Source organism: Electrona antarctica, assembly GCF_951216825.1.
Source record: "Electrona antarctica genome assembly, chromosome: 4".
NCBI lineage: Eukaryota > Metazoa > Chordata > Actinopteri > Myctophiformes > Myctophidae > Electrona > Electrona antarctica.
In genome coordinates this window covers 36,698,577-36,842,755 of record NC_136809.1, presented here as the reverse complement: position 1 = coordinate 36,842,755, position 144,179 = coordinate 36,698,577, and the positions used below count along the sequence as shown (strand labels likewise).

Here is a 144,179-nt window from a genome sequence, read left to right as displayed (position 1 = left end):
AGCATAAATCTATGGAAGGAAGAGCTGGAGGCAGAGGGTAATTAACTGAGAACTCTGTTTCCCATCACTCTCCTATATTGAGTGACAGTGCCAGTGGTACAGTGAAATACTCTTACAGGAAAAGTACTCATTATGCCTTTTGAAAAAAAGGCTGATCTATCGATGCTGTCGGGAGGAAACCACCTAACTAAATTTTTGAGGTTTTTGACACCCTTTATGTCTGTGTGTTGATTATAAAAAATGGAACCAATGAAAAGTATTGAAACCTGCTACGGACAAAACCTCTTAACTCCATTGGACCCTCAAACTGTCTGCTAAAGCAGCTAACTCCATAACCTCTCCCCCTCTCATGCAAGTAATTGACAATATATAAAGTCACAATACCAACTTTGATGAGGCAGTATTGCTTTGTTTTAAAAATATAAAGTTTTCTTCACTTCCTGAAAAATGTTTATCTTTCATTTCCTGAAATTTTGGACTTACGTGGTTTCTTCCCGACGCACGCACGCACGCACGCACGCACGCACACACGCACACACGCACACACGCACACACGCACACACACACACACACACACACACACACACACAGTTTTTCCTTGATTCAATAGTAAGATATTTGATTATATTGATTAGATCAGATATGCTCCGATCATATTCAACATAACATTTTCTCACAACAGTAAACTGGACACATTGTTGTGGTATAATTGTAATTCTATTTTTGTTGTTGTTTAACCAGGAAATCAGTTTTGAGACCCAGTGAGGAAAGTCTGTGTACTGCAACTCCAGAGCGTCAGAGATGGACAGCGTTCGCTTTCTACGTGTGGTATCTGGTTTCTACCATTGTACACTCTATCATACAAAATACTAACTGGGAGAGCACATCGCGAGCAGCTCCAGGAAAGGGGGTTCAATTTATTTTTCCCTGGATTTCTTGGGCCATGATGCATCTGACCATATAGGCCACGCCCATTTCCGTCAGGATAGATTTTCCGCCATTTTCAATTTTCTCCAAAACACACTTGTTGCTCCTCCTCCTACAGATTTTGTCAAAATATCACAGAAATTGGTACACATGATCTCTGGACCTATCCGATTAAAACACCACAGGCAGACTTTTGGTAGTCCATATCGTTCGTCTGTAATCGCCGTCCGAAGTTTTTGCCAGTTTGCCAGTCAGTAGGCGTTGTCACCACGCATCTAAATCAAGGAAGCAGGCACGACTGCAATTCATCTTAATGTCTCTGATTTTTATCGGGTGCACGGTCTGGGAAGAACCTGTTAAACAAGAGAATACCAGCACTCATGGAACTGTCCTTAAAGAAACTTTATTGTTTCCATAGGTTTTTAATCGGTAGTACGGCTTTCCCGGTGGATTGTGGAGGCCATCCAACTGGCTTATGCCAGTACAGGGTTGCAGCCTCCTGAAGGCCTGAGGACACAGGATGCTGCCATACCCTGCGTAGAGCAGGGTATGGCAGCATCCTGAGGAAAACAGGATGCCACGCTCGAAGCGCACGGTGCGCGAGAGAGAGAGAGAGAGAGGTCGTCGGTCCATGCGTGACTAATTATTTGAAATAAAACCTTTTTTGTCCACACAGTCCTACATGACATGAGTCATGACAGCATACCTTTTCAATTCACTCTTGTGACGAGTCGTTTTGTTTGTAAGCGGGAGCGGTTGTGCACTCAACTAGCCTGGCTACATGTGTTCAACTTGTTTTTGTTTCGTTTCCATTGTGTGTATAATTCGACTGCGTTGCGCAGTGGCGCGGCCGATCTACAAGGGTTTGAGATGGTTATCATCGATAGACAACTTGACTGCGTGTGCGTGCGTTTGTTTTGATTTGTGAGTTCTCTTGGCACAGTACCATGGGTGTGTACGCATAACAAAACCATGATGCTTCTATGCAACGATTGGTATGAAAAACATCATTGAAGCTGAGAAGGGCCATGCCAGTGTCGGCTATGGGGATTAATGTGGTTGACAGACACGCACTGTAGGAGGAGAAGATGAGTTCAGATATGTACCAGTGCCACTGTCTGCTATTTTGTTTAAAGCTGCATTACACCTCTGCCTTTTATTTTTCAACTTTTATTGGTCCTGTATTTAAGGTTTGTTTTCTGTTGTCCTTTTTCTTTGGGGTGAAAATTCAATGTATTTATTCTTGTACGTTATACTTGTGGGGTTTATTAAGAGAAGCTGTTAATGCCACCATTTATTATTTTTCAACTCCAGTATTTCAATAATGCTTCTGTGAAAAAACCAATAAACAAAGTTATATAAAAAAAAAAGAAGCTGCATTACACCTCAAGCAGACTGTAATTATGAAACCTTTTAATTAATTGTCTGGGATGGGTGTTATTTTGTTCATAAAGTGCATGTTATTCTTGTGTGATCCTCAACACAGGATTTGATATATCCAGACTAACATTATTAGTATTGCTGCCACCACCAATAACCACGATAGTACAGCAGCTATCTGCACCCGGGGGCATCACTATGCCAGCTTGTGAATGTGATGGACATTTCCATTAATGTTTTTATTTTGCCCACGTGATCAATGATATTACCAGAACACAAATGTATAGCCTACAGTACTAATTGACTCTTGACGTGTCATAGTGTCTACTCTATTCCACTGCACTACACATTTTAAAATAAGTCACTTTAATATCAAAGCGTATTTTTGGGGAAAAGCCGATCTACAAGCTCACAACACATTACGGCATGTTGTGACCTTGTAGATCAGCAATTGTCCTTTCTTCTTAGCCTATAATGACATGCCCAACATTGGGATATGTCAGGGTTAAAGTAGTTAGCTATATAGTTACCCAACTTACCCAGCAAGACTGGGAAGTTATCCACTGTATACTGGCAGGTGGTCGTCCTGAGACAGGCATTATATGTGGCATAATGCATGGTCCAAGTGTATTCCATGTTTGGGATTTCAATAAATGGGTCTTATACAGTAAGTACAGTTGCAGTCCGAGAAAAGGACACTTAGCTCCAAAGGTGAATGGGTGTGCAGTATACTTCATATTAGGTCATTGCAGATGGCCTTTCAGAGGACAGTGTTACTTGGGGACATGAGGAGACAGGAAGTTCTACAAGCTAAACTAGTTTTGTGTTTGTCAACGTAGCTTAAATAGTTGGTGTCAGTCCATTAGGTGTGGTACTGTACTCTATGTTGATGAGAAAACTATGCAATGGAAACATACCTGAGATTCAAAACAGATAATTAAGTACATGATGAGTGATTCATGAAGGCCATGTCAGGATTTAAAGGAATGCAGTGTCAATAGTAGTTTGATTAGGGTGCCCAACCTTGATCAGAGCTGAGGAGGAGGTCTGTGGATCAAGGGTTTCCATGAATTATGCTTGTTGAGTGTTATTATGATTTAGTTGTTATTGTAATTTTACACTTTGAAACACTTTCTCTCAACTGACAAAAAATATAACTATTTACTTGTCCAGTTCTAACCCTCTTTAACAATGATGTCATGCCATGTTCTTTTCCACTGTGGTCATACAGTTGACTTGACTCACACATACCATGACAAATGTGGTACCGATATCGCATACAATACCACAAATCTCCTGCAACATATTAATGAGCATGTCATCCTGACACTATATATATATATATATATATATATATATATATATATATATATATATATACAATGTGCAATGTGTTACATTGTGTCGCAAAGATCAGCTATTTTTGAATAGTGGGTATGCGTGTGACATCATCATCATACGCGGAAGTTATGCGGGAAGGCCTACTGAGTGGCAAAAAAATACTTTCTGAGTGAGCGGGGCCTTTGGAGTCAAGCACAGTTGTTGACTTACTAGAATTTTCGACCTCTGGGTAAAAGAAAAAATATATATAATATTACACTAAAAACTTGGCTTCCCATCATAAGACATGCATAGGCAGTGGCGTGCACAGACATTTAGAGGGGCAGGTGCTCAACTGAAAAAAGGGCACCTTGTGCAGCGCGTGGAACCGGCCAGTTGCCTTAATAGTGTGAGATGTATAGATTTTGGGGCCTAAATAATATATTAGAAGCTTTTTATCAAGAATTGATCAATGTCACCATGGTCCACATACTGTACAGTGTACACTGTACAAAAAAAGGGGGGGGGGGGGTGCTCTAGCACCCCCTAGTGTCTATCTGTGCACGCCACTGTGCATAGGGACACACATATAGCCCTTCATTGGAGCGGTTAGGCTCCGCTCAAAAAGTGCAATATTTACCTCTGATATGTAGGGGAGTAAAAGTATAATGTGTCAAAAAATGGAAGTCCTCAGGTGAAGTAAAAGTACCTCAAAGTTATACTTACAGTAAGTGCAGTACTTGAGTAAACGTAACGTTACTTTTCACCACTGAGCAACGGAAGGATGGACAGACATACAGACAGACAAACAGACCAGACAGACTGAGCTCAAAGGTCAGCACTATAGCAGCCAGTCCAAGGTGACCGACAGATTTAGAGAGTGCAAATAAGATTGATAAATGTACAGGAGGGAGGTAGAGACTATGCTGTATTTGTGTAGCACATCTTTTTCTACAAAGATTTAGTTTGGACCTTTCTATATGCTTTATTATAGATCTCTCAGGGTTTTTAGAGAGACATGACACCAAGGAGGAAAGAGAGGAGAGGAGACAGGCCAGGCAAGACGGGGGTCGGACTCACACCCGTGAACTCTATTGTATATCTTGATTCAATTTTAGACAGAATAATAGATGCACTTTATCTGTTATAGTGTTTACTCTGAGAGTATACCAATGGAACTCATGTGCGATTGGTACAGAGAGATGGGATATGTTGAGATGGGGAGATACAGTGAAAGGGAGTCAGTAATAAGTCCTGCTATCCCCAGGGCTTTAGGATCTGGTGGTGTGGTGACTGGTGAGGGGCTATACTGATTGAAAAAGTATTTGTTTCTCTACAAAGGTCACCCTGTGGATAAGCAGCATCTCTCTGGTGCTACTCTCTGATTTAAAACGGATGGTAGCAATCCACACAAAACTAAGGTTCCAAAGAACCTGGTTGATTACAAGAACTGTTCAGAGCAATATGTAGGCTACCTGCCACGTTAAGTGCGCAATGCATTGTGGGTCATTATTCCAGTCTGGGAGCGTGAATTACAGCGTCCAATTACAACTTCACTCGTCTCCGCTATAGAAACCTTCTTTATTGTGCAGCATTGCAGTGCCAGTGTGCGTCTTTGACTACTGTAAAGGTGCGTTCAGACTTGGATGGTTATGCGGTGCATTATTTAGTTCAGTGATGCCTGCTGACTGTATTCTTTTCTATATGCTATTTGAGTCACTGCTGTTTCTGTATGTTTTCTGCGGGGACTAATGGAGTTATTGATACATGATTGATCTTATTGGGCAGCTTACATGGAAAGGTGTGGTGTGTACTAATGTTTATGATGATATTAATGTGATCCAGTATCTTGTGATATTGTATAGTGTATGGTAATTTTGTACTCTTACTTATTATTGTTTCTTGTCTGTATTTATTGTAGAAACCACATTGACACATTGTCATTCGCACTCAGACCCCCTTTCCACCGGTTGGTTCCCAATGGGAACCGGTTCAGTTCTTTTTGGTTCTTAGTCCATGAGCCAGAGCTCCGTAATTGGTGGGAAAAACTAGACCTATATTAAAGTGTTTATAGGATCATATTCTTTTTTTTCTTTTTTTTCTACATAATGCCTCATTTACATATTAAAAAATGTAAAATTTGTAATACAATAAATCATTGTCTTCATGTAAGTACTCAATTGGGGAAGTTTCATGGTGATAACAATCTAATACGTAGGTGTGGTTTTGCCCACTCAATTCATAAGTAACGTTTATTTACCCAATTTTGGAGCTCTGGCTCATGGACTAAGAAGAACCAAAAATAACTGAACCGGTTCCCATTGGGAACCAACAGGTGGAAAAGGGGCCTCAGTGCTGTATCTTCATAGCCTGGCTTGGCCAGCCTCATAGCGGGGATTCACTGAAGATTCTTCATATGCGGGGAGGAAACATCAGTGAACCCTCGCTATGAGTCTGGCCGCGCCAGGCTAGTATCTTCATTCCCATGCCATGCCTGTATACCTGTGCCTACAACTACAGTAAACCGCCATAAACCCGCTACACTCTCCTGTTCAGTGTGTTTTGACCGACGCCCCGGGGGCGAATGAATCACAACTACACAGAACCAGTCCCTGCTAAATTCTAATACAGTCCTTTCCAATCCCTATCTAACAACTATAGTCGTGGACGATATTGCTTGGATCACTTTCAGTGTGATTTTATGCAGCAACGTCCATTAAAACTCCATCGAACATCTGGGGTGGTCACTCACCCTGTGAAAGTTTAATTAATTTAAATGAGGAGACTATATGAATTAAGCTAATGGCGCTAACTGTTAAGCCGTAACTGTCATTACCTTAGGTATTGGGTATAACTATCTCACCCCCTCATTAGAATCAATAATAAGAGTCAGATTATCCCTATATCCTGGACCTATTGCATGCGTCTTTCAGCAATCAGTGATCTCTCTCCCCCCTCTCAATCTGGACTCTTATCAGTGATCTCTCTCCCCCCTCTCAATCTGGACTCTTAACACAGCTTGACTGTGTAGTGTGTTTAGTGCCACTGTACAGAACGTATCGTACATCAGTGTATGGATGCTCAAATAATTATCCTTATTATATTTATATAACTTATTATAGTTATTGTTATCGTGCTCAGCTTGAATGGCGCATCAGTCTACAGTAACACATCTGCATCAGAAGTGTCATAGTCGATGCATCTGAAACGCAAATCCGTCACACGCATCCAACCATTTCCCATGATAAGTATCTTGGCTGTTTAAGTATCTTGGCTGGCAGATGAGGTCAACACACAGCAATTCTGTCCCATTGGTTGGCACGTGGCCAAGGTTCAACAACGTTAAACCTGTCAAATTCCATGCAAGTCAATGCCGCCAACGGGCTACAATGTGACACACCGCCTCTTTTCTCCCATATTATGGAACTGAATGGGGAAGCTACCAATTGACGAGTCTGATGGAAATGTGCGACCGTAGCCTATAGACAAATTATTTGTTTACAAACATTGGGACTGGGCGCACAGGTGACTGTTTCATGTAATCAATTGCCGGCATGAGTAGCGGTTTTCCGGTGTGTAGTTCATTTGACTTATGTTGGAGTGTTGGCTCACTGAAAGAAATCTAAAATGGTTGCCAAGATGGGTCAACCCACGGCTGCCAAGATGGGTCAACCCACGGCTTTAGAGCATGCAGATCTAGTTGCAATGCGACGCATTGTGAGCTTGTAGATCGGCTATTTTCAAATGGCCGGAATGTATTCAGTGCTGAAGTGATTAAAAAATCCAAGATGTAGAGGAGTAAAAGTAAAAGTATTGGAAATTAGAATTAGGCGTTAGGCCTACTCAAATAAAGTAGGCCTACTTAGTGAATTCATTACTTACCACCACTGGTTGCCGCCCGGTCAAGCTTCATCAAAGTTGAACATGGCACGAACACACGTTGTCTTCACTCGCTAAGCTGTGAATGTGCCGCAACGAGCCGCTCCGCCCCTTTTCCTGGAAGTGATTTTAATTTGGAAACCAGCGTGCAGCTGAGTATAAATCAGGCTCCCTATCTCGTATGCATGCATGCCCATTGTCCTCCAAACGCCCTGCAAGGAGAAAATGACTTGATTCCTTTATGTCACCTTAATTGTGTCACAGGCACAGCTTATATAGCCAAATATCGATCACATTTCCTGTTCCGTGCTAATAATGATCATATACGCAAACACGAAACAATCTGTTTACCTGTTTAAGTCATTGGGACAGAACCCAAATGGATAGCTATTGATTAGAGAGAGAGAGAGAGAGAGAGAGAGAGAGAGAGATAAAAGTGAAGAAAAAACATACTGATATAGCGAGAGTCTGCGAGACCAACAGGGAGAGAATGGAACAGAGAGAGGAAAAAGGACAGGCAAAAACAAAAGGCGATGGAGAAAGAGATCGAAGCCCAGTTGTGGTAGATTGCGTTGCCTAATCAAGCGTGTCAAGAGGTAATTTCAGCTCACACCAGTGAGCATGGTGTTGCTGGATTAGAGCAGACAGCCCCTGTCTCTGAGCCAATCAGATCACTGGACCACCATCTCGCTGCCAGTACATGCACCCCATCTAATGCTGGCTTATTGACTCTTTCTACAGGTCATTTCTCCTCATTGCTCACTCAATGTTGGACCCACTGTATTACCCATTGTTCATCCAATGTACTTATGGAAGCACAATTTGCTATAGTCTGATGGTCCGTGTGCGTGTGTGTGCATGTGTGTGTGTGTGTGTGTGTGCGTGTGTGCGTGCGTGTGTGCTTTACCTGTTACTGTGACAACAGGAGGTAATAATAATGGTCCACCCCACCAATCCTGCTCAAGAAGGGCAGCCTGCCATTCTAAATCTGAGGGGAGTGGGGACGTCCCCAATTTTCCTGAGAGCCAGGCCTGGATTAACACATGGGCTAATGGGGCTGCAGGCGTATATCTATTAAGCATGTCGGTTGCGCAAAGAACAATCAGAGGCAGGTGGTCGTTTTCAAGGACGGGTCTTTGGGTAACCGAGATGCTTAATGTGGGCTGCATGCAGCCTGGGGCGCTAAAGTTGTATGCTTGTGAGAAATAAAAGTGCATTGAGGACTAACATTATATCTTCGTATAGCTAACACACACACACACACATAACGTTGCTGTTATACAGTAGTGACACTGCCACATAAATGTGTGAAGAAATGTACAGTATACTAATAGAACAGGGTACCAAGCTCAGCCCATCCCTTTGATGATTTTTATCATCATTTATCACAAACGTTGCACACAAGTGGCCTAGAGTTGAGCACTACTTTAATCAGCATGACGAGCACTGGAACTAGAGGGCAAAGTATGCTTGTTTAATTTCAAGTGGGCGAAAGCTGCATCAGTTTATATCTATGATGAGTGTGTGTTCATTACGTCTGCAAAGCACGTGGAAAGTACCGTTATGGTTTCTAAGCAGCAGCACATCATCACTTACATGCTAGGATGTCGACGGCATCCATGTTGTGTGAGGTCCTTCATGTGTGTGTCATCATTTACGCTTTCGGCTCCTTGAAATCGTCTCCTGTCAGTGGCCCCAATTTCATGAATACCTAATGTTTCCTAAGCTTTCTTACAGATTTGGCCTTCTTCAATCGCATAAACATGCCCCCACACGCATAATATAATGCACCAGTGTGTAAGAAGTGAACGCGCGAGACACATCACCCCCACACACATGCACGTGTGTGTGCATGTGTTTACCCCCCCACACACACCAATCCTATTTCCTGCCCTCTTCCCACATTATACAATTTGCAACATAAGGTATAAACCTCAGCTGTCACATTCTGAGCTGCTCATCATATCAGAATGCATGCAGTTATAGGCGTGCCATTCTGCTCAAATGGAAGGATGCTGCCCCGCCCGTGCTCCGTCAGTGGCTTCGTGATATAATGTCCTGTCTCGAGTTGGAGATGTTAAGGTTTTCAATTGCCGGCTCTGAAAAAAAGTTTTACAAGACCTGGGGCCCGTTTATGACATTCTACCACAACACACAAACTGCATTGTGTGCCTATGCCTCGGCCAACGCCAAACCACAGCGGAAACAAAATCTGCTCTGCTATGAAAAATCTGCATTTTATTTTATTATATTTTTATTTTTTGTAATTATGTATGCATGTATTTTGTGTATGTGTGTATATATATATTTATTTTATTTCCTCCAGACTGTTTTTCCGACTATCCTTGGGATTGTGGGTTGGGGGAGGGTGGGATAGGGGATTGAGTTTTATTTTTATATTTTATATGTCTGTTTAATACTTGCCCCTGGGCTACTGTCAAAAACCTGAATAAAAAGATTTTGAAAAGAAAGAATGCATGCAGTTACAGAGCCAAACCTTTCTCCATCCACTTTATATAACCTTTTAAAAGATGTTCGGCCTCTCTGGGATAAAGACACACACACTATTTATATAATGGTTTGTTTGTTTTGATAGGATATCAGGTATGGTTAGATTAGGTAATTGGTAATAGTAAATTGCTAATCTGTTTTCTGGGTATATGGTTCCCACGCTATAAAAGGGAGGCTGCCCAAACCGTATAATGATTTACCATGCATGTCCTTGCAACCCCACGGTTGGGAGTAGTTGCATGTAGTATCTTTTGTCAAATAGACGTCTAATATTCGTCTAAAGGGCCGTCTAAAAATGCGATAAAAAGTGGTTGTTTAAACGTCTTTATATAGGCGTCTAAACAACCGCTAATCAACGTCTAATCTAAGGATAGACGTCTAAAAAACTTTCATTTATCGCATTTTTAGACGCACGTCTAATAGCCGTCTATTGCTCAGTGGGATGAAACCATTATCCCCAGTGGTAGTTGCAACATGTTCTAAAAACTGTTTTGTTGCAAGGAGTTGCATTGGTGCGGTTTGGGCCTTAGTTTGACCTGGGCTAGCTAGTAACAACACCAAGGGAGCTGCCAGGGCCTTCATGGAATAGGCTGTAAACAGTTCGGAAGTTCATGGTTTGTTGCGTTTCCTTAGTTTAGCTGAACCAGCCAGCCAGCCATCCTTAATTGTGTTAAGTTGTCGTCTCCACCTACACCCACTGTGAACTGATTTGTATTGGTGTTTGTGGAGGTATAAATACACCCTGCATTCCTGGACCTGAACTAGCCCTAGAATGTCTGTGATCTTAAGGGCGACGGCGCCCTGAATGATTGCAGGACTGAATTTATCAAAACTTCCTTTGGGAAGCACAAACGGCATCACAAATTGACCAGGGAAGCACAAATGTATGGGGCACACAATTGGCAGGTGGTGTGATTAATTACCCCGCACCAATCACTCACAACGCACCTGTCAATTGTGTGCCCATACATTTGTACTTACCTGGTCAATTTGTGATGACTTTTGCGTCAATCAGAGGACGTTTTGATAGATTCAGTCCAGCAATCATACCGGGCCCCTCGCCCGGGGGGGATGTCGTCTGTGTGCAGCTCTTGGAAAATCTCTTGGAGATATTTGACTAAACGCGCGCATGTTTTCTACCAGAACTTTCAAATGGATATGAAAGTAGAGGACAATATCTGACTCCAATTCTCAGGAATTAATTATTGGGTGAGTACACACGCTGTGCGGAGCAGATTTATGCCGCAAATGATGTCGGTCTGCTAACCAAACTGAAAGATAGTTTAAATAAAAGCTCTGATGGAGCTTGACTGTGTGGCTTTGATCTAATCAATTACCCTCCCAAAAGACCTACATGTCACTGAGATAATTATTTTGCTCATGGCAATTAATGTTGGGGAGGTGCAGTACAGGGGGCTGTTGCTGTCATCATAATGGGGCAGAGGGGCTGTTGCTGTCATCATAATGGGGCAGAGGGGCGACAGTGAGGTGCAGGGGGCTGTTGCTGTCATCATAATGGGGCAGAGGGGCAGGGGGCTGTTGCTGTCATCATAATGGGGCAGAGGCCGGGGCGACAGTGAAACGAGGTGGAGAGAGAGAACAGGAGTGAGTAAAAGGGGGAGAGGAAGGATGGAGGTGTCAGAGAGAGTGGCATGAAAAGAGAGATTAAAAGAGGTTGTGGTGGTGGTTGTGTGTGTGTGTGTGTGTGTGTGTGTGTGTGTGTGTGTGTGTGTGTGTGTGTGTGTGTGTGTGTGTGTGTGTGTGTGTGTGTGTGTGTGTGTGTGTGTGTGTGGGGGGGGGGGGGGGGGGTAAAGCAATAAATAGCATGTCCTCTAATCTACAAACTGATTAGACAGACGCCTCTAATGTTTCCACAAGTAAACTATTGCCCTGTCTCACACACACTCACGCACGCACGCACGCACGCACACACACACACACACACACACACACACACACACACACACACACACACACACACACACACACCGCTGATGAGAGCTGCCTGCAATACATGAGTAAGCGATAGATGACAGAGAGGAAGGTACCCAGATGACAGCAGAGAAAAAGTAAAAGAGAGATACAGGAGGATGACAGCAGGGCTAAAAAGAGAGCATTCCACGTAATGAATGACATGTGCACACAGCCATGCACCGTTGTGCTGCATGGTGGCTTGATGAATGATGGAGACGCCCTGACTCCTGACTGAGGATGTAGGAGAGGGCGATTGGTGTCACTAGGAAAAGCTGTCTGTTAGTGACTTTTGACTTTTAACTACTGACTCAGTATTAATCAGTACTCTTGCAGTTGTACACTTGCAAATGGACTACTAGGGTATACAGTAGCCTACATTGATGTACATTGTTGAGGGATACCTAAGGAGAACTGTGGAGAGACTGTACTCTCTCTGTAGAAATTGTGCATACAGTAAATTCATCAAGATATTCCAAAGAGAGATTTATTTTAGTGAGTTCCAAAGCTTTGAGGTACCAGATTATTCACTTTGTTATCTCCCCTGTCAATAAAACCATGTGAGCATGCCAAAAACCCTGTTGGGAACTGATTTTGGATGTGGATCTTAACTTCCAGAAATCCAAGAAAGCATGAAGTTATATATATCCTGTCATAATCCAATTATTTTTTAATACTAGACCGGTGCCTGGCTGTAGAGCACCGAGTCGGTAACGATGGAAGTTGTGGAGATCCATGCCCCACCCAGCCGGCTGTGTAATACCCGTTGTACCTGTGTCAGAGTACCCATTCCACCCATCTGTATGTGTCCCTTTTATGCCTATATGGAGATTTCTGTATCTGTCTCTGTGTCCCTCTATTCCTATATGGAGTTCTGTGTCAGGCATGCCCAAATATGGATTGTTGTGATGATGTCAGAACAGGCTTGGTGACCATATGATTGATTTTTATGTATATGATGTATTGTCATGTTTTTGTTCTTGCTTACTGTAAATCGCTCTGGATTAAGAGTGTCTGCTAAATGCTTAAATTGTAAATTGGTGACCTAAAGTGACCAGCCAGCCAGAGGTGTTGATGAGCTGCCTGCACCGCACAGTTCACACGGGTGTGATTTTTCTTATTGCTTGGGCCCGTCTTATCGCTGCTTGCAGCTACATTTGTGTCTTATTGCTGCATTTCTTGGTCCCTGTTATCACTGCTTGCTATATTTTTAGTCTACAAACACTCGTAAACCGTTGACTCCCTCGCAGGTGAGAAAGCCATATGGCAGTGGCATTCTGTTTTGATGATATGCAAATTGCCATGGGCCCGTGGGCATTGGACAGATGAAGTCTTTCACCAACCTCTCAAAGCTTACTGATAATTGAAAGCTGTATTATCCATTGTCCACAATGGTGGACATGGGAACAACAGCCTGAGAGAGGGAGAGGTTGAAAATATCTGCGCACACTCCTGCCAACTGGTAATGATATGCTCTGAGGACAGCTCAGGACACGGCCCAGGATGCCATCGGATAGGGCCGGCAGGCAGCTTTACGGATGTTTACCCAGAGGAGTGCCAGAACATCTCCCAGTCTCCCATGTGATCCAAGCAGTTTTGTATGGAAACTGATTGTTTCAGTGACTAGCTCCTGGTTCTGTCGCTACTTGCAAAACAATGGACCGAGGAGGGCCTATAGTAGCCATCCCAAAAGGGGGTGTAAGTGACCTAGTGTCGACTATATTTTCGTAAAGGAAATGACCCAAGAAATGACTTTATTTCTACATTTACTGCATTGTTTTGGAGTTTATAACCAGATTCATTCTATTCACCAAGGTTCCAAGAGTGCACCTTGCTTTTTTATCAGCTACATAACTTGGCCCATATTCTAGAATGTCGAACATTTACTGCTTGTAAATATAGTCTTATATGGAATATATTACATTACCTCAGACAGCTAGAGTACTTCAGTAAATGTCTTGCTGTGGCTGATATGAGCCAAATATACAGTAATAGAAAGAGAACCCATAATACAACAAAATGTTTTATTTTTATGTATTCTTTTTATGTTTTTTCCACACACACACACACACACACACACACACACACACACACACACACACACACATACAAACAGATATATATATTTTTCACATTCTCTCTTTCACACATTTGCACATGCTCATGCTCACGCGCACGCAGCCACGCACACACACACACACACCTTTACAGACAATGGAATCCCTGTGGACCCCCAGCTTACAATGTAACAGGTGTAGCTGATAACTGCCATCATGCAGACACACACGCAGAGAGACAAATCACATTGTGTGTGTGTGTGTGTGTGTGTGTGTGTGTGTGTGTGTGTGTGTGTGTGTGTGTGTGTGTGTGTGCGTGTGTGTGTGCGTGTGTGTGTGCGTGCATGCGTACGTGGGCGTCTGTATGGGGTTTGTATGTGTGTCTATGACTCGATACTTTATTACTCTGCTTGTTTGGTGACTTTCAAATGACTTCCCTTTTTTTCCTCCAAATGCACCCTGCTAAGCCAGAGTCGTTAACTTAACATTGTAATTACATATAACGAGTCATTGACTTGTCTGTGCGCTGAGATGCCGCCTCCCCTGGTGCGCTTCATGTCCTCCCAGGTACTTTGATTGATTGATTGAATAATTTATTAGTCAGAAATGTAAATAGCACGTGGTAAAGTCAGACATTAAGGCTAAAAGGATAACACAAAAACATCCTTGGGACTTCCTTCCATTGTGGTCCTATATGTAAATGGTGCATTTATATAGCCCTTTTATCCAAAGCGCTTTACATGGATTGTGCATTACATTCACCCATTCACAATTTCACACACACATTCATACACCAATTATCATGCCATCTGGACAAAGATACAAAGATGCCGTGGAAAAAGGTCCGCTTTAGTAGCAGTTTTGTCCCCTCAGCCATTGCGGCATTAAACAAAGAATGGTTCTGTAGTGGGGACCTCATGTTTTTCTATTGTCTTGGTGTTGTGTTACTGTGAAGATGATTATTATTGCGGAGGAAACCATGCAAGGCACCAACCTGCAGAAATAGGAGTTCAGAGTCTTGCTCAAGGACACTTCGACACTAACTCTGGGGGATCGAATTAGGAACCTCACGGCTCCCATTCGGCTGCTCTACCGGCCACTTACCCCTGAGCCACTGCCGCTATATTCAATTCATCAACATAGCATAAAAAATAATACAATACATGTTATCAACACATACAAAATGGCAGAGAATGATACCACCCTTCTATGGGAATTTGCTTTTACCTCCCCTTGTAGTCTCCAGATAGAGTATTTTTCAGGTCAGTTTTGAAAGATTCACAATTTTCCCATGTTTGTTCTATTGGGTAGTACCAGATCATTGTCGCTTCCTAGTATTGTGGCTGTGGATGTTGCTCACTATGGAGAAGTAGTTATATTAGTCAGGAACGAGGGGATTGAGAGCAGTGCCCCTTTGACTCTTAAATACCATTTTTATTTGCTTATCCCTGTCTTCTACCCTGAGACATCCCAGACTAGCAACGTGTGTTCGAATTACATATCAGTTTGGCGGAGTTTTACTTGAAAAAGTCTGAGAACCACTGACTTAGACAGAAGACACCATGCTGCTTTCAACTGACTCTGATAGATGGCAATGTCACTGAGGGAAGGGCAGCTCTCTCTAGAATGAAAAGGAGGCACTCTTTGGATAATAGATCTGGCTCGAAATGCATGCAGTATCCCTCTTAATTTTCCGCCTTCATCTTTGTGGCACCTGACACATACAGTATTCTTAGAACTTAAAGCTGCAGTCCTTGTGGTACAGCCTACATGTCCTATACCCATAGGATATACGAACCTGGATGCATGCATGAGTGCCAAAATGTCTACTATTGAGCTACTGTATAACGGAGGCAAGATTTGTATCTGTAGTTTCTTGCAATACCTCTTTTCAACCAGTAGTAGTCCTACTTGAACACAGCAGCCAAGTTCTCAATAGAAGAGCAGGGAGACTATACCCCCAACCACGGCAGTTGTGTTAGTTAGTATATTAACGTCCTCTACCACAGTGGTCCCTATCTTTTTTTCCCTTTTCCTTTGGGTCCCAGCTCATTTTGTCAGATGTAAGAAGGGGGGCTCCCCTTCTTACATCTGACCAAATAAGCTGGGACTCCTCACACGTGCACACACACAAGCACGCACGCACGCACACACGCGTCATAAAAATCAATGCGTTCATGCGACGCGTGAAGGTTCGTTGTGGCACGAATATGGAGCGCCACACACACACACACACACACACACACACACACACACACACACACACACACACACACACACACACACACACACACACACATACATACATATACTTCTCATACAAGGATTCAAGGAATTGTGAAAATAACAGATTATACTGAAAATAACATATTATGCTGAGATGTCATAAATACATTCTATTAATTTGGTCCATTATGTAAATCATTTCCATACAGCATGAACGACACCATTCTTAAGCATTGCATTCAGCCCATACGTGTCAGCACTGCAAATAGTCCCTACGTGATGTTATCTCAAGCATTATGATTGCGCACCAGGTGCATAATGAGATGTGTGTTTACTCATCCTTTGGCAAATAAAAACCATGCATTATTCCATCACGGGGGACATAGCTAACACATGTAATCCACCCAACGCAATGCAATGCGTCAACATGCCACGATCAATGATGAATTTGCCGTCTTGTTTATACATTGCCGGAGACATGTAGGAGAAATAAGAAGGACAGGCATACAGTAAACAGCATAGGAAGCCAATGTAAATAAGACACAGGGGAGGTGAAGGTGATGTCGGGTCCTTGTTTCTTCAGTGTAAATGATAGTGTTTGGGAGCTGGCGGAAGGCCCTATCTTCTGTTTGGCGTAGTTGCTACCAAGGAAGTGATGAATTTAAGGATTTATAGGCTGCACTCCAAATCATTTATCATGTAAGGAAGAGGAGTATTTGATATTGCTGTATCTCCCTCAATCTGCACTCTCCCTTTCACACTGCCTCATCCCTGTCAGTCTTTCTTTGTCAGCCTGACTCATTCTCATCCTATCGTTCTGACCTTGTCTTCTTTGTGCCCTCCTCTTCTGGCTCTATTCCGGATCCCTTGGCTCTGTCATAGCTCCTTACACAAGTTCTCCAATTTCTGCCAGACAACCCAGAACAGTTTTTCGCCTTCATCCCCTCAGCCACACAGGTTGAAGAGCACATCTCTGTGTGCCTTGCTGACATCTCTCAGCGGATGTCTTCCCACCACTTAAGCGCTTCTTCCCTGGAAATTCTGGTCCCCTGAGAGATCTTTCCACTTCCATCTACAGCACCCTTTTCTGAATATCCTGCCATGCTGCCATACAGTCACTGCATTATCTGCATAGTTAAATAATCATGTACCAGTTTGTGTAAAGTTACCGTACTGTACATGCCTATGTCTTATTGGACTTCTTAGTCTTTTTAATAATACTGCACAGAAACAACAGCTTAAGTGTAAGTATGGGGGACCCACGTCTCCTTCTCATCTCATGTATATTTGCCCTGGCTACAGCCATGCACGCATCTCTTATCAACCAGTGTCTTTCTCCTCTGGTCATGTGAAGGCAATAGAATGAGGTCTTGCTAATGATAGTTGCCTCCCTGGATCCCTGTCTCTCCTTTTCCTAACATATCTCTCCCCTCACTCACTATAAGAGTCTATTCTTCCAGCCGATTAGCCAGCATTAGCAGCATTAGACAGCATTAGCAGCATTAGACAGCGGCCCCACTACTGGTCCGTTAGAACGGTGTACTGCAGGCCAGCCCATAGAAGTCCATTGAAATTCAACTGTAGTTAGCCTACTTTTAAAGTAATACGAAATTAACTGAAGACTATATTGATATGAATAAAAAATATGTTTCCAAATGTATGAAGTGTCTTTGTCAACATATATTGTTGTTTTCTCAATAGAGGATGTATTTCACGTTTAATTTACCACTTGAATGAGTTACTCATAATGTTAACAGAGCAGAGGGGAGATGGTAGACAGAGAACCTGTCGCTTTTAAGGGACATCACTGCCTTTACGAGGCTACGAGCGCCGACTTTGAAGAGTAGAATTCTCAATAATAAATCCCGATTCCGACTGACTTTGTTCATTCATGTCTATATTTGTATATATATATTAACATGTATGTCATGGGCTTATATATATGCTCTACTACCTACCGCGGAGCTCCGACGGTGTGTTTTACGTTGTCAACTTGTATAATTAACTTGGCTGAATAGTTGGGAAAATAACCCAGCTAAATGGAGGAGTGACATATCCTGACATTTAATATTTTTTTAATAATTGATAATTCATTATTAATAATTAGTCTTGCAAGATGCTGTTTGGATAATTTTCCACAAATACATAGCATATACAACGAAACACAACAAATATATCTGGGTATTGAAAACCTCAAGGGATGCGACCGTGACGTATATACCGTGCGACCACTCTAACTTGAGATTTACAATTCTAGCACTTTTAAATGTTTTTTTTTTGTGTGTGTGGCTTTCACCTTTATTTTATATATATTTATGGAGGGACAGACAGTAGGCTGACAGGAAATAGGGAGAGAGATGGGGGGAAGACATGCAGTAAGGGCCGTCGGGATCGGGGTCGGGCACACTGCCAGACTGGATTACCAGCCAAGATGCCTGGACCACTGAGCCATGGCCCAGGCCACAATGCAAGCACGTTTGACACACTGATGGAGTATATTATAGTACATTGTGGATTGTATATTGAGATGGCAGGTATGTGACATTGAAAAGGACAAATCAAACATAATATGGGACACTTTATTAGAACACAAAAGAAATCGCTACAGCCTCAGTAATGAACCAGTGAAATTAGGGTATTTTATGATGCCTCTCATAGGGATTGCATTGACAGCTGCATTACACCGTTCTAACGGACCTGAAGTGGGGCCGCTGTCTGATTTGGGGGCGTGAAATTTGTAGTCCCTGTGTGTTTCTATGCAAACACATTCCCAACTTGTCAAATTACGATGCTTACCGGTAGTCAGGAACCTTTTGTGCATGAAATGCAAGGACGCCCTTTCGTGCCATGCTGATGGCGATGGAATGATCGGATGATAATAACTGATAACCAGGATGGTTCTGGGTCGGCAGAAACAGGCTTCGTATCCCACTGTGCAGGCACTCGCTCGGCTCACGTCTCGCTCTGGCACACCTCACAGACGGGGCTCAAGCCCCCTTCTGCCAGAGCACTTGCCTTCTTTTCAATGTTTCTTAACTTGGACTACCCAGCATGTAGAAAATGTATGCTATGAAGTACCCAGTGCATCCATGTGTGACGAGCTGCGAGGTGAGGATAAGTTGGCCATGCAGGTGTGAAAGTACTTAATCTGAATGTGAAGTGGGCTGTTTAAGAGCATACGAGCTTCACAGGCCTTGGCTGGATGAATAATACAAAAAAGGAGAAGGCAGAGGCCAGGAGGAGGTAGAGTGGAGAATTAATAATCTTTCTGTATGCAAAGGGCACGGTTCAAAAGTCAATAGGCTGCCACGACGAGGCAAAACCCTATTAACTCAGACGGAGGTTGCCTCACGTTAATACGATCTTCCTCTGCCCCAGCTGTCTCTTTTCTTTCATCGTCTTTCTTCTTTCTTTCTCTCTCGGGTGTCTTTCCCTATCATCACCGCTCTTGTCGTATCCTGAATGTTGTCGCCCCCTCACTCGTTTAGTCCTCATTCTTGTCTGTCTGTCTGTCTGTCTGTCTGTCTGTCTGTCTGTCTGTCTCTCTCTCTCTCTCTCTCTCCCCCCCCCCCCCCCCCCCCCCCCGCCTCAAACCTTCTCACTCAGTCACTCTTTCTATCTTTCTATCTGTATGTATCTGCTGTACAAAAGCCCTCGTTCGATAGCTGCCATAACAGATTACTCATTTGACGTCTGGCATGGAATCTGGCATATCAGAGCATTCCGTGACTCATAAACAAATAACAATACAGGCGTCAGCCTGTAATCAATAGCACTAACTGGAGCAATGCTATTGTGTAATTTGATGCCGATCAGAACGTATAAATAAATACATTATAAACATGCAGTCACCTACGCGGGAGAGATGAGTCTTGTGCAGCAACGGTCAATGACTCAGATTGCTGCTGGCCCTTCCGTACAGTCAGGGAGGGGCGGGTTGCGCCCACATCGCACATGAGTAGACCATGTGGTTCTCAATCTGTGGGTCCCCACATGACTTTGGGGGGTCTCCAGATGACAATGTATGCTTGAACAGAACTGAACAAAACTTGAGTTGAAGGGTTAAAGGTGATAATGTTACGTCTCGCCCCCCATCGACTTCACATCTGTATGCTGTGTGTGTTCTGGGCACTTCAGCGCCACCAGAGGGCTCCAGAGCACCTGTCTCCCAGTTACAACCTCCCCACCTGAGCGTCTGCAATCACCTGATTGCTGCGTCTGCAATCACCTGATGAGCCTACAAGAGCCAGTCCTGTCTGCAGCTCGGCATAGACAGTATTATGGACTGTAGACAGTATCAAAGAGAAAGAGAGAGTATGGTGGAAGAGCTGAGGGGGGTGGGAGTTGAAGAAATCACTTAATAAGTTAATTGGTGCAGCAGAGGATAACACGGGGAGAGGCACGGTGATCAGATTTATTAAAGAAACGGGTTTATGGGATAGACTGTAAGTAAGAAAAGTGAGAGTAAAAGGGTGGTAATGCAACTATTTGGATGCCAATCGCCAAAAAAAACCCACGAAGAAGAAGAAGCTTGGCGCCAGTTCTTCCCCAGTCTACGGTTGGTAAAGTTGACAGCCAGACATAGGCCCTCGGTGCTTAGAGTTAGACAGTTAAACGTCACACCGTTACTGTGCTTTATTCTCAACTCTGTGAACCCTGCCACTGACTCACCTTCTCTTCTCCTATCCAGTGTTTCCGGGACCCGAGCTCTGTGGAGCAGCCTACGGAACCCTGAACTTCCCCCCGAGTTTGTGAATAAAATCCGCCCGGGTGGGCATAACTCTGCTTTGCCTCTCCTTGCTGAGCATTTGGGTCACACCACACCCGATAACAGATAACTTCAGATTCAAGGTAGAAGGGTTCACCCAAGATAGTTTACATGTTTGTTTGTTAAATTGAGCAGTTGAGACGAAGACCCATCTAAGTCCATAATTTATTCTGACCCCTCCCCTCTGCCCTGACCTGAGCAAGGGCTGTCTAAAGAGGACGAGACGCGAAGACCGTACGGGCGACGCCATGTTGCTCCATGGAAGGAAAGAAACATGCGCAATGGGCTATATGCAGCCAACACTTCCGCGTTCAGCTTCCTTGGCCTCAACTGCGCATGTTTCTTTCCTTCCATGGAGCAACATGGCGTCGCCCGTACGGTCTTCGCATCTCGTCCTCTTTAGACAGTCCTTGGACCTGAGTCTCACTAGCCTCGTGTAAGCATTCCCTATAGCTCCAGCAGTCAAACCTACACAATAACTAGTCCAGATTATTCTTTAGTGCTTTGTATGTGCTACAAGATACTATCAGCAGTGTCACTCACCCCTGTTTGGCACAAGTCTGCATTACAGTATCGTTAATGGGTTTATATACTCCTATATATATGTGAGGTTGGTGTAGTCACTTCTTTATATAACTGTCCCACATATTGATTTTGTTTTCTTGGGAAAGGCACATTAAAGAAAATTGCTTGTTGGAGAGGAGACACAATTTCCCAGAACAACCCAGTTACCACATATCATACCACCCATGATAGTCTCTGTTATATGCAGCAAGCTTCAAAATGCCATCCGCTATTTGCATATAAATCATGCCAAGGATAGAGCTTGGGGTTACAGCAGTCAATAGCTGATGAGTTAATGCTGCCATGACTTGTCTATTTCGTATTTGCATGTGATCCATCTCTCTTTTCTAAAAATAATTCCCTATACATATGCACCATGCACAACACACACACACAGTGTCTGGGAGAGACATTTGGTCTCACTCTGTCAAGATGCAGCTTTGCTCTCTTACTTTCTTCTTCTGACACACACACACACACACACACACACACACACACACACACACACACGGAGATAAGCGCGTAGCCTAGGCTACAGTAGAACTTTAACACCAATCAAGAAAGGTCACCATTGCCAAGCCACAGTTTGACAACATTGATGTTCAAGGGTCAAAACTGCTATAGAGTACAGAGGATAAGAATATTTGACAACTGTTGGAGGAAGGCAAACCACTGCTTGGTGAACTGGTGTTGACAAATGAGCTCATTAATGAGGGCACTGGGCAACATTAGCCTCAGCTGTCACCGATGAAACAAACTCGCATCAAACCACGCTTACCCAACCGTCAAATACGTAATCTGTCTCACTTAGCTAACTAAATTGTGCTGCCGTGCAGGGACGTTTCTAGCATTGTTTATTATACTTTAAGATTAAACGTTTATGGGCATGGCCATTGTTCCCGGAACAAAATGTTTAGATTTCCATGCATGAAATACATAAATCTTAATCTTAAACTCTCTGGCATAGTAACTAACTAACTTCAAACTTGTGTAATATATTTTCTGATAAATGTTCTTGATTAAGTGGAATTATTTATTTATTTAACATCAGAAGGGTGGGTGCTCCATGTAAAGAGAATTTTAGTGAGTGTAATCCACAACTAATAAATCGAGCTGCTGATGGTGTGTGTTTAAAACTGCATAAAAGCTAACTCAGAGAGTTAATGAATGGGAACAACACTGCTAGGGTTAGGTCTCAGCATGCTTACAACTGAAAATATAGTAAAATAATAGGTTCCGGCCTAATGACTGCAAAACATGACTACAACATGACGTAAGATATCATCCGCTCCTGACCGGATCATAAACCCTAAAGGAATGCCGCCCAGGCTAGTCAGGATGTGACACTGTCTCATATCTATCTATCTATCTATCTATCTATCTATCTATCTATCTATCTATCTATCTATCTATCTATCTATCTATCTATCTATCTATCTATCTATCTATCTATCTATCTATCTATCTATCTATCTATCTATCTATCTAAATGCACCATATATCTGTCTGTGTGTACGTCTGTAATGCACGTAACTCGAGAACCGTTCGTCCCACCGACTTCAAATTTGACACTTCACACGTTCCACACCCCCACAGGGATTGCAGTGCCTGGTGTCGTGTCGGTCAGACCCACGGCTGTCCAGAACCGCCACAAAAGGCCTCTGCCCGGGCTCTGGACAGGGCCCCTGCCCAGTGACCATATATGGAGCTGGCCATCACAAATATGTTCTGACATCTGCATTGACTCCATATTTGGGCATGCCTGACAGATTACTGGGCTAAAACATTGTCCAAATAAGGAGCCATACATCACAAATTCATCATTGATGACACATGATGCTGTAATTATGTGACATCATGACACATCATAAATTCTATAAAAGGGGGACACCCAACCTCACAACTTTCACATTGATAAGAAGAACTAATTCTCTTGCTAGTTTGCATTAATAGACAGACCTTTTCAAATAAAATGGACGGTGCAGTAGGTAATGGTGGCTATATGGGGCCCGATGCCACGTACGTGAAGTTAATCTCCTCCGATGGCCTTGAATTTATCGTGAAGAAAAGCCTTGCCCTGAAATACTCAGCTACCATCACAGCCATGATGAGTGGGCCCGGTGAGGTGGCAGAGGATGAAATGAATGAGGTGTCCCTCAAGGAGATTCCCTCTCATATCCTGGCTCTGGTCTGCAACTTCTTCGCCTACAAGGAACGTTACTCCAACCAGAAAGGGGATGCCCCAGACGCTCCTGATTTTGTAATTCGCAGCGAAGTCGCACTGGACCTGCTCATGGCTACAAACTTCTTGGATTGTTAACATGGATACACAGTAAAAAGGGAAAAAAGAGTGAAAATGTTGAGTCCCCGGTTCGATTTGTGGCTGGCCGGACCATTTGCTGCATACCGTTCCCTACTCCCAGATTCCTGTCTTTCTCCAACAACTATCAAATTACTACATAAAAAACCAGGGTAAACTAAGACATTTTCTTTTTTACATCTACATGAAAAGAGAGAACATTTAGGAAACTCTTGAACCATCTAGTAGTTAGAAACCTAACCCTAACCCAGACCCACGGCTGCCCAGAGCCGCCACAAAAGGCCTCTGCCCGGGCTCTGGACAGGGCCCCTGCCCAGTGACCATATATGGAGCTGGCCATCACAAATATGTTCTGACATCTGCATAGACTCCATATTTGGGCATGCCTGAATGCCTGACAAAGAACTCCATATATGGGCATAAAAGGGACACATACTGGCCTGTTCTGACATCACTACACTTCACATTGGCATGCCTGACACAGAACTCCATATATAGGAATAAAGGGACACAGAGAGACAGATACAGACATCTCCATATATGGGCATAAAAGGGATACAGACAGCTGGATGGAATCGGTACTCTGACATGGGTATCTATCTATAAATGCGTTCGCCCCACCGACTTCAGACATGCGAAGGGACACAGAGACAGATACAGAAATCTCCATATATGGGCATAAAAGGGACACAGACAGCTGGGTGGAGCGGGTACTCTCCATATGGAATGAATTCTGTACTGGCTGACTATGCCCACACCTGCCAGTTGATTACTTACACACTACATATTCCATTGGAATAAAGGGACACAGAGACACATACAGAAATCTCCATAAATGGGCATAAAAGGTACAGATGGGTGGAAAGGTTACTCTGCATTTCCGGTTGTCCAGAACCAGCACAAAAGCCTCATTTGGTCATGCCTGACAAATAACTCATACATAATAACTGGGTGGGACCAGCGTGATCTAGTATGAGAGTCTTGTGATATCAGAACAGGCCAGCTCCATGGACCCTGGGCAGGGGCCCTGTCCTGGCCTTTTGTGGCGGTTCTGGATAACCGTGGGTCGGACGGACTCGACACATGGGCACTGCACTCCCTGTGGGGGTGTGGCACGTGCAAAGCCTCTGCCCAGGCTCTGGACAGGGCCCAAATTAGCCAATTGGTCACACCTGATCACCCCTAGATCTGCATATGGAGCTGGCCTGTTCTGACATCACAATGATGTTCTGACATCTGCATAGACTCCATATTTGGGCATGCCTGCATGCCAAAGATCTCCATATATGGGCATAAAAGGGACACATACATAATAACTGGGTGGGGCATGCATTTCCAACTTGCATCATTCCAAGTAGGCCAGTGCCCAATGGGCACCGCTCTAGTGCTATACAAATTGCCCAATATTATTTTCAGGGCCAGGAATTTATTATAGCCTTCATTTAATTTTCATTTTTTTGTCGATGGTATGGTACTAAAGTATAAAGTATATTTGCATCACTGACTGCGAGCTGTGCGACCTCTCTTATAAGTTTATCCCCCGTGGTCAGCACCTCCCCACTATTGGTGTGTGCTCCTACCTCTTCAGCACCATGGAGAGTTTCAATAATACCTATCAATCGGAGGGTAGAGGGCACTACACTCTGAGTCTGAACACATAACCATCACTCATTTGGTTTCAAATGGGAGCTTTAGAACACACACACACACACACACACACACACACACACACACACACACACACACACACACACACGCACACGCGCACACACACACACACACACACACACACACACACACACACACACACACACACACACACACACACACACACCCACACACACACACACACACACACACACACACACACACACACACACACACACACACACACACACACACACACACACACACTCTGATGAAGCTCTCTAAAACGAATGCCATAATGATATACTGTCCCCTAGCGTCCAAATGCGATAGTAGAATCCTAGACTCAGAATAGTAGCTAGTATTTCGTGAGATGATATAGAGAAATATTTAGCCAGAGCAAAGGGACAGAGAAAGAAACAGCTTAAGTTGAACAAACGAATAAACAAACAAATAAATATACACTTATGCCTGCCGCCTGTACCGTAGGGTAGGTGACGGTCTACGTAAAAAAGCATGATATTTAGAACATTAGCATCATACATATAGTGTGTTATTAATGTTATTACTAGTTAAGATGTTATTACTACTTTGCAGTAGTAGGCCTATTTAGGTTATGTTTATTGATATTGTTCAGTTTGTTCTTCAAACTTTCATTCTCTCACACTGAATAAAGTAGGCCTAATTTATACATAGTGTAATAAATCGGGGAGTAGAAACACATTTCCAATTCCAATTAACTGTCTGCGCATTCCAAAAATAGCGTAGGCTACAAAACTTTTAAAGGTTGCTTGAGAGCAGCCACGCAGAGCAGCCTAACCTAACCCACAATTATGCGGAAAAGCAAGTTTGAACAACTGCTGCTTGTTACTTCCGACTCCGAGTGTAAGGTTTCAGACAGTCCCCCACACAGATAGACTCATAGTAGTCCCGGTGCTGCAAGGTGATTCTGATTCGGACAGAGATCTCGGCAAGAGGTTCTTATATTTGGATGCTTGGATACGGCACGGAAAACGAGCGAGGCCAAGGATGGACATTTCTCTGAAATCCTTTTGACCAGACTTGAGGCTTTTCTATTTTTGCTTTGCGAGACATAGCTGCCTACAGCCTACTCGGGGCTGTCTGTCTGCGCGTACCTGTGTTGACTTGCCCACAAGCCGTCAGTGGGGGAGTCAGTCAAGTGCCAGAGCAGACACACCTTTACAGGCCTGCTGCAGCCGTACGGTACGGTCATCCTCCTCCTCTTCGTAAAAACCAAAGGGAAAACACAACTGAAATGTCTGGACACGACAGGTCAACTCGCGCGCTGAGAGAGATTCTCCACACTCCCGGCAATGACGCTTGCGCAGACTGTGGAGCTTCTGGTAAGTTAAGTTAACTTCCTACGGCTCATATCAATCAAAGCGTCAGTTTACAGTTTCTTTACAGTTCGTTGTTGTACTACAACCGACCGTAGGCTACATAATTATATACGTCGCTCGACTTTCTCCGAGGTGATCGTCTGGCTCCACTTTTAAGGCACACACTGACTGATGGTGCCATCAACGAAGAATCAATCCTTAAAGTTGTATGATTACTGTATTTTCGGCGAGTGGCACGGCCATAGGCTACTGATAATTTAGGCCGAAGCTTCCTTTGCAGAAGCTTACAGAAGTTACTTAAAAAATAAAACATTACCCCCCAAAGGGAGCAAGCAAGCCTTGACATGCACTTTACGTCCCGCGCCCCCGCCCCCACCCTAGCAAAACCCTGAAATCCCTGTTCAAAGCAGGCCCAATCCAATTTACTCTTGTGTTACATTGTGTGTAGCTGTATGCTATAATTACCAATATATGGCAGGATTGGTATGATATCTGTTACATTTTGTACAGACGTAGGATGATTGTTATCATTCTTGTCCTATATATATATATGTATTATGACAGTCAGGCTGAGTCAGCATCTACCAGTACCACTATGCCTGTAGTCACACAAGTTGATTCAAAGTGAATCGCCCTGCAATGCATCAGAAATGTCAATAATCGAGTGAATCTGAAGCACAACGATTAACTATTCAACACTAGGCCCACAGTAGGCTACTGCAATATGCATTGAACTATAGCTCTGGTCCATATAGCCCTGGCTAATGCTAGAATTAGGGCTATGGACCAGAGCTATAGCATTGAACTACGTTTCTCTTACATTAATTCATCTCTGACATAAAATATATTTGTTATAGATAGCACTAGGCACACACACACACACACACACACACACACACACACACACACACACACACACACACACACACACACACACACACACACACACACACACACACACACACACACACACACACTGTGCAGTCAGAGATAAGACAGGCGTGGTCAAGCCAAAGAAAATAGTTCTCAAGAGTTGGAGGAATGCATGTTAGAGGCAGTCAACTTCACAGATTTGGACTCATTCTGTCGGTGCTTGTTTTGTGCAGTCTTCTACCTACAGTAGTTCCTACATGCATATTTCTGTCTTTTCCTGCAATTTTATTTTTATAATGAGCATTTTAACACTCAAAAAAGTAAATTATTCATCCAGATTTCAGACAGATAATTAATTAAACATTTATTGTTGCTTGCATTACCATAGTAATCTCCAATCTCCATCCATTCCTTTATCCATCCATCCCTTCCTCTCCCATGTTCTTTACATCTTGCCTCCCTCCTTGCTTACAGTATATACCTCATACACCTCCTTACTTACAGTATATACCTCATACACCTCCCTCCTTACTTACAGTATATACCTCATACATCTCCCTCCTTACTTACAGTATATACCTCATACACCTCCCTCCTTACTTACAGTATATACCTCATACATCTCCCTCCTTACTTACAGTATATACCTCATACATCTCCCTCCTTACTTACAGTATATACCTCATACACCTCCCTCCTTACTTACAGTATATACCTCATACATCTCCCTCCTTACTTACAGTATATACCTCATACACCTCCCTCCTTACTTACAGTATATACCTCATACACCTCCCTCCTTACTTACAGTATATACCTCATACACCTCCCTCCTTACTTACAGTATATACCTCATACACCTCCCTCCTTACTTACAGTATATACCTCATACATCTCCCTCCTTACTTATATACCTCATACATCTCCCTCCTTACTTACAGTATATACCTCATACACCTCCTTACTTACAGTATATACCTCATACATCTCCCTCCTTACTTACAGTATATACTTCATACATCTCCCTCCTTACTTACAGTATATACCTCATACACCTCCTTACTTACAGTATATACCTCATACACCTCCCTCCTTACTTACAGTATATACCTCATACATCTCCCTCCTTACTTACAGTATATACCTCATACATCTCCCTCCTTGCTTACAGTATATACCTCATACATCTCCCTCCTTGCTTACAGTATATACCTCATACATCTCCCTCCTTGCTTACAGTATATACCTCATACATCTCCCTCCTTGCTTACAGTATATACCTCATACATCTCCCTCCTTACTTACAGTATATACCTCATACATCTCCCTCCTTACTTACAGTATATACCTCATACACCTCCCTCCTTACTTACAGTATATACCTCATACATCTCCCTCCTTGCTTACAGTATATACCTCATACATCTCCCTCCTTGCTTACAGTATATACCTCATACATCTCCCTCCTTGCTTACAGTATATACCTCATACATCTCCCTCCTTACTTACAGTATATACCTCATACACCTCCCTCCTTACTTACAGTATATACCTCATACATCTCCCTCCTTACTTACAGTATATACCTCATACACCTCCCTCCTTACTTACAGTATATACCTCATACACCTCCCTCCTTACTTACAGTATATACCTCATACATCTCCCTCCTTACTTATATACCTCATACACCTCCCTCCTTACTTACAGTATATACCTCATACACCTCCCTCCTTGCTCCGCTCCCTCAATATTGTCACATATTAACACATTAGGACCTGAGGCCGATACTACAAATACCAGAAGCAAAGATATGGGTCAAAAGGTTTGATAAAAATAGCAGATTTACAAGAAGATTACATGAAGCGACATGCTTATGAGCTTGTTTATCTGTTATGTTTGAATAGCCAAAGTATAAAATAATGGTTAAAGTGCTTAAGATGAATGTCACAGATGCTTTCCCTGTTTTAATTTCTCTCCCCTTCCCGACATGTCTTCCCCTATACCTTCCTGGTTCCTCCACCAACCTGTCTCCATTCCCCCATCCTTCACCACACCTCCTGTCTCCACTCTCAGACCCAGAGTGGGGTTCCTGCTCGCTGGGGGTGTTCATTTGTCTGTCGTGCTCTGGGATCCACCGTAATATTCCTGACATTGGCAAGGTCAAGTCCCTGAGTCTGTCCCGTTGGGAAGACCACGAGGTGGAGGTGAGACCCTGGAGGAATGGCACTTAATCTCATCACACAGACAGCCCAGCATAACATTCAACCTGAATCCTACATTGTGAAAATGTTATGTCAGATTTCCACATGTCCTCCTCTCAATTAAAACAATAGAGTTAATTTGTGCCTTACGCTTGCGCTGCTATTGCATTATACTATTGCTATATATTGCATTATACTATTGCTATATATTGCATTCATATTCGAATCTAGCTGATTTGTTACGGATATTAATATTAACTTAATGTGCAAATAACTATAGTTGTATATTAATACGTTGTTGTAAATATGAATAAGAATGCTCGAATTACATGTAAGATGTTTTGTTGTCCTAGTTTTGTCTAATACCATATCATATTTGTCTAGCATATATATACACATTATCTTATTGTATTCGTATCTGGATCCTAGGACTGACGGCTGTACTGTCCCTGAGGGACTCAATACCTTCCATTTTACCTTACAGTTTCTAATCTTTTCTCTGACACAAAAGTGATAGTGAACCTCACCTTTACCTTCCTCTAGTCCATTTTGCTCTTGCCCAGTATGATAAATTTGCCCTTCTCTATCATACAATAAAGTAGTGGTTCTCAAAGTGGGGTCCAGGAACCCTCAAGGTTACTTGAGGGTGTTCCAAAAAGGTTTGTAATTCTGAGATTGTACAAATGGAAGCCCTTATGGGTCCATTCAATTCTATTTTACCCTGTATGAGAAACACTACAGTAGAGTGACAAGAAGATTAACCATTTTGTTTAGGGTTGTATCATCAGGTATGCCTCACTACTGAAAACTGGTATTTGTAGAATTTAAGCTAGTCTGTACTACTGTTGCACTTTTTGAATTTAGCTGTGTAATGTCACTGTGAGTCTACCTGACATTTATCTTACATTGACCTTTTCTCTCTGTTCATATCTCTCTCTCTCTCTCTCTCTCTCTCTCTCTCTCTCTCTCTCTCTCTCTCTCTCTCTCTCTCTCTCTCTGTGTGTGTGTTTATGCATGACAGTTCATGGCAGAGAATGGAAACAACTTGATGAAGAATAAATACGAAGCAGCGGTCCCTGTCTACTACTACAAACCTACCCACAGAGACTGCCAGTAAGTGACCATGGCAACACGGCCACACGCATTCCATGCACACTCACACACCGAAAATGTACATTAATCAAAGATGATTATGTATTGTCATACATTGCATCTGTACCCCTGTGTTTTGTGTCCACTAGGCTGAGGTGACTAGATTTTGATCCTGTCAGTCCGTCCGTGTGTGTACAGCTAATCTCCAGCACTGATCAAATCTAATCTAATCTAATCTAATCAAATCAACCTTTATTTATATAGCACATATTAACACAACCAGAGTTGACCAGAGTGCTTCACAACAAAAGATAAAAAAATACATCAAACAGAGCGAAGAAAACATAGCATATAAAAACCAGCGTGAGGCATGGATAGTAGGAATGCCTAAACAGGTTAAAATCAGATAGCATTGAAAGCTCTAATATGAGGGGGAGGTTGTTCCATAGCTCAGGGGCTGCCACTGCAAAAGCACGCTCACCTCTTGTTCCGCTGTTGGCCTGAACTATTTGAAACTGTGAACTCCCTGGAGGCCAGAGCAGAACCTCTGCCCCAAACCTTTCACATCACGTCTGATTGGCTAAGATTGGCTTAAAAAGTTTGCAGGAGTGCTCCATTTTGAACAAAATGCCTCAAATCATGAACACAGCAGCGTCCGATTGCTGTGAAATCTTGCACTCACATTCCGACTAGGCCAAGGAAGAAATGCCATCCTACATGTTTCAAATCAGCCTCATGGCTGTGACACTGTAACAGGCTGATTCACGTTTTTGAGGGGCGCTAGCCGCTCCAATCAGGGCTTTAAGCAACTGGTCGACTATTCAACTAGTCGACTAGTAAATCCACTAGTTGACCTTGTTGGTACTAGTTGACTAGTTGACTAAAAATCACACCCGTGTGAAGTGAGGGGCGCTCTTACAACATCTTACAACATCGAGGAGGGAATTCGGTATAGCTTGGAGCAACTATAAATGTTACTTTATTCAATGATTAGGTGATGTAATGATGATGTAAAACAAACGGTGTCAAAACAAACATTAAATTCTCTTTATTGTTAATGGCATTTAATGTTTGTTTTAGGGACAACATGACGTAAATTTTCCCTTCATTGTCAATGGCTTATTTAAAGCAAACATTGAACTTGCTTTAGATCAGCCAACGCAGGGAAGCTGGAGGTACCTTCACTAAAAACGCCGGGACAACGCTCCACACGTCCCAAACTCTTCTCCCTTCTGGCTCCAAAACTATGGAATGCACTTCCCATCACAGTCAGAACTGCAGCCTCACTCCCAATCTTCCGCCGTAGTCTGAAAACCCACCTCTTCAGACTCCACCATGGCCCGTAGCACTTGCCCTAGCCTAGCCCCTTAGATAGCACATTATGTAGACTTAGATAGTATTTTAAACAGACTTATAGCTTGTTACGTAGACAGCTCTAGAATTGCACTTCATGTAGTCATAGCACTTTATAGTACACATGTATAATATATTATATAGTATAGTATAGTATGTATAGTTTACATAGATACTCCACTGTTACGTTCTTAGTCTACGCATGATTCATGATAACTACGTTTTATATATGTGATGTATGCCATGCTTTTGTTATTGCTTAATGTAAGTCGCTCTGGATTAAGAGCGTCTGCTAAATGCCTAAATTGTAAATTGTAAATTGTAACTAAACACAAACATATAGGAGGGGCTAGCGCCCCTCAAAAACAAAACTTTTTTCCCCCGTTTTTTTCCCTGTTTTTGTAGGCCTCAAGATCAGCTAGATTCTAGTTATAGTCACCAATGTACACAGTTTTTAAATGTACAATTATTATTATTTTTACATAATAGGTAGTTAAACGACTAGTAAACTAGGCAACTAGTCAACTAGTAAAACTCACTAGAAGTGAACCTCCAATGCATGACTTTCCAAAATTGCGTCATAGGCCAGCTAATTCTGTGGACTTTTAATATTTGTCGAGAGCCTAACTATAAATTTCTCATCCCAGCCAAGGTCTATGGATTTTAATGTTTGTTTAGAGTAAAATTAAATATAATTGATGCCAGCCAAGTCTATAGACTTAAATAATGTTTGTTTAGGGTACATTTAGGATGTAATTTGTGCCAGCCAAGTCTATGGACTTTAATGCTTGTTGTAATGACAATGCAAGACATCATCTGGCTGATATAAATACTGCCTTCGCTATGCCCCTCAGTTCACACGTGTGTGATTTTTACCTACAGTATAACTGGATTCATCGGTGTGAAACTTTGCACGCACACTCCCTAGAGGCAAAGGTTTGGCCTTTTATTTTTTCAGGAGGCAAATGTTTGACTCCTTTTGTCCAAACGTCACGCAAATCGGTACACATCAATCTGGACCTCCGGTTTCTCATATTTCATCCTGATTGCCTAAGAATGACTTCTACTACACCTACATACTACACATTTTTCCTTTCATGTCCCCCTGGGTGTCCCTCATCCTTCTTTAATGTGAGCAGATCACTCTCAGGCGAGGCAAGAGTTTGGTATGAGGAAACAAGGTGACACTTTCTTATTGTTTTCTTGTCTCCTAAATCATATAATCTTGATCCAACGTTTTTAAACTGGTTCTCAAGGCTTAATACTGTATGCTCAAGTTACATCCTACTGCAGAGAAGCAGTAGTCAGGTTCAATAAGGTACTTATGTAATCCATCATTTATAGTTTATTATGGCTATTGGGTAGGACTATGTCAAGGTCAAACACGCACGCACGTGTGTGTGTGTGTGTGTGTGTGTGTGTGTGTGTGTGTGTGTGTGTGTGTGTGTGTGTGTGTGTGTGTGTGTGTGTGTGTGTGTGTGTGTGTGTGTGTGTGTGTGTGTGTGTGTGTGTGTGTGTGTGTGTGTGTGTGTGTGTGTGTGTGTGTGTGTGTGTGTGTGTGTGTGTGTATGGCGCCATCCTCTGACACACTTTTGTCCATGTATTAGATTTTAAACCTTTACAGTCATTCATTGAATAGACATTTTGCATTTTCTTTACAAGGAATTTCTATGCTGTTGCTGTTGATTGTTTTAGGTGTTTAAAAGCTTTGTTTAATGTTTCTATGGAGAACACCTCAATTTTGATCGCACAAACATTTTAAATATGGATATTAGAGGTATGCATTGGCACAGCGCTCACGATTCAATTCCATTGCGATTCACCAGGTAACAATTGATTCGATTCTATGATTCATCGCGATCATGCATCACACTTTTCTATATTACTGCACAACATGGCACATTTTTCATCAGTCAATACAGATATACTGAACAACATATTTTATTTAGAATCATATTATATCTGCTGTCGGGAAGAAACCACCTAGGTCCAAAATGTTTGTTTTTCAGGAATTGAAAAAAAGAAAAATAATAATATATACAATTTTCAGAAAATGAAGAAAACCTTATATATTATTATATTTTTGAGTGGTGCAAACCACTCCAACAACCAGCTTTGTCTGTATGTTTGTGTACCTGTGTACGTGTCCGTGTACCTGTGTACGTGTCCGTGCACAGGTGAGCATGGTTACCATGGTCACTGACATTACGTCAGACCACAGCTGATCAGGCTATATAAGACCTTGCACCACTCAGTTCACACGGGTGTGATTTTTTTAAAACAAAGCAATACTGCCTCATCAAAGTTGGTATTCTGACTTTGTATATTGTCAGTTACATGTGTAATTATATCATCACCACTTCAGCTCAAGTGGAGATAGGCTTTCTCTGTCATTTTCCGTCATTGATAAGAACAGCTGACAATGGATCTCCAAGCTCACCCAATGCATCGCAACACATGAAAGGACAGGACTTTAAATATTACAATAACTTCTGCAAAGACATATTCGCGGAGACTGAGTTGCCGTTTCAGCAAATTTGTGAAAGAAGTGTGTTTATCTTCCACTCCGCGAGTCTGACTGCAGTGCACCACCAGCCCTGTGGCATGCAGGGGAGAGGGGGTGGAGTTAGGTGCTTTCACAGCTTGAGGATGCAATGGAGTTGAGAGGTTCTTTCCGCGTTTTTTTTATATATTTTTGAAACAACACAACTGACGTAAAGGGTGTTTAATAGCGTTGAGTTATGAAAAAGAAAAAATCTGAAACCTCAGAAAGTCAAGTGGTGTCCTCCCGACAGTGACGCCATATAATTGCGACCACAGTTTGCATTTACTATGAAAACGTGCATTTCCCGTCAGTTAGTTAGTTAGTCCGTCACAACCAGGCATGACCATATATGGTCATGCCTGGTTGTGACACACATTGTGACACACATCATCAGGGATGGAGATCCTTGATGTTATCAATTTTGGCCAACAACTCTACATCTGACCTCAAACCTTTAGATCTCCATATATGGAGCTGACCTGTTCTGACATTCCATATGTTGATCCGGCCTCATCAAACCCTGTACACTCAAGACACGCTCCATATATGGCCAGTACAGAATTCATTCCATATGTTGATCTGTCCCCCCCATGCCAAAGCGCCAGCGCTCGCCCAGCAGTCCCCTATCACCCAGGCGGATATGTTGATCTGACCCCCCATTCCAAAGCGCCAGCGCTTGCCCAGCAGTCTGCTGTCACCCAGGTGGATGCGTGCACACGATTTAGGGCGAGGTCGCGTGCACGCATGCTGCCTTTAGGCGTCTTACTGGTTATATACAGTCAGTGTTATAATTATAATTATTATATAATTTGATATAGTCTCTAATCTGTTATTGTTTCTGCATCGATGTAGAATCATGCACTGCCGATCAGTGCGGAATCGCGAAGCATTGCTGAATCGATCGTTTGTGACACCAATAATGAATATGCTATCTAAGTCTACATAAAGTGGTTATCTAAGGGGCTAGGGCAAGTGCTATGGGCCATGATGGCCTGTAGCACTTGGCCATGATACTTAATCGTTTCATTATTATATACATGACTTGTGTGTGTGTGTGTGTGCGTGCGTGTGTGCGTGCGTGCGTGCGTGCGTGCGTGCGTGCGTGCGTGCGTGCGTGCGTGCGTTGGATTTAACTCTGACAGCTCAACACTGCCGATAATCACCTCCATATATCTTCCTGATGACATAATGAATCATCTCTTGATGACATGCACACAATACCACACACGCACATGCATGTACGGCAGCGGTGGCCGAACGGTTTGCGGAGCGGTCTTGTTATCGGAAGGTCGCCAGTTCGAATCCCCGGACCGGCACGTTAAAATTACCACCGCTGAAGTGCCCTTGAGTAAGGCATTGAACCCCTACCATGAAATGTTCTATGAGCAGGGTCTGGCTGTAAACAAGCATCTCGAGCTTAGTCCATTCACCCTGGGTAAACAAAGAACTTTGCTTGCTTTGCTTACGTGCACACATAAAAGCACACACACACACACACACATAAACACACATACACACACACACGCTTTGTCAGTTACTTCTTTGACCATTACCTGCCAGCAAAAGAGTTAATATAGCATTACAATCAGTTTAACCACTTAAACGTATTTGAAAATAGTAGATCTACAAGCTCATAACACGTCACATTTGTGAGCCGCAGCATGTTATAAGCTTGTAGATCTGTAAACATTTTAACAACCCAAATCTTATATGCGTGTTCCTCGCACAAAATACTTTTGAGTGGGGTAAAATACATTTAACGTTGTTGACATGAAAGCGTTTGCGAAGAGAGAGAGAGAGAGAGAGAGAGAGAGAGTGAGAGAGAGAGAGAGAGAGAGAGAGAGAGAGAGAGAGAGAGAGAGAGAGAGAGAGAGAGAGAGAGAGAGAGAGAGAGAGAGAGAGAGAGAGAGAAATAATCCAGAGAGAGGATATAGAGGAATATTAGCGTTAGAAAAAAGAGAAGGTAGTAGTGGAGTGATGACACACTGGCAGGGGGAGAGCAGAAGATGAACACATTGGTGGAGATGACCTCTGACCTCTCTGGCCTCTTAGAGAGGAGCATACAGTGCTTGTTAGAACCTCTCACAGCCAGTCTGTCTTCTGTAAGAGCCCAATTAGGAAACTCTTAGTAAGAGTTTCCTAACTCTTAGCACGCACGCACGCACACACACACACACACACACACACACACACACACACACACACACACACACACACACACACACACACACACACACACACACACACACACACACACACACACACACACACACAAACACAGTGGAACTGTGGAATGTCTGCATTCACAGGATAAAGTTGACAGTTGACTTGGCTGTTGGGTCATTCTTCACAGCTCTGATAGCTTAAAGCCTACGGACAAATTATGTATGTGTCGTGACAGTTCTGGCATTTGCCTGACTGCAGCAGCATAAAGTCCATTTGAAGGGGTGATGGGGGTCCTTCATAATCTTTCTATGTCTGCTCAAGAACCACCTACAATATGAGTCCTGCACCGCAGGCAGGGGAGTACACTCGGCTGACCGTACCACCCTCTGCAGGGCTTGCTGGTCCCGAGAGTTCGGTGCACAATTAGCTATTGAAAACAACCACGCACACAGCATCCTGTTTAACTAATTTGCACATCGCTTTAAATTGAAGCATTACTCTCTATATAGGGCAGTATTATGCGTGTCTTAAGTACCAGGTCTTATTACTTAACTTAAGACCTGGAGGCGTGGTCAATGCTGTTTGGCCACTCAGAATAGCCAAATGGCATTGATCATGCCTCCAGGTCTTAAGTTAAGTAATAAGACCTGGTACTTAAGACATTGGATCAGTACTTCTTGTCAGCTGATATAATATTGACTAGTACTTGGCCTCTGGGGCCATAATAGCACATTCAGTTCCACTGACTTACCTACGTTGGCACAACATCCACAATATTCAGTACTGTAAATAAAACCCAGTATGAATGATAGTTTTCCATTGATATCACAGGCTGTTGCATTTGACAGATTTCATGCCAGCATAACCCTGACTTCCCTTTCACTGCCAAATGACCTGCGAGTTTGAAAATAGAGTCATGGAGCAAAACAGAAGCTGGACGCAAGGAAAGAACAGTAGTACTTGGAATGCTTCCAGAGGTGTGGAGGAAAAAGAAAATCAATAGTTTTCAGACTTTTCACACTGAGAAAATAGCAGCAAGATCGTACATACTCGTATGGACTTCTTTGTCTGAGGCTAAGCTTTTCTGAGCTATGAGCAATCCATATTGTTGACTTTTCTCTCTCTTGGTGTGTGTGTGTGTGTGTGTGTGTGTGTGTGTGTGTGTGTGTGTGTGTGTGTGTGTGTTGTGTGTGTGAAAACAGGGTGTTGAAAGAGCAGTGGATAAGGGCAAAGTACGAGAGGAAAGAGTTTACAGACCCAGGGAATAAACTAGTATACGAGGAAGGTGGGTGCGGCACACACACACACACACACACACACACACACATACACACACACACACACACACGTGCGCGCTATGAACTATGCTCACTTTTATGATTTCCTACAGGAATAAAAGATGACATGCTGATGAAAAGGGGGCGGGACAACGGCCAGTTCTTCACCAGACGATTTGTCCTCTCAGAGAGGGAGGGGACTCTGAAGTATTTCACCAAATATGACGTAGGTTCCTGTTTTCATGTGGTCACACACACACACACACACCCACACACACACACACACACACACACACACACACACACACACACACACACCCGGTACCTTAATTGCAAACACCCTTTGAGGCATTTCAAACACGCACGTACGCACGCACGCACACACAGTACACACACACACACACACACACAAACCTGAAACCTTATAATCACAGTGCACAAGTAACTATGTCCACATTTAACTTTAATCGTCTTCCTCCCCCGTCATACACACCCATCCATGCACATGCAGACAGGAACACAGATAGACACCAGATGCATGCCAGCCACACACACACACACACACACACACACACACACACACACACACACACACACACACACACACACACACACACACACACACACATACCGGTCTAGCGTGTTCAGACAAGTTCACCTAACAGACCTCCTCACTGTATGGTTGAGTTACCAAACTTTACACCAGCCAAACCACTTAGAGAAGCACAACTTTCTCTGTCACAGTAAAACTGTTTGGGTGAGGTGGGTGTGAATAATGGAAAGATGAAGATGAATTTGGAAAGTGAGGACATAGTGCTGGCCCCCACTTTGTCAAGAGACCTTTTCAAGATTAGGACTTGAATGCTTAAGGTTAAGATTATGTAGCTGTGATGGCTACGTTTAGGGTTAGGGTTTAGGCTAGGGAATGAAAGTAGTCAATCGAAATGAGTCTAAAGTCTACTTGAAGTTCTATTTTAAACACGTAACAGGCATGTGTGGATTGTAAGCCTTTTTTGTTTGTTTATATCTTGTGTAGGCCTACAGTACAGTATATCAGTATAAGTGTGTATTCTACTGTAGATGACTTTGGTGTGAGCTGTATCTACTTACGCAATCAAGCAGCACAACATTCCTGGTTATTCTTAAACCAGTACATTGGGTTGCTTTTGCAAAAGAATCCCCGAGGCATAAAGTATCCAAGTGTAACTCCAGGTGACGCCTCAGCTAAAGAGCTCTATAAAGTATCCAAGTGTAACTCCAGGTGACGCCTCAGCTAAAGAGCTCTGCACCGATTTATGTCCCTCTTAAGATGTGTATTCATGCCTAAATGTACTGGGATTCAGTTTCCATTTCAGTTTCAATTTAAATTAAAGCCTGTGGCTTAAACCAGTGGTTCTCAAACTGTTTAATTTCAAGGACACCCATAACTTTCAGAGTAACAGACCCTTAAGGGTCCATTTAGAACCCACTCAAGGAACCCTGAGGGTCCCTGGACCCCGCTGTGAGAACCACTGTTGTAGATTAATACATACTGTACCATGCATAAAGAATACAGCTGGGAATATTGTAGGCCTTATAATTCATACATGGCAAATGCTTCATTTATACTTTGTCACCAAAGTGCCAAAGGCAGACCTACAGGATCACAACATGCTGCACTGCATCACATTGCAACATTCCAAATGTTCAGGTTAGGGTTAGGGTGCGTGTTGCATGTCACATCACCGTTTGTGTCAATTAACCTTGTTGGTGAGGGCGCTCTGATAGGAATTTGTTACCTACACAGACTAGACTAGCCTACTGCTTGAGAAAGTCTCCTACTCAGACGTACAGGGGAGAGCGGGCTGGATGCATAACTTGTGTGTTAGGGGGCTGAAGGGAGGGTTCGCCTAGGGGCAGCATAAAAGCTAGAACTGGCCCTGCGTGCACACACACTATCTTCTCCCATCTTCTCCCCCCCCCAGGCTAAGGAGCCTAAGGCAGTGATCAAAGTGGACTCCATCAATGCTACCTTCCAGCCAGAGAAGATAGGAAACCCCAACGGCCTGCAGATAACCTACCTCAAAGACTACAGCACCAGAAACATGTTCCTCTACCACGAAACTGGCAAGGTGTGTGTGTGTGTGTGTGTGTGTGTGTGTGTGTGTGTGTGTGTGTGAGAGAGACAGCGATGGGGTCATGCTGTCGATGCTTAACACCCAACATGATTTATTTGTCTCTCCTGTCACTCTCCCTCTCTATTAGGTGATAGTAGACTGGTTTAATTCGATCCGGGCTGTCCAGCTTCACTATCTAAGGGTGGCCTTCCCCGGAGCTACAGACGCAGAGGTAGCTACACGCACGCACGCACGCACACATACATACACACGCAACTAATAACTATATACAGTATGTGCTACTATTATATAACTATATAATTATTTGTTTTAAGATTCTGTATCAACTTTCATGTTTGCTTCTTGTGTTTAAGCTCATGCCCAAATTGACAAGGAACTTTGTGAAGGAAGGTTACATGGAAAAGACAGGCCCCAAGGTAAAGTACACAAGCACGCACGCACGCACGCACGCACGCACACATACACACATGCACAGACACACAGATAGAGAGAGAACACAACAGAGGTTCAGTACATAAATATCATTTGGAATATATCTCCAGATCAGCATCAATACGGTGGTTGTAGACATTGCTCATACCACCTGAGTCATCCAGGCCACATTTTTGTTTTTGTTGTAAAAAGCTCTTTCAACTCAACTCAAACTTTAACCCCAGTCAGATATCAGGTCCGTTTCAATGTGAAGGATTACTTCTGCAACAACTACAATACATTTCCCTCAGCCAACCTCCCATCCCAGCCCTCAGGCTTGCTCTCAGGCATCTGCCTCTAATGAATTAGGAGTCAAGGCACCAACACATTTGACTGGCAGCTAGCTAGGACCTGGGTGTCTTGTCTGTCTCAGGTGGAATCAAAAGCTTACAGTGCAGCATAGGCTTAATCCTTATCGGTGTCTGGTTGACAGTCACACACACACACACACACACACACACACACACACACACACACACACACACACACACACACACACACACACACACACACACACACACACACACACACACACACACACACACACACACACACACACACACACACACACACACACACACACACACACACACACACACGGGTATGTGAGCATAAAGGCATGCTAGTGGTAGGCGTGTAAGCAGACACAGAAACAAGGCATGCATTCATACTAGTACAAAAATGTGACGTAGACACACACAACCATGTCTACAAATGTGCATACAGGTAAGCACATGCACATACATGTGTGTGCACGGTGTCTCTCACACACACACACACACACACACACACACACACACGGACAAGATTCTCACTCAAAATGATACACGCACAAACACACTCACACACTCACAGGCTCTGATTGTATTCGTCTGTCAGGGAGAGAGATGAAAGGAATCACAAACCGACTATGTTTGCTAAATGGATGCCATAATTCATTTCCTCTCATATCCTCTCATATTTGACATATTTGCAGAGGGTGTCGTGCCCAAAATGAAACAGCCATATGCCACAACAAGAATATCAAACATTTTTATGAGAACAATGCCAGCCGTTGGTGCATTGATTAATGAATATCCTCGCCATTTAAACCGTAGCTGTTTAGAAACAAATTATAATGAGAAGAAATAGCAAATATACCTTGTGTACAATTTACAATTTTGGCATTTAGCAAATGTTGTTAACCAGAGTGACTTCACTTGTAAAGTGCAAGATCAGAGTAAGGGGAATGCACCCTAATCAAATAACAATGCAAGTGGTTAAGTTAATTAACCCATTTAGGACGGGAACCCCTTTTGGGGACTTTTACCTTTCAAAACGAGAACCCATTTTTGTTTTTCAGAAACTATAGGTGTCATATACAGTATGTTGGTTTGAACCCAGGTACAGACAAGGAGACAGACAGAGTTGCAGTTTTAGAATATAGATTTAATGATATACTTCAGGTCAAGTTCAGGAGCAGAGCAGAGAGAACAGATGGCAGACAGAGGCAAGTTAGGCAAGCTTCCAAGTTCCAGGTCCAGAGTGGTAGGAGGTACTGCAAACACAGGAGAGAGATGTAAGTATTCAGAATAACACACGGAGTGATAAAGTTGCTACTAGCCCGAGTGGAACATGACTGACTAGGTCCAGGTAGACTGAAGATCTGGCAGGGGCGTGAAGGGTAGGACCAGGCTTTATAGCAGAGTTGATTGGTTGCCTCCGCCTCCTCTCCTGCACCTCTGTCTCACTCCTAGAATTAGAGGATAGATTAGAAAGAAGGGGAGGAAGACCGGGTAGGTGTGGCAGGTCAGGATTTAGAAGGCGTTTTTAGAATCGGCCGCAGTCCTAAATGGGTTAAAGTGCTAAGAAATCAAGAATGTTATACAAATTACTGTACATATTTTCTAAATAATAAATGGACAAGCACACAGAGTTCTTACTCATGTACAATATCATTATGGGAAACAGTTACTGTATCCTATATTACAATTGAAAACATGTGCCCAAAAGCACGCACAGGAACAAAAGGCACCAGCTACTACGTCACTGACACGCTGCAACACGCTGCAACACACACTGCAACAACACACTAACACGACACAGCCTTACCCTCCGCGTCGATCCACGGCTATCTCCTCATGTCGCGCCGCACGGCCACACTCGACACCAGCCGCGTAAAAATTGTCATCGCACTGCCACTAAAGCCGGCTCCCGTCCACACTCGCAAACAATATCAATATCAATAATAAACACAAACACGCCACAAGCACCGACACCCCCGCCTAATTTGTTGCCACGTCTATGAAAACAAGCCCAGAAACAATGCCATTCAACACGCTACTTACAACTCGCTTACAATTCGCGGACCTGGCAACACTGCATCCTGTTTTCCCATTGGCTACGGTTGCTTACAACACGCATTTGCACTGCATCTTGGGAGCAACACAGCTTAATGTAGGGGTCACCGATTGCTGTGCTACATCCCCCTCATGTTCTCACCACCCCGTTCGGCTGCACCACACACACTAACCTACAGAATTCTCCACATGCAACACAGGGCCCTTATTGGCTAGCCCCCTCACATGGCGATCCCCACGCTGCAAAACACAGGGCAGCCAGACACAGACACACACACACACACACACACACACACACACACACACACACACACACACACACACACACACACACACACACTCATTCTAACTTGGATGGACAGCGCCGCGATTACATACACAGTTTACCATACGTCCTCTTCTGGGGGCCTGTCCGGCCAGTCCGGGTGGTTTTATACATTCCTTCAAATGTCCGGGGTTTCACACGTATCGCCTGTAGTGTATCGCTACGCTCACAGACCATTCACACCAATGTGTATTACAATGCACGTTCAATGGTTCGTCGTGGCAAAACACTGTGAGAGGTGGACTTTCAGCCCGAACCCCGGAATGTGTATTCTTCATAACTCTGCATGCGCTGCACGCTCACACCACTACCACTGGTCCCGACCGCAGATCAGAGAAAGGCTCGCTGGCTGCTCCGCTGTCTGCAGATAGACAGACAGCGGAGAACTATCTCATCATTGACATGCAGAAAAAGTAGGCTGCTGTTTTCTTAGCTTTGTGACTGACCAATGAGAAGCACATTGTATTGTCTGCAAAGGAACTATGTGTCTGTCACAAATACAAGTTCTGTCCTGCAAGCCCATGTCATGTCAACACAGACAAGGCAGCTGTGCGCGCGGTGAGTCCTGCAAATTATAATGACCCAATATTATTTCGTACAACCTAGCAAAGCATAACATATGATGGTTTGGAGAATAGGCTGGTCTCTCTTTTTACAACACATAAGCCATTGCATACAGGTTCTCAAACTTCTTAATTTCAAGGACCCCCATAACTCTGAGAGTCAAACCAAATGGACCCATAACAGTCCCATTTCATTCCATTTCTACAGTATCACAGTTAACAGTTATACAACACTCCATTTGGTTACATTTGTACACTCTCACAGTTACAGACCTGTAAGGGTCCATTTGGGTCCATGTGTTACACTCTCACAGTTACAGACCTATAATGGGTCCATTTGGAACCCCCTCAAGGAACCATGAGGGTCCCTGGATCACACCTTTCACAGCCACTGCTTTAAATAAATACATAACTAATACAGAGCATATTTGATCCATTTATTGTTAGGCTACAGATTCTTTTGACATCTCAATTTAACAGAACCGCCCACGCACGGCACATGCACGACGTGCACGACGTGCACGCGCATGAGCACATCCACATCCACATGCACGCGCGCATGTGTCCTTTTTGGTAATTCAGAATATGGTATGCCTACACAGTTACAATAATGCAAACACGCCAATCGCACAAACGACTGCGTCGACACCTGGCGTGGAACAAACGGGACGAACCGAGGCGCATATATGGATAACAACAACACTACACGCGCGCGCGCGCACGCGCTGCAACACAAAACAGCTGCATACAACGCGTGTCACTGTGGACTTCTGTATCTGTGGACTTCTGTATCGCAACGCGGGGCAACGCAACTCTGGGATGAGCGGGCCGAAGGCCCGCGAAATTCTAGTACTGTACATCTGAATAACATAACTAGCATTAATCTAAATAAGCAATAAGAAATTAAGGAAGGAGGTTTTCAGACTGCGGTAAAAGATGGGGAGTGAATCTGCAGTCATAATGTCTTACAGTACATTCAGTGGTGTAGTCTACCATTATACGCTACAGTACTATATACGTAGTATGCCACGCGAGCGTATAGCATATACGCACGCATGTCGCGCAAGGAATAATTATAGTATACCGTCTGAAACATCCTAGGCTACAGCATCTACGATATTCTAACTTTGGACTAAACTAATATTATTAATTCTCTTCACTTGATGTAACTTGGATGTAGTAGAATTTTGTCTTTCACCACGCCTACATTCCATTCCAAACAACATAACTGTAGATTCTCAACAATGAGCAAAATCTAGCCACAAATTCTGTATTTTGTCTCTCTTTTGTACTTTTTACTATTGAGTGGATAGCCATGGAATGTTCATGCTCTGTATAGAGTGTGGAGACCCCAAGGCCTTTCCTCTAGCAAGGAAGTTTATTTAGCACATTTCACCCAACCAGGCAATTCTAAGTGCTTTACACAAAACATTAAGAGAATTACACATTATAAAAGGGTATTTGAATACAATTAAATATAATTATTATAGTAATGAGAGAATAGGAGAGAGAGCGAGTGCATTTTCCGGCAGTGGCATCAGCCGCGGAACACCCGCGGCAGGCGGTAGTGTTTCTCGGCGGCATCCGTCCGACACTCTACCCCAAACTCTTACCTTAACCCTAACCTCAAGCACGATGCAACGCATGTCGGACCAACGCACTGCCGCGGAAGCGAGCGGCAGTTGAGTATCATATTCTGTCATAATCCCCCCAGTTTCTAAGGCAGCGCCGCGGCTGTTAATGTGCAGTTGTGGCGGCCGCGAGACGGAGTGGCAGTGGAGTGACATAATCCCCCGGCAGATGCCGCCCCTCCCCCCGGCAGCGCTGCGGCTGTTACCGGCAGTTTACCGGCAGTGCGGCGTCTGGAGCGCTCTAGGATAACATTTTTCACTTTTGAACAGGATAACTAAATGGGTGGATTACTATCAAACTTGCTGAACGCATTCATGATCCGCCTAACTATTAGTGACCCCATGACCTTTCCTCTAGTAAGAAATGCCAAAATCTCACACAAATAACATCTCATCATAATCTAGCACGCAGATTTATGGATAAACCCTAGTAATTCTGGTGACACCATGGCCTTTCCTCTAGCACCACCCTTATGCCAACATTTGCTTTTGCTTTCTGTTTTAAAAGCACTTTTTTAAATATGGTACTTTGATTTATTTCACTTTAAAGCTTCTGGTGCTCTAATGATGTTAATAAGAATCAGCTTTATTGTCACATTTAAAGTTTAAAGTGGGTAATTATTATTGTCTTCTTTTTTTCCTCCATTCTGGCTCAACCAGTTTTCAGGGAAGGGTAGGAAGAATAGAGATAGGAGGATGACAGTCATTTTTACCACTTACTGATTTGGTTGGTTGTTCTAGTACAGTACAATTTCTGAACAGACTGTGAAATGGTCTAACAATGAAGGCTAAACTACGCCCCCCATCTCTCTCTCTCTCTCTCTCTCTCTCTCTCTCTCTCTCTCTCTCTCTCTCTCTTTTGCAGCATACGGAAGGCTTCAAGAAACGATGGTTCACCTTTGACCGTAGGCGGCTTATGTACTTCAAAGATCCCCTGGTATGAGAGATTCACGCACGTCGGGCACACCTACACACACACACACACACACACACACACACACACACACACACACACACACACACACACACACACACACACACACACACTTAATTAATTAATATTCATTCATTGTTTACAATTGTACCCTACGTACATGTGGGTTTTTCTGGTCTCTATACTGCCTCCTCCTGGTCAGTCGGAGCGCCTAATGGAGGGGAAAGGAACTGGTTGGAATAACATATTCCTTCCACGTGCTATGTCCTACCAGGGAAACTCCCCCTGTCAGGTGATAAGAAGCGGCCTTTCTCACTCCTCATGCATTGAATGAAGTCTGAGCTCAGTTCGGGGCTCTCCTCAGGTTGGCAGAGAGAGAGTAGCGCTCAGGATTACAGTTTAGGCACCGGAGGAAAAAAGGGTTACAAAATCGTGGCATAAAAAAATTAAAACATTGAATACCCCTGCCCGTCTTCACATTGTGAAGACGCTGTTACTTTGTCAAGTTAACTTGTGATAGTTTTGACCAAGGTCAATAATCTGTAGTATTAGTAGACCAAAGATCAATACCAGAAACAGGCTGAGCATCCCTGTTGGTGTCTATAGGTTTGAATCTGATCCATGGCATTTTCTCTATGGACCCACTTCCCCCTAAAATACACAGACACACAGGCAATCAATCTACATTATAAGGGCGCACACACACGCACGCAGGCACACATGCACGCGCGCAGGTTCGCGCACGCACACACACACACACACACACACACACACACACACACACACACACACACACACACACACACACACACACACAGAGAGAGAGAGAGATGCATAATGCATACACCGACACACCCACTGGATGGTACATTCTCACAGAGATATACAGGCATGCATGCGCATGCACCACCACACAACGCCTTGTAAGATACGTTTACAAACTTAGACACCAGCCCAACAGCGCATTTGTGCACACGCGCGCCGCCCGTACACACACACACACACACACGCACGCACGCACGCACGCACGCACGCACGCACGCACACACACACACACACACACACACACACACACACTGTGACACACACACACAGCCAAATTAGCTTACTGTTGTTTCTGATGCAAGAACTCCTTACAGAGATGCAAGTTTTCTTGTTTTGTTTTTCTTCCCTTTTTTTAATGAGAAAGTGCTTAACAAGCACAACATGATCGGAAAACAAATCGTGTTATTTCCAAGTCTATTGACACATGCACAAGCATGCGCGTGTTCTCATAACTCTCCTCAACAGTACAGTGAGGATAGAATCTGGCCCTTACCCTGAATCAGTGATCCTCCGGTACCGTTTGGCAGACAGTCCATCATTGAGATGGCTCTAATGTAGGCCTACTGTGTATATCTGTACCTTACGGGGGGGGGGGGGGAGGGGAGAAACTGTAGAAATGCCAGAGAAATATATTTGATTTTCTTTATTGGTCATTTTTAATAATAATAATCATAATAATATAAAGTATAAACATCATCATAAACATAACGTATGATATTTTTAAACATTTGCTCTGGGTTGTCTTCTTAGCAGCATATAAAACAACTCTTTATTAAAAAACAAATTGTAGCTATAAACCAATAAACAGTTTTTGATGGGCTCATTCAGGGACAAAGTTATAGGGCTCTTTTGTCTTGAGCATGTTGGTAAATCCTGCTTTTTGCAATACAATTTGTCATATCTGGGGCAAATGTAGCAATTGTCATGGTGATTTACTTTGAAGCACGTGTGAATGGCTGCGTAAATCATGTGGGAAAAGTGTGGGTGTTTCTCTGTGCATATAATAGTAAATGGTGCATTTTTATAGTGCCTTTCTACAAAGCGCTTTAAAATGTGCATTACATTCATTGATTTGCTCAAGGACACTAAGGGGATATTCTGCAACAAGCAGCCACTCTACCTCATGATCCACTGCTGCCCCCTGCTGGGGTGATGGTTGAAGTTTTCACTTATGTAACACTCATGTAGCAGATCAGAGGGATCAGATGCAGCATTACCTTGTTGTTTGATCCAGCACTCTCTTGCCATCAACCTAATAATTCACAGGGGAAACCAGACCTGTTGATCTTCTGTTTATCTGTATATCGTAGCATGCCTCGCTCTCAGCATGTCTCACTGGAGAAGTGTGTTTCGGTGTGGCATGGGTAGGCAGCATGTTGTAACTTGCCTTGGCTGTTGGTTTATGTGCTGTACTGTTGAACTTAGAGAGAGGGGTGTCTTTCAGCTGGTCTGGTTGAGCACAGATAAGTTGATTACAAATATAGTGTATATATACAACCTTCAGTTTGTAGTGCATGTCGAACCGAAAGCCCTGCATTGGAACAGTTCAATGCGAATATGTGTACCGTTACACACCTATACTGTAATGGGTTCTATATAATGTAATTAGTGTCACACAACATCATATGCATTAACATAAGTCAGAACCTTGCAGTCTGTGATGGTCTTTCATAAAATGACGTGTTTTTTTTGTATTATGAGTCTAGGCTGGCCTACCAGACATTAACTTCACCTTCCACTAACTACTGTTTGAATTAGATTAATAATAATACTCACAGCAACAATACAGGCAGTTCAAAACCTTCCTCGACGGTGTGAAAACGTGCGGGTGAATGGGGAGGTCAACAGTTTGATTTAGGAAGTTGTATGGCCTGAGGATAGAAACTCTAAAGGATAGAGGCTCTTTGAGCCTGCTGGATCAGGACCTGATCCTCTCATATTATTTGCCAGACAGTAACACAGTGGACAATCCATCGCTGGGGTGACTGGGGGGATTTTAATGTACTGTGTATGTTGTACATATCTTACGGTTCTGTGTCATTGGTGTTACACCCGAGTGAGATTTGTCCCTGGTTGTTGGTATTATGAGTCATGTTTATAAACCACTTCGAGTCTGTGCTACTTCCGTGTTGCAGCAGCTTAACGGTGACATCACTGCCAACTCCTGCATCTTTATCGCAGCCATAGTTTCACGTGCATTCATGATTAGATGCGTCGACTCAACAAGCTGCCCTATTTTTCACATTTGCGCTAATGAAACACTAGTAAACAGGATTATTATTTCATGTCAACATTTGTAACCCAGGTAAAGTAACGTTACTTTGCAAGTTTTGTTTCAGCAGGAGTGCAGGAGACCCAGGTTAAATCCAGTCAACTTCATCTTCACTAAAAACAGTTTGAATTAGATTAATTATGTAATGTTTGGATGACGAAATCACCTTACTTTAGAGCAAGTTGAACACAGAGTGAGACAGAGAAGAGGACAAACAGTAGAACAAACTCTGGCAGAATTCAGTCCTGTCAGTGCTATTCAGTCCTGAACTGTAGTTCCTAATTCAGGGATCTTAACCTCTGTTTCTTTAAATCCAGGACAAACCCATTCAGAGTAATGAAAAGTCATGTTTTAAAGACAACAACAAACAAACATGCTACAAAACGCTCATGAGTTCAATTCATGATCTGCAGTACTTAAAACAACCCAAGATAGGCCTGGGCCGTGGCTCAGCAGTCCAGGCACCTTGGCCCGTAGTCCGAGTCTGGCAGTGTGGCGCGGGTTCGACTCCCGATCCCGACGGCCTTCACTGCATGTCACTCCCCCATCTCTCTCCCCCATTTCCTGTCAGCCTACTGTCTGTCCCTCTATAAAAAATATAAAATAAAGGCGAAAGCGGCAAAAAAATAAATAAAAAAAAACAAAAAAACAAGATAAAGCGAATAAATCGTGATGTCTTGAAAAACAACCGTAAATATAAGCTTGCTTATCATTTTTATTACTCTGCCCGTGGCAGTGAGTGATATCTATTTTAAATCAGTTATTTGTGGCCAACAATGCTGCTGTGTGACACACCGTATAACACACCGGACGTAGCAGATCCACAAGCTCACAATACATCAACGTGATGCAATCTTCCACATGTTACACCGTTGTATCATGATGGAGTATAAATGATGTTTTAATCCTCTCTCACTTCATCTTCACCTCTGCCCTTTGTGAAGGATGCCTTTGCCAAGGGTGAGGTATTTCTGGGTCACAGAGACCATGGATACAGTGCTGCTCCCGGCTTGCCTGCTAGTACCAACTGCAATGGTTCCTGGCAACATGGCATCACCATAGTAACACCTGACCGCTCCTTCTTGTTTACCTGTGAGACGGAGAGCGAACAGCAGGATTGGCTGAGACACTTCAATGATGTCATGAGTGCTCAGATGTCGCCTCAGGACTTCACCAGTAAGATATATTCATGTTTTCTTTTTTAAAACCCACATAACATTGGCTGCTGTCCTTATATCTTAAATAACTTAAGTTTAAACAATTTGACTAATTGTGTGTTGTTTTTTGTGTTTTCCAGTGGAAGCTCTCTTCAAACACAGACATTAATGGTGGTGGTAGAACCTCTTCCTTCTTAACCCAGCCCCTCTCTGACAATAGAGGTCCCATTCCATTTTACCACAAGCCCTTCTTCTGGATATTTGTGAGTGTTACCATAATGTTACCATGTGACAGAATGTGGGTTTCTAGTTTGGCTGCTATTACTGAAGCTCAAAAGAGAGATTAAACGTGTCATGAACTAAAATATTATATGAGAACTAATTGCAAGGTGCTTTTCAGTCGAAATAAAATGCCCAGGGAAGTTTTTACTTTAAAAAAGGGAAAAAAGAGTCTATCCAAAATGATTGTAATAGACTCAGTCAAAATAAAGTGCTGTCCTGGGGTGCCCGGTGGCCTAGTGGTCCAGGCGCATGCCACATATAGGCTTTGGCCTGACAGCACGTCGCGTGTTCGAGTCCTGTTCATGACGACCTTTGCTGCATGTCTTTCCCATTCTCTCTCTCTCGCACTTATATATATATATAAGTGCTGTCCTGTTCTAGTTGGTGAAACATATAATCAATTACTTGTCATATATTATTAACTTGATTATTTTAATATTGTTTTAAGTCATACAAATTAACTAGAAAAAAAGCATATCTGGGAATCATGACAATAATCACAAAACCAAAGATTTTCCAAGAGCTCCAAGGATTTCAAGTGGTTGCCCTGAAGATATTTTTATTCTCTTTCGGGTTTTTTTTACACAAGTTTTGAACCTAATCCTTAGCTTCTAAAACACTACATGTATTATTATGAAATGCTTCACCAGCCTGCCTTACATTAAATAAATTGCATCTCAGTCAGTAGGCCTATGTGGTTTCTTTAAAGGGCAGATGGAAAGACTGTTTTTTTGTCTTTTGTTTTTGTTTTCCCTAATATTGTGACATATTCATAATGGAGTTTATACTGTGGAGATTTTCAAACACTACTATGTAAATCTGTGACAAAATTTGACTGAGGGACTGCCATTGGATTGTTTTGACCCACCAGTTTTGGAGATATGGCGTATAGAGTAATGTCTTGCAGAAAACAGCGAGTTGAGAAAACAGGCTTGAAAGGTTCACTTCTGTGGTCTCTAACATTACACCTAGCTACATGTTTAGCATTTATTTCATATTTACCTGTCGATTCCAGCTCTGACCCTTATTTCAGACATGCTCTAGTATGTGAAGAGTCTGCCTGTGCTATTAACTCATTTTGGAGAAAAAAAAAGTTTTTCTCCTCTGGTGAAAAGCTGGAATTTGTACGATGGCAGGCTCTCAGTCAAATCTGGTCACATCTTTTAATGTGAATGAAAATGATAGTCTAACAGCACCTCCTTGCGGCATCTTTCAAATACAGCAATAACCTTGTTTTACCATTCACAGATACTACACAGTTGTGTTAATAAAAAAGCAGAAACATTATTTTTGGACTTTATGTTAATGAAGAAAATCCAACATTTTGTACCATAACCATAACATATCACATTGCAATATTTCTAAGATATTTTATATTAAACAGTGGTTGACTGACATGACATACCAGCATACCAGCATTTCAAATAAAACTACCGTGACATCATTGGCATGTCTGATATGTTTCGCTTTTCATTTCGTTTTGACGCAGGGGTCATCAATATGTCCGTACATGGACAAATGTGTCCGTGGCAAAGATTTGGTCTTATCCATGGCAAATGATTCTCTGTTTTACACTTAGTTACAATATTCCTATTTTGATCATAAGACCCAATTACTGAATGTCAAGTCTCCAGGTTTTCTTCAGAAATATGTACTGGGTTAATTTGGTTCCATTTGTACACACTCAGAGTTACAGACCTGTTAAGGTTATTTAAGGCTACAGCTGTATATTGGCATCAAAATATACTTAAAGTACCAAAAGTAAAACTACTTATTATGCTGTGTCCTATTTCTAGTTTTCACAATGTATGAAAATCTTTAGGAAATAGCAGATCTACAAGCTCACAACTCGTGGCTTTGCACATTGTGGCTATTTTGAAATGGACAAAGTTTATAGGACTGAAGTGGCTAAGGCATGTTTTGTAATAATCAGTTTTCATAGTAATAGTAACTAAAGTTGTAGTTTTCACATGATAGTAGTGGCGTAAAAGTACAGTGTTCGCCTCTGAGATGTAGGGAAGTAGAACATTTAAAAAGTATTGAAAATTGGAAATGCTCAAGTAAAGTCAAATTGTACTTAAGTACAGTACTTGAGTACATTTACTTAGTTACTTATACCACCGTCTGCAGCTTGTTGTTACACATTTATGCATTGTGTGTGTGTGTGTGTGTGTGTGTGTGTGTGTGTGTGTGTGTGTGTGTGTGTGTGTGTGTGTGCCCGCATACACACTTCCCTGGACCATGCCTGGATTCAGTGTGTGGTAGTGATGCTTTACTGTACATGCAGGCCTATATATTATGTGCATATTATTTATGTGCACTGTATGTGTGTTATGTGTGTACTAGACACGTGTACTGTATGTGCACACTTCGCCTAACTGTATGCCAGCAGTCGGTGGGTGTCTAAAAAGACTGTACAATGACTGTACAATCCTCAGCGTTTAACTTGAGCGTGTCAAATCTGACAATTTAGGTCCATTTTCACACTCACTGAGACAACATGGAAGATTTTACTGTGTACCTCCTAGTGCACAGAAGCAGGGGGGCGAAGTGATTACCTCGTAAATCTATAGACCCCTGCTAGGTTTTCACTGCTAGGTGAGAAAGACGAAGGACAGACTAGGGGTGGAATGAGAGAGCGCGAGAGAGAGAGAGAGAGAGAGAGAGACAGAGAGAGAGAGAGAGAGAGAGAGAGAGACTTGTACAGTGTAGGGATTCCAACAAACAACAGTTGTGTCTGTTGTCTATCAAAACAGAGGGACAAGGGCGCTGAAGAATCCATTAACCTGCCATCAGCATCCACCTGTTGAGGCACAGAAGAGCTGCAAAGGAACGCCTACGACACGCCTACGCCTTACAACTGTAATTATTGGGATTTTGACTGGATACGGGTGATACAGCAGATGCAGATGAATAAGGACATCCAGGAAATGCTGGACATCTAGTCAGGACATTACAGGAGACAGGCGGGAGGCAGTGATTTCACTTTGAGCCATAATCCATTTTCGGTCCAGAGAATGAAGCCCGGCAGACTGATCTCTGCTTTTTGACAAATGGGGATCTCATCTTTTAAGCTTTTTTTAGCATTTTAATTCCATACAGGATTACGGTTTATTTCCCCCCTGACACATGCTCTCCAAGAAGTGAGAGATGACAGCAACCTGTCAGGCATGTCAGTGGTCACATTACAGCTTCTCTGTGGATTATCATGGGTCAGTGTCTCACTGAGATCATACACCTCTCACACACACGGCCTGCACCGTTATGTCTTGCATTTAACTGTAGAGCATAACAAATGTCTTAAAGGATTGTATAGCTTTATGATATTTTTTCTGTTCAGCTGACAGCTCATGCTGATTAATTACATGTCAGAGCTGAAAACCGCTATTTATCCATTATCGTACAGTATGGAAAGTATACAGACTCAAAACCCCTTTCCGATCCCATATGGGATCCAGCCCTTATAGGTATACACTGGGAGAATATGAGTGTATACCTATAATTTATTCAAATTTAATTTAAAGAGGAAAAAAAGGAAACACGTCTATCCTCTTATTTCTGGGATACTGTGCGTTTCCAGTGAGCGGCTGACTTATCATGAACTGCACGCCTAATGTCACTATCACCCCACAACGTGGCGTTAGTGGAGGAAGTGGGCCTGGGGAGAGTGGCGGAGGAGGGGGAAATGGCATGTGGGTGACATCCGTCCTGGGCACCACTTTGCTCACCATGTGTGCTTTAGGGGTGGCGGGTAACGTGTACACGCTCGCCATCACACGCTCGGCCGCGCTGCACCGCACAGGCTCCATGTACGTGTACATCCTGAACCTGGCCCTGGCCGACCTGCTCTACCTCTCCACCATCCCGTTCGTGGTCTGCACCTACTTTGCCCATGACTGGCTGTTCGGCGACGCGGGCTGCCGCATCCTCCTGAGCCTCGACCTCCTCACCATGCACGCCAGCGTCTTCGTGCTGGTCGCCATGAGCCTGGAGCGCTACCGCGCCGTGGCCAAGCCCTTCGCCGCCCGGAGGTCCTCCGCCCGCAGGCGCAGACTGGCGGCGGCGGTCATCTGGGGGGCGGCGTTTGTTCTGACGCTCCCCATGATGGTGATGATTCGACTGAGGGAGGGCAAGCCCAACGCCGCCGGCTTGGTGAAGAGGATCTGTTTCCCGACTTGGACCCCCGAGGCCTACAAGGCCTACATCACTGTCCTGTTTCTCACCAGTGTTTTGGTCCCCGGACTGGTAATTGTTGGACTGTACGCAGGGCTAGCCAAGCACTACTGGGCCGCTCAGGCCAGCTTGGTGGGTAGCAGCAGCCGCTCTGCTCGGAGAAAAGGCCTCAAACAGAGAGTGGTGTCGATGATCTTTAGCATTGTTGTAGCCTATTGGGCCTGTTTTCTGCCTTTCTGGGGGTGGCAAATGGCAAGATTATTCTCTCCGGAGTCCCTCAGGGCACTGTCTCCGGCAACACAGAATTATGTGAATTTCTTTGTCACGTGTCTGACTTATGGTAACAGTTGTATAAATCCATTGCTGTACACTTTGCTGACCCGGAACTACAAAGACTATCTTGCTCAGAAATGTCAGTCCACAGCGTCGAGCAGAGCTGACCCAGGGTCAGCTGTAACTACACCAATGCAAGACCTGTAGAGCAATGGTTTTCAACATGTTCTACGACTGCCAGTTTAATATGCATGCAGCCAATTAGTCCTTCACTAAATCCCACCCCAAAAAGCGATTGTCCAATGCCAATCCAAATAGTTTAGCAACGGTTGCTATGCAGGTCAAGCTTTCTTCGCTGCTAATTTGCCTATTGGACAAGGATGGGTTGGGGAGGGACTTAGTGAAGGGCTAATTAAGGACCCACATTTTTATCTCTGGGACCAAAATCTACACTTTAAAATTCTCAGTGTTTATTTAACTGAGTGTACAAATGGAACCAAACATAAGGTTCCATTAGTACACTCAGAGTTACAGATCCATACGTTCCATTTGGACCCCTAGGGTGGTCCCTGGACACACTGCTGTAGTGTAGAGTAGAGTGTAGATGGCCAATTCTGATTGGATATTGAGTTTATACACTGTAATGTAAATGTTGACAATGTTGAAGGTGATAATTTCATTTATGGGCATGGTTGTACAAACCACCTGTACTGTGTACACATTCTTTTTATCATTCTGTCTCTATTTTAACATACAAGGGTGTCAGGGTAAGATATGCATACTGTAACTTGGCAAAGGTGAACATCACCCCCCATCCACACACATTTACCTTTTTTTCTTGAATGTGTGCCTTCAGACAGTTCACTTCAGACTGTCCAAAATGTTGGGTTTTGAGTATTTGAAAAAAGGTGCTCCATGTATCAGTTTGCGACTTGTTAAAGAGTAAAGACCTGATCACTTCTCGGTCTAAATGTCCTCATTATACATTTACATTCATGACATTGCTTATGATGCATCATTAAAAGGAACATCTTATTCAGTTTCTGATTTATGCACAGTAGGATAATATGGTGTCTTGGATGCACTGGCTGTACTGTCAGAAGACAGAAGTGTCAATTTGTAATATGTGAATGACTAGGCTGAATTACAATGAAAGAATGGTGTATGGTTTGACTGTTTAATGAAATCAAATGTAACACTAAAGGTGTCAATATTACAATACTGAATATTGATCACTAAAAAGTCACCATCTTAAGAAAACCTGAATGTCTATGAATTTCCATGGACTTTCTCCAGCCAATCCTGGCAAACCCTCAGACTACTACAATGAGTGAAAACCTGACAAACCAGGAGATTTGACCATTGGGTATTTGACCGGACTGAAATGATTTGGCTATGGAATAGGCACTCTGCCATTCCAATAGGTGGTGGAGAAAACGCAATCCATTGTCAAAAGTAACCATCATATTCTTCAGAACCTAATTTTACCTAATTGTACCCTGAACAAGTGTGCCACAAAGACAGAGAGAAAGAGCACACCGACACTCATGCATTTCATCTCCTTCCAGGGAATGTGTTCCCATCGTGCTACATTCCTCAGCCCTGGGCCACAGCTCTCTTTGAGTCCATCTGCAAATTGTGCCTCCAGGAATGTTCTTCATCTCACCACAGCCATAAATCATTCCCATTAAGATGAATATGTTGCTCTCAACTCATGTCTCATTCTAGCCTGAATCTAGTCTAATTGAATGCATTATAGTTTGATGACTGTTCACAGACAAAGGAGAAATTACTTTTTCTCCATTAACTCCTCTGCAACCAGCTTAACAGGGTGCTCTTGGGTTTAAACTTAGACCATGCCAATACATGGGGAACTTGTAGACAATCATTGTAGTGTACGAATTAAGACAAGCCCTCCAGTCTAATAAATAGACATACATCACATATCTGAATGATGTTGTGATATTGGTCTGTAGCTGGAACGTGAATAGGACTCAGGAGTGTGTGTGTACAGGCTTTTCTATAAGAGCGACATCAATGATGCAACCAATCAAAAAGTGTTTTTTTTAATTAATATTTTAAAGAGGCTTACATAGAGAAGACATTAGTGAAATGCATTGAGGTTAGCCTTGGTTTGGTGTCCTCTTGAGGCCATTTCCTCTCACTACATGTATTGGCTGTCTACATCTTTATGAATTCTGTTATCATTAACTCGTTTCAAGAAAGAAAAACAATGGAACAGCCGGTTGACCTCAGAGTGCTGTTAAAGATGGAATATTTGACACAGATTTCACAGTCAGATCTCTCTCGAATACGCGAGTCGGGAAGAGGTGAACTTCTACTTTATCTTGAAGCCAATGATCTTAGCGCCACCGGAGACCGTGAAATAATTGTACTTGACGTCGCCAAGGCGATTGGGGAAGTGCATCATGCTGTCATCAGGAAGTTTGATGTAGAACGTATCAGAGGTGAAGTTGATGTAGAACTGTGGGAGGGGACAGATAGGAAGGAGAAAAAAATATTTAATAATGGTCTATATAGTAAGGGTCTGGCCTCCCTCTCATGTCCATGTCCAATATTTGGCAATTATGTACAATTGGTGCTGCACACAATGCAATGTTCAGTGGTGACGCCACACAGGACAAATCTGGGATGGAATCGTGCCCAAACTGGCCGACTAGTGTGGTGACGGGCGGCCCATCTCCTTTGTCTAAATGGAAATAGCCATCTTTATGAATACTTCACCTACAAAAGTGCTTCATATTAAACAACAATTTGTGCATCTAAAGAATCATTTTTCCCCTCCCATGTAGGCTACTGTATAAAATGTGTCTTGCTTTTCACAAATTTCACTTCACCATGCAATCCCTGCAATACCTGGTTGTGAAGCCCATTTATGAAGTGGTGCAGTTTTGTTTTATTACACCATACACTCGAATCGGTGTGTGCTGTGATTGGTGGTCTTTGGTGCCATAAAACTACCTACTTTGTCATTATGTTCAAAGTTTAGTTGAGAGGGTCCAACATAAAATATAAATATGCATCGAGTCAAGTGTCAATCGAGGGCATAATTTGCAACACTTTCACTTTGACACCAAGCAGAGCTAGACTGTCATTTGGGAGAAGCAATCTCAGTCAGCTACCGATGACATTTTATGAGCCAATAAAACCCCTCATATCCTCCATATAGTTATGATAGATGGCATCGTCATCAGTGTAATATGTGGACAGTGGGGCAGAGGACAAGGTCATAATAATGCCATAGCAAAGCACAGGTATAATATTGCTAATGTCTGCTGTCTCATGGTTTATGAAGCTCAATTTATGCAACATAAATCATTGTATTAATTATGGGAACAACAGTACAAACTCACCTTAGACTCCTCTCCACGTGTAAAAGGGAAGATGTCCTCACGCTGCTCGTCCATCCAGCTTCCACCAGATTGAGAGTTGCAGACAATGACGTTGGTATCACCAGCACTGTCAAAACGGGGGTTGAAGTGCAGCGCGATGTTGTCCTGATCATGACCGATGTTGATGGCAAAACTAGTGGTAAGGCATGAAGACAACAGAGAAAGTTTAAATTGCAGGTTGAGTTTACTTTTACATTTTGGAGAAATTGAGAATACTTACGCTTCACAGTCATCCTTGGGCTTCACTCTGATCTTAAATTCCTGCCCCTCCTTGAATGTCATGCTAGTAACTTTCTGTTAATGAAAAAAAGAAACAGAACTCTGAACCATAAAAACATGGATGGACAATTAAACCAACCAATACACTTTATGGAATTAAATTACACAGGAGGTCAGGAGGTCAGGAGGCCTGCGATTCCATTAAAACTGGGAAAGCATCTGTCATTTTAGATTTTTGCCTTGGCTGCCATTTTAGAAAAATGTACATAATTTTGAATTATAACAACGTTTAAGAACTATGCATACTGATTTTAGGCATTTGTACAATCGACCATATATATATATATATTTTTTTTCACCTCAATGAAGTAGGCTATATGGAAATCTACATCAAGGAAATAATAATGCACCATTTCTGACATGGTGTCTTGGCATAACACTTTATTTGACACTCTTGGACTTTGGTAAATTATGTCTACTAAAAAGGTCTGAGTGGGTCAGGGTTATAAACTATAGGACTCCAATATACAAAAGCTACTTCTGTGAAAAGATGAAGGCGCAAACCTACAGTTTACAGATAAGTGCACAATAAAAGGTACTAAAGAAACTGAATAGGTGGCCCAGGGCCCTTGGCGGTCCGGCCCCAACCAAATGAGTTTACCCACATTAAACCCAGTCTATACTTTGGGTATTCAATACTAGTTATAAGAGGGTGGGAATTTATAAAGAAACTACATTTACACACATAAAAAACTACTGCCATTTAAAAAGAAAGTGTAGGTGGTCATGGGAGGGGTTAGGCATGGCAGGTATGTGTTGAAACAATGATGATCATCGTTATCATCTAGCCGTGTTGATGATCAACCAGGGGGCTGTAAAAAACATGAAACGGGAAGGAGAGATGTTTGGTCACAGAGGCGCAGTCATCACGAGTAGATAGTAAAAGAATAAAAGTATCCGTCAGTCTGCATATTCTGCCACGACAGACTGTAAGACAATGGGCTACGTGTCATATGCCACACCCTAGCTCTCCTATTCTGGCCATGTACTAATAGGCAATCATTCAACACAAATATCAGATGTGCAAACTCACAACACAGCACATTGTGAACTTGAAGATTGGCAATTATTGGCAAAATGATTTGGTGTAGAGGGAAAAAGGGAGGCTTTGTGGTTAACCTTAAACCCTATACACTTCTGTTGAACGGAGTCCCCCAGGGGTCTATACTAGGCCACTTCTCTAACACAGAATAGGAACTGATCAATCTGTGGACAATGGAAATAAATAGAGAAGTGGTTATGTGAGCACAGCACACATTAGTGTGTTAGCATGCACCCGTTAGTATTTGGGAACTAATAGTTCCCACATCCCTACAACAATTTTAAAGATATTACTTTAAAGATATGTTCTCCCCTGGAACCAGAGTGCAATATACTCCAATGCCAAGCTTGATAATCATCGTTATCTACTGTAAATAGACGTAATAAAAGTACATATCATCATCATCATCATCAGTATTATAGTTGCCATGATTAAGATAAGCCTGTGGGGGAAATCCAGGCACCAAAGACAGTACAAACATCAACAGGTTACAGGGCAAGGAGAAATGACACTGTATGTGCGTGCATGTCTGTTATAAATGTAACATTTTAAACAAATTACAACCACATTGACTACTCTACTAGAACTATTGGATTGGCTATATCACGCTCGATCCCCATCAGGTGATTGGTGTCCCTGGCATCGCCTGACAGTTACAGCTAGACTTTAACAATATCGTCCCTTCCATCACTACTGGTACAGTGGTACCATACCCAGACCTACAAACCAGGTCTGCTCCTATTTCACATCAATACTTGGTTTATCATTGACCATATGCCTTGCACTGGAGGACAATGTTCCATTTGAGACTCATTACAGAACAGAGGTGGCATGAGTAGTATACTTCCATGATGTATCCAGATTAGAATTTGGAATAAGGATAGAATGCAATGGATGGAATATAATACAAGCAACTAGGACAATGTGTTCTCACAATAATGGGCTGTCTACACTATCATAATTGTTTTCAGAATCATTCCAACTCAAGTGGATGTAGACAGACAGTTGTGAATGATAGTCATGTAGTGCTTTCTTGGTGTGGACTAGGGCTTTAAGCACCTTGTTGGTACTAGTTGATAAGGGGAAAAAAGTTTGTTTTTCTTCCGCTTTTGTAGCTAGGTTCAGCTACTGTAGATTATAGTTATAGTCACCAATGTACACAGTTTAATGTACAACTATTATTTTTACACAATAGGTAGGCCTAGTTAAACAACTAGTCGACTAGTCAACTAATAAAAATCACTAGAAGTGAAAGCCCTATTGTGGACTATAGCCCTTCAGTGTTTTCTATTCCTATATTAAAGGGATATTTCAGCGCACCACAAGCCGAATTCCGGCTGATCCGGTGCGTCTCTGGCACAGAAGCAACTTGGACGATTGAAGCATTTATTTTTTATAACATGGTGAAAAGCACAGGGGAAGATTTTTTATATATATATATATATATATATATATATATATATATATATATATATATATATATATAGTTGCTCCAATACAGTCCTCTCTTAAGATTAATAATCGGGTACAATCAGTACTGAAATAACATCCAGGGAGAGCAATGGTTGAAGGGTTCTTGATTGTTCCTGTACAACATTGTGTGTTCGGCATACTATACAATCCCAAGATTTCATTCAACTCTGAGAGTGTACAAATGTTAACCAAGGGACCCATAGGTGCCAGTGGGTCCACTTGTTTAAATTTGTACACTCAAAATGTTAATCACTTCAAATAATCACCATTAATACAATTATCATCTAATCTATCAAAGTAGATACATTATTTTTTTAATTCTTTACAAAAAAAAAATCAGTTCACTATTACCTAGAAGAATAAAACCTGCCAGTGGACAATCTATTGCCATATTCAATAGCATAGATAATAGCAATTGTCTTCCTATCCTTTATTATGTAACAAACATTTTACACAAAGTGGAAAGAGTGTATAGGCCTTGTTTGACTGAACCCATTAACCCTAAACCTGAATCAAATTAATTAGACTGAGAGCTTGGGTGTGACTACTATACACCTGTTATGCATCGATAAATCAGCCATCCCCAAACACCAAACACAGACAGACTCTATCATGATAAATCTTGTCTGTTGTCTCATATCCACATCATCAGATGGCTGGTGCTAACTATGGTACAGTCACAACTAGGAAAGCATTATGTTGCTATAGAGGACTTTGATCTAAGAACCTCGGCTGTAATCTGTTTTACAATTGAGCCTGTCACAGTAAGCTAGTTGTATGATCCTTTAGCACACAGTGCCCTTATCATTCCACTTACCATCTTTGCTGTCTTCGGTGGGAGACCCCTCAATGGTAACTAGCCAGGTGAAGCCAGGTTTATATTGACTGACAGTAAGCAACCAATATGGGAAAGGTTGTACAAATCCTAGCCAATCAGAATCTTTACAGCCTTGAGTCTCATTGGCCTATGTGAGGGCCAATCAGATTTAGGCAGGATAGATAGATAGATAGATAGATAGATTGTTTTGTCCAACAGCTCCAGTGCAATACATACATACATAATAAAAAGAGAATGATGAACATGTAAACAATACATTACTGTACATCAGTAAATAGAATGCAGTAGAAAAAGGCAATAGCTATAAGTTAAAAAAGGCATGAGTTAAAAGTGCAACACCACTAAAAGTAAATACAGTAGAAAGTAAAGTAGTAAAGTAAATACAGTAAAGTAAATACAGCAGAAGTACAATGAGGTATTGTTTATAAATTACTGGAGTATTTCCAATTTGCAGTACTTTTACTTCTACTCCAATACATCACAGAGGCACATATTGTACTTTTACTCCACTACAATTATTTGAAAACCTTAATTACTTTGAAGATTTTGATTATTATTACAAAACTTACGCTTACAATACATAGGCCTACAAGTTCACAATATGTCGCAATCTGACACATTGCAAGGTTGTAGATCTGCTATTTTCAAAAGATGTTTATGCATTTTTATGCATACTTTTACTTAAGCAAAAAAAAGAAAGAAAGACAAAAAGCAGCGGGGCAGTGTAGAGTGTACAGGGTTTGATGAGGGCCCAGGTAGGGCCGCGGGCCTTCATTTTCGGGCCTGTTGAGAACTCTAGTTTTTGCCAGCTGCCAGGCGCAGCTGCACTAATAACTTTAGGGAAGGCCCGTTTCAGAGTTAACTGCGACCTGCGGTCGCAATTAATTAATTCATCTTTTGTTTGCTGCTATGGCGGTCTGAATTTCCTCTGGAGACTTATCCTGTCTTTCAAACTTTTATCTATGAATATGTTTTACAATTTATTCTTCAATAGGCCTAAGCTGAAATTCACAAGAGTCTTGCCTAAAATTGCATGATCCATTCCTTTAAACCTGGCCAGTGTAAAACTGTTTTGAAGTTAATGAAATGTACCTGTCCTACATAAATATATTTTGTGTAATGCTTTATGGTGTCGTCCACAGTTAACAGTTTTTGTATTGAATTGTGCTTGAAATATACCTATTCTGCATACTGTTAATAAATACTTCAATCAATCAATCAATCAATCAATCAATCAATCAATCAATCAATCAATCAATCAATCAATCAATGACTAGATAAAGTGCCCCTCGGGGCACAGGTCTCCACCAGGGCAGGTCAGGTTGTGGCCTCCTGGTGGCACTATAATAGACCAATGTGAAAAGCGTACCATTTCTTCTTAGGCCTTGGATGGCAAATTGGCAATTGGATGATTTGAGGCATTTTGTTCCAAAAATGTGTTTTGCAAAAATCCACCTGTTGGTGGCGCTATAACAGGCCAATCTGAAAAGGGTGGGATATATTCCTCAGCCTAGTAGGAAAGTCTGTGAAAGATTTCACGTAAATTGCACGCTGCGTTCATGATTTGAGGCTTTTTGTTCAAAATGGGCCAATTCTGCAAACTTTGAAAGTCAATGTTAGCCAATTAGGATGGAATATGAAATATCGGACATATCCGTCTTGAACACATGACTATAAGAGATTGCAGGATTTGCAGGATTTTTGGACAGAATCTGGAGGAGTAATATAAAAAAAATGTTTTTCAAAAGTCGGCCTCCTGGTGGCGCTATAACAGGCCGTTCTGGAAATGTTGGGGCAGAGGTTCATTGTTAAATCCAGGGAGTGTGTGTGCAAAATTTGGCATCGACCGGGTTAATGGTGCCGGAGATTAGCTGTACATGTACTCAGACGGACGTGCCGGACACAGACACACACACGCACGCACACACACACACACACACACACACACACACACGGACGGAGTTCGGCCTAGTGGAAACAATAATGTAATTGTTTGGTTGTAATTCATTTTATGTAATAAAGAAAGAAAAGAAAAAGAAAAAAGTAATTCACCTACTTTGCCAAATATAAGGTCACGGATCTGCATGATAGGGCGGAGTTTAAAGTACTGTAGCCAATCCCCTGTCTGTATTTCATTATGGGCGTGCCATACTTTCAACGTACACAAATCGAAGCTAACAGCAGCTACAGAGTTAGCTTCGCTAGTTACTTCTGGTATGCAAAGTTTTCTTATGGATTTTCGTTAACAATTTAAGCTGAAATTAAAGTTCAGCTATAACATAATTAGAACATATAGTTGGTACGTTAATGTTCCATTCTGGGTTAGTATTGTAAGCTCAGTGTTTACTTAGCATCAGCTAGCTGCCTATAATGGTAATAATTAGCTGATCAGGCTAAAGGCAAAGCAAGGTGTTTTTGTTTGTTTATTTTCTTGCAGTTTCGTAACTTTTGTTTTCTTAAGGTTTGGGGAAATCAAATGGCGTCGTTACTGGCGACAGAACCGGGATTAGTCCCTGGTGCAACGGAGTCCGTAGTACCAGCTTGCATGTTTGCACCAGACCATGTATACAGTGGGAACGACCCATCCGGCGGAGAGGACTTTGAGGACGGCGAGGGTACCAACGGCGAGTCCGTGGATCATTTAGACTTCAGCAGTAAGGTAGGCCAAGTGGTTCCCTGCGATGAAGTTTAGACTAGTGTAGTTGGACTAATGCGCAGTCCCCATGCCCATGAGTTATTTCCCTTGAGGGTGTGTATGCTTACACGGATTTTGATGTGCAAACGAATGCAATGTACAGTTGTGTTTGTTCGGCAATCTGTGCTGCAAGGATTGGACACGTTGCATTTTTGTGATCTGCAAAAATGTTTTAGTCGTGACACGTATGTCGCTGCAACGATGACCAGCTGACAGCTGGCATTTCATAAACAATGCAACCTTGAGCACTGAAATAGCCTCGGATCAAGACTATCATAATATGCATTTGATCAAATCTGACTTTTACTGTAAAAACCGATAAACTACACGATTCACGAAGTGCTTTCTTGTCACCAGATCACAAATATTACATTTCCCTTGTAGTTACTATTGAGGTTTTCACCGTCTTTCCCTCTTCCTCTTCTCTTCCTCCTCATCCTTTTAGCTGGTTTTGGTCAGCCCAACAGGAGAACAGTATGACTCGTTACTACGGCAACTAAGGGAGCGGATGGATGAAGGCTGCGGGGAGACAATCTATGTGGTGGGAGTGGGCTCAGGTGAGCACATTAAGTAATGGTCCTCCTCTCACATGCCAGTACACGTTATATAGTCTGTATTGCACAGCAACTGTAAAGAGCCTCGTACAATACAAATGAACCTTCAAATGATGTTTACTACAGCACAACAGCGATGGCTTGTGGAAAATGGTATCGGCCACATATAAATCTGCTATCCAGAAAAGAAAAATATATATATATACTGTATGCTTGAAATTATGGCTGTGCAAGATGTTGCTTTTTGTCATGGATCTCATCTCATCCCACAGGGAAAGGGTGTGCAATTTGATGCACAAAATTTGCAGTAGAAAACTCAATTCTATTGCCTGACAGTGTAGGCCCACCCTGACAGCTGAGCTGGCCCCATTTGTCTGCTGTTGAGTGTCTATTCGGAATCCCACAAAACAAACACTCTCACTCACACACACACACACACACACACACACACACACACACACACACACACACACACACACACACACACACAGGGCTTTGTTGGTCAACAGGTGCCAATTTTCTGCCCACCACAGCAACATGTCTGACCCATGTGGCCTGTTGAGGGTCAAAGGGCATATGTGAAAAGGGTCTTGTCTTACCCAGCTCTCTGAATCGGGATTAACTGTCACTAGCAACTCAACTCCCTGTTGGTAGCTTGGAACAGGCTAGACGTGTCAACTAAGTGCTCATATTGACATAGTAGGTCAGTTACATTTATTTACATTTAGGTGGGCGGTACTAGCCAGATCTGTTGGAAACACATAGTGCTTCCAGTTCCAGCCCATAGACAGGACTAACCTATTAAGACCTGATAAACCTATGTTGCTATATCAGTGGTTCTCAATCTCAACCTTTTTCCATGTCAAGGACCCCCAACATTCTAGGTATTTGACCGTCGGACCCCCATCTCAAAATGTTTTGTTCCAGGGACCCACAGAAGCAAATATTTGAGTTAAAAATGTTTGCTTTAAAATATATATTTTCAGAGGTTTGTACCAATTTTCAAGACTTCATAGCAGAGCTACAAGCTCATAGTGCTGCACAAAGTGCTATGAGATTGTAGATATAAGGTTAAATTGGTTACACAGATGCTTTCCCGGTTTTAATGGGCTACATGCATTTGTTTGGAATTAGCCTAGGGGGAAAGTAATCTCTTATGGATATCATTTTGTGTCATTTGAAGTTAGTAGAGAATTGGTCTTTTTGAGAAGGTTTTGTCAGAGAACATGGTTAGGTTTGCTGTATGGCTGACTCGAACACCTAGCAAGACTGGATGTTTATGCAACTAGGCCAATATTGGATTATAATTATATTCAACAACCCCAAAAAGACCCCCATCAAATATATACTCTATACTGTATAAACACATACATCTATATGAAATAAAAAAGCCTTGTCAGCAATTTTGTCTACCTAGTGAGCATGGGCATATTGTGAGATATGGCAACGGATTCTTGGAAGTATTGTTCCGCAGTCATACCTAATTAAATCCTGTGTTTGTCTGGGGAATTCGTACTTTTTATTTTTATTTATTTTATTTATAAAGTTAACCACCTTTCAACCTGGCGGCCCTGTTTAGGCATTTTGAAAATGGCTAATGTACAAGACTCAACGTGTCATGATGCGACACATTGTGAGCTTGTAGATTGGCTATTTTCCGTGGCATGACACCATCGTACAACAATAAATTAAATAGGGTGAAAAACCTCTGTGACAAATTGTGATACAGTACTAGATTATAAGTGAGCAGTGTCGCTGCTCACTATGATTACATCTGAAGACATTTAGTTGAGATAGACTTAAATGCTGAGTAAAGGGGTAACTGGTTGTTATGGTTGTGCAAAATGTTATCCCTGGTTGTCATTTTGGGAGAGGCCCTGTGGTTTACACTGTAGTGTATACTGACTTCTTACCCACAATACATCCACTCCCCTTTTCTCCTTCAATCTTTATGCGATATCACTCTTTCAATTTCCCCTGTGTTCTTCCTGCATGCTGTTTTTGTCTCATCCTTCCCTTATTCCTACCATCCCCTTCATTCACCCTCTCTCCTCCGAGGTGCTCCGATCAATCGTCCACACATTTAAATCGGCCAATTTCCACTCCAACTGACTCTATCTGTGATCTGCAATTTACCCGATCTGGAGAAACATCTTTTATACCATTTTGAAGTGGTATAAAAGTCAATCAGATATATAGTATAATATCACTTTGGCCTAAACATTCTCCCCTTCCTCCTCACACACAGGAACAGTTTTGACGTGGGTTTTGACATAGAATAATCTAGGAACTATTCAAATTGTCCCCTTACACACAAGATCGGTATCGGCCGATCATGAGAAAAACAAAACAAAACAAACGGTGATCGGGATTGGTTTTTTACAGTGTAGATTGGGGTTGTCCCAGAGACGATACATTAAATGTAAAATGAAATGGTACCAAGTAGGGGTCCGTGGCCTAATGTGCATATAACCCCAGTCCCAGTTTGATAGGTTTACATGAAATTAATTTCAGATTTAGAATCACTGTTCTTATGTCCTCTTGCTCCCACTCCCTAGACGGTGGTGACTATGGTCTGGATGACAAGGACATGGAGGCGTCGGTGGCCACGGTGCACTCGCTCTGTGAGCAGATGTGTGCCGACCTGATCCTCCTGAGGGAAAGAACAGACAGTGGGGGAAAAGTACGGGACTACCTGATCCGCCGGCGAGTGGGTGAAGAGGATTTCCTGGAAGTCAGGTACATGACGCAAAAAAATGTCAAACTAAAAATACCTTGTGACCTGAATGGCGGAAGTTTTGCAGTGTTTGCTCATGCATAGTTTTATAAATGGGAAGATGGGTGGAGTTGTGTGAATGTATGTGTGCTCAGCAAACTGTCCTTTTGTTAAGTAAAGGTTCATAAATTAAAAAGAGAGAGGGGATTAGTGACCACAAATACACCCAGTTACAACTATAAACATTCTAACACCAGGAAACTCCAGTTTGGATATTAACCAGAATAGTTTGACTTGTATCTTTGTTTTTGTTACCATCTTAACTCAATATATCTCTGCGCACAAGTGCATTTTTGTTACACCCATGATTTTTAGAATTACAATCAAGTATTGTATAAGTCATTGTATCAAACGGTCAGATGATTAATTTCAAAGTGTGGGGGGGGGGGGGGGGGGGGGGGGGCAAATAGCTGAACTACAAATTACTTATTTGTAAACAAAACATGACTGCAGTTTCACAGTTTACACTAAAATCTAGATTTGAATAAATATTATAATAATAATATAATATTATAATAATATTGTATATAGGTGCCGGTGGATACGAAAGTTCCATGCAAGACAGTATCTTATCAAGTGCACAGTCAATGATATCAGTGCTACTGCTTGTAGGCTATCTCTGTTTTATTGTTTGTTTTTGTGTCTCGTTTTGTATATGGATCTATAGGCCCTCATTTATCAATCGAGTGTAAAATCTGGCCCAAATTCGAGTGTAGGATTCGTAGTACACCCACGTCGGGTCGGCATTTACAAAGTGATCGCAGACAGCTGTTTCTTCCTTAATTTCGTTCGGACGTTTATAAATGTGACGGCTGAAATCAATCTGGCACGCCCTATGAAATCAAGCCTCGCCCTCGTTTTTGCGACATGAACAACTGCAGTACGACCTTGGAAACCATAGTTACATGACGAAAAAAGTCAATAAAAAAGTCACCCCCACTCTCATACACACACAGACGCACGCACGCACACGCAACTTGCAAGTCCAACTGGTTTGTTGTCGCCTATCTTAAATAAATAAAGAACGAACACCTGTATGAATTAAATAAAGCTGTAGCTGTAAAGTACCCTGTCTGTTTCTCCTCTCGCCTCGCTTGCCTTGCTGCCCCCCACACACACACACACACACACACACACACACGCACATACGGGCCGTGGCCCAGTCAGTTTAGAGCTGGCCCAACTGAGCCTTGTGCATGCAACTTTCTGGTTAGTAAACCACAGCATGCAAGCCGCCTTTGTTTTAAAATGGTTCCCCAAACCGTTCACAGTTCACACTTCTCTATCGGCCGTGGATGCGCCCCCCCCCCCCCCCCCCCCCCCCATGCTAATTTGCCCAGTCAATCATTTGATCCGCGCTACGCGCCTGCCGTGTGTTGTTAGTTGTAGCCTATATTAAATTATTAAAGTATTTATTCATTTAATATAGCCTACAACAATATATTACTGAACGAAAATCTGAACCTGCATGTGAACAATGAATTAAATAACAAATAGGCGCACACACACGCTGCTGTTTTCCTCCTCTCCTGTCCTGTCTGTCTCTATCACTGTGGTCCGTTCATGACACCGCGACCATGCACGTTCATGACAATCTATTTAGATTACCTCGCTAGTCGCAGTAGTCAACTGACAATTATATAAATGTGCAGCCTAAACCAGCCTCATGTGGCACACTGGCACTGGTGGGCTGGCAGCCTGGCTGGGTGGTTTAGCCTATACCTAACTCCGATGCGGTCAGCGGTCCCCAATTTTGCGCTGGCACGCCGGCACGGCACATTTTGGCATTCGAGCGACGCGTCGGGTTTATTAAACGAGGAGGAGATTGCACATAGGCTACTGTAACTCCAGAAAGACATCGGCCTGCTGTAGATTCGGCTACAGTAGGCTACCCATGTTGGGACTCTCCGCAGCTGCAGCGCTGCACTATAGCCTACTCTCCAACGTCCCGTCATGGAAATATCCTCAGCCCAAATCCTCGCATGTATGCGCTCATCATGCAAAACACTGTTTAAATGGCTTACGCATCTAACTTGCAACATTGTTTTTAAATGCGCGATTTTAATTGCTTGCTTGTAAAGTTGGAAATCTCCTACTAATTTCATATGACACAAAGACACATCGTTGATGTATTCCTTAACTTTTTTTTCTTTTTTACATTTAGCCCATATACATACAGTTTTATATAAACATTTTAGGAGTGAATACATATGTTTCGATGCCTGTGACAGCCTCTCAGCTGGTCAAACAATGCTGCTCCGCTGTTCTACGACAGAAAAACAGGTGAGGACAAAGCGTACGACAGCTCCCGACCAGACGTGGTTTTTGTCTTGGCTCAAGTTCAAAATCAAACGTTGGCGCAAATGGTAAATGCCGAAAATTGCGGTAATTTCGGCGTACACCCATATTTTGGCGTACGCACGGTTGATAAATGAGGGCCATAGTGTCTGCAATAAAGTTCATCATCATATATCATGTGTTGGGAGCTAAGTATAAACTGTTGCACATTGTCAATGTAGCCTAATCAGTTATATATAATAATGCATCACATGTATGATAGGGATGCGACTTCTTAACATTGAAATGCTAACCCATTTAGACCTGTTACTCCTATGTGTTATACTTTTCAAGCCGGGAAAGCCTCTAGGACCATTTTAGTTGCAATATACTGGACAAACCAGGTGCATATATATATATATATATATATATATATATATATATATATACACACACACACACACACACACACACACACTTACACTACACACCTGCCGAGTGTTTTAAATTAGTTAAAACGTTAATCCAACCCGCACTGATCATCATCGCTGCTATGAGGGAAATGGTCCGTCCCTTCCCCATCCCTATGCTTACCCTACAGAAACAACACTACATCACTTCCGGCGCCTGACCCGTCTTCCATGCTTATTTTTGCGTATTTTGCTGGCACTGGCGCCACACTCTGGCCTGGAGGGCTGGGCAGTATTGTGTTAAGAGTGCTACTCATCATATTTTGTTTATTTTTAATGTTACGGAATAAACTATGGAAACTATGCAAGGCACCAACCTGTTCATCGGGAGCAATTAGGGGTTCAGGGTCTTGCTCAAGGATACTTGACTCTGGGGGTGCCTGGGAGCGAACCGGTAACCTTCCGGTTCCCAAGTGCGGCCACTCTACCTCCTGAGCCACTGCTGCCCCATCTAACTCAATATGAGGGAAAATAAACCAACAGAAGGTGGACGTTTACGGAACACAGGAGCGAACCCGCTAGCAACAGATAATCAGAAGATATTGTTGTCTTTCTTCCTCACCTATTGGTATCGGGTATTGTGTCTCGCAGTCTCATTTTGCATCCCGTCTCTTATCCCGTCTGCTTTTCTTCTCCAACTCCTTGTTCCTTTACTTCCACCAGGGTAGCGGTGGTGGGGAACGTGGACGCCGGTAAGAGCACGCTCCTGGGAGTGTTGACCCATGGCGAGTTGGACAATGGCAGGGGCTTTGCCCGCCAGAAGCTCTTCAGACACAAACACGAGATGGAGAGTGGCAGGACCAGCAGTGTAGGCAATGACATCCTGGGCTTTGACCAAGAGGGACAGGTAAGGGAGACGGCTGGTCTTAGGCTGATATTCGATAAATATCACTTTTCTTTGCCATATGCCCATTTTACACATTATCGAATAGATAATAATAGATATTAGATTAAATTGTGGACATCGACCAAGCCCTAGGAAGGAACTGCCTGCTCCAAAGTGCTTTGTACTTAGCTCTGGCTGTCACCTTTACTCCTTTAAACCACAAAGATTTTCCTGTTTGTCCTCTGGAGACAATGGCTGTTTGAGCACTCAATCGCACAACATCAAGCCACTTGCTGTATTAAATAAAAATCACACCCGTGTGAACTGAGTGGTGTAAGGTTTTATATAGCTTGTAAAGGTAAGGTAAGGTAAGGTAAGGTATTATATAGCCTGATCAGCTCCGATCTGACGTAATGAAATCACACCCGGATGTGATTTCACAACTGGCTTTTTTTGTGCAGAAAAAATGAGCATGGTTTCTACGGTCATCAAGTTCACCCGGGTGTGATTTAATTACGTCAGAAATTATTTTGAACATAGCAACCATGCTCATTTTTTTCTGCACACAAAAGCCAGTTGTAGGAGTGGTTTACACCACTCAAAAAAGAAGAAAGAAATGTATTGTAATAGTACTGACAGACCTGGGTACAAAAACTGGGTACCCACTTTAATCTCTGTCCATATCAATGAGCTGTCTATTGTTTGAAAAGATAATATCGAAGTAGAATCTCTGTTGCCCTCTCAGTAGTTGTCTGGTTATTTTTTCACACCGTCTTCCTAGTTTGCCCCTGCGACTTTTGATGAATTTGAATCATCATTCTCTCTGACGCTCTGTCTCTCTGTCTTTAAAGCATCCTCTTATCTTTCTCTGATTTTCCATCTTTAGACAATCATTCTACTTCCTCTATCTTATTCTGTCTGATTGTCCTTTGTGGGTTTTGTTTTAGTCCATTCAATCACATAATAATAATAATATTTATTGTCCCAAAGGCTATTCAACACCCACAACAAAACAACACATAACACAGAAAAACGTATCACCAAGACAATACAAAGCATGAGGTCCCACTGTACACAGAACCATCCTATCGGTGGGGAAGTTTGTTTAATGCCGCGATGGCTGAGGGGACAAAACTCCTACTGAAGCAGACCTTTTTCATGTAGCAATTGCCTTGTAGTCGGTGAGCAGAGAAGGATTCCATTTCTTGCTAAAGGTCATTGACGGTCAAGTTAGTATGTTCTGTAACCGCAAGGCTGTCTGCTGCCCTCTTCAGGTGGTGAACAAGCCGGACAGCCACGGGGGAAGCCTAGACTGGACGAAGATCTGTGAGAAATCCTCCAAGGTCATAACCTTCATCGACCTAGCCGGCCACGAGAAATACCTCAAGACGACCGTCTTCGGCATGACGGGGCACCTGCCTGACTTCTGCATGCTTATGGTGAGAGAAGATGAATGGGAAGTGGGGAGGTGGTCAGTCCACATGTCTGCAGGGTCTCACTGTTCTCCTCATTTGAAAAGACAGAAAGACGAGCAAGAACGCCAGGCGCTCGTATGTGATAACCATGGAAACGACTTATGTCCAGTGTTCACCAGCCTGCTGTATCCTTGCTGATACAACTTCTTTCTTTATAGGCTATTGCAAAATTCCTAGAAAATATTGAAGCCCCATAACGGTTTAATAAAAGGTAATTCAGGCAACACGAACTGCAAGGATCGGTCTCTCGTTAACTGATGCACTTTAGTGTACAATATATAATTTAGGAAAAGTTAAAGACGATTCAACTGAGACGAGCACGACCACGACAGTTTCACAGTATTGTGCCTGCTTGTCTCTCTGCCTTGTCTCATTGAAAATGTATTTGTGAGTTTTATTTAATAGACAACATTCAGCCTCTAGATGTTGCACTTGTCAGCAGCTGTTGCATAAGATTACCATTTCCCCTCAGTCTTTAGGGGAAAACTATTTGAATCTAACCAAACAAAAACAAATGGATAATGGTGGCCGTCTGCTTACAGTTCTGGAGTTTGTTGAGCTGACAAAATGAATTCAAAAGCATGCTTTAATCGACTATTACTATTCATTTTCATAAAAACCTTTAATATTAATAATATATTTTATTTGTAATGCACTGTTCATTCACAGGGAATGTCAGAATGCTACATAAAACATGTCAAGCACAAAATGATATTGCTGACAGTAGTTGCACAACAATTTAAAGTGTAGCCACCATTTATTTGCAAAACTGTTGACACACGTCTCTCAAAAACCCCTAAATATGTCAACTATTTATTTTTAATTTTCTTTTGGGGGGGGACATTTGAGGTTTATCTGCCATTTTGGGGAAATCACTTCGGAATGCCTCGATGACGCGCTGCCCAATGTAATCAGAGGACAGCAGGGAGCGAGAGTCTTGTCTCTGTGAAATACTAACTCGACACACCCATTTCTTTGTCTGGTCGTCTCGAGCTAGCCTAAGTATTAGAATCTCGTAGATGTTATTTTATCTGTTCTGTGAGAATCGATAAAAGTGCCGCAAGTTTGGCTAGTCTCGAGGCTCGAGCCAAAGTTGAGTTTGACTGGCTCGTAGAACGCGATGGTGGTGGCTGCTGCGTGCTGCTGATACCTCGGTCTATTCGATATTCGTTGTACGATGGTGTCGTGCGTTGAAAATAGGTGCCGCGTTGCAGAGTCCTGCACGGGTCCAATTTTCGATACCTTCACCCGTCCCGCCCGTCAATCATCAGTTCCGCAACCCGCCCGTTACCTGTGATTTATATAAAACTCGAAACCAGATCCGCCCCGCCAGTCAAAAAATGGACCCGTTACCCGCCCGTTACCCGTTCGTATCACAGGCACCGATGGCTATCATTGACTTTATTTCATCCAACACCGCATGTGGTGTGGTGGTGGGCGGCGGCAGTGTGTTGCGAACGGAAGACATGTAGTTGACTGAGGCTACTGCTGCTTATTATCACAACATAAAGTTATATCATGATTTCGACCTGAATGGCATATTGGCATAATATATCAACAAGGAGAGGATGATAAAAAAAAGATTAGCCTGATGAGTCGACCGTCTTGATCCATGGCTGTTTCAAACACGGTCATCATTGATTGATTGATTGAAATATTTATTAACAGTTTGCAGAATTACAGTACATTTCAAGCACAAACTCAATACAAAGGCTGTTAACTGTGAGTGGACGACCCAATTAAGCATTACACTTGTTTACAAGAGGGTCCACCATGTTCAATTCATCAAAACATTTAGAGACGTACAAATAGACACTTCTATATAGACAAAGAACAGAACAGGAATTCATCATAATGGAGGTAAAAAGGGAAAAGAAACATATACAGTGAGGGAAAAAGGGGGGGGGGAGTGGTGGGGGGGGTTTCAGATTTTACTGGGGCCAGTTTCGAATTGCAGCCATCCGTAGGTGCCCTTTGAGAGCGGTTTTGAAGGAGTCAAGGGATTCGCATGTCTTAATGACTGTTGGTAGGGCGTTCAACATTTTGGTGACATAGGAGCGAAAATAATTTAGTCCCTTGTTTGTGCCGAATCTGGGTTGTACATGGTTCGTTGCACTCCCTCTGGTGTTGTGGGTGTGGACTTCGTTAACATTAAGGAAGTATCTAGACAGGTACATGGGTATCTTGGTGGCGAATCTTGTGGACCAGACCCATTGCAAGATGCTGTACTCTGTCGTCGACCCTAAGCCATTCCAGCCTGTCAAAGTGGGCAGGGGTGAGGTGGGTTCGGGGGGTGAGGCCAAGTAGGAGCCTGACCAGTTTGTTTTGAGAAGTCTGGAGCCTAGTTTTAAGGGCCTTTGAGGTGCTGTGGTACCAGGAGGTGCATGCATAGTCAAAGCAACCTTGTACGAGGGCTCCTGTTAAGGTATTCAAGGTGTTTTTGTTGACCAGTGAGGAGATCCTGTAAAGGAATCTTGTTCTTTGGTTGACTTTTTTGATTACGTTGGTGGCCATTTTATCACCGGAAAGATTAGCCTCCAGGATGGAACCTAGGTAGGTAATTTCATCTTTACGTGTGATAACATTGTCACCCACTCTAACCAAGAAGCCATTTGCCTTGCTGAGATTACTATTAGAGCCAAAGAGAATGGATTCAGTTTTTCCCAGGTGTAAAGATAGCTTGTTATCAGCGAGCCAGGTGCAGATTCTACCGAGTTCCGAGCTGAGGGCCTTTTCTTTTTTTCAACTTATTGTTTTTTATTGTCATTGCTGGGGTAGACAATACATTTTATACATATGCATCATATATCATCATTCAGTTCTTCAATACAGAAAATTGTCTCCCCAAGGAGACAGCAGCAACATACATAACACATTTGAAAAATAATAATCATAAATAATACTAACAACAATAATAATGAGGAAATGTAAACATGAAAGACAACATCTTGATCGAGTAATTCAACAGACAAGAAATAAAATAAAATAAAATAGAATAAAAATAATAAAGTAAAGAAAAGGAAAGAGGGGGAAGGGGGGGGGGGGGGTGTCCAGTGTCCATCAATCTTTGTAATGTTAAATCTCGATGCGCGCGAAGGGCGTCCATTTCTTAACAAATTGCTCATTTTGTAGCCTCACCAAATAAGTAATTTCTTCCATGTCTCTAATTTCTTTTACTTTATTTAGCCATTGTTCGTGGGTTGGAGGGTGTTTTCCTAGCCAATTTATTGTGATAGTCTTTTTGGCCGCTGCAAACAATATCTGGAGGAGGTACACCTTTTTCCTACCTTCAAACCCAGTCGGCACTACTCCTAGAATAGCTGTCTTGAAATCTTGTGGTATCTGAGTGTCAAACACTCTGTTAATGTCATTAAAAACATTATTCCAGAATTGCTGTAATTTAGGACACGTCCAAAAGATATGCGTATGATTACCGATCTGTTCACCACATTCCCGCCAGCACTCAGTTGTAGGAGTAGTGCCCGCTCTACCAGTCAATAATGGAGTCTTAAAAAATCTGCTTATAATTTTCCATTGATATTCTCTCCAAGAATTAGAGTTTGTTACTTTATGCACTTCAGTGCAGGCGTCTAGCCATTCTTCTTGTGAAATCTCTTGTTGTATTTCTGCCTCCCACTTGGCTTTTATATAAAGAGAATTATCGGGAACCATTTCTAGCAGAGTACGATATAAGATAGAAATTACTTTGGTGAATGAACCATGCTTTTGTATGTCCATAAAAAGAGATTCCAAACTCGAAGGGGTTCGGATTTTGTCCCAGTCATCGTGTCTTTGTAAATAGTGTCTTAGTTGGAGGTATCTATAAAAATCAGTTCTGGGCAGATTAAACTCGTTTCTGAGTTGTTCAAATGACTTTAACTGATTGGAAGAAAATAACTGGTGGACAAACCTCAGGCGTAGCAAACTCCACCCCTGGAACCCAGCGTCTAGCCTTGAAGGCACAAAACCTCCCATGCACCCAATTGAAGACAAGCCTGACGATAGTAGAGGCAGTTTAAATTCTTTCTGGACTTCCTTCCATAATTTAATTGTGAACCTAGACCAAACTCCCATAGCATCTCCATTTATTTTATTCCCTGAGAAGGGAAGGACCGCTAGTTGTGACTGTGTGCATAGAGTTTTCTCAATTTTTAACCACCTGGTTGATTCATCATTTTCTATCCACGTAGTTAGAGGTCTGAGTTGGGCTGCCCAGAAATAGTATTTTAAATTAGGAAGAGCTAGTCCACCAGCGGTCTTGGCCAATTGTAATGTTTTGAGACGGATCCTGGGTCTTTTACCCTGCCAGATGAATCGTGAAATTAATTTATTTAGTAAGTTAAATGTGGTGGTAGGTACCGGGATCGGTAGCATTTGGAATGGATACAACAGCCTTGGTAGGATGTTCATACGCACGGTCTCTACCCTACCTATTAAAGAGAGGGGTAGGACCGTCCATCTGTCAACATCTTCTCTGATCTTATTAATGAGTCTAGGATAATTTGCTTCAAATAGTTGGTCGACTGTTGGTGTTATGTAAATTCCCAAGTATTTAATTCCAGTTCTAGGCCATCTAAAAGAAAAGAGAGATTTGGTTTGTTGTGATATCAGCCCCCCAACGTCCATAGCCTCTGTTTTATCAACATTGATCTTATATCCTGAGTAACGCCCATATGTCTCTGAGGGCCTTTTCAACCTGCAGTTTGTTCCTGTCCGAGACTAGCAGTGCCGAGTCATCTGCGAACAGGAACAAGTTGCAGTCACAAGCTGAAGTCATGTCGTTAACTAATTAGGAACAGTAAAGGCATCACTCATCAGGCTAATCTTTTTTACTTTATTAAAAAAAAGATTAGCCTGATGAGTCGACCGTCTTGATCCAAGGCTGTTTCAAACACGGACATCACTCAGAGTCATCAGGCTAATCCTTTTTACTTTATTTACACTTCGACAGAGTGACGCAATAGGCCAACATTACCTGGGTTAGCGTTACATCTTGTGTTGAATGTTGGCATTATAATCCATTGGTGTTTGGCATATTGGCATAATATATCAACAAGGAGAGGATGATAAAAAAAAAGATTAGCCTGATGCGTCGACCGTCTTGATCCAAGGCTGTTTCAAACACGGTCATCACTCATCAGGCTAATCTTTTTTACTTTATTTACACTTAGACAGAGTGACGCATTAGGCCAACATTATCTGGGTTAGCTTTACATATTGTGTTGAATGTTGGCATTATAATCCATTGGTGTTTCATTAGCGCGAACGAAAATATAGGCTACAGGCTGCAGCCTGGTGATACATTTTTTTACTTCACACGTGAAATGCTACGATAAGGAAGCAAGGATTCGGCCGTGATGTCACTGCTATGCAACAAGGAAGTAGCACAGGGAAGCACAGCAGCAGAAACAGAACGCCATTATGAAGGAATCGGCAGTGATGTGACATCACTGACGATTCCTTGGGCATGTGACGGATTTAACTTGTCTCCGCTGTTGAGGAAAACCCCCAGCTCAGCTGCTGTTTATAACATCGCGCAGTGCGGGCCCACTGATTAAAAAAGGTCACCCACCCGCGTTGTGTTGCGTTGCGCCCTTACCCGTACCCGTTAACTTATAAAGGTATATTGTCCCGCCCGTTCCCACCCGTCAAACTCGGGTACCCACAGGGTACCACGGGTATACGACCCGTTGCAGGACTCTGCCGCGTTGTGAGCTTGTATGTTTGTCTGCTATTTTCAGTGCACAACAACACCGTCATACAGATGATACGGAAAAGCACGCATCCAGCTTTTACAAACACTACAGATGTGGGAGATCTGCTCATAGTAGACATATTCATGGCTCTGCTAGTCCTCACACTTTTCATTCGGGTGTTTGATAGCCTGGCGTTGGCCATACTGATAACGTGGATTCGCTCTCGCTTCCTCCCCGTTATCATCGCGTGAATCCACGTTATGCGTCTGGCAAAGCCAAGCTAGTAGTGTTGTGATGTTGAACAAGAACCGGGGTTCCGATCGAGGTAGACTGGAGATAATAAAACGTGGATGTTATTACATAAGCAAGCACTGTGACCGAAAAATTGCTTGGTTTAAATGTTTTATATGTTAAGTCTTTATTCTAATTATTATCAACTTTCACTCACACATACGCTTCCTGTCCCCTATTAACACATTATGTGCCCTTTCATTCTTTCAAAAACATTTTATTTTACAAAGACGTCCACAGACATCCTGGGCACTACATGCGGTAGTTCCTAGGACGTCTGTGGACGTCTTGGGTATATATTGTGTTAATCTTGTCATTTTTTGTCCCAGCACCCACCACCAATGCTAAGTAGAGGGAGACCTCCATAAACCATACACTGAGTCTCCTTGCTTGTCTACCCACAGATAACTAATCTTCGGCTTGGTGCCTCAGTGGCTCGCTGTAACAGCCTGGAGCGGAGTGAAGACACGCCCCTCACGACTGCCGAATGTAGACTATAGCCGCCATTTCTAGCTCTGTTTCACTATGAATATTGCAAAAATTACCAAAGTTATGTATTTACTCCCTTAGTAGAGTAATCATAATTCCCACAGCCACTTTTCAATGTATTTCTATGGGTGGCTGATTAGAGATTCCTGCAGTGACACTCCATTATGACTCAGTGATTTTCCGAGGTGGATAGGCGGTGCTTCGCAGGTGGGACCTCCTCCTTCTGACAGCTCTCAAAGTACACACATATAGTTGCATTGGCAAATGTTTTCACATTTATTACACAATTAAATTGGGAGAAAGTAGTGCCAAAAATGTTACCCTGCCTTTAACATGAAGGCCTTTTAAAATAAAAAAGCCTGTTTTTAAAGAGTTAAGGGTCTGCGGATGCTCCTAAATCGATAGGAAGGCTGTTCCTCTTAAATTATATGTATCCGTTAAAATGTAACGGGTATATAAGATTCTCAGTGCCGCAAGTTTGAAATCAAAGAGTCTGTAACGGAGTTAAATGAACCACTTAATATCTCACCCTCCTTTTCTGTTTGTCTCCACCATCCCACCAACCCTTCCCTCAGGTTGGCAGCAATGCTGGCATCGTTGGCATGACCAAAGAGCACCTTGGCCTGGCACTTGCCCTCAACGTGCCCGTATTCGTAGTGGTCACTAAAATAGACATGTGTCCAGCCAACATCCTACAAGGTAAAATATGCACTTCAACATCCTGACATATTTGGTTATTGGTGCTGTTTAAGTGGTATTGTTCAAAGTAACCATCCAGTTCACCCCTTGGATACACCTTGTATTAAAATGCAATGTGTATCTGGATATAAGGGAAAATGCATGTTATTGCCAGGTGTACAGGTGTTATCAAATCGTGTTTCTCGTGGATGGTCCAGATGACCTTAATAACTTAGAGTACAGTGAGAAGTCGTAGTATTCAGTATTTAGAACGTTTGTTTGCAATATCTTGCAATACCTTTTTAATAATGAGCTCACCACTAAACAAAAATCAGCACTATACAAAAATAGACCCAATAGTAATGTGGGAAATTTCTTAAACCCAGCCCTGCAGATGAAGGCGGCTTTATTTAAACGTTTGTTTATTGTGTGTGTGTGTGTGTGTGTGTGTGTGTGTGTGTGTGTGTGTGTGTGTGTGTGTGTGTGTGTGTGTGTGTGTGTGTGTGTGTGTGTGTGTGTGTGTGTGTGTGTGTGTGTGTGTGTGTGTGTGTGTGTGTGTGTGTGTGTGTGTGTGTGTGTGTGTGTGTGTGTGTGTGTGTGTGTGTGTGTGTGTGTGTGTGTGTGTGTGTGTGTGTGTGTGTGTGTACACAGAGACACTGAAGTTATTACAGAGGTTATTAAAGTCGCCGGGCTGCAGAAAAATTCCTGTGCTCGTCCAGAACTACGATGATGTCATTGTCACAGCCTCCAACTTCAGCTCTGAGAGGTGAGTGTGCGAGAACACAGAAGTCATCTCAGAAACATCAACACGTCTCAACATTTGAGAGGGAGAGAGAGATGAATATTCCCCTCCGCTCCTCTGTCCTCTCTGCAGGATGTGTCCAATCTTTCAGATCTCCAACGTCACAGGGGAGAACATGGAACTGTTGAAGATGTTCCTCAATCTGCTCTCCTCCAGGACCTCTTACAGCGACGATGAGCCTGCTGAGTTCCAGATAGATGACACATACTCTGTACCTGTACGACTCGTACACAACACACACACACACACACACACACGTACAGCAGGGCACGTAAGCTGAAACACATGCACGTGGACAAGCAACTATGTTGTGGTCTTTTCTCTAATCTTTTCCAAACACGCAGTCAATCTCGTCACTTTTCTTGTCCCACAACAGTACATGTACTTTGTTCCAGTCTCAAGTTTCCTTCTTAGCAACACATGGAATGACACTAAAGCGGAATGACTTGTAATTTGCCGTTCATAGGGTACTTGTCGTGTACATTTACATGGGTTTTATTTTGGGTGATCTTGTCACAGTGACATAAAGTCAGGCCAGCATTACTCTGCACCAAATATCTGCCATTACACCATAAATGTTGAGTACGTGTCGTATGTTCTGTCTGCAGGGTGTTGGCACAGTAGTGTCAGGTACGACGTTACGCGGGTTAATTCGGCTCAATGATACACTGCTGTTAGGCCCAGACCCACTGGGCACCTTCATCCCCATTGCTGTGAAATCCATCCACCGCAAGAGGATGCCTGTTAGAGAGGTCCGTGGAGGTCAGACTGCCTCCTTTGCCCTCAAAAAGGTTTGTTGGGTGATAACATCTCATTACGTAAGCATGAATGAAAGAATGACTTAAATTAAAATATAAATGTGAGGTGGCGGTAGCACTCCCTTTTCCATTTTGTATAATTTCTTTATTATACTTTTTTATGGTCTCTCGGGCAGAGACGATGTACTCCGAACAAAATCTGATCGGAGCGATATGCGGCCGTATGCGACCGCTAGAGGCGTGATCACCGTGACACTATTGAAGTGCTGCTTGGGCTGTCAAATGTAAACACAACCTAACAAGACACAACTCGAAATTGTTATGGAGATATCAGATTTTTGTCCCGCTGCTTCCGGTTCATCGTTTCTGCTTGAGAGAGACCAGATCAAGGTAGGAGGAGGGAACTTGTGAACTCAATACTGCCACAAACTGCCACAATCTGGCGGAGTCAGGTTAACAATATTTGTTAAATCTAGTGATCAGAGAGGTGCCATAGAAAGCAGATACGCGTCAACTGTCCCGATACTGTATTGGTATCGGGAAAAGTATCGGATCGGCCCTTATTTGTCATATCGGGTCATATCGGTATCGGTGAATATGCCAGTCTAACCACAGATCCGACACAGGGGGTAAGGGGTTGACACTATGGCAGGTAAATAAAATGTTGAGACATGTGGAGTTTGCTTTGGAGTTGCCCAAACTGCAAGTGCACATTTGAGTGAGGAGTCTGCTATAAACACGAGATATATTAAAGTGTATCGGGACATCCCTAGCGTCAACACATATAGAGCACCGAAGTCTGACGTCACTTTCAGTAGAGGGCACCAACACACAGGTTCATGTATTTTTTTATTTGCATTGAAATCTCCATAGGGCGATTTTAGGTCGCTTCATATAAGAACTGTGTTTGAAAAATAAACCGACCACCCCGGCCTTTCTGTCAGGGGAGTGGTTGTGCGTCGTTAATGATGTCCATTCATATTTGATACAGCCAGTTTCTGGAGAAAATGGAATTAATGTGGCCGCAAAAGCCTTGAAACTACATATGAAGGCAATGTCGCTGCTAATATACGTCACGCCCAGCTGTCAACACATTGCGTTCCTGAGATTCCTCGTTGACGTAAGCTCAGCTGGTGGTGACTCGACTCGTACTAACCACGAAACATTAAATATCAATAAAATAAACGTAATTGACATTCAGTTTCTGTTGTGCGACGGGCAGATGCAGCCACCCCCCCTACCCGGAAATGTAGTCTCTGGGTTGTTTGACTCGTTTCTAACGCTTATTTTGTTACTCTTTGGGTATATTTGTACATTTCCACCTTCAGTCGATGCATCATATCCATATGAGTGAAAAGGCCGGGGTGATCGGTTTATTTTTCAAACACAGTTCTTATATGAGGCGATCTAAAATCCCCCTATGGAGATTACAATGCAAATAAAAAGTACATGAACCTGTGGACTGACGCCCTCTACTGACAGTGACGTCAGGACTTCGGCTGTTATAACATTAAGCTCAGCCATAACAATTACTTCTTCACAAAGCCTAGGGATAAGCACAGAGAAGTTGTTTGTAAATGTCTGTTTAATTATTTTCTTCCTCCTTATGCCTCTGTTCGTTTTGTTATCAATCTTCTTTTGATGGTCCCTCACTCAGATCAAACGTTCATCCATAAGGAAAGGCATGGTGATGATCTCCCCCAAGCTAACGCCACAGGCCACCTGGGAGTTTGAGGCTGAGATCCTGGTCCTCCACCACCCCACCACTATATCACCAAGATACCAGGCCATGGGTTAGTGGCAACACACACACTCACTCATAGACCCTGAGGCTGATTCTACAAATGTCTACTAAACAGTTTTGTGAAAAACCTCGCTTCCGCGGCAGTGCGTTGGTCCGACATGCGTAGCGTCGTGCTTGTAGTTAGGGTTGGGTTTGGGGTAGAGTGTTGGACTGATGCCACCGAGAAACACTACCGCCTGCCGCGGGTGTTCCACGGCTGATGCCGATGCACTCGCTCTCTCTCAGAAAATCACCACGGTCGCTGGACACCTGAGTATCTACCTATCTATGGAGGTGGTTCTGTACTTCAGAAAGTTTCCCTCATAATATGGGTTGTGTTATGAAAACCTTTGAGAATCCCTGCTGTAGTCAATCAACCAGTAGCCCTCTGGAAGGTCCCAATCCACACTGTAGAACCACTGATTTTCAAAATAGAAACAGTTTCTAAATGTCCATTTTCTGCCTGTGCGTTTGCCTCAGTCCACTGTGGGAGCATCCGGCAGACGGCGACCATCCTGACCATGAACAGAGACTGTCTACGGACAGGAGACAAGGCCACGGTCCATTTCCGCTTCATCAAGACCCCTGAGTACCTCCACACTGACCAGAGGCTGGTGTTCAGGGAGGGACGCACAAAAGCTGTGGGCACTATCACCAAGGTAGTGGATGTTATGGGATGTGGTTATATGCATAATGTAGTGAAAACAAATCCATCATGTGGCCTATTATGGAGGCCAAATATAGGTTAATATGATCATTGAGGTTCAAATATTTTAGTTACATTTTTGCTGTTAAACAACATATCTGTAGTATATCCTGCTATAATATGTTGATACGAATGATGCAGACTTTGTTGCCAAGCAACTACATGACTATGTAAGGGTTCATAATGGAATATTGTTAAAAGTGTTATGTGGTTATAAAACAAATGGGTAAGTATCTGCAAAGTGACCTCAGACTGGTGTTCAGGGAACACATCAAGGCTATGGACACCAGCACCAAGGCAATAAGATTCATGGGGTCTAAATAAAATATTATGCTTCATGTCTAGGGCAAGATGTGTCTATAAAAGGCACACTGTAGTGCCTGCAGACTGCAGAGTGACTTTCCACTTTGTCTACAGATTCATTGACCTTCCATATCTTTATGCCTTACTCGTAGATTTGTTTTTGTTTTATATCTGTCTTAATTTTTTATGTTGTGTATGTGTTCTCGGCAGCACTGCAATTGAGGGTGAACCTCAATGCTTTTTCGAGAATAAATAAAGGTTTCAATAAAGCTCAGTTTTCACATTTAAAGCTACATATTGCTCGAAATCTTTGAGGTGGCCAGACGTTTGGGTCATGATCAAATATGGCACTTAATTGAAAAGTTATTTTCAAATGAAAGTAGAGTATAATGACATTAATATCTGAACCTTGTCATGTGATGGACATTAAGACATTAATACTTTGCTAATGGACTGTATGTACTCTCTTGTTTCAGTTGCTCCAATCGGTAAGCACTCAGGCAGCCAAGAATCAGCAAGCCAAGATGCTGTCCAATAAAAAGGCTTTTAAGGAAGGCACTGCAGCCAATGAGGAATCCGGCTCCAGCATGCGGCCATCAAGTCCCAATGGAACTCTACTACCGGTGAGCTCAAGCTTTAATACAGAGATATTAAGAGGATGATAAGCAAAACCATATTTATTAAAAATACAAGAAATTCCACAAGAATGACTGAACCAATGGGCATCTACTCTTCAACCTGACTTGTATGTAGACTTCTAGTGTAGGCTATGTAGGCTAACCTGGAAGTTACTTTCTATATGGAGTTTTTGCATTGGATTTTGAATAAACTAGGCGCAAGACCCCGCAAGTCGGGAACGATGCGAGTTGCGAATGCATGATGCCCCACCCAGTTATAAAATAACTGTTGTCAAAGTACTCACTACCTATTGTTAGACTACCCAGTGCCGTAACCCAGGGGTTCCCAACCTTTGTATTGTCACGGACCGGCTGACAGTTCATAAAATGTGTGCGGACCGACAGGGGGCGGGGGAGGTTGCGCATCATCGTACCAAAACCTGAGCTGACGTTCTCACAGAAGACAGTTGACTGGCCCTCAAATAGGCTACCTGCTGATATATTAGTATTATATCACATTCAGCAATGCTCGGCCAATCTGTGAAGACGAAGGGTTGGGTAAGGGTTGTGTGGTTTTTCAGTTCTCAACAACCATTGGTTGGTCTGACCGAATGTGGGTTATCTGCGCCACATTTAAAGTCAAACGGTCCGATAGTGTCCGAGTTATGCCCGGGACAGGTATACACACAGACGGACACCATGGATTGACACTAAGTAAATAGTCTATTTTAAAATGATAGGTAAATCTATTACCATTCAATTTAACAATTTGCGTTTGCGTTACAAAATGTCATATCTCAATGTTTATGGCAAATACCTACATAGCTATGAATATGACTATGGGTTCACATTTTTGTTTTAATATTTGTAAGTGTAGCAACAGTGAAAACGGCACATTATAGGTAAACTTATTTTACATTCTACAGACCAGAAGACTGAGTGCTAGTCTGGCCACGTTCAGTTTTTTAGACAGACAGAGATATCTCGTGTGGTGTTGCCTCCTCTCTCAAACGAGCACTTGCACGGTCGGGAAACCTGAAAACAAACTCCACCTGCCCGAAAGTTTAAGTTAATTGCCAGGGGCAGGTGGGCTTAGTGGGGCTTAGTGTCAATGCCTGGACACACAGGTTGTGTGAATTTACACACCTCAGAATAAAAAAAAAATCTTCTAAATCCTCCAGTTTTCTGAAATAAATATTTTCACGATTTTTCTAAAATAGCAGACCTACAAGTTCATAGCGCGCCACTCGGTGGCGCGCTATGAGCTTGTAGATCTGCTATTTTTCAATGGCTAAATTATAACATAATGTTTAAAACAACAAAAGGGGTTCCCGCCCAAAATGGGTTAAGACAATAGTAAAAATACACTGTGCCGTCTGTGGCAAACACAGGCTTATGATATTGATGTTCATCAAGATAAGTCAATACACTCAAGCATGTAGGAATTTTGCCAACAACATAGATAGATGCAGATAGCCGTCATACAGCAGTCACAGTGCATACTACTGATAAATGTAATTATGGGAAAACATCCGTTTTGCACTGCTATACGCCCTCTTCCTTTCAGTCTCTTGCTGTGCACTGACTAATTTATCTTTCATTTCCTTGCTCTCTCCTCCCTCTGTCTCCTCCCTTTTTCTTTTTCGTCCTGCTGTGTTTTCCGTCTCATTCCCAACCTCCTCTTCCCTCTGCCCTTAAACCGATTATCTCTCCTGTAACATATGTTATTCCCCCTGTCTGCCAATGTGACTCTACCACTCCCGTTTATCATCCGTCTTTCCCTCACCCATCTCGTATGGTAACATCTAAAAACCTCCCTGCATCTTAACATGACTTTCTGCCATTATCCCGCTTGGCCTTTCTACCCTTTCTGGGCTGGGCTGTGCTGCGTTAGACAACAGCAGAGGAGGAAACGCTATGTTACGATGGCGACAAAGAGAACAAGGTAAAGCCGGTCTTCCATAGTTAAATTTATACAGTATGTCTTCCATCGTTAAAGCTATAATCCATACGTTCTGTGTCTCTCCTGATACAGAGACATAATTGAAACGCCGGAACTACAATAGCCCATTTAGACCTGAGGCCGATTCTAAAAACGCCTTCTAAAACAAGTTTTCTGAAAAACTTCAAATATTTATTTACACAAACAAAGAAAAACGTTGCTATATACTGTACATAGCAACAACAACCCCAAAAGGGGTTCCCGGTTTGAAAGGTATAGTTAACGCATAGGCATTCCCTGTCTAAATGGGATAATAATAATAATATGCGCTAATATGCGCTGTCTCCATTGAATTCCTTCATTGACATTGTCAGCCAGTCGCTGTCCTACACGATACCGGGGTCAAAACTTCTCAATGGAGTAGGGAGATCACTTCCACTAGACCACTACCACTGCAGATGTGGTAATTATTTTATCTCCATGTACTCTACACAGATTGGTTAAAATCACTTCAAACAATAATAATTGTCCCGGATTATAACTTTAAGGAAGGCAATATCAGACCTATAAACTGGCATGCCGTTATTGTTTGTTTTTTTTGTTTCCCAACTGATATTGAAACATGAGTTGTTGAGTTGCTTAACTGTTGTGAGCAAGTAAGTAAAATAAATCGGAATAACCATAGTCAACTAAGGTAGGTTCCGTACACTGGTAATGTAGCTACAGAGACTTAAACATTAACACACAATTAAAATCACCTGTTACGTATGACTCGTAAATAACAGAGAATATCCTTGCTTATAAATCTTCTCTGTATTTACCAAGATACATAAAGGAAGTTGAAGAAGTTGAAATTGTGCCACAACATGTATCTCTAAAATTATCTCTGAACTATTCTAAGCTCAAAACTACAGGCGTCACAAGCTTAAGTAGTTAATTCATTGACTGCCAAGGATGACTTACAACTTCAACTCCCAGTGAAGCGAGGAAGAAGGAAACCATTTGGTCGCCTCCCATCCACTTCCATGTTAGATAATTTTCTAAAACGCTCATATTTCTCATCCTGGGTCGTTCCACTTTTGCCGTGACAACCATTACATTTTCAATTGACTAACTATTGTACATAATTACATATTCTCTTCTGGGGGGGAGGGGTCCCTGGCACAAACTCCTTTCAGATGGGGATCCGCAGCCAAATACATATCAATGTGCTTTAAAGCACATTATTGCTCCTCTCCAGGTAGCTCAGCCAGCCAGTAGAGCATATTGGTTCGACTCCCGCGCACTGGCGGATACCAACAATAAGCCTCTCTGACCTACTACTACTTATTGCGCCACAGGCTGATCCTCTGGTGTTTCCTCCATTGACACTGGTGTTTCCTTTCATGTGCGCAGCCCAAGTCTGGAGGTGGCGGACGCAGGAGAGGAGGCCAGCGGCACAGAGGGAAAGCCCTGAACGCTGCTCCCACCGCCACAGCTGTGGCTGCAGGAGGAGCCGGCATTGCTTAAAAACACCACCTCCACCACCAATCCAGGAAAATGACCTATTTCACCTCTCCTCCGCCTCTAGCTTCAGCTCTGATTTCTGTGACATGGAATGAAAGACAACAGCCGTCCTCCTCTGGTTGCCTTCAAAGCTCGTTGAGAGAAAACCTTTTGTTTTTCCCCCCTCTCGGCAAATGTATATAAAATGAAGAAGACTTTCATTTAACATTCAAAGTCATAAGTCATATTGTAGGTAAATTGTTGTTTTTGTGTGTTTGAAATATGACTTATGGTAAAATTCCTGGTTTTCCCACTCACACATTGAAATAGAGGGTATGCGCATGCATAAAGTGAGTGGCAAAGTGAGTTTAACGTCGTTTAATGCAATCATATTGGACTTTTCTGTTTGGATGTATGGGCTGTCATAAAGTAGTCGTTTTTTGGCACTCAGTAGGCGTTTCTGCATAACTTCCTGGTTTGATGATGATGTCACACGCATACCCTCCTTTGATTAAAAACACATTCAGTTGCAAGGACTTTTCTCCTATCATCAGATTATTAAATAATGGTCTAAGTACTTCACCTCATTACAAAACTTAAAGGTTTCATGACATTCATTTTTTCGGGTGCAGTACTTAGTTTAGACAGTTTTTGGTTTAGACTAGTCATTGGTTAGACCAGTCATTAGTCCTACAATTATAACCCTCAAACCCTCACCCTAAACCTAACCTCCAACGGGGCAGCGCACCTAAACCTAACCTTAACCCATGTCTAACCAATGACTAGTCTAAACTAAGTATGCACCCCTCATTTTTTTCTTTTTCTTTTAGGTTTTATGACTTCAATTGCACCCACACAACCTGAACTTTGAACATTCAGTGGATTTTCTGTGGTCGGGGGTTTTCTCTGGGTGTTCTGAAGCCTTTAGAGCTGCAATGAAAACAGGCAAAATCCCTCAACAGTGACATCTGCTGACAAATTCTTATGTCATGTATGGGATTTGTGGACTCTTACCTCACAGTCCACTGGAAATCAGAGCATTTGAGCCAGAAAACCACAGAAACTCTACTGAATGTTAAATGTTCAGGTTTTTTGGGTGCAACTGAGCTCAGAAAACCTAAAAAATATAAATACATTTCCAAAAACTTTTTTTTTCATCACTTTAAGGACAGTACCACACATTACATGGAGGACAAGGAGTTTTAAAATCGGCCTCACATCTATATGGGCTAGATATCTCTTTTTAAATATGAAGTGAAAGTGTACCGTATATTCAATATAACAATAAGGATAAACATCTCAGACAACCAAAACCTAAATAGCAACTTAGAGGCAGCTCTGTTTAGAACATCCACATTTTTAGGGTTGGAACAGTTCATAACCAGTGTGAGAAAGTAACATATTTTGAAGCATCTGTCTGGAAAAGCCAGCTTGCTTGTGAAAATGGGTGAAGATTAAATAAATTGAGATGTGACAGCCAGAGTTAGGTTCCTGCCCCTGGACTCATGGCTGCTACTACTGTGCTGCTTGTGGAAATGCGTCTCATTTCTCAACTTCATATGCCCCCCCCCTATCCACCCCTCCCAGTGTAGTCCTGCTTGATTCTTTATTTTATGTTTTATTTAACCATAACCCGTTGACTCAAACTGACTTTGTGCAGCAAAGAGGCAAAAAAGTGAAAAGCCGTCATTTAATTGACCCCATCTCTTCAAATAAGCTAGTCAATGTCTTAATTTGTAAATTGTACAAATATAATAAGACATGTATAAATTGTAGTTTAGCTTTGATGTCAACCAATACAGAACAACTCGATTGGAACTCACAAAACTGGATTCTGTCAAGCAAGACAATCTGACCTGACTTCAAAGTTCTCCACTATGATCCTACACTGCCACCATCAACATTTGGGAGCCATTCTTTGGGCCCTATTTGTGCCCAAGTTGTGCTACCCACGTAAAAAGTGTAATGTGTGAAGTGTTGATGCACACCAAGCATAAATGACTTCCATCTAACCCTGAAATGTTTTAGCACCACACAGGGGAGTTGTGAGCTCAATCCTGTCAGCCACTAAAGCGGTTTCTGGAGGCTCCATTAATTTTCAAATAAATCATATTTGGTTTGTAAAAATGGTGGCTGGTTTGCACTCCGAGCAGCTACTGTGACCGATGGATAGAAAATGAGTTTCTATCTCTGCACTCAGATCATCACAGTTTGGTGTCTAGACAAGCACACCCCTAATAAGCTAACAGACGAGTGAAAAGGCTTCAGCCTCATCTGAGATACTATGATACCCAGGCAGTCACAAAGGAGATGTTAAGGCATTGAAAGGATTTTCAAATGATAATTGTATATATTGGGTTGTTTCAAGACCCCCTTCCCCACTCCCTCCCGCTGGGTATTATTTTGAGTGTGAAATAGTGTTTAAGGATAATAATTCTCATGCCTTCAATGGCTAGTTACCCTGTAGCACTGATCTCTGATCATACTCACCTGTTCATACAGTACCATGAACATGAGCTGGTCAATCTTAAAACTGTTTGAGGTCAGTGTCTTTGGGGCAGCTGCATACTCGTATCAGATTTTATGATGGATATGAACTGCCAGAATTTGTATTTTCTTTTTTCATTTTGTTTTCTAAATAACTTGCTAATAGTGCATGGTTTTATTTTTGAAGAGAGACATTTTGTTTGTATGTATATACAAAAAGCAATTGTTCAAAGAGTTACAGGAAAATACCATTTAACTTAAGTGGTGCCAGTCTGTGTTGTAAATCATTTTAAATAAATTTGTTTCAGATTATTAAGATACTGAATCCAGTTTTATTTACATTCATCTGATGCTTGTAATCACTCTGAGGAAACCAGAAGTGATGTTCTCTAAAAGGCTAAAATTATACTTTGTGGAATAGCAGTGGAGTACTTTCAGTTTAAATTCAAAATTAATAAATAAATGTACCTTAATTCAGACAAAATTGTCCGTGGGCCTCAGAATGTCTCTATGGGCCTATCATGAGATTCAAATAGGTGAAAGACAAGATAACCAGGTGCTGGTAGACTTGTTTAGTTGTACCTGAGCATTATCAGAAATTCTAGATTGAATATATAAGAAGTGGGAGCAATGTGTCTTACACATTCAGCTGACATCTCAAAGAATCTCAGGGTGCATATAAAACAAAATATCAGCAACCATGACCCACACTAAATATCTGCTACACTGGCTCAAAGCCACTGATCATTTCTACTTACTGATGATCTATCTGCCAGCAACGTGAACTTCAGTTTAGGAATTGAGATGTTGATTTAGATTATGTTAATCCCTTGGATTAAAATGGCAAAGCATTTTTAATATTTCTTAAACGTAGTTGCTAATTTATGCTTTTCCTCAACTGTAAGACAAGTTTTTCATTAGTATTTTATGCTTTTCTTCAACTTTAAGATACGTTTTCATTGTGGCCCTGTAAGGATGCAGGGATATTTCAATCAAATGAGTTGAATCCCAGAGAAAGTTCCAGCCATGATAATTGTTTTAACACACCCCAGGCATTAATACGGCTGGCTGAAACAAGTCATTGCTTCAGTCTCGGGTCAATCAAAACCCCCCTGTGTGAACTCCTCACCTCATTTTCAGGGCTGGTGTGTACACACCCAGATGGAATAAAAATGGAAATAGAAATGGTCTTTGAAGCAGAACCCAGAATCGATGAATGATTTTTATGAACACCAGTGGGGCTTTCCAAGGTTGCACACTGCCAGTTTATTAAAGTATCAAATCAACCTTCACGCCATTTCTCACATTCATTGTTTTGCGTATGCTCCATTGCTGTTGTTTGAAATTTGTGTCTCTCCCCACTTTGATTTAATCAAACACAAATGGCAGTTTCAAACCATGTCCACTTTATCCACCTGCTGATGCGATTGGCAAATAATTAAATTGGATGGACTGAATAAGCCAGATAGCAGTCAAAATATGTCATGTTCCCTCATGTGTGACAAAAAGACATTCTGTTTTAAGGACAGTGATAGCCTTCAGATTGATTCAGTGTGTATCAACTCAATCCAACTCTTGTCAAACCTGGTCAGCAATTTATATGTCCTCACTTGACTTGAAGCAGAGACCTGTATGCCCACATCCAACTAAAGTTTGTATATTTATACTTTGTCGTATGACTGTGTCACTTGCCAAAAATACAACAAACAAAACTAAGGACAAGTACACACAGTGGACCACAAACTCACTCTGGACAAAAACTAGTAGGAATGTGCATGCATAATTGCACGGAAAGATTCAAGACATTTTGTTCAAAACGGACCAATCCTGTGAACTTTGGAAGGCAATCTTAGCCAATGGGGATGTAATTTGGGAAAGCGGACAGGTCTGTGTTGATCACATGACTGGAGATGTTTATACTGAATTGCGTGATGTATGGATAAAATGTGTATGAGTAATTACAGAAATGTGTTTTGCCAAAGTCAGCCGTATGGTGGTGCTATAACAGGGCATTGTGGAAAATGTGGGGCAGAGGTTCGTTGTTGGCATCCGGAGATTAGCTGTACACAGACGGACGGACGGACACACACGAACGGAGTGCAAAACATACTCTCTCCAATAAAGGCCAAGGATCATGGAACAAATTGTTTCCACTTCACCTTATCCTTGTCTCAAGGTTGGCTGTAGAACCTGACATGCACCTGTCTGGCAGACGGGCAGCTCCAGAGTTGATGGATACATTTATATTCCACAAAGTTTCCTTCTCTGACACAGTAAAGCTGAAAGTGAGACAGACTAGGGGGTTGAAAGGAGAAGCGTATATGGCTGGACAAAGATACATGTGTGGTTCTTAACCTCTACTACTGTACTACAATACATGCAGACATGTTTAATATTCAAACCTACGGCAATGTGTTGTTATGCATGTACTAGGCTATTTTGGTTCTTGCATTCCTGAATCCGGAGTACATGCTTTGCATGTGAGCGTGTAGTAACTGCATGTCAGTGTGTTCTTGCCAAAGTGTGTGTGTCTGCACTTATACATATGGGCATGCCTGCTGCTCATGCGCACCCAAACACCACTGGCCCTTGGGCATTGCTCATTAAGATTCACGGTTTGGCTTTGGCATCACTTGTTTATCTCTGACCATACACTAGCGGTTTCTGGAGGCCTTTGGTCTGGTGGCAGCTAAGATAAAGTTCACGCCATTATTCAGAAAAACACCAATTAGGTGGCAGACAGCAGTGCCGGTGGCTAAGAGGAGATGAAGAAAAAACACTGCTGTTAGCCAGAACAAAATCGAAGATATTTTTCAACTCCTTCCCTGCAACAGAATTGTTGCAATAGAAACATTGCAGCAATAGGCTACAACTCAATATTAGAAATTCAGCATGGTCATTATCTACTGTCCAAGTAGAATGTAGCAGGCTAATAGAATGTGTCCATGTGAAAGTGCTCACATGGAAATAGACTTTTTGGTAAATTGTGTGTTTTAGCCTAGGAACCAGACAAATCTGCCACACGAAAGGTGTTTTTGGCACCAACCTGCTCGTAAGATGTTCAGTAGGGTTAGCACTTAGCAGTTAATGGTTCAGTACAGTACGTGTCTTGCTCAAGGGCAATTTGACACAATGCCAGGAGGAGCCAGAGATTGAGCTGCTCTAAGCTAGCAGCCTGAGAGGGCCGGGGGGTCTCACTATATATATATATATATATATATATATATATATAGCTTCCAAGTCATGTCTTGGCTTTCCTTCATGTCACATGTATATTATCGACCTATAGCTGGAACTTCTGGGTGTTCTAAACTTGCTTTGTGCATTTCAGCTCTGTGTGTGTGTGTGTGTGTGTGTGTGTGTGTGTGCGTGTGCGTGTGCGTGTGCGTGTGCGCGTGTGTGTGTGTGTGTGTGTGTGTGCGTGCGTGCGTGTGTGCGTGTGTGTGTGCGCGCGCGCGCGTGATATTAATCGGTCCCCAAGTCGCTGCCTCATCTGGCGGAGTCAGGTTACATAAGTCACCCCATGTGTTTCATTTGTCTCTGTCAGTTGCATTCATACACTTGACCTTTATACACTTGACCTACCCTACTGTCTTGCCTCCACTTCTCACTTAATCCATCAATCCATCATCTGGGTCGCATCAGCGATCCAATAGAGCCAAATGAGCTTTACACTTTATCATTATTTTTTTGGCATTTCTTCTTTGTTTCAATAGGACGGTAAATGGAGAGACAGGAAAGGAGGGAGAGAGCGGTATTCATGTGGTATGCACTCTTACTTAGTGAGCTCTGCATCTTGGAAATCTGGTCTTTTATTGTTAGACCAAGTACCAACCACATGTGATCATCAGCATCAAATGTACTGTGTAACGTTTCCATTGACACATTAGGTCCCAACATCCCATTGTGGCTTAACAGACATGCCACTTGTGCGTATCAGAGCCAAGAGGAGGCATTTGTTTGAAATCATTTTCTGCTTCCAGTGGTTGCATGTCAACTGAATTAACAATTGCTTTGATCCTCAGGACAATAGCTAAACACATTCTGTACACGCCCTGAAACAGATGTAGTCTGTACTCTGTACAAGTGTGAATTCTCAATGATAAATGAAAATAACAATTCTGTATTCACTAGAGTGACTAGACAGTGTTTGATTGGTTTATTCTAGCCTGGCTTCCAGCCTGATTTGCTGTATTCCGCTGATCTGAAATGTCACTTTGCAACTTGCGAAGTGACATTTCAGACCCGTGGAACGCAGCAAATCAGGCTGGAACCCAGGCTAGGTTTATTCAGCTCTCGTAAGTTTTAACACACAAATGTAACATGTGTCGATGCCAAATTCATATTTTGCCTGCAGTGCAGGATGTAAGATTGTATTGAAGGGATAGCCCCTTGAGATGCAGCATCTCATTTTAGAGGGGGACCCGTATACAGACAAGATACATAAGACGTACAGTACACAGATAAAGACAATATACAAATACATACATACGTAAATGCACAGACAGCTTGCTCAACCTCTCCCACCCACCAATAGAGAAATGAAAGTGCAAATTATATCAGTGAGTCAAGATGTAAATGAAGGGAAGTCCTAAAGCAACTGAAGGCTGAAATCGATCTAAGATATAGAGGAAGATTATTCCAATCAAATGGAGCTTTATAACAGACCTCCGTCCAACCTCGTTAACGATTTTGGGTATTTTAAAGTAAGGGTATTGAAGATGTCTTAAGTGGATATGATGAAGTAGACTGGGCCAAGTACTGCTTCATATGCAAGTTAGTTTGCTGGTTTGTAGTGGATGTGGTTGTGGTCTGGTCACACATGGGCCGCTCACCAAGAAGACTACAGCCAGTTCACCAAAGTTGAATTCCACAAGAAGCAGAGGGGAATGTGTCACTTTGGGATTGGAAGCAAATTTGTTTTCTTACAGCACGATCATACATGCACAATTCTCTCATTGTCACTTCCATTGTCCCTTTTTGCTCACATATATGCTCACATTTTATGCTCACATAAAAGCGACAAATTTAACGGAAGCAATATATTGCCATCTTCTTCTTTGTGTGGAGCTCAATTATGGTGCAATCTTTGCTCACTACATATACTGCATATTGTAGAATGAAAGTGAACAGGAGGCAACAATTTAATTTGTGTAATGGCCATGTTGCTTGACAAGAATTATGGATTACCATATAATTCTTTGCTTTTTATACATCATGCATCATTCAGTGTAACTTGCGTAATAGGCACAGTTTTTATCAGGGTCGTCACAGCAGATAATCTGTTTCTATCTGTTTCTTCTTCTGTGATGCAAGTGCGGAATGGCCTTTGTGTCTGGTTTGAGTAATTGGTCACGCCCCCTCCTAAGTACAGTTTTAGACCGCAACGCCGTCTGATTGAGTGAAATTTGTATTCACAGTTTGTAGAATGGGTACAGTTCAAAAGAAAGTACAGGTCAATACAAAAGCTGCTACAAGCATAAAACCAAAAAAAGCACTAAGACTTTTACATCAGGGTCCTCCATTTTCAATTAATCAGAGCTCAAGAGAACTTGAGCCACGAGAGACACCACGTTGTCAAACGTTGCAAAGTTCGTTTAGCCACCTCAGCCCCCGTTCGAGTTGCAACCCGACAGAATAGTAAATCATGTTCTGGTGAGAGTGCTTGCCCACACAAAGTGGCTACTGGCCAATCACAGCGTGTCCTTGCACAAATGCACTGGCCAATCACAGCACGCCCTTACTCAAACGCGAAGGCCATTCCGCACTCACTTCTGGGACCGCATCCCAGAGAAAAGTCTTAAAGTGAGGAAGGCACTTGCCTATACGGCAGTGAATACTGGACCCTGAAGCCAACCCTGCAGAAGTCTCTAGATGGGTGCTACACCAGAATGCTGCGTGCAGTACTTAACATCAGCAAGAGCACACATGTTACCAACAAGAACCTACTGATGGAATGCCATGGAATGAGACTGGCACGACACTGGCAAAGACACCAATGCTGCCATCGAGCAAAGTAGTGCTGTGGGAACCAACACAGGGCACCAGTCACGAGGACGTCCCACATTAACATATGTCGAAGTACTCAAAGACGCAGGAGTGCAAAGCACCAACGAACTTGCCAGATGTATGGAGAGAACCGGGATGACTGGAAGCAACGATGGAGGGCTCGTCTGAGGACGACCTAGAGAGAGAGAGAGAAAGATTAAGGGCATTTAATGTATCCCTGCATTTAATAGAGCAACTATACAGTCATGTAACACTACATCATTGTCAAGATAAATGAAGCAGTAGTGATGGTCCTCTGGTCATTCTTATGTTCTCAATAGAGCTAATTAAATTGCTCTATTGAAAGAGATTTACATTTTCATTTTGTTATGAGGGGCTTGCACAGAAGTACAAGTAAATGCTAATTTCTAGTATTAACCACAGCCCCAGGCTTTGTCTGTTTAACTGATTTTAATGTTTTCTTTTTAAATACTGGGATTGACTAGAACACTTTTTCCTGTCTTTATTATCATTCCTAATCAGCACCTGGGAGGAAGAACGATAGACATACTGTAGAAAGGTAGACGCCTCCTTCGTCTCTGGGACGTCTGTATCTCGGGCGTCATTTCAGGGAAGGCAAGCATGTGTCGCAGAAGGGGAGGTTCGGTAAGCCAATCAGTTTGTTTTTGTCATGTCAATAAAGCTCATTTGAAGTCCCGGAAAAGATGCGCTGTGATTAAAGCAATAAAGGCTTTCAAATATTACAGGTGTAAACAGGTGCTTGACCATTTAGAGCTTTAAAAACAAGTAATAAAATCAATTCTAAAACTTACAGGTAACCAATGAAGTGTCGCAAGGACAGGTGTAATATGCTCACTTCTCTTTGTGCGGGTCAGTAGCCTAGCAGCTGCATTTTGTATCAGTTGTAGTCTGTGAATGTTCTGTTTACTGATACCTGAATAAAGTGCATTGCAGTAATCTAATCTGGAAGAGATAAAAGCATGGATGACTTTTTCTAGGTCTGAAAAAATAAGAAATGGCCTGACCTTAGCTAGTTGTCTCAACTGGACATAACAGAATTGGACTTTAGTCACCTGGAAATCAAAAGATAGCTCAGGATCAAACATTACACCTAGGTTTCGGACCTTCGTTTTTTGGTTTCTGGAGAGGGAACCAAGACTGGAGGCCATGACTCCTCGTAGCTTTAATATTGGTCACCCATCCATCATGAATCTTAAAAGTTTACTGCATAGGTTAGGGGACAAAGTTAATGGTCTGAGGCTGTGTAGTTCTTGTTAGGTTGCCATGAGGTTGACCCTACCTCATGGAAAGTAAGGCCACTTATTAATTTCCTCTGCAATGGCTTCCTGTGCAGTCATCCCTAGTGACAGGACCTATTATATGACCTGCAATGACAGCCCAGTCCCTGCTTCTTGTCTGTAAAAGATTTTGGGGCCCAGAAGGTCAGCATTCATCCAATATTCATGTGTACCTTCAATCTTCAGATTGAACAGAACAGCTCTCTCTCTCTCTCTACATGTCTGTCTGTCTGTCTGTCTGTCTGTCTGTCTGTCTGTCTGTCTGTCTGTCTGTCTGTCTGTCTGTCTGTCTGTCTGTCTGTCTGTCTGTCTGTCTGTCTGTCTGTATGATATTTTTGTCATTTTCATAATGTTGCTGATGTCTGAGGTGGATGGGTCTACATCCCTGCTATTTTCTACACACAGGTGTTCGAATTTCACGCACATTTAGTGATAGAGTGATAGACAAAATTCCCATATACCCACAATGGGCTTTTTTACTGGACCATGTGCCAGGAATGGGTGGACCAAAGGAGAAGTTCCCAGCGCCAATACTTTTAAAATAATACCCACATTCTTCACAGATTTTGCGCCCTCCTACAATAGCCCACCCCCCACCCCCGATATATATATATACATTTTATTTTTATTTATTTTTTTTGTAAATTCAGGATGAAATATTAAAGAAGTGGCCTTGTATTGTTGTACTTCAATATATTTTGATGAGAAATATTTTTTATGGAATATATTACATTGGGTAAAATATATCCGGGTTTAGTGATGGTAAATGATTGATAAAAGTTATGTTTAGTGTTATAGGGTTAAAAAGTCCCTCTCTACATAACCAGTAGAGAGGGACTCTACTGGTTCGGGTACATTTTTAAACTATTTTCAGCAGTGGGATAAAAACAATTGGGTGGGTAGATCTTGTTGAGTTGGTCATTTTGAAAGTAGCTCTCAAGTCAAAAAAGTGCGGGCACCCCTGTAGTATAGTATAGTACTTCTTCTTTCATCCTAGTAGAGTACTTACTGCCACTGCAGGAAATCAATATCAATCCAAACAACTAAGGAGAAAGCAATGGAAAGCACATGTAACTAATGGATTTAACACATGTTCAAATGTATGTCTCCTTGACATTTTACAATAAACACATTTAAAATATATAGGTCATGCATGCACGATACATGCACAAATGTCAACACATGCCATGCATCCACAAGCACATACAAAATGTAGGCTTGTTGAGAAACGCTGTGAATGTTACAGTATTGTGATAGCATTTTGTTTTCTAACCCAAGCACTGAAGCTTGCACACAAGCTTAAGGTGATCGCCGCCATCACAAATGTGATGAGGTCAGCACAAAGTGGATATGGCCGAATTTAGGCCAAGGAGTGTTTTTCGTGCAAAACGAATGCTTGGAATGGATTCAGAATCATGAAAACCCCCTAGTTTGACATGTCACATGCTACTTAAAGTATGATGAAATTTTGCCTTATATTGGTTGTCTATGGTGGGGTATACTAGCCACACCCATTAAGAAAATATGTTCTGGCGATTCAGGTCTGGAGTCTCTGCCTACGGCGGCGTTAGTGTCGTTCGGAAATCCGTTCACAGCAGCTGATTGGCCATCAGCCCCGTCACTCGACAGCGTCAGACAACAAACATGGCTGCCCCCACTGCGGTGACTCACAACCGTATCAATCTGGCTATTATAAATCCAACATATTTCACCGCTTTTGTTCACATGCTAGTTGGCTGTGTTTGTTTGGTTAGCAAACGGGTTAGCCATAGCCTCATGATTGACAACAACGTCATCTGCTTTCCTACTATTCTGATTGGTTGGTATGAACCAATCACCGAAGACTGCCACTTTGACAACGCCCATCCCATAAACTGCTGCCGTGGAGAGGGCTTTCAGTCTGACTAATGAAGTGAAACGAAATGAAAATTCAGGCTAGGGGTATACAAAAATGGCCAATTTGGCCATACATTTTTGTCAAGATTTTCCAGCAGAGCAGACCTCTCATTCTGTGCACCTTAATGACCAAATTAATAGAAAAAATACAAATAAAAAGTATGTCATGACATCACAGGTCCTCTCAAAGTTTGGATGGCTGGCTCCCCGGCTACACACAGGGGACCTGGCATTTACACTCCTGGACCAGCAGTCATTGTTGACATGGTCCATTGCCATGCACGCTGGTGTTTGCATGCATGTGCGTGAAATGTAACAATAGGAAATTCTCCATTACTGAATTCCATTCACCCTGGCACATTGTATCCCACTGCAGTCGTAGTACTTTACTAACGCCGGTGTTGCGATTTAAAGAACCTGTTGAGGAATAGAGCTGGAAATAAATAGGGTAGAGAAATCACAAAGGCTAGGCAGGCTAACACAATGACAGACAAAACACAGGCAGGCAGGCAGGCAGGCAGGCAGGGCGCCATGCTGGCAGAGGCCAGCATGAAAGAAAATTGAAGCAAAGCAAGAGAGAAAGGCACAACAATGAGCAGGAAAGAAGGGAATTGTTCACAGGACTGCACGCACGGCCATAGTAAATGTGATGTGATTCACCTGAAACAGCTGCAACAAAAACCTTTAAGATATTTGTTTCTTCCAGGCAAGGTATGCTTCCCTGAGGAGATGACATGTCATGTTAACAAACTCACAGGTATTAAGACACTTGATGATTAAGATATTTTGCTCTTCTTTGTGAAACCGCCTTATATTGAAAGTATTGTGAACATACACAAAATAAAATGTATATGTCCTTGCTTTTAATGTTCACCTGTGAAAAAGAGGAGATCCATATATAGACTAACATTTTCTTACTTTGACTGGAATTGTATTACATAGTATTTGATCGTGATTTGGTTTCAGTAACTCTCACAGATTTGGTTAGCAAACATTCATTTCCTCACTTTGTACTAATACACCTTATTTTTGTATGACAATAAAGGGAAGATGTTGAGACCTTTAAATCCCAGGGAGATATTTCCTTTAATGGTAAGCCGTTCTGTTGCATCAGTCGATACAACTAAATTTGCTGATTTAGGTGGAAGTGCTGATAAAAGGGATGAGGGCTGGTGAAATGAGCCTCTCAGCACAAAAGCTAGTGGAAGTCACATTCACTCAGTCAAGGACACAAAGGAAGCAGGCATGGAAGACACTAGGGTTTCTGGGCTTTGTATTCACTAAGCTTTTGGCGAGCTTCATGAAACCAAGGTTACTTACAAGGTTACGTTTTGCTCACATCCTTTCTCTACTGCAGTAATTCTCAACCTGCAGGCAGCGGACCACTGGTGGGCTGTGATGCAAGTGGCCCCAAATAATGAGCAAAACTATGATTTTAATGACTTACGCTGCACTATGTACGCTGGATTTAAACCGGGTTTCCTGAGCAAGTGCTAACATTTTATTTACCATCAACTAATAGAGCCTGCCTGCTATCTCTGGGGATAAACTGAATGCTGACCATCATGTAGAAATTTGTGTCAGATCCTGTGTCTAGGTGAGACATGATCTAGAATCAAGGGTTCTCAACGTTTTTGGCCGGGGACCCCCGGAAATGCTTTGGCAATGTCTCGGGACCCCCGCCCCGCCCCCTCCCGACCCCCAATATAAATTGACAGCTACAATAACCTTAACCCATTTTGGGCGGGAACCCCTTTTGGTGTTTTAAGCATTATGTTATAATTTAGCTATTGAAAAATAGCAGATCTACAAGCTCATTTTTTCACGATTTTTCAAAAATAGCAGGCCTACAAGCTTGTAGCGCGCGCTATTTTTGAAAAATCGTGAAAAAAAAAAAAAGATTTAAATAATTTGGGGACCCCCCAAACTAATTTGGTGACCCCCCGAGGGGTCGCGACCCACGGGTTGAGAACCCCTGAATTCTAGATGGCAATAGAAGACCGGCGAGACAAAATACAACTACCCCAATTATATACCGTAAGTTATTTTGTATTAACATACTCTACCATACAGATTATTATTAACATACTCTACCATACAGAGTATTAACATACTCTACCATACAGATTATTATTAACATACTCTACCATACAGAGTATTAACATACTCTACCATACAGATTATTATTAACATACTCTACCATACAGAGTATTAACATACTCTACCATACAGATTGTATTAACATACTCTACCATACAGATTGTATTAACATACTCTACCATACAGAGTATTAACATACTCTACCATACAGATTGTATTAACATACTCTACCATACAGATTGGACAAAATGTGTATTTGTAAAAGAAATCACACTTGTGTGAAGTGAGGCCAATCCGGCCAATGACATTTGGCGTCCTCACTTTTCTGTTCTCCCTTTTTGAGTGGTTCTAGCCCCTCCTATAGCCTATTCAGCGTGTAGATTTTCGTCTTACACAAACATTACATTCCCTTTGACAATGAATGGAGAATTTACGTCATATGTGTCTGAGCAAACCGGTGTTTTTGGCTACACAGAGAATGGAGAATTTATGAAAAATGGAGAATTTACGTCATGATGATGTGCGATGATAAGAGCGCCCCTCACTTCACAAGGGTGTGATTTTTATTCTCAATTGTGTGTTACACACTCCGTGCTCAGCCAATCAAATCATCGCTACAGGGTACACACATTGCTCAGCCAGTCAAATCATCTATATGGGGTACACACAAACACAAACCTGGGCATAGGAGGGGCTTGCGCCCTTCAAAAAAGTTTCAAAGTGTGGCGCCCGCTGGCCAAGTGGTCCAGGCGTATGCTACATATATAGGCTTTGTCCTGACAGCGCGTCGCATGTTCGAGTCCCGTTCTTTCTTTCCCCCTCTTTCCTGTCTATCTTCACTTGATACTATCAATAAAGGCAGAAAAGCCACAAAAAAAACTTTGTAAATCTTACAAAGTGTCGCTTTAATATAGAAATATGTTTGTTTAGATAGAGCCTAATTATGAATTCCCCGTCCCCAGCCAATTAGTTGCGATAACCTTTTGCATATATTTCACGGACATGAGAACATGCCCTCAAGAATCTGGGTGCCCCTTACTTCGTGTGTGATTTTATTTCTGAAAAAATGACAAACAGAAGGGTGAAAGGGGAGCTTAATGAATGATTGCAGAAAATAAAACATGACGTCTAACCATATTGGGGTGTGATGTGGATTGAGATGAACTGAATGTGACTTATTGACTTATTGTGAGTCACATTCACCTGAAAATGTTTTTTTTCCAGAGTCGGAGGAAAATATGCATAAAATAACTGGCAGGTGGCAATTGTTATTGCCTGGCTTGGATCCCAAATGATGCCCCTCCTGTCTATGACCGTCGAGCCCACTGACCTGTCCTTTCTCCACAGTTGTCTGTAAAATCCAGCTCTTCATCTTCACATCTGTCGGTGATATTTGTTCATCCCCAGTTGTACAAGAAGCTCAGAAGTTCAGCAGTTTTTGTTTCACGTTATCCCAACTCAGTCAGATGTAGTTATGGCCAGCAGGCGTCACTGTTGTGCAGGTATTGCTTCCTGCATGCTCATTAGGAGCTGGAGTTGTGAGTTTGAGGCTCTAGTCTGGCACATACCCATTGAACCTTATCGTGTGCTGTAAACTGATACTCTGAAGACAGATGATGTTGTTTTATCTCTCCCTCCCTCTCTCTCCGTCCCTCTCTCCCCCTTTCTAACTGTGTGTGTGTGTGTGTGTGTGTGTGTGTGTGTGTGTGTGTGTGTGTGTGTGTGTGTGTGTGTGTGTGTGTGTGTGTTGATGTGTGCGTGCGTGCGCGCGCCTGTGAAAAAAGAGATGCACAAAAAAGCAAGGCAGCATAGATGGTATTAGCTGAATCAGGAGATTTTTTTTTTATTGGAGCCGCCCACACTTGAATCTCTATAAATAAATACTACAACACCAACACAGCAGTTAATGAAGCTCTACAAATACTGCAACAACCCCACCACCTCACCTCCCCTCACCTCACTCCACCTCACGTCTCATTCATTCAACCCCACCACCACCACCTCACCTCACTCCACCTCACGTCCCATTCATTCAACCCCACCACCACCACCTCACCTCACTCCACCTCACGTCCCATTTATTCAACCCCTCCACCACCAGCACCTCACCTCACTCCATCACGTCCCATTTATTCAACCCCTCCACCACCAGCACCTCACCTCACTCCATCACGTCCCATTTATTCAACCCCTCCACCACCAGCACCTCACCTCACTCCATCACGTCCCATTTATTCAACCCCTCCACCACCAGCACCTCACCTCACTCCATCACGTCCCATTTATTCAACCCCTCCACCACCAGCACGTCACCTCACTCCATCACGTCCCATTTATTCAACCCCTCCACCACCAGCACCTCACCTCACTCCATCACGTCCCATTTATTCAACCCCTCCACCACCAGCACCTCACCTCACTCCATCACGTCCCATTTATTCAACCCCTCCACCACCAGCACCTCACCTCACTCCATCACGTCCCATTTATTCAACCCCTCCACCACCAGCACCTCACCTCACTCCATCACGTCCCATTTATTCAACCCCTCCACCACCAGCACCTCACCTCACTCCATCACGTCCCATTTATTCAACCCCTCCACCACCAGCACCTCACCTCACTCCATCACGTCCCATTTATTCAACCCCTCCACCACCAGCACCTCACCTCACTCCATCACGTCCCATTCATTCAACCCCTCCACCACCACCACCTCACCTCACTCCATCACGTCCCATTTATTCAACCCCTCCACCACCAGCACCTCACCTCACTCCATCACGTCCCATTTATTCAACCCCTCCACCACCAGCACCTCACCTCACTCCATCACGTCCCATTCATTCAACCCCACCACCACCACCTCACCTCACTCCACCTCACGTCCCATTCATTCAACCCCACCACCAGCACCTCACCTCACTCCACCTCACGTCCCATTCATTCTCTCACACGTCCTATGAGGAAGTCACTCTCACCCTTGACATTGCTGTAACATTCACATGTAGGCCTATTTAATTGACTGAATCTTTTTGAGCAGTGCTAACCGCTCCAACCTGTGGCTCTGTGCGTAGGTCCACCTCCCCCCTTTATTCCGTATAAACTTTGCAGGCCCCCTGTGACTTCATCATCATACATCGTCATCATGATAAAAGGCACCGCTCGATTCACACAAGTGTGATTTTTCCTAATCTGAATGAATCCAGTGTCTGACAGAGTGGTACAGCTCTGTCCGTACACGGACAAATGTATCCGTGGCAAGACTCGTGTCTCATTTCGATACAGAACATGCATGCCTAATGACTGGGCCTTGAACAATCTGTCTGGACCCTGTCTATTTTTAAAAGCTTGCATTTTATAATGACCGGTGGATGATGTCACTATGACAATTATTTTCACTGCCTCTGATTGTCTTTAATGTTTTGAAAAGTTCAAAGCAATCAGTGAATCCCTATCAGTGAATCTCTAAGTGGAGTAGAACGTAGACAAAATTACAGAGATGTCTAAAAAGATGAGTCTTAAAAAGACAAAAGAGTGGCAGAGTGAGCAACTGCCTTCTTCAGGTTAGAAGTACAGAGATGGCCATGGAAAATAAATGAATACACTACAAATAAAGGGCTGAGGTCTAACCACTCTAAATGCAGCCTGTTTTCTCCATCGTGTCTATTGGACTGTATATTAGTATTTATGGTAATATCATTGACCACTCATTTTTGTATGTCCGTGGCAAACGGACATACGCCTCAGACTTTACAAATCCATATGCACTCTGCTGCTTTCAGATTGCTATTAGTTTGAAGTGTGCTGGAGTGGTGAAGGATCGTTTTGCCACAACTTCAAATGGCCTGACCACAGCTGCCGTAACAAGAGTCCTCCAGACAATAGAGAAGATGGAGGACTCTGTTTTAGATTTATAATGTATAGGCCTTATATGTATATAGTCTCTGTCGGGTGGAAACCTTGTATGTCCAAAACTCATATTCAAAAATATCAAAAGCAGCAGGTCGCCAAGCTCAAAACGCGTCGCTTCGCACCGCGTTTCAAGCTTGCAGATCTGCTACTGCATACTACTGGATACTACTGCATACAATCTCCCGAACACAATTTCCGGTAAATTCCTCAATCAGTCTGCCCAGGCCCCAGATGTGCTGCATGCTATGACTCATGCAAACATTTCTTTGACAGGGAGGATGGTCCAGTCAGTGTGCACTAAGTACCTTAGGCCTCTTCAACTGCACCTCCAATATTTCACCACACTCGGCTGCTCTGTGTCCCAGGTTTTTGCTGTCTGACACCACTATAACCTCTTTCTTTTGCCCAGTAGTGATTTTGAGGAGAGGAAATTCTCAACCTCCAACTCCATCTCATGCCTGGATTACTGTGTTGCTCTAGGCCTGTTGGTCTCTCCTTATGTCCTGTGGGTACTGTGGCAGTGTGGGAGTGTGGCAGTGTGGGGGAGATACGCAGCCAGCTGGCTGAGATCCGTCACGTTGTGGCAGCGAGCCAGGGGGTGCTTTGCAAATTCCTGTGAGGATTTGTTGGACTGCTTTGGAGGAAACAACTACATTATCTCTGTATACACTACCTGACTGCCAGGGTGTTGACAGAGCTTTGTATCTATTAGATTTCCATTACTGTAGTTACAGCCAATTGTGCATATTAGAATTGCATGTCTTTTCATTTTCTACCATTGTATGGGACAGAGATTTTCTTCTCCAGGATTAAACTCTTCTCTTCTCTTCTCTTCTCTTCTCTTCTCTTCTCTTCTCTTCTCTTCTCTTCTCTTCTCTTCTCTTCTCTTCTCTTCTCTTCTCTTCTCTTCTCTTCTCTTCTCTTCTCTTCTCTTCTCTTCTCTTCTCTTCTCTTCTCTTCTCTTCTCCTGTGAGTTTTAATATTGCTAATTTGCATCATTACAGCGGCAGCTACTAATTACACAATGATAACTACTGTATGTGTGCAAGCTATCCAGAGAATGTGCTATTAAAGGGGTGCAGGTAGAGAAACAGTTGTTAGCATTTAAACTCTTTCAGATGTTATTTTTGTCTATCACAGTTAGACTTTTTTCACAGCAGTATTAGTGGAGTAATGATATAACAAGTAATTAACCACACTTTATGGTGATTCATCCCTCGAAGAATGCAGCTGAACTTGAAGGTTTATACGTGAGCCAAGTTCTGCTGGAAATAATGAGTGCATGAAACCCTAAAGCAGAAATATTTCATGAACACATGAAATGTTAATGCCGTAATGTTCTATAGCCACACAGTATCCTATTGCAGTTCTACCCTACTGTTGTAGGTTTTCATTTCCCTGTAGACGTGTGAGTCATGTACCGAGTTGACGTAGGCCTATAGTATACGGTAGATGACTCACACGTCTAGAGAGAGAGAGAGACGGAAACCCTTCATCAGTGGTGTAAAGTAACTAAGTGCATTTACTCAAGTACTGCATTTAATTACAATTTTCAGTTTTTGAGGGGTGCTAGCCCCTCCTATATACAGCTTTTGTCCCCACACGTCTCAATATTTTCCATTAACAATTAATGAAAGGAGAAATGGGGTCAAATGTCGCCAGGCATCAGCTTTTTCCTTTTGTGCCTTTATTGATAGTTACAGTGAAGACGGACAGGGAAGGGGGAGGGAGGGAGGGGGAGAGACATGCAGCAAAGGTTGTCATGAACGAGACGTGCTGTCAGGCCAGAGCCTATATGTGGCATGCGCGGCGCGCCTGGACCACTAGGCCAGCGGGCGCCTCTCCTATACACAGGTTTAATGTTTGTCTTTAGTTCAATGTTTGTTTTGTAAACGCCATTGACAATGAAGGGAAACTTTACGTCATATTGTCTCTTTATTGTTAATGGCGTTTAATGTTTGTGTTGGCACTGTTTGTTTTACATCACCTAATCAACATGAGTTAGACTTTAATATATTAGCACCCCTCATTACATTACATTACATTACATTACAGTCATTTAGCAGACGCTTTTATCCAAAGCGACTTACAATAAGTGTATTCAACATAGGTAGGGAACAAAAACTACTAATCACCAGAAGTCTTTAGTGCATTTTCTGCAAAAACAAGCAACCAAGAGTATACCTAGCGCTAAGGTAAAAGTGCAATATATCAGCTACCTATTTCCTTAACCGGATGAGACAAAATAGCTAAATCAAATGAGCATGAGCTAAAACAATTAAGTGTATCGACTAAACAAGATCCAATAAACAATACAACAATAGAAAACAAACGTTCGTACAACTAGTTAACAACAAGTAGGTCAGGCAGAGAGGAAGGGTAGTGTTTCCTGAAGAGGTGGGTTTTCAACCTGCGGCGAAATATGGGCAGTGTCTCTGCTGTCCTAACATCAGTGGGGAGTTCATTCCACCACTGTGGGGCCAGAACAGAAAAGAGTCGTGACCGTGTGGATCGGCCAGAAGGACCCTTGAGTGACGAGGCAATCAGTCGCCCCGAGGTGGCAGACCGAAGTGGTCGGGCAGGGGTGTAGGCATCGACCATAGCCCGGAGATAGGAAGGAGCTGTTCCTTTCACTGCCCTATAGGCTAACACCAGGGTTTTGAACTGGATGCGGGCCGCTACGGGGAGCCAGTGTAGAGAACGGAGAAGGATGGTTGTGTGGGAGAACTTGGGGCGGTTGAACACCAGACGAGCCGCAGCTTTCTGAACAAGCTCCAGAGGTCTGATGGCAGATGCCGGAGCACCAGCAAGGAGGGAGTTGCAGTAGTCCAGGCGGGAGATGACGAGAGCCTGGATGAGCACCTGGGCTGCCTTCTCCGTGAGGAAGGGGCGAATCCTCCTGATGTTGTAGAGGAGGAATCTGCAGGACCTTGTCACTGATGCGATGTTTGCCGAGAACGTCAGTTGATCGTCCAGGGTCACACCCAGATTTTTCGCAGTCCGAGTTGAGGTCACCACAGCATTATCAATGGTGATGGCCCTCACTTCACACGGGTGTGATTTTTTAAATTTACTTTACAGGAGTATTTCCAATTTTCAGCACTTCACTTTTACTCCACTACGATTATTTGAAAACGTAAGTTTTGCAAATTGTGATTAATATTACAAAACATTAATTACACATAAATTACCCACTTCAGCTGTGCATTCTTAAATTATATGGTATCCCCGACAAAATTATCAATGCCATAAAAGTTCTATATACAAATACCTCAGCAACCATCCTTACTCCTGACGGAGAAACACCATCATTCTCCATCCTTGCTGGCATACTCTTCGTATGTCAGTTGATACTATCAATGATAAGGGCTATCAACTAAACCCTAGGAAAAGCTCTCGTCATCCTGCTAAATACCTAACCGACACTGACTCTGCTGATGACATCGCGCTTATCAGTCAATCATTGGAATACGCTCAGACTCTCCTTCAGTCTCTTGAGCAGACCTCCAACTGTGTTGGTCTTTATCTCAACGAGACAAAAACTGAATACATAAATATATGCAAATCCAACAATAACCACATTATAAAAACACTCCTCTGAAACAGGTTGATGACTACAAGTATTTGGGTTCATATATATCTTCCCAAAAGGACTTTCAAACTAGGAAGGGTATGGCCTGGTCAGCCTGCAATGACATGCATATAAGATCTGGTCATCCCAGCTTAGTAAGTTCAAAGTAAAATATTTAGGACAACTGTTGAGACGATTTTACTCTATGGCTATGAGACATGGACACTTTCAAATAAATTAGAGAAACGGTTGGATGGCACTTACAGTACACCCGTCTTCTAATTAGAGTGCAAAATCTCTCTTGGAAGAGCCACCCATCGACTAATCTAATATACGGCAACCTTCCCCGTGTTTCTTCACTAGTCCGATCCAGAATAACACATGCATCAGTAAGCAGGAACTGGGAATGGCAATGAAGGACCGGAAAGTCTGGCGTGGCATTGTGAAATCCATGATCTCGACCGTGGTCGAAAAATGATGATGTAGCCTTGTGATCAATGGGAGCACAGCACAGCACAGCACAGCACAGCACAGCACAGCACAGCACAGCACAGCACAGCACAGCACACAGTAAGATGAAAATCATGCTTTTCGGTTTTTGACAACATACTATAGTATGTCGTTTTTCATAGATTGACGATAAAAAAGGGTACAGGGTTAGGCAACTAAGTTTGTCCCCGCAGGCTAATATTAAGTTTTTGTGGTTCTCGTGGTTTTCTCGTGTTTTTTGTGCTTGTCAAAAAGGGGTACCCAGCTACATCATTGATAGTTGGGAAGCAAGTTGAAGCGCTTGTAAACTTTCAGAGTTGTGGATGATTTGGCCCGAATGCATACAAAACTGTGGGTCTTGGAAATTCAAACATTTGAGAACACCATCACCCAGTAGTCAATGAGAACACGTTGCTTTGCTACCCTTCAACAACACATGCATGACATCACCTGCATTTGATATCTGCATCCTACCACTGTATTGACTCTGTCAGATGCATTGTAGTAACTATTCTTACAGAACCATGAATAAATGGCTACATTCAGCCCCCTTGGGTGGATTTCTTCCATTTCCTCCTAATGTGACACTAATATAATGTCTAGCCTGAGGCATTGGTAGAGCTCATTAAGTTCCAGTATCATTCCACAGTTGTGGGAAATGAAAGAGCTCTTGACAGTGACAGCTTCAGTGTGACAATAGTGTGTCAAACACAAGCTGACACTAACTAAGTACATACAGTAGGAATTAATCCAAATAAACTAAACTAAACAGTCTCTATGCCTGGTCCACTCCTTTTTCAATTAAATTTCATTAAAGTGCAAACCTGACATTGTCCCACCCTGAGCAAGAAAGTTTTTGGCAACAGTGGCAATGAAAAACTCCCCCTTAACTGGAAGAAACACCAGGCAGACCCAGTTGGGCGGCCGATCTGCCTTGACTGTGTCGGTGAGGGAGAGAGAGGCACTGAGAGGTAGATACAAGCATATACATACACAAGTTGTAGCAATAATAATACATATACAATGGTGTAAGATAGTATATGCGATGTGAGAGTGCTGTGAAGCCAACACCAAATAGTAAAAAAAGGCAAAGAAGTTTAAGGATAAGGGGTTTAGCGGTGACGAAAATGGAGCCCTTAATGTTTGTGTTAGTGACAAGATGACGTAAATGTTCCCTTCATTGTCAATGGCAAAACAAACATTGAACTTAGATCAAACATTCATTTCTCTTCATTGTCAATGGCGTTTTTAAAACAAACATTGAACTAAACACAAACATTACAAAAATCATAAAAAATTAAGTAAAAAAAGGGTCTTGAGCTCTACAGTATTGTTAGCTAAGATGTCGCAATGCTTCTACTGTACGTACAGTAGGTCGTGCGCTTCTTGGCTTTGCCCTGGGTTTGCTCCCACAGTGTCAATTTGCTTGCCTCCAGATTTTATTTCCGGGTTCCTGTCGCAGTGCCCAGCCAGCCTCATCCTTCTCTCTCTTTGTCTGTGACCCATGGTAGGTCCCTGTAGAGCAGGGGTTCTCAACATGTGGGTGGTGACCCCTCAGGGTCACCACCCACAAGTTATTACCCACAAGTTATGGCATCCCCCCAAAAGTTATTTTGGGGGGATGCCAGATTATTTTCTGAATGTGTAAAAATATGTTTTAATTTTTATTCAACTCAGTTAAATTCAGTTATGGGTAAATATATTGTTGCTGTCAAGCAGAAACCTTGTATCTCCATGTATCAAAATGTTATGTTTTTGTCGTAAATTAATGCCCTAAAGTGTCACACAAAAGTTGTGAGAATCTACGAGCTTGTAGATTGGCTATTTTCACTATTTTATTTTCGTATTAAATAATATTTAAAAGGAATGGTCTCGGACATAATGAGGTTTTGGTACCCTGACAGCGACGATGTGCTACACCACATGCATGAGGATATCCGTTCCGTCTCCCGGCTGCACATTTAGGACGGTAGATGCTTGAGCTAGACAGGATTTTAAAAGACAGGCATCAGACCAGCAACAGTGACTGTTTTGGACTGGCAAGCGCCTGAGGGGGTTTCTCAAGGCTACGAGGCTCAAGGCTTAAGGAGAGTTATTCCCCGGCGGCTGTCTGAGCCCTGAACAACCACCACATGCACAATGAACAGAAGAAAAAGGAAATGAAACTTAAACAAACTGCATTCGAAACTGTAATTATAATGCAATCCAATCCAACTTTATTTATAAAGCACATTTAAATCGACAAAGTTGACCAAAGTGCTGTACAGTTAGGCAAAGCAGTAACAAAACATAATACAATACGGTAATAAAAAATCACACCTGCGTGAACTGAGGGGCGCTATATTAAAATATAGCAGATACAGCTCATATCGTGTCACTTTGTGCCACGCTATGAGCTTGTAGATATGCTATTTTTGAAAAATCATGAACATTTTTGCAAATCATTGAATATATATGTTTGTACAGTTTTAAATGAAATCTTTGCTCATAAGGGTCCCTAGAACAAAACATTTTAAGATGATGGTCTGTTGCCAAATAGCCTACATATAATTTTGGGAGTCCTTGACATGAAGGTTCAAGGTTGTACTATATTTTTACATGTACATAGGTACATAAGAGAAAAACCTTTTGTTTGGCTTCCTCAAACAATGCAGCAGCATAGCTAACATCAAACACAGCAAACCAAGGGATAGAATAAAGAGTGCAAGAAAGAGCAAATACAAACTAAAAAAGAGTAACATATTTACATGTGCATGTTTTCCCTGTAGTAGCATAGTTAGGTAAACCTTTTTAGAATCGGCCTCTGGTTAATCCACCACCATCCTCACTTAACCATGCCATATTAGTGTGGTCATATACATTGGGTTGAGTTGAGTTAAGCTGCCTGTGTCCATTGGCGTACAAATGGCCTTGTTGTGCAGCTGTCTGATTTTGCACATGAAACTGTGAATATGCATATATAAGACCCACTTAACACCTAAAATGCAATCTGTATCCAGATATGCTACGAGAAATCCAATCACACTTTTGAATATTTATATACGAGATCTCATTTTCTGCATTCTGCCAGCATTTGTATCAAATCTCCATTTCCACATGCACTGTGAATAACAGCTCTGTATGCTGTTTGTACTGTCAATTAACAAACTGGCCTCTATAGACTAGTCTATATTTAATGTGATGTGTTTGGAATGTTCCTACAGCTACTGTTAAGCATGACAGTCTAGGTGAACCCAAATGCAGACTCAAACACAGAGGCAAGTTCAAGGTTCAAAAACACAAAGATTTATTACCAGCCCAGAGCACAACAAAAATACAAAAGCAGGCAAAAACTCAAAACAAGGTATAGGCAAACTTAAGGCCTAGGCGTAGGCTGGTAGCAAAGAGGCTAAGTCCAGGACAAGGCACAGGTTCTGGAGCAAGAGAAACACAGCACATTACTTGAGGATCTGACAAACACTGAAGTGCAGAGCAGAGCTTAAAGGACAACTTTAGTTTTTTTCAACCAAGGTTCATGTTTTAGGTTGTTATTAGAGAAAGTAAAAGATTTTTCTTCATTTGCTGCTTTCTTTCGTTTTAGGGATTTTAGCGGTTTTTGACAGGGGGGCGGGGGCATTCGAGCATGTATTCATTTACAAAATATTATGGCGATTTATTTTTGTATTATTTACTATAGTCCTAATATACCCCAGGAAATTACATCTGGTCACGGAAGATCACAGGATCTACTGAATGGGAAGGTAGCCTATTGGGGGGAAGCCACATAGGCTCAATATGTCAGTTTGACACATTCAGTAGATCTCGTGATCTTTTGTGGCCAGATGTCATTTCTTGGGGTTTAGTAGGATTAGAGTAAATAATAAAAAAATAAATCACTATAAAATGTTGTAAAAAATACATATTTAGCCCCATGCCCCCGCCCCCCTGTCAAAAACCGCTAAAATCCCTAAAATGAAAGAAAGCAGCAAATGAAGAAAAATGAACACTCATCTTTTACCTTCTCTAATAACAACCTAAAACATGAACCTTGGTTGAAAAAAACTAAAGTTGTCCTTTAAATAGGGCTCCACCCGATTACTAAAGGGCTGCAGCTGAGGAGCCGCACCCCTGTCTACAGTCTCCCAATCACAACAGATTTAGAGATTAGGAAGATGTAGATGGCACTGGCATGTGAGCCAATGTAACACCTACTTGGTTATTGTGCAGGTAAACGAGGGAACAGCAGATCACGCTGGGGTCGTTGCAGCTGCTTCGAGACCATCGGTCAGTGCCACAGATCTGCTTTAAAAATGCTACCAATAAGGTGGCTATTGGCTAACTTGAGGTTTATATGCCACAGTGATTATGTTTTATTAGACTACAGAGATTGCATACAATTTCGCTCTGACTCCGATTGAGGTCCCATATATGTTGTGCATGCCAGACCACTTTCTGATGTGGCCAGACAGATCCAACAGCTTTTACAGTCGGTTCTGTGTGTGTGTGTGTGTGTGTGTGTGTGTGTGTGTGTGTGTGTGTGTGTGCGTGTGTGCGTGCGTGCGTGCGTGCATGCGTGTGTGCGTGCGTGCGTGCGTGCGTTTGTGCGTGTTTTTGTTTACACCTTACATTAACATATATTATCCATAGGAATAAAGGTAGTGTTTTGATAGCAGGTACACACACAAGCACAATTTGTACGTTATTGTTTGGCAATGTATTTGCATCCTTTTCATCTGTACAACATAATATAGAGAATTTCTTTTTCGGCTTTTTAGTTTCATACATCCCTCCCCTGTGATTATTCCCTAGCTCTTTCACTCTCGCTCACTCTTCTTTTCTCTCTTATCTCACGTTTAATCAGTCCATCAGGTGGCTGTCACTGCAGGGGCTGGTGAATTATTAATGTCTGTGCCACGAGGAGAGGGAGGGGAAACGGCAGGGGGAAAGACGGAGCGAGACGCTGCATGCCTTTTCATGGAATGCTCCTGCAGACAGAGAGAGACGGCATGAAAATCCGACGCAGAGAAATAAAGTGAAAGATTTAGGCAGACCGAAAGAGAGTGAGAGAGAAGAAAGGAGAACAATCGAGAGAGTGTGACTCAGAGAGGGAGAGAAAGAGAGAGAGAGAGAGAGAAATGAAAGAAAGAAAGAGAACACTTATAATGAGCACGACAGATCTTAGCTCTTTTTTATACCCACACCTCTTTATCAGATGGTCCAAATTCTCACCCATGCTCATAATTAGCTTCCAGCGATAGCAGTTGAACCTCACTGATACGAAACCTCAGGGAAGACTCTATATGCATGTCATTTGGATCAGTGAAAGGTTTCAAATTAACATTGCTTAGGCGTAATTAAATCTACTGAGTCCTAACTTCTAACTTTATATACTATCTAGAGCCCGAAAACATTGCCTGTCATGTGGTGTCTGGTGTGTATCCTTTGTGTGGGCGACAACGGGATTTGGGTACTACAGGTCAGATGCCATAGGCAAGAGTTGCTTCATGTCTTATATTTTTTAGCCACCACAAACAAATAGTAAAGGAATAATACATGCAGAGTGGGACCAGGAGTATGAAGCGAGATGTGTTCAGAATCAAGGGGAATAGTTTATCTATGCCATTTGTTTTGAATGTGTACTGAAAACCTTGACATTTTTCTTTTTCTCTCTGCTAACACACCAGATCTTATTGTTGTCAATGAAGAGAACAGATCAGTTTTCATTCTTGAAGTGGCCTGCACCTTTGATTCTAGCTTAGAGGAAGCCTTATATTACCAAAGTCATGAAATACCAGCCGCACCTCCAGACCATAGACTAGGTGCAATCTACTTGTGTGTATCTTCGGCAGCCTAGGACATGTAGTTTGGTTGTAAGACAACTTGGGATGCCAAAAAAGCGGCTAAACGGCTTGCAAAATTCTGTGCAATCTCTTCTACTAGGGGTGTGTGGGTATTTGTCCGGGATTTGCTGATTGCATTCTGTACAGCACCTTGTAAACTATATCTGTGTCCTTGTATGTGGACATACCTGATTAAAGTGTGTGTGTGTGTGTGTGTGTGTGTGTGTGTGTGTGTGTGTGTGTGTGTGTGTGTGTGTGTGTGTGTGTGTGTGTGTGTGTGTGTGTGTGTGTGTGTGTGTGTGTGTGTTTTATATATATTTTTTTTATCCCACGATTTTGTAACCCATTTTTCACCCCTGTGTCAATTATCTAATGTGATCCTGGGCTCTACACACCCTCCGCCAACCTAGTCCCCATATATGGGGGACATGGGGAGAGCAACGGACTTGAACTCATGCTTCCTTCATGCCTGAGTGTCCAAGTTGCTCCTTTACACCTGACAGGGGGGAGTTTCCCTGATTGGACGTAGCGTGTGGAAGGAACTCGTTATTCCATCCAGTTCCTTTCCCCTCCATCAGGCGCCCTGGCTGGCCAGGGGGAGGCAGTTTAGAGTCCAGGATTACTGCATGTTTTTTGTGAGGGTACGTACCCTAGGGGACACGGGGAGAACATGCAAACTCCACACAGAAAGGCCCTTTCGCCAACCCTGCCTCGGGTATGGGCACTGATGACGCGGAGGTGTGTGTGTGTGTGTGTGTGTGTGTGTGTGTGTGTGTGTGTGTGTGTGTGTGTGTGTGTGTGTGTGTGTGTGTGTGTGTGTGTGTGTGTGTGTGTGTGTGTGTGTGTGTGAGAGAGAGAGAGAGAGACTCTGAATCCGTAGATTATGGTCAAGTAACTACTGTATGTTAAGAATGAAGGGCATTTTTGATTTAGTATAGCGGCCATCTCAAACATGTTGCTGTGTGTGAGCTGCCAGCGTGACATGAGCTTGACGGTTGTGAGAGCTGATATAATACCTGATTGGTCATACCTGGAGAGAGAGATGCACGCAGTTTAGTGCTCAAAGGACACATGGATTAAAGTTCTTATGATAAGCTTCTGAATTTACAGTAATTTATATATCCATGTGAATTAAATTGATTGAATACTATTAATACGACTCGAGTGAACAGTACAGAGCCAAAGGTTACGCTAAAAAGGATAACACAATAGGATTCCATTGCTTCCATTGTCTTCCATTTTGATCAATTCATCAGTAATAATACATAGTAACACGTATACAATATGAATAAAGCTCAGTTGAATCACAAGGTATATTTAAAGACAAAGGAGGGCTGTTAGGGAATTCCACATTTTGGTGGCATAATATAGAAGTAATTCATCCCCATGTTTGTGCCCAATCTGGTAGGAATGAGATCAGTGGAGTTCCCTCTGGTGTTGTGCCGGTGGGCGTTCACGTTACTCACTCTTTCCCTCTGGTGTTGTGCCCGTGGGCGTTCACGTTACTCACTCTTTTGAAGTAGTTTGACAGGTACATGTCCCTTGACTCGAGTAGATTGAAACCCAGGAGGAGGGAGAGAGGGGGGGAGGGAGGGAGAGAGAGAGAGAGAGAGAGAGAGAGAGAGAGAGAGAGGATAATGAGTGCAATGATGAATGCAGGGTGATAATCTTGTGATTTCTTCCCAAAGACATTGAGAAACTATAGCATTTGATCAACATCTGAAGTTAATAGATAGATTAACATTGCTGTCAAAAGGGAACTACCCCCTGGCAAGTGCACTACTATACCCGGTTCCCCTTCCCACTGGGAACTCTCAACAGTGTGGGGAGGGAGTAGCTGCATGAGAACGGCTGGCTCTGTGAACCATCAGAGGTTACTGTTTCTAACTGTGTTCTGATTCCTTTGAATTCAAAGGAATCAAATGGTTTGATCAAATTCATGACTGCAGGAGATACTGATCTCCTCAGTTAGCTTACACTTTGCTGTACATATATTTCATCCAAGTTTTGTCTTTTGTCACCTTCACAGACTAGAGTCACTATAATAATGTTTTTATTAGTAAAGCGTGGGACCTATTTACAAAGTATTTCTATTCAATATGCAACTGGAATCCAGTTATACAGTTTAACTCTAATAAGCCATTACTCAAAATGAAGTATTCCTACAAGATGACAGGCTGACAGGTACTGCCAGTACCATTTAACATGTCCTGGCTTTGGATAGCATGCTAGCTAATTATCCTGTCTGCTCCGATGTCTGCAGTTCAGATTAGATGCTGTGGTAATAGATCAGTTTTGACCGTGGATGTGGTATCAGAGGAGTATGTACCCTATCTACAGTAACTCAGGACTCAGTGGGTGGATGTGGTATCAGAGTCTGTGATAAGCTACTACAGCGATTCCATGAGGATATTGCAAGTGGGCTCCCCTTTTTTCCCCAGTTGGGAAATAGTGCAGTGGTACGACAATTATGATAAAAGGATAACATGAAAAAGGCCTAAGGGCTTGTTTCCATTGTGGTCCATGTGTATTCAATTAACCAATTAAGACATTTAAAGACATACAATAATATACAAGACATAATCAACACTAGTAGCAATACACACATGTACAGAAATGATAATGTAATAATAATAATAATAATAATAATAATAATAATAATAATAATAATAATAATAATAATAATATGAATATGAATATGAATATGAATATGAATATGAATATGAATATGAATATTAAAATATTTAATATAAACAAAAACTAAATTCATGCTATTTGTTCTTTAAAACCTTGAACAATGAGTTTTCATTGCGATGAATAGGAAGGAACTTATAAGTATCAGGACAAGTGTTGCTTTAAAGTTAAATACCTTTGCAAAAATCGCAGTGGAAAGAGGTTATGGTGGCCAACTTAATGCATGTCCAAGGCATCTCTGTTCAGTTCAAGTATAAAATATACTAATTCCATTAAAAAGGGTTAAAAATGTTCACCTACGCATTTCGGCCTAAGGCCTTCATCAGCATCCGAACTTAGGTATATTGCTCCAAGCTGGAACACTTAATTGATTGATTAAAAGATACATGCTCCGAAAATGCACCCGTCCCACCCAACTTGTTAAATGGGTGTGGGTCCTGATCCAGAAGAGCTTTAGAACCATTGAATCTGTACTCTTATTGAGAGTGTATACACACCTGGTGATGATGTTAGTGGTTAGGTTGTGAAGGCTCTACTGGATGTGAGTTGGCCCCAGATTGAAGTTTAACAGTGGTGCCAATAGCCCTGTATTTCTCCTCAATGATCTGATGTGTATAGGCTATGTACTGCCGTAGATCAGTGGGAAGCAGTCATTTATATGGTCACACTGCCTGTAAAATCAATGGTGTCCTTATAAAGCTGATTGTGTGTGTGTGTGTGTGTGTGTGTGTGTGTGTGTGTGTGTGTGTGTGTGTGTGTGTGTGTGTGTGTGTGTGTGTGTGTGTGTGTGCGTGTGTGTGTGCACGCATCTTTGCAAGTATAGGCTATTCACTCAGCAGTATTGTTATGACTGTTTTTTTGTGCATGAATGTGCCCAGTAGAAGAGTGTACACACACGCACGCACGCACGCACGCACGCACGCACGCACGCACGCACGCACGCACGCACGCACGCACGCACGCACGCACGCACACACACACACACACACACACACACACACACACACACACACACACACACACACACACACACACACACACACACACACACACACACACACGCACATGCATGTTTGTGTGCATGCATGTGCCGGTGTTGCTCCTGAGTTCCCTATGGAATGGTTCAGACCAATCTGGAGAGGGATCGATGGCGTTCTAATGAGGAGCTAGAGGAGAGAGGGAGCCGGGCATCGAGCGGAGACTGGGAATCATTGCCACGGTGATAATTCACTCTCTGGTTAGCGCGGCGACGCTCGGCGACCGGGGTGGGAACAGGTCTAGTGGCGAGAAGAGAGAGAGAGGTTGAAAGGAAGACGTATGGGCCCCTGCATGATCAAACAGCTTTATCGAATGTTTCTGTATCGATCTGTTCATTAACATCTCTTCAAGTGTTCAACACGGTGGGCCGTGTGTTCACCATGGCACAGCAGACATCTGTTCCATGTTCATATACAAGCAGGTGTATGAGCACTACAGTGCTATATAGGGATTCAATTAAATATACATGTTCTATTAGACCAGTGATTCTCAACCTGTTTAATAATCTTGACCACAATTTGATATGATTTTCATGTCTGGGACCCTAAATCCAGTGGTTCTCAAAACATTTAATTTCAATGACCCACAGAACCCTGGGAGTGTACAAATGGGACCAAATTGCCCCCTACTGTACATACAGGTCCATTTGGTCCCATTCGTACACCTTACTGGCCTACCGTCATGCGCCTCTCCAATTGATCCAGAATGCTGCAGCTCGCTTGGTCTTCAACCAGCCAAAATTCTCGCATGTCTCCCCCCTTCTCCGCTCCCTCCATTGGCAGAGCAAAACTCTGTTGCTGGGCTTCAAAGGTATGGCACCCCCATCTATCTATCTATACATATCTATAAAGTCTCTGTGGTACACGTACGTATGTACGTTTGTACGTACATACGTGTGTAATCCACGTAACTCGAGAACAGTTCGCCCCACCGACTTAACATTCGACACACGTGTTCCACACCCCCACAGGGAGTGCAATGTCCAGTGTCGAGTCTGTGGGATAGCCGGTTGTCCAGAACCAGCACAAAAGCCTCTGCCCGGGATCTGGACGACTGGACCTGATCACCCCTATATCTCCATATATGGAGCTGGCCTGTTCTGACATCATTCTGACATGTGCATAGACTATCCTGCATGCTCGATCAGTTCAGCCAACGTAGGGAAGCTGGAAGAACATTTACTAAAAACGTTCCATGTGAAAATCCACCTCTTCGGACTCCATGGAGTCATCTTAGCCTGTAGCACTTGCCATATCACTTGCTCTAGCCTCGACAACCTTACAGGCGTATGCAAAGGCTCAACTTATGTAATTTAGATAGCATTTTATGTAGACATAGCTCTGTAGTATATAGATATTCCAATGTTAAACGGATGTTAGGTTCTTATAGCTTACGTATGATTTGAATATTTGATGATTTGATGACTATTACCATGTGTTGCTCTTGCTTACTGTAAGTTGTGTCTGGATGAAGAGAGTCTGCTGCCTAAATTGTAAGTTGTACACTCTCAGAGTTACAGATTCATAAGGGTCTATTTGGAACCCCCTCAAGGACCCTGAGGTGTCCCTGGACCACACTTTAAAAAGGACCAATGCTCCACTCTACACTGTAGAATCGCTACTCTTATTGAGAGTGTACACATCTGGAGATGATATTTAGTGGTTAGGTTGTGAAGGCTTTTTTTTTTTTTTTTTTTTACCATCAAAAACACTGAGAACTGGAATTCTGCATTCCATTTTTTTTGCCCACCCCCCCTTTTAAGTCACATATTGACGTTTGGCCTATAAGTTACAATATGTCACTTTTGGGGGTGAGTCCTGGAATCTTCGTCCCACCAACCTGAAGAACACTCTTCAGGTTGGTGAAGATTCCAGGACCCTGATTATCTGGACTTGAGGTCCAGGAAACATATCAATTACAAATAAACAATAACTGCAGTGATAATAAACTATAACAAAGACAAATAAAGACAAAGACAAGAAGAGTTGTACAGTTGTACCATCCATATTTGATGAAAAGTTAAAGTGTTACTTTAAAAACAGTAAATTCTGCCTCACTGTTAGATGAGGCGAAGTTCAAACAGTCAGTATTATAACAATCCCTTTTATCGTCCCGAGATCTTAACATTTTTACCTCTTCTGGCTTTCATTCATCTATGACATATGAAGTCAACGTCCTAGACATAGCCTATATGTATTATGACATGTTTTCTGACCTTTATTTGGCCTAGTATTGACCTTTTCCATCCATCCATCTTCAACCGCTTATCCGTAGTCGGGTCGCGGGGGCAACAGCTCCACCAGACTTCCCTCTCCAGAGCAACATTAGTGACTTCCTCCTGGAGGACCTCCCTAGTGAGACGCCCAAGAGGCATCCTAACCAGATGCCCGAACCACCTAAGCTGGCTCCTTTCCAGGCGAAAGAGCAGCAGCTCTACTCTGAGTCTCTCCCGCATGACTGAACTTGACATTTTCCATCGTCAAAATATTTGTATTCCAGGGTATGAATGGAATTTAAATTTATTTTAATTTGTCACTCATTCATTGGCAATCAGTGTGTGTGTGTGTTGACATCAGCAGCAGCCAAACTGGTAAATGTAATGCAGCCATATGGACAACCTGCTGTCGAGCCAAATCGTGGTGGCTCTCGGTCGACACAACTCATTTCCTGGAGTCCTGGAAAGAGTGTGTGGCGATATGAAGGATGCATGCCTAGTTGCCTACCTGGAAAATCATTTCACCGGCTTGTTACTTTCATTAATTCTAGCGAGCTAATCAGCCAATTCCCCAGGGAGGGCCATGAAACCAACTGCCTAAATGAGGAACACACAATAGCTTCATAAACAACAACGGCGCACACAGTGCTATATATGTGCATGTCACACACAGACAAAAACATCATTTAGGCATGGAGAGAAACAAATATACTATGTACACACAAGTGGCATTCACATAGGCTTGCAGGCACACACTATTAAGCACCCACTGATGTCACTGGCCTATACAAATCCATTCTCTGCTTCAGCAGCGATGCCTAAATCATGCAGATTTATGCACAGCGAGGCCCAGAATGTTTTTTTTTAATAAGCTTGTCATTTAATTAGAGCTATGGATGGCCGTCCTAGGCTAACGAGCCAAGTGTGGATGAGAATCAGCCTCAGCAGGCCACGGTTAGGGGGCTCAGAAAGTCCAATCACTACTTTCCAATGCCAGTACCGTAATTGCATCATGTGTTAGGTTTCAGCCATTACTTCCATCTGAAGGTATGGTGTATCTCATTACACATAATGGCTACACCTTCCTTTTTGGGCATCAAGGTACGCGCTCACAGGTTCATTTGTTTCCGTTTTTGTACACCATCAGGCCTTACACGTATCAAACACAGATCAAACAAATGTTTGGTCATTTTTTTGTTTTTTTAGGCCACCACAATGCTTTTCCAATGGGAGTCACATGGTTTGACCAAACATTTTTGCTTGATGGGGGGAGGGGCAGAACACCACCAGCAATCAGCAATCAAACACAAATGTTTGGTCAAACCATGTGACTCCCATTGGAAAAGCATTGTGGTGACCTAAAAAAAACAAAAAAATGACCAAATATTTGTTTGATGGTGTTTGATACGTGTGAATGAGGCCTCAGAGTTAAATTGACACTCGAGATTTTGCTGCGATAGGAGCTGTAACTGCGAGACGCTGATCCACACTGTATCTATTCTAGTAATTACTCTGATATAATTTCCCTCACATATTAAAGAGATTAAATTGTCTCAGGGACTTTACGAGTGTCCCTTCATCTCTTATATCCTGTGGATGCAATACAGTAAGCTCATGTTACTCATGTTTTCAGAAAGGTGTGGTTGGTTTCTAATTCCATTTCAGAATTAGATATGTACACACGGACCCACTCTGGGGGACCCATCCGATTGCGATGGTCCGCCCTTCGCCGAAAAGGGCAGAGAAATGAGAAACGACCCTGGCACCCGCTCATATTTTGAGCTATATTTAGAACTTTGAAGGAATGATTTTTTCTTCATACCACGAAACAGAAACCGCTAGCTTTTAAAAATAAAGTAAGTAACCCTTGAAAAACAAGAATTAATAACCAGCTGCTGTCGTATCTTTCTGTATTTAATGTGTGTGGAAACAACAGGATGTGTCCAGATGACTCTAGTGTATAGCCTAACAGTACGTTTTAACAGCGTGCGACAGCCAGACGAATTTGAAGTGCATTATTTGTCCATGGAGCAGGCGAACGGGCGATGGTCGAAAAGTGGGCGGGGCAACGTCCCCCGAAAAGATACAAATAATTCATCTTTTTGGGCGATGACGGGCGATGTGTCGGCCGATGCTCGCCCGCTGTTAAAACGTACTGTTAGCTTACTACAAATGGAACCAAAGGACCCTTTTATAACAATAAACTCTGAGACTGTACAAATGGACTGTTATGGGTCAATTTGGTTGTACCCCGCGCCAACCTCCGCAGGGACCCCCCTTATCCGCGGATCCCCACGCAGACTACCGTGGAGGTCCCCACAGAGGTCCACGATAGTCTGCATGGGGGTCCGCGGATAAGGGGGGTCCCCGCAGAGGTCGGTGCGGTGCGACCACATCAAACAAGAGGTGGATGCTGGCAAATACTGCGGCATGGTCATGCTGGACCTCCAAAAGGCTTTTGACACCGTGAACCACTCCATACTGGTTAACAAGCTTAAAGCAATTGGTTTCGATAGCACATCAGTGCGCTGGATGCAATCCTACCTGGAGGGGAGAGAACAGATGGTGGAAGTGACGGGACACTGCCCCCCTCCCAGTGAGCTGTGGCGTTCCACAAGGAAGCATACTAGGGCCTCTACTGTTCCTAATATATGTAAACGACATGACTTCAGCTTGTGACTGCAACTTGTTCCTGTTCGCAGATGACTCGGCACTGCTGGTCTCGGACAGGGACAAACTGCAGGTTGAAAATGCCCTCAGCTCTGAACTCGGTAGAATCTGCACCTGGCTCGCTGATAACAAACTATCTTTACACCTGGGAAAAACTGAATCCATTCTCTTTGGATCTAATAGTAATCTCAGCAAGGCAAATGGCTTCTTGGTTAGAGTGGGTGACAATGTTATCACACGTAAAGATGAAATTACCTACCCAGGTTCCATCCTGGAGGCTAATCTTTCCGGTGATAAAATGGCCACCAACGTAATCAAAAAAGTCAACCAAAGAACAAGATTCCTTCACAGGATCTCCTCACTGGTCAACAAAAACACCTTGAAGACCTTAACAGGAGCCCTCGTACAAGGCTTCTTTGACTATGCATGCACCTCCTGGTACCACAGCACCTCAAAGGCCCTTAAAACTAGGCTCCAGACTTCCCAAAACAAACTGGTCAGGCTCCTACTTGGCCTCACCCCCCGAACCCACCTCACCCCTGCCCACTTTGACAGACTGGAATGGCTTAGGGTCGACGACAGAGTACAGCATCTTGCAATGGGTCTGGTCCACAAGATTCAATACTCCACCAAGATACCCATGTACCTGTCTAGATACTTCCTTAATGTTAACGAAGTCCACACCCACAACACCAGAGGGAGTGCAACGAACCATGTACAACCCAGATTCGGCACAAACAAGGGACTACATTATTTTCGCTCCTATGCCACCAAAATGTGGAACGCCCTACCAACAGTCATTAAGACGAATCCCTTGACTCCTTCAAAACCGCTCTCAAAGGGCACCTACAGATGGCTGCAATTCGAAACTGGCCCCCGTAAAATCTGAATCCCCCCCCCCCACCGCCCCCCCCTTTTTCCCTCACTGTATATGTTTCTTTTCCCTTTTTACCTCCATTATGATGAATTTCTGTTCTGTTCTTTGTCTATATAGAAGTGTCTATTTGTACGTCTCTAAATGTTTTGATGAATTGAACATGGTGGACCCTATTGTAAACAAGTGTAATGCTTAATTGGGTCGTCCACTCACAGTTAACAGCCTTTGTATTGAGTTTGTGCTTGAAATGTACTGTAATTCTGCAAACTGTTAATACATATTTCAATCAATCAAAAATGCGGTGGTTCCCTCTAAAAAAGTTTTGGTCTGACACTCAAACCTCCTGAGCAGACATCAGCAACTACTGAGCAACTACGTCACCTTGACACCAACTATAATGCAACTTCACACAGGTGTGATTTTGGGAGTGAATCAATACATAAGGTTATAACATTTTAATTTTATATCAAGGTGTTATAGGCTAAAAAGAATTAGGAATCTTCAGGTAGTCTATACGAGTGGTTCTCAACCTTTTCATGCAGGCTGTGACCCCCCAAAGTAATCATATTTGAACTGGGGACTCCCACACCCAGACAAGCAACAGAATGGTTCCACAGATAAATATTGTGAAAATAGATTGATTGATTGATTGATTGATTGATTTATTAACAGAATTGCAGAACAGTTTGCAGAATTACAGTACATTTTCAATTCATCAAAACATTTAGAGACGTACGAATATACACAACTATATAGTCAAAAAGAAATCATCATATGAGGTAAAAAGGGAAAATAAATATATACAGTGAGGGGAAACAGGGGTGGGTGGTGGATTCAGATTTTACGGGGGCCAGTTTCGAATTGCAGCCGTCCGTAGGTAGCCTGGCTAATAAGCCAGACTCAAATCACACTGTCGTGTGGTATTTGAGTCTGGAGATGCTGTGTATGGATCTTGTTTCCCGGGGGGCGCGTTCAAACATTTTCTCTTTGACGCAATTGGTCAGAGCTACTGTCAGTCAAAGGTCTCAAGCATTGAACGTCACTGTACCAAAGCCCGCCCATATTGCATACCGTGTCCCGATTGGCCACACCAGTTCTCTGGTGTAGGAAATGGGCGTACAATTGAGCCTCTCCAGACCGTAATCCGCGGCCGGCAATTTTTTTTATTCGGTCTGGCTTATTAGCCAGGCTAGTCCGTAGGTGCCCTTTGAGAGCAGTTTTGAAGGAGTCAAGGGATTTGCATGTCTTTATGACTGTTGGTAGGGCGTTCCACTAGTAAATCACACATAGCAGATTTACAAGCTCGTTGTGAACTTGTAGATCGGCTATTTTCACAATTGTTGCCTCTTTCTTATATTATTTAACAATCTGGCCAATGTTTGACCAGTTTTTATAGCATGGTTTGCTGATTACTTTTGATGCAGTAATGGTTTTTAGAGCCTTTGAGGTATTAAAAGTCCTTAAATTGTCACTTCACTGTCATCTGGGGACCCCCCCAAATCATGTGGGGACCCACATGTTGAGAACCACTGATATATATGAATACTCAAATGTGCTTTACATGGGGGGAATGAGAAAACATAAAAACTTTATTGGGGGGTGGGGACACTAAGACGAAGCAATACAATCAATAAGAACAGTGGAATGAGCTATCTGGGGACTGGGGAGTGCATTCCACAGGGCTGGGTCAAGTGTGTTGGTGTGTCTTTGATCTCCTAGTTTCTTGAAACTAGTCTCTCGAGACAGACTGTTGAGTTGACTCCGTCAATAAAGGAAAAGAGGGAACTGTTTTTCCTTTACTTTTGACGATGGGTTCTCAGATTGTCAAACGTCAGCCCCATATGGTCCCTACGCCGGCTATGGGCTATTTAGCTCCACATAGCAGAGGGAAAGGTTTCATATGGGGCTAGTAGACCGCTAGAGATTAACGTTAGCTTCCTCCACATGTTTCATTCACAAGTACACCGGAGGCTTGTGCTGTAGATATGCAAACGCTAACGTAGTCACGTTAGCTAACCAGCTAACGTGCCTTTTAAATCTAAATCTCCCATCAACGGGTCCAAGCAACGTGATCTCATCTGGTTCGTCATGTTTGCGTGTGGGGTTTGTTGTCAACATTGCTGCCTGCTGACAGAAACAAGCTAACCAACCTCCAAAAACCAGCCAAGCAACTGTGAGGAAAAAAACAATCCAAGTTTGGCTGGAAATAAGCGGACTTGGCAACACACTCATCATTTGGACTACCGGTGTCGATCTGGTCGTCTAAGTTTCATAGGCAATCTATGACCAGCTTTAGCAGCTGGTAAAAATACCTACCCCTGAAAAGAATCTACCCACGTATGTCCCCTCGGGGGCTCCGAAAATTAGCCCGCTTGTGGCTGAGCTGTTAAACTCAAAGAAAAGTATTATCATTATGTCAGCATTAGCCTAGATATTGGTATTCACCAGAATGCCATTTTGTTCAATTTGTTATGCTACAGTAGACACATCCTCTGATCTGTTGCACTCCATGTTTCATCTTTGGAATTAGCTATGCATAAGATAAGATAAGATAAGAAACCTTTGATTTGATTTATACCTAGACCAAGTGGTGAGCTTCTGAAGTACAGCAAGGCAATTGAGTTGGCTTTTACATTTTACTCACTCTCTCTCTGTGTGTGTGTGTGTGTGTGTGCGTGCGTGCGTGCGTGCGTGCGTGCGCGCGCGCGGGCATGTGTAAAGAAGTCGGGAAGAAACCACTCCAAAATGTTCATTTTTCAGGAAATTACCATACCATATATTTTTAAACAAAGCAATACTGCCTCATCAAAGTTATATTGTCAATGAATTGCATGAGAGGGGGAGAGGTGATGGAGTGAGCACTCACTTGTTTCAGATTGCAGTCTTTCATTAAAAAGAATTACAGTCCACTAGACACGCAACTGCCTCCAGAAAGTCTAAATATTGATTCAATTTGCTTCTTGTAAATAAGAAGTTTTGCCTCTTATTGTGACAACAAGGATGACATGGGTGGTATAATAATAGCCCACAATATCTGGGTACACATCTGTGAGAAGTTATAGAATATAAACAACTAAATATGCAAGACATGTACGTATTTTTCTAGACACTATGATTTATTTACTCATTTTGGAGCATACTAGCCAATCAGCATGTGAGTCATGTCAATGTCAATCATGTAATGTTGCAAAACTGTTCATTACAAAGTATGACTGAAATGAAAAATATAAATGAGTATAAAATGAGTATAAAGTTCCAATTGACAAAAATATATATATTTAACCCCCTAAAATCTCCTATGGTGGTCGGCTGTCGGCTGTCGGCCCGGCGCGTTCATGAATGCAATTCATTTGGAACAAAACTTATTTAATTGCAAAACAGATGGCCTTTACCAGTTGTCCATGCGTTTCCACTCTCATTTACCTTATTGCACCATTATAGAGCTCCGAAGTCTGACGTCACTTTCAGTAGAGGTCGTCAATCTCCAGGTTCATGTATTTGTTTATTTGCATTGAGATCCCCAAACGGCGATTTTAGGTCGCTTCATATAAGAACTGTGTTTGAAAAATAAACCGACCACCTCGGCGTTTCTGTCAGGGGAGTGGCTGTGCGTCGTTAATGATGTCCATTCATATTTGATACAGCCAGTTTCTAGAGAAAATGGAATTAATGTGACCACAAAAGCCTTGAAACTACATATGAATGCAATGTCGCTGAGCATATACGTCACACCCAGCTGTCAACATATTGCGTTCCTGAGATTCCTCTTTGACGTCACCACCAGCTCAGCTGGTGGTGACTCGACTCGTACTAACCACGATTTTTTTTTAAAACGTAATTAACGTTCAGTTTCTGTTGTGCGACGGGCTGCGGGCAGAAGCAGCCTACCCGGAAATGTAGTCTCTGGGTTGTTTGGCTCGTTTCTAACGCTTATTTTGTTACTCTTTGGGTATTTCCACCTTCAGTCGATGCTTCATATCCATATGAGTGAAAAGGCCCGGGTGATCGGTTTATTTTTCAAACACAGTTCTTATATGAGGCGATCTAAAATCCCCCTATGGAGAGTACAATGCTTATAAAAAGATACATGAACCATGGCGCTCACTGCCCTCTACTGGTAGTAGAGGGCAGTGACGTCAGGACTTCGGTGCTCTATTGTCTAGTAGAGAATGGGATAGGCAGTATATGTACAATATCATGGCTCTGCACTCCAGCTGTCTTTGTTCCCTTGTTGTTTCTGCTGCACTTGACGTGCATGAATGGAGATGTTCTAGCAAATAGGGGAAAGGAATAATAATGAACTAATGGTTATTCATTACTGTGATGGCAATATTTCTGTTCAGTGGCTCGTGAATCAACATTGTTCTCCATGCACAGGCATCGACCACCGGCGACCATAGGCAACGCCTAATACAACTGCAAAGGAGTGTGTGTGTGTGTGTGTGTGTGTGTGTGTGTGTGTGTGTGTGTGCGTGCGTGCGTGCGTGCGTGCGTGCGTGCGTGCGTGCGTGTGTTAATATCATATGTTAATTAAGAACCAGGGTGATTACAGAGGGTGGTGATGACTTCCTCCCAGTGGTGTAAAGTAGGCTAACTAAATACAGTACTGTACTTAAAACTGTGACGGCAATATTTCTGTTCAGTGGCTCGTGAATCAACATTGTTCTCCATGCACAGGCATCAACCACCGACGACCATAGGCGACGCCACAACTGCAAAGGGGACAGGTGTGTGTGTGTGTGTGTGTGTGTGTGTGTGTGTGTGTGCGTGCGTGCGTGCGTGCGTGTGTGTGCGTGCGTGCGTTAATTAAGAACCAGGGTGATTACAGAGGGTGGTGATGACTTCCTCCCAGTGGTGTAAAGTAGGCTAACTAAATACAGTACTGTACTTATGTACAGTTTTGAGGTATTTTTACTTTACTGGAGTACTCTAAAATGTCAGTACTTTTACCTTTTACTCCATACATCTCAGAGGCAAATTTTCTACTTTTACAATTCAAGCTCACAATGCGTCGTGATGCTACGCATTGTGAGCTTGTAGATCTGCTATTTTCAAAAGATTTTGAAAGACACTTTGAAAGCTTGAAATGGGACATTCTACATAATGACCACTTTCTACTTTTGGTACATTAAGTAGGTTACATTTTAATACCAATAAAGTACATTTTGAATTCCGGACTTTTAATTAGGAGTAGTTCTCCATTGCAGTATTGATACTTTTACTTAACATACGCCGTAATCGCCTTTTTTTTAAAACAATTTAAAAATTTTATCCCACGATTTTGTAACCCATTTTTCACCCCTGTGTCAATTATCTAATGTGATCCTGGGCTCTACACACCCTCCGCCAACCTAGTCCCCATATATGGGGGACATGGGGAGAGCAACGGACTTAAACTCATGCTTCCTTCATGCCTGAGTGTCCAAGTTGCTCCTTTACGCCTGACAGGGGGGAGTTTCCCTGGTTGGACGTAGCGCGTGGAAGGAACACGTTATTCCAACCAGTTCCTTTCCCCTCCATCAGGCGCCCCGGCTGGCCAGGGGGAGGCAGTTTAGAGACCAGGATTACTGCATGTTTTTGTGAGGGTACCTATACGGGGACATGGGGAGAACATGCAAACTCCACACAGAAAGGCCCTTTCGCCAACCCCGCCTCGGGTATGGGCACTGATGACGCGGAGGAGGAAACACGCCGCCAGCACCCACAGCGCCCCGAGCGGGAATCGAACCCAGGACCTTCTAGCTGTGAGGCTAGACTGTGCCACCGTGCCCCCGTAATCGCCTTTTGACGCCTCCCGGTCCAAACGCCTTCTGCTCCGAGACCGCCTATGGACGCCTATTTTAATATCAATTGATTACGGTTCACAACTGTGTCCTGCACGCGCTCAAAACACTACGGTAGCGGTGCAAACAAAAAAAAAAGAAAAAAGAAAACGTAAATGAAAATTCTGCTGGCTTATGCTGTCTATGGGAACGCAGTTTTTAGAATCGTAATATCTCGGATTCTTCTTTTTGGTTCAAAACAAGCTTGATTTCCCTAAAATGTATGTTTTGGGTGAATTAAATTACAATCGAGGCACCTATCATGTAGCGATAATTCACTTCCTGACTCTCGGCTTCCGAGTGACACGGCTTTCAAACTAAGAGTCTCACCGCAGGGGTGGCGGTCCGGGAGTACCTTTTTCAGACACCAGATGGGGGTGTCGGCGTTTAAGAAATGAGTTAAGAAATAAAATGTTGTACTTTTTCCACCACTGCTTCCTCCTGTATGTACAGTATGTATGTGAGTCCACTCTGTGTATGTGGTCACAATTGTAAGTGTATGCGCGTGCCTGTGTGTGCTTGTGTGTGTGTGTGTGTGTGTGCGCGTGCGTGCGTGCGTGCGTGCGTGCGTGCGTGCGTGCGTGCGTGCGTGCGTGCGTGCAGAGGGTCAGCTCAATATTTAATCTATAAAAAGTGAAATATTCAAACGTCTTTTATCATAATGTTATGGTTTAAACTGAGTTAGTCAAATTAGTCAAGTACAGGCTGTAGCCAAGGGTTTCAAATCCACCCACCAACTGGTCTGGCACTGGGTATGGTGGCACAGGAGTCGATGCACAATTTTAGTTGAAGTAGCTTTCTAGTTAATGTCTGCCACAGGCACACGGTGGCAGCAATAGGTAAGCCTTGCCAAGGCATTCTCGCCATATGGATATCTTAATTTCCGGTTTCCCGGCTCGGAGACCGCCATTGTAAGGAATGGCTTATGTTAGCAGTAGCTCATGATGTTTATCTTTCGACAGAAATGTTAACATGTCGGGTGCGATTCGATAAAAGAAAATTCACAAATCAGATCCAAACCTCGGATGGATCATCATCACCGTGAGATAACAGAGACAACAGCCAAATAAAAAATGTATCTACAAGCTCATGTTGCAAGCAAATGTTGTGAACTTATAGATCAGGCATTTTCACACAACACTGTCATAACAAAGTAAAACATGGATTAAGTGGTGAATACTATAATAACCTTACCAGTTTCAAAAAGAAAAGAAGGAAAAAAAGAAAGAGCTGCATGTGTTTTACCGTCAGCAGTTGATGAAAGGAGCTCATTTCAAACTGATCAGTGATGGCATAAAAGATGCCAGCTGTTGCTTTCAATCATAACGACCCTCAGAAAATACTGCAGATGCATGGCTGACAATAAAACAATAGGGCTCTGGGAGAGGGCGTAAGTGATGTGCAGGGGGACGATGATAGCATTTCAATGGGAGACTCCTCCTCTCACATGGACGGACGCACGCACACAGTCCCTCGGCTTTACCGTAATAAACCTATCACAACTTTTGTGACGCTAATGAGCCTGGAAACAACTCACTTCACCTTTAATGAGAAACCATTCTGTCATTTTGGACTCATATGCTCCTAATGATTAAAACTATTCATGACAGGGATTTTGTTTCAAAGTGACTCCAACATTTGGAAAGAAACAATGACAATCCAAATCAGTAATGCAATGTGTGTGATCATTGTTGGGGGGGAGGCATCTTTACTTTGAATTTCGAGATGTATAATGCAAAACACATAAATGGTGTCCTCTATTCTATCTCTTAATAAGTCTCTCGGATTTCTATAATTAGACATTTCTGAGATGATTCTTCAAGAAATGTTTATCCCCAAGAATGTCCCTCAAGATGTGATTTAAGTTCCTGAGAAGAAAAAACGATACTGACTCAAGGTTGTATGCATATCCACCAGCCAGTTGCAGTTTATATCCCTGTCTGCTCAGATTTATCTGTCGTATTATCTATTTATACATTTCCCAAATCTCTGCCTGTCTGTCTCACATTTTCTTGTCAAAGGCCACGTTTACACGCCAACGATAGAAAACAACAAAGTGCCATTGTGTTTCTCACTTTTTATTCTGTGTTTAGATGGATTGAAAACGGTGTAGTGGCAATGATGCACTGTCACATAGATCAGTCATGCATGCGTAGAACCACTTCCATTCTACTTCCTACTAGTGCCCTGCACGGTTGGATTTCTGACCACTCCCGCCCGCTCCCGCAATGATTTCATTCTTTGACCGTCCGCAGTGACCACCTGTCCGCCGCTCCTGCCCGCAACAAGAAATTAAGTCCCGCACCGTCATCGTTATCGTTTAGTACCGCTAAACGCACAATATTTCCATTGAGATCAAATTCAATATATTTACCCAAACAGTTGCTGAGGTTGAGCAGGCGTGCACGAGAGAGGCGTTGTTTATTTGTGAGCAGTTGCTCACAGATAGAGGGGAAAGTGTTTATATTGCGATGGGACATATTATAGGTAGACCATTATATTATGTGACACACATGGACATGGCGACAGCTGCACACAGGACGCAGGGTGAGAACGAGAGAGAGACTCTCTCTCTCTCGTTCTCACGCTGCGTCCTGTGCTGAGAGAGAGAGAGAGAGAGGGAGAGGGAGAGGGAGAGATAGAGAGAGCGAGAGCGAGAGACAACGTGCGATTAGGGGATATTACGTTCTCCTCAGACATATTCATGTCTTGCTAAAGTGTATAAGCTCTGTATCTGGTTAATTGCGGAAGGATGCAGGATTTTGCAGGGCCCGCTGGTTTTATCTGGAACGCCTGTTCCCGCGCCTGCAACATTTGCGTTGGGCCCCGCGGGTACCGTGGGCTCCCGCTCCTGATGCAGGGCACTACTTCCTATCACATGGCTGTTTGTTTACATTCACCATTGCTACGTGAAAAGCTTGTCAGGAAGTTAGAAATAACTTGCCACCCATTCACAACTACTGCCTGCGAGGTTGCACTGGGGTCAACCTCAATCTTTTAAGTGCTATACACTATTCATATACATCCTTTTTGTCTGCAATATACTGCACAATTTCTCCTGGGCTCATCAGCTCCTCTGCCTCTCCATCTGGGATTTCAAATCCAAACTCATCCTCCATCGCCATGATTATCTCCACCTGGTCCAGACTGTCCAGACCCAGGTGCTTCATGAAGTGCGATGTGGCCTGCAGCTTCTCTGGGTTGATCTTGTCATATAGCTTTAGGACGTACATGACGCGGTCTTTGATGGCCTCCAGGGTGAGGGGAGGCAGGTCTCCATATTGTCGAGGCGAGGTGACCCGAGGACACCCTGGCTGAGGGCCGCAGCAGGAAGCAGACACACTGCAGGAGGAGGACACGGGACGCCATGACTGACTAGATTGTCGCTTTCTTTAGAGACCGTTGTCGCGTAAACGTGGCCTAAAATGTGAAGATGACTGACATCATATTGATGATGTCATATCACTGCAGCTACATCTGCTGCTATTGCAGATATGACATTGGCGATGCCCAAATATGGAGTTCCTCACGGTTGCAGACTGGCCTCAAAATACTGGATATTGCACTATCCAGTAATGCACTAGCATAATATATGTATGCAGTGGTGGAAAAAGTATACTCACATTCTGTACTTAAATTAATCATATGGGCATACCTAACAATTGATGCCAAAACAATGGGAAAAAAATCACTTTATTTTGTATTTTTATATCAGAAGTCCATAAAAAGCCTATTTGAATTCCTTTGAACAAAAACATACTGCCCAAAGAATCTTGGTTTCATTCACCTGTTTGATTCCCATTGCTGCACGTTCCTCCAAACTCAGCTGATTTGGATTACAGAACTATTCTGTTTCATTTACTGTACTACTATGTATCTGATTCTGAAAACATTATGGGTTATAGAAATAAGCCACATACAGTAGTAGCAAACATGCTTTGCTGGCTCTATCACTATAGATTGATTGATTGATTGATCCTTTATATTTAAGTGTCATGCTTCCGAAGAAGCCCAGCCCATATGGACTTTATAATGACAATAAACCGACATGACAGTTTGCAAACAATGATCAAGTGAATGACTAATACACCCCAGATCCTTACAAGGCAGATTACATAATACAACATAAAATAAAATACCATAAAATACAACATGTAACAGGAGACACATGTACCTACTTGAAGAGCTGAGATTGCTTTCTACTCCAGGCTCTAGAAACAAACTGGGCTGTCCTAAATACTTAATTATTAAATAACCAGACTAACTTCTGACCATCATCTTCCCACAATAGTTAATAGTTAATAGATTTTTTTGTTGCATTGCCTCAAATAGTATACATTACATAATCTATTCTCTTCTGGCACCGCTGAAAACCGACCTACCTCAATAGCCAGAGGCAGGATGCCAGTTCTCAGCTGGGCACACAATGACCGCTGGTTTCTGGTTAGAAAGGATTTGACATACAGTTCAGTACCAAAACACTGCTTCATCTGTTTTGGTTTATACCATATGTCATTTGACCATTTATCTTTGTATTTACAAAATAGTTTTTGTTTCAACCTATTGATGTTACCACAAAGCATATTCTGAAAGATATAAGACAGATCTGCCTTTATCCAGGGGCCATTGTGTGCCTTATCCCAATTGCCTTATCCCAAAAGACCTTTTTTGTTAACCTATCTTCTGGCAGATTAATGAGACGGTTCCACAAGCGGATCACTTCTCCCTTTAGCCTAATCTCCATCAGTTAAATCCCAACCCATATCTCCCTGGATTGCAAGAGAAATGCATGTACCCCAAGGAAAGGCTCTATTCTAGCTCTATTCTGGATATAATTAACTTTTTTGTCATCCTTAAAACCCCAAACACCAGCTGCATATGTAAGTATTGAACAGACACATGCATCATAGAGCTGTGAGTATGGGAATAACCAGTATCTTTACAAAATGTCATTTTACTAATATTGACCCAACAGCTTTGTTTATTAAGTTGAAAATCTTTATTCAATTTTTTTTTTTTCATGGGACGGGATGGGAAGGGATGTTAGAATTGAAAGCACCCAGGGAGCTGCAGGATGTGGTGGGATGGTGGTCAAAAAATATGATTTCAGTTTTATTTTCATTGAGAGTGGGAAAGTTGGCGTCCATCCAGGACTTGATGTCATGTAAGCAGCTATGGGAGTCGGCTGAGCCCACACATCTGCACCATCACATCCAAGACCCGGGAGATGGACTCGAAAGAGGACATCTACCACGCCGGCATTGGACCCTGCTGAACTGCCTCTGTACGTACTAGGGTAGGGTTGGTCGCTTCAAATCGTCCATGAAGAGGTGAGGCCTGGCAGACAGCGCAGCATGCGAGTGTGGCGAGCCTGAGCAGACTGCCGACCACATAATCACCACCTGTCCTCTATGTACAGACCTCCTTCAGAGGCTGGCCTCTTCCAAGTGGGACCATGAAGAGACAGAGCTTACACGAAAGAAGAAGAAATAATTGTGGAGTAAAAAGTAAACAAAGCCTCTGACATGTAATGGAGTAGAAGTATTGAAAATTGGAAATACTCCTGTAAGGTAAAAACATATATATCTCAAAATTGGACTTAAGTACAGTACTTGAGTAAATGTAATGAGTTAGTTTACACTACGGGTTTGGGAAACATGTCCCATGACAGCCCAAAGATATTTTTGCCGTCAGAGGCATAAATTGCCTTAATTGCAATGTCTGCTTGATGCGGAGAATTAACATCTTACTTACTAAGACAACATAATTACAGAATCGGAGCAAGAAACCGCCTTCTAGACACATTAAGCAAAGCCTGCTCTAAATAGTGCAGTGAGTGGCAAAGCCTTCAAGCAGTTCAAGAATAAATTTAGTGATATGACCCCTAATTTAGTCCAGTCAGAGCAACGATTCCCAACCTGCGGGCCAGGGCCCACTGCTGGGCCGTGAGGATATTTCAGGTTGGCCCCCCAAAAATTGGTAAACCACTATGATTTTAATGATAGCAATAATATTAAGAATGAATGTAAAAAAGGGAAGTCAAGTGTCTTTTATTTGACAGCTTCAGTTACTAGTTAGCCTACTTAACCACTTCAGCCCTAAATACAAATTATTGGCTCAGGAATTAATCTCCATGAATTCAAGGCTTCATGGGTTGTGTAATTGATAAAAAAAATAAGTAATTGTTTGGGTGAACTATCCCTTTAACTGCTCCGCTGTGCATTTATCTGATTAGCACATTGCTGGGTCAAATGCAGAAAACAATATTTACCCCCGGGGGTTGCTGATCTACCCTATTTTTTTCTGTTCTTTTTCTGTTTACAACTTAGTACATTCTTTAATCTAGGGGTCATATTTTTTTGCTCATACAATAGAAAACAGATGACAGGACAAGGATTTGTGCCTGTATTACATTATGACTCTGTTTCTTGTGTATAGGATGTGGGGAAGCATGCAGGCTGTGATACATATTTCAGGTGTGGTTCTATTGTATTCATGCAGATGCCACATACTGTTGGCTCGAGATGTAAGGAGCTTTACCATTGCCAGGTGGGAGCATTGTGTGGGAGGTTCAAGGTCGTCTTTGATTTCTTAGAGCAATTATTCTGTGGCATGCTTGAGATCTTTCGGCTACGTGTCGATTATTCCATGACCTGTCATCGTCTTTTTACAGGTGGAGAAATTCCACACAACACAAAACCGTGCAAATTGTGTTATCTTTATAAATCAGGCGGAATGTATAATCAGCCACACTTCTTCTGTTATGTGTGCGGCCCACAATGGATTTTCTTGACTGAACCATATGAATGGGTGGACCAAAGGAGAAGTTCCCAACTTAATTTCTCCTTTTTTGTCTCCACCAGGCCGAAGGCATGGGGAGAGAGTATGTTTTGCACTCCGTCCGTCCGTGTGTCCGTCCGTCCATCCGTCCGTCCGTCCGTCCGTGAACAGCTAATCTCCGGCACCGTTAACCCGGTCGATGCCAAATTTTGCACACACACTCCCTGGATGCCAACGATGAACCTCTGCCCCAAAAGTTCCAGAACGGCCTGTTATAGCGCCACCAGGAGGCCGCTTTGTGCAAAACAAGTTTTTGGACAGTACACCTACAGATTTTGTCCAAACATCACGCAAATTGGTAGTTGGTACACAGTCTCTCTAGAGCCATTCAACGAAACGGGTCTTTCAGATTTCTCAGACTCCATCCTGATTGGCTAAGATTGGCTTCCAAAGTTCGCAGGAGTGCTCAGTTTCAAACAAAATGCTGCAAATCATGAACACATTGTGTGATTTCCGTAAAATTGTGCACGCACATTCCCACTAGGCCGAGGAAGAAATGCCACATGAACATTTTCAACTCAGCCTCATGGTGGCGCTATAACTGGCTGAAAAGTGTTGCACAGATCTGTCTAAAACTTTGTATGCACATGCCCTAGGGCCTAGAGGCCAAGGAAAAACCTTTGCCTGGAATTTTTCACATCTGCTCTTTATAGCGCCACCAGGAGGCCGACATATGTAAAACACATTTTCTAATATTACTCCTTCAGATTTTATCCAAATTTCACGCAAATCGGTACACATGCTCTCCATAGTCATGTGATCAAGACGGGTTTGTTTGATTTCTCATAATCCACCTTCATTGCCTAAGATTGGCTTCTAAACTTTTCAGGAGTAGCCTGCTTTGTACCCGTTTTGTACAAATCGCCACAACTAACGCAGCATCCAATCGCGGTGAAACTGTGCATGCATATTCCCACTAGGGTGAGGAAGAAATGCCACTTGACAGTTTTCAAATCAGCCTCATGGTGGCGCTACAACAGGCCAAGCCGTGTCGCACGCACGCACGCACGCACGCACGCACGCACGCACGCACGCACGCACGCACGCACGCACGCACGCACGCACGCACGCACGCACACACACAGAACATGATTATATTACTCCTAAACATTTTGCCAAACATCTCACACACACTACTATCCTCCTGGTGGAGACCTGTGCCCAGAAGGGCACTTTTTCTAGTTTCAATATATTTTGATGAGAAATATTTTTCATGGAATATTTTACATTGGGTAAAATATACCCGTGTTTAGTGATGGTGTGTCCATCACTAAACCCGCCCAACTAGCCCGCCCAGAAAAAAATGAGCATGGTTGCTATGCTCATTTTTTTCTGCACACAAAAGCCAGTTGTAGGAGTGGTTTACACCACTCAAAAAAACCTCAGAGGCGGGCTGCAGCGGAGAAACCTCGGAGGCGGGCTGCAGCGGAGAAGCCTCGGAGGTGAGCTGCAGTGGCGGGGCCTCAGGCAGAGGAGACAGAGCCGCAGACGGGACTGCAGGCGGAGGAGCTGGGGCTGCAGACGGGACTGCAGGCGGAGGAGCTGGGGCTGCAGGCAGAGGAGCTGGGGCTGCAGACGGGACTGCAGGCGGAGGAGCTGGGGCTGCAGGCAGAGGAGCTGGGGCTGCAGACGGGGCTGCAGGCAGAGGAGCTGGGGCTGCAGGCAGAGGAGCTGGGGCTGCAGACGGGGCTGCAGGCGGAGGAGCTGGGGCTGCAGGCAGAGGAGCTGGGGCTGCAGACGGGGCTGCAGGAAGAGGAGCTGGGGCTGCAGACGGGACTGCAGCCGGAGGAGCTGGGGCTGCAGGCGGGACTGCAGGCGGAGGAGCTGGGGCTGCAGGCAGAGGAGCTGGGGCTGCAGACGGGGCTGCAGGCAGAGGAGCTGGGGCTGCAGACGGGACTGCAGGAAGAGGAGCTGGGGCTGCAGGCGGAGAGCTGGGCAGTGGAATGCTCTGGATCCTGGGCAGCTGGAAGCGTTGGAAGCCATGGCGATGACGCCCCCTCGCCCGGTTCCCCCTGAAGATTGCCAAGCGAGACCCAACATATGGATCAAGGGCCGAAGCTGTGTCAGCGTAGGCTGGCTCAGGGAATGCAGAGTCAACAGAGGCGGGTGCTGGACCAACAGGCTGGAGGCCTACAAACCCAAGCCTGATTGACTGGTGAGCAGGCTTACACGCAGGCTGGTGAGCAGGCTGGAATGATGGCTGGGAGGAGGGTTGAAAAGGAGCCGACTGAGTAGGGCGGCCAACACCATACTCCCACCTGGTCGTTGCCACCAGTCTGGCAAAATCAGGGTCCGTCTTCCAATAACTCACAAGGGAATTGAGAAAAACTGGGTCTTCATGAAAATCCTCCCTTGTCACTCCAAAATCCTCCCATGAAAAGGGCAGGTTATTATCTGCCATGATAGAAGGCTTCCTCAGCAATCTCAAAACTGGCAACAAAGTCCAAAAACAAAAAATCAAAGTCAAACCTCTGTCCGCTGGGTCCAGACTGGTGAGATCTTTCTGTCACGGTGAGCCAAGGGGGGTAGGACCCAAATGCAGGACAGAGAGGCCGAAGAGTTCAAATGCAAATAGTTTAATAACAGTGACTAGAACTGAACACTTACATGACATTTCAACAAAGATCTCACAAGGAACTGAAAAGACAGGGGAGTATAAATACACACAGGGATAACAGGGCACAGGTGAACATAACTTAAAATCAAGACAGGGATTGGCTAAGAAACCATTAACCAACAGAACACAGGTGGAGCAAACTAATAATCACAGGTGGTGAGACAAGGCAGGAAAACAGAAACAAGGCATATACTACACAATAAAAGCACACAAGAACAGAAAACATTAACCAAAACTAGGAACAAGGACCACTAGGGACCACGGATTGTGACAGAGAGAGAGAGAGAGAGAGAGAGAGAAGGGGGGGGGGGCTGCGGAAGAGAATGAAGAAGATTAACCCATTAGGCAGATCTACACACTCATAGCGCGGTACGAAGTGACGTGCTATGAGCCTGTATATCTGCTATTTTTAAATATCCAAAGTATAAAATAATGGTTAAAGTGGTTAAAATGTGTAGTTAAAATCTAAAATGACACTGATGCTTTCCCGGTTTTAATGGGTCATGGTCAAGGAACCCAGGATAGAAGGTGGCAAAAGGTGGATGTTGCACAACAGTGGAAGACATAGTGCCACTATGTACGCATCTATCTTACTGTCTTATTGTCCACCCACTCAACATTTTGACTCAGAAATGTGATCATGGCGCCCGCTGGCCTTGTGGTCCAGGCACGTGCCACAGCGTGTCACGTGTTCGAGTCCCGTTCATGACGACCTTTGCTGCATGTCTCCGCCCTCTCTCTCTCCCTCTTTTCTGTCAATCTTCACTTGTATATATCAATAAAGGCAGAACAAAATCACATTTCTTAAAACTATAGTCCCTGTTTACCGATGGCCTCATTTACATACTGAGGCAGAGGACAGACACACAAAGAAAAGAGAATACTTCCCAGCACAGCGCTGCACCGGCTCTGTCTACCATCTGGCTTGCGAATTACATTATACTTCACCATCAGAACTCAAAATGATGAACAGGATGGCATAAAAGATATGCCTGCTGTTATTACAGACAAGTGCTTTCAATTATAATGCTCCTCCAAAGATATTGCACACATCATCATGACAGGAAGCAAAGAAATATACTGTGGGAATAAGGACAGTCGGTGTGACAGGAGGCAGACGAGATGGTTTCAAGCAGCTCACTCTTTCTCTCTTTTCGATCGTCTCACTGTCTCTGCAGCAGAAGTAATGAGCCTTAAACCACAGTACTTTAGCTTTAATTAAAAAGACGCTTTAGATATCTTAGAGGGGGAAGAGAGAGTTTGAGAGAGGGAGCGAGATAAAAGGGCAGAGAGATTAAGTATTATTTTCCCCTTTTTTATGAATGATAATTACATGATGATGGTTTTGAAGAACACATCTATAATATACACTACAGGTATCACGTTACTGTAAGTCACTAACATCTGGGTTTCCGAGGCTACTCTCAATTATCTCCTTAAGTGCCTTATAGATACATCCAAAGTCACTTATACTCGGGCAACTAGCCCGCCCAGCTGCCCAAATGCTCACACACATCTTATTATGTCACTACACTGAAGTTAAACCAATTTCAGCAGGTGGCGGTCCATAAGCCACAGGGCAGGGAGATGTTCTCACACTCAGGTCAGACCCCTGTTTCTGTTCTTTGACTGAATGTTTGCAAAGGGCTTTCGAGGATTACCGGGATCTACAGTTGACTTGCAGTCATTCAAAAATGCTGGAATTCAATTTCGGAATGAAAGGGAGCTTTTCAAGGTAGAGGAAGAGAGTGACAATAAGAGGTAGGAACAGAGAGAGAGAGAGAGATAGAGAGAGAGAGAGAGTAAATTACTGAGAGGAGAAAGTGAGATGGAGGGTCAGCACTTAATATAATTTCATGTTGAAGAGGTCACTCGCTGCACTCAGCCTGAAATGATTCATAATCTGATATACCGTAGGTATGTAATACCATTATTCCCATGAGGGGGGAAAGGGTGCTGCACAGGACATGTTCTACTGTGTAGTGTCACTGTGTGTGTGTTCAAGTACAATCTGAGAACCCATCGTCAAAAAATAAAGGAAAAACAGCACAGTCTTTTCCTTTGACAACAGACTGTCTCGAGAGACTACTCAAAGTATGACTTACCGGCTCTCTCTATGCTGGGAGAGAAAGTATACACGTCGTATGGGCAATGCTGTCCCCTCTGTCAGTAACTAGCAATGAGTGACTGAGCAAAATATCCTTAGCCTTAATAATCCTTACCTTGGATTCTTGTGATGTTGCTTAGTGGTCTGATCATTGAAAGGCAACACGAAAACTAAACTGACCTGCTGCTGTGGATCGATCAAGCTCTGAGGTAGCTAAGTGATCTATCCTCATTAGAACTCTGAG

The 144,179-nt window shown here is 42.8% G+C and overlaps 6 protein-coding genes across 9 annotated transcripts; 4 read left to right on the top strand and 2 right to left on the bottom strand.

The window, feature by feature from the left end:
- Nucleotides 1-23,605: 23,605 nt before the first annotated feature.
- LOC306921293 (elongin-C-like) lies at nucleotides 23,606-23,923 on the top strand (the record flags this gene model as incomplete). The annotated part of the gene is made up of 1 exon (XM_079498402.1): nucleotides 23,606-23,923. The coding sequence occupies one exon, from the start codon at nucleotides 23,606-23,608 to the stop codon at nucleotides 23,921-23,923; it is 318 nt and encodes a 105-aa protein (XP_079354528.1).
- A 2,887-nt stretch (nucleotides 23,924-26,810) lies between these two features.
- LOC306922595 (arf-GAP with dual PH domain-containing protein 1) lies at nucleotides 26,811-51,663 on the top strand. The gene is made up of 11 exons (XM_079500308.1): nucleotides 26,811-26,934; nucleotides 29,881-30,011; nucleotides 31,030-31,121; nucleotides 38,367-38,449; nucleotides 38,555-38,667; nucleotides 40,406-40,552; nucleotides 40,686-40,769; nucleotides 40,912-40,974; nucleotides 46,753-46,824; nucleotides 50,863-51,094; nucleotides 51,216-51,663. Exons 1-11 carry the CDS (start codon nucleotides 26,847-26,849, stop codon nucleotides 51,242-51,244), a joined length of 1,134 nt encoding a protein of 377 aa, XP_079356434.1. The 5' UTR covers nucleotides 26,811-26,846; the 3' UTR covers nucleotides 51,245-51,663.
- Nucleotides 51,664-54,954: 3,291 nt separating this feature from the next.
- Nucleotides 54,955-56,010, top strand: uts2r4 (urotensin-2 receptor 4; the record flags this gene model as incomplete). Its single annotated transcript, XM_079500309.1, has 1 exon — nucleotides 54,955-56,010. One exon carries the CDS (start codon nucleotides 54,955-54,957, stop codon nucleotides 56,008-56,010), a length of 1,056 nt encoding a protein of 351 aa, XP_079356435.1.
- Nucleotides 56,011-57,853: 1,843 nt separating this feature from the next.
- lgals2b (lectin, galactoside-binding, soluble, 2b) lies at nucleotides 57,854-62,949 on the bottom strand. Its single transcript, XM_079500310.1, has 4 exons — nucleotides 62,828-62,949; nucleotides 59,437-59,510; nucleotides 59,178-59,349; nucleotides 57,854-58,288 (listed from the first exon to the last, which is right to left on the bottom strand). Exons 1-4 carry the CDS (start codon nucleotides 62,828-62,830, stop codon nucleotides 58,142-58,144), a joined length of 396 nt encoding a protein of 131 aa, XP_079356436.1. The 5' UTR covers nucleotides 62,831-62,949; the 3' UTR covers nucleotides 57,854-58,141.
- Nucleotides 62,950-64,811: 1,862 nt separating this feature from the next.
- Nucleotides 64,812-89,779, top strand: LOC306922592 (GTP-binding protein 1-like). Of its 4 annotated transcripts, none has more exons than XM_079500301.1 (15): nucleotides 64,812-64,833; nucleotides 65,310-65,507; nucleotides 65,989-66,100; nucleotides 68,656-68,836; nucleotides 72,284-72,467; nucleotides 73,721-73,885; nucleotides 80,973-81,096; nucleotides 81,727-81,841; nucleotides 81,950-82,094; nucleotides 82,486-82,668; nucleotides 84,293-84,428; nucleotides 84,899-85,077; nucleotides 85,904-86,050; nucleotides 87,939-87,989; nucleotides 89,382-89,779. In XM_079500301.1, the coding sequence occupies exons 2-15, from the start codon at nucleotides 65,325-65,327 to the stop codon at nucleotides 89,493-89,495; spliced, it is 2,019 nt and encodes a 672-aa protein (XP_079356427.1). In that variant the 5' UTR covers nucleotides 64,812-64,833; nucleotides 65,310-65,324; the 3' UTR covers nucleotides 89,496-89,779. The 4 variants fall into 4 exon arrangements, with proteins under 4 accessions (XP_079356427.1, XP_079356425.1, XP_079356428.1 ...); XM_079500299.1 differs by lacking the exon at nucleotides 64,812-64,833 and adding an exon at nucleotides 64,966-65,062; XM_079500300.1 differs by lacking the exon at nucleotides 64,812-64,833 and adding an exon at nucleotides 65,069-65,147.
- Nucleotides 89,780-135,290: 45,511 nt separating this feature from the next.
- LOC306922598 (acyl carrier protein, mitochondrial-like) lies at nucleotides 135,291-135,740 on the bottom strand (the record flags this gene model as incomplete). The annotated part of the gene is given in 2 exon segments (XM_079500311.1): nucleotides 135,291-135,659; nucleotides 135,661-135,740. Coding segments are annotated over 2 exon segments (357 nt in total). The 3' UTR covers nucleotides 135,291-135,382.
- Nucleotides 135,741-144,179: the final 8,439 nt, after the last annotated feature.

Excerpts from the sequence above, each read along its gene's own strand:
- LOC306922592 (XM_079500301.1), top strand. The coding sequence starts at position 65,325 with ATGGCGTCGTTACTGGCGACAGAACCGGGATTAGTCCCTGGTGCAACG. Across the intron at positions 73,886-80,972 it reads CTGACTTCTGCATGCTTATG|GTTGGCAGCAATGCTGGCAT; the intron begins GTGAGAGAAGAT and ends CCCTTCCCTCAG. Across the intron at positions 84,429-84,898 it reads ACCAAGATACCAGGCCATGG|TCCACTGTGGGAGCATCCGG; the intron begins GTTAGTGGCAAC and ends CGTTTGCCTCAG.
- LOC306922595 (XM_079500308.1), top strand. The coding sequence starts at position 26,847 with ATGTCTGGACACGACAGGTCAACTCGCGCGCTGAGAGAGATTCTCCAC. Across the intron at positions 30,012-31,029 it reads GGGAAGACCACGAGGTGGAG|TTCATGGCAGAGAATGGAAA; the intron begins GTGAGACCCTGG and ends TATGCATGACAG. Across the intron at positions 40,553-40,685 it reads TCTACCACGAAACTGGCAAG|GTGATAGTAGACTGGTTTAA; the intron begins GTGTGTGTGTGT and ends CCTCTCTATTAG.
- lgals2b (XM_079500310.1), bottom strand. Across the intron at positions 59,350-59,436 it reads CCCAAGGATGACTGTGAAGC|TTTTGCCATCAACATCGGTC; the intron begins GTAAGTATTCTC and ends CCTTACCACTAG. Across the intron at positions 58,289-59,177 it reads CACGTGGAGAGGAGTCTAAG|TTCTACATCAACTTCACCTC; the intron begins GTGAGTTTGTAC and ends CCCCTCCCACAG.